This window comes from Vitis riparia, chromosome 9 (assembly GCF_004353265.1).
Source record: "Vitis riparia cultivar Riparia Gloire de Montpellier isolate 1030 chromosome 9, EGFV_Vit.rip_1.0, whole genome shotgun sequence".
Lineage (NCBI taxonomy): Eukaryota > Viridiplantae > Streptophyta > Magnoliopsida > Vitales > Vitaceae > Vitis > Vitis riparia.
In genome coordinates, this window is record NC_048439.1 from 18,698,430 (window position 1) to 18,821,062 (window position 122,633).

A 122,633-nucleotide genomic window follows, 5' to 3' on the forward strand; every position below is an offset into this window, starting at 1 on the left:
TTATGGCAAAGCCCATATACCTTGATTTCTAAAATTTGCCTACTTGTTGTCCTGTTTTTGATCCTTAGAGTATTTTTATATATCTAGACTTTTTGATTTGTTCTAAAATATTTTTGAAACTTGAAATATGTTTTGGACTTCTTGAATGTTTCAAAGAATTTTTGTTTTGTTAAACGAGCCTTCTCTAAACTTGTTGAATAAATATGTTTTTCCAAGTGTTTTGATGTTGCCCTATTTCTACATGTCAAAATGTTTTTGCTAATTAGTCTTAGTTCTTAGGGTCTTAATTAATTTTAATATTTTTCTGTATTATAGACTTCTAAAATAAGTTTGGGAGCTTTGTTAAGCTTGTGAATTGATTCCATTTTTTTTATGCTTGCTGTGTTGATTTGATTTGGAGTTGTGAAATGTACTTTGAAATATGGATTATTTGTTTAACTTTTAGGAACTTTGGCTATTGAATTGTATTATAGACACCTTTAATATGTTGTAGTTTTTATTATTATTATTTTACCTCATCTCTAACAATTTTATTTAGATTTATATATTTTGTAAATGTTTGTTTTTTGTCATGTTTCTATATCATTTGAATAACTTGTTGAATCAATCCATTTTGGCATGCTTATAACCTTCTTTGACTCTTGGTTTGTATTCTAGATATCTTACTCATGTCAGCCAAGCTCTTTCTTATAACATGATCACTTTTTAACTATTTTATTTAGATTTATTTTATAACTTCATGTTTGTTGTCTTGTTCTAATATCTCTACATGATAAGTGTATGTTAATCCACCTTGATACTAGTTTAGCCATATTTGACTCTTGATTTGAATTGTATATATGCTGTATATATTAGGTGGCTCTTACTTTGATATTATTTCACTTATTTTGTCTGTGAACTAATTCTTTCTTTTTATATAAGCGCATTGCCTTGTTTTGAAAACATTTTTTAGGTACGCTCTTTTCTTACATTTCTTTTTTTTTTCTTTGATATGCGCGTTATGATACGAGTATTCTTTATTTCTTACTTTTCATCACCATGCCTTGTTTTATATTCTTGTTGTGTTGTCTCTTGGTATCCATAGTCTATTAGTTAATTACCTTAGTTCCTTTCACTTGTTTAATAGAAACCTCTTTATGGCTTAGAGAGGTACAACCTTATGGTACTTTCTCAATAAGTAACCTGACCCTCAAATCTATATTTAGTTTTCAAAGACTTTGTATTTCCTTTTAAAAAAAGTTACTTTAAGATTTTATTTCTTATTTTTTTCCTTTTAGAAATAAGTGGCAACTCCAACTTTTTCAAAAATTAGTTTTTCACAATAAAAAATGAGTCCTATCATGGAGTGGGGATGCACCTAAAAAATATAGATCCAAACCTACATTAATGATATGGATTGAAAGAGCACCAATGACTTTGTGTTCTTAGTGGGAGATACCACATTGACTTGGACTTCAAAGAAACAACCTATTATAACACTTTCAACATGTGAAGTAGAATTTGCTTAGACAACATCATCCAATTTAGCTTAAAAATGTGTTGAAAGAACTTAATTTACCATAAAAAGAACAAACATAGATCTATTTAGACCAATGATTTAAAAATCAAATCAGATCGACTAGTCTGATTAGTCCAACTGTCGACTGGTGGCCAAATCGGTTTGGTCCACCAAAAAAATTGTTTGGCCATCGAATTGCCTATGAACCAGATGAACCGGTTGAAAAGGTGAATCGAACATTTTTTTTTAAAGCCAAAAAGACTTTTTTTTTTTTTTTTAAACCAAAAAAACGTTTTGATGCCTTAAGGGAATTGGATCACTCCATGAGGAGCCTGTCCAACCTATTTGTCATCAAACCCAATAAGTTTTTAGTCTTACAAGTTAATGATTCTTGCATGCCTTTTTGATGTAGGATTAGTTAGTGAGAAGAAAGAAGATTTTTTTTTTTGCAAGCTGGAGACTTTGAGGTGTAAAAATTGAAGCTTAACCATTAAGCTATGAAGCTTCTTCATGGTATTATATTTCCAAATCAAAATATATAACAAAATTAATATTTTTTTTTTCAAATTTTTATTGTATAAAACCCTTTCACATTTATTTTTATAATAATTATATAATGTAATTATAAAAAATACTATAAATTAATTAATATAATAATTTCAAAATAATAAAATACAAAAGGCATGTAAATAAAATTAAATATTATAATTTTTTTTTTCATTTTAAATATATCTTTATATTTAAATATTATATATGTTCTATTTAATAAAATTTAAAATATTAATATATTTATATTTCTCTTCATTATTTAATTTGATATGTCAAATATAAAAAATGAAATATTATTAAAATTTTTAATTATATATAATTTTAATTTCTTATAATTATTTAAAATTTTATATAATATATAAATTATTATTTATGATGTTACTGATTCGATTGCGGTTTGACCAGTGAACCATGAATCAATAACTTTTCTGATTCAATCACCGGACTAGTTTTAAGAACTTTGATTTAGACAACAAGTCAATGATTGCATAGTAAAAAAAATCTAGTTTTCCACAATTAAAGCAAGCATATCAATATAGATATCATTTTTATTATAGAGTCCATTATGAAAAAGGAATATAGATATCATTCTTATTATAGAGTCCACTATGGAAAAAAAAAGTGCAATTAAAATTTGTAAGGTCTCAAAATCAAATTGTTGATATTTTTATAAAGACACTTAAGTTTGAAGATTTTAGAAGGTTAAGGATGTTGCTTTGATTTATAAATCAAGTTCAAGAGGCATGCTGAAAAGTAAACTTGATTTCAGGAAGTTTCTATAAATTAGAATTTGATTTAGTTCTAAAAGTCAATTAGAATATTTTTATTTTGGGTATTCAATTAGATTCTAGATTTAAGTAGTTAAGTTTTACAAACTTTCTATATATTTGTAATTATTAGAAGTTTCTATTTTGTTAGATGTGACTATGTATAAAGAGGTTAAATAATAGTTGAACTTAAAAGTGATAAAATACAATTAATTTTTTCTTATTTTTTTTAAAACTATCTATCTCTTTGGTTATGTTTATTAAATATAATTTGAGATAAAATAAGAGATGTGATAACACATCTTATCTTAGGTTTGGTTAAACATGAAATAAGATAAGTTATTTTATCCATGTTTTAAAAACCGGTCTAGTGAATTAGGTCTGAAAATGGTTGAATCAGAATCGAACCAAGCAAACCAACGGTTCAACTGGCGAACAGGACAATTCAACCATTTTTTTTTACAACATCGCAATGACATTGTTTTGATGCTTTTGGCACTAAAACGATGTCGTTTTGATGACCATCTTGCCTCTCTCAGGTGCCCTAGCTCCAACAGTTGCCGTCGACAGACTCCTCACCCATCCACAACAAACCAGTCTTTGCCGCCCCCCTTGCTAACAATCTTGGTCCGTCTCTTCCCCCCTTCCTCCTCTACACACAAAATGTCAAAAACCAATGTTTGCCCTACCCACCAAAAACCAGTAGCAGTCTTGTTGACCCTTGAGAAACAGGTGAAATCTCAAATCTTAGACTTCCATTTTTAAATTTAATTTTTATGTTTTATATTTAATGTATTCATTTTTTTATTATAATTTTAATGTTATGTTTAATATTTAATATTTATAAATTTGGATAGAATTTATTATTTTTATATATTAATTTATTTAAAATTTTAATAATATATAAAATACATTTATGACGTTACCGATTCGATCGTCGGTTCGACCAGTGAACCGTGAACCGATCATTTTTTCAGTTTAGTAACCGGTCCGATTTTGAAATTAAACATTGATTTTATCACATATCTGTAGACCCCCATTTAGGTCATTCTTTGCTGCAGCTGATTTTGGCACGTGGAAGAGCCCCAGCGAGCCACGTGTCACTCTCGGATTGGTTGTTGAGGAATCAGATTGGTGGTTTGGAGGACCAATGAGAGGTCGACACGTGGCAATGAAATTCTAGAAGATTCCTGCATGCCGTTAGCAGGAGCGGAGGAGAGAGAGGCTGCAGGTAGTGATGTTTTTGGTGGCTGTCTCTGCAGGTGGTTAGAGGGGCAAATCCGGGAGAAAAGAAAAGGGATTTTGCTTTTTGGCAGAGGCAGGCAGCTGGAAAAAAGGGGGGTGCGTTTCTGTTTTGGAGGGAGGTTTTTTTTTGGCTGTTTTTGAAAGAGGAAGCTGGGGAGTATTCTTTGGGGGAGGAGCCTTGTGAGGAGGGTTTCTAGAGAAGAAAACGACATTGTGAGTACTACCAGAGGCTGTGGGTGAGAGGCAGACTAGGGGGAGAGAGGAGAAAAAGTTTTCTGGTGGGTGAGCTTGAGAGGGAACGAGACAGAGATCTTGGAGAGAGGAGGAGAAGCTGGCGGAGGAGGGTGACATTGTTATGAGAGAGTGGAGAAGAGGTGCTGGGAGGGGATGGTTCTAGAGGAGGTATTTTGGAGTAGTGTTTGAGGAACGTTTGAAGGAACGGAACATCAGCACTCTCAGGTATGAAAGCAAAAGGTTTATTGTTAGTTTTTGATTCTTATTGCTCCTCCATGGTTGTTGTTGATATTGTGAATGTTGTTTAGTTTGTTGAGATGAAATCTTGTTTTCCCGGTTGCCATTGCTGATTTTGGTATACTCTGCTTCTATTGTGAATGTGCCTGAATGTGGTGTTTTAAAAATGGATTTTCTCACTCTCAGAGGGTTCATGGATGGCTCATGAAATGAAACCTTTGAGAATCACTTCACTCGTTTTCTTTTATACTTCATACTCCATCCATTTGGCTCTGTTTCTGGGTCTTGATCAATGCTAAAGCTGTGGGAAAATGGATCCGGTTTTGGACTGTGTGCTCCTTCAAAGATCTGACTTGGAGGGGCCAAAGAGAGCTGTGGCTTTCTCTGGACCGCTTTCTCCATTGTTATGCTTGAACCATCTGCTAAATCAGTAGCTTGGGTTCGTGAGACTGCAGAAGTTAAGAGGCTCGCTCTTCCCATAAGTATCCTTGTCGGCATTACTGCTGTTTCATGAGCATTTGTGCAAGGATTAGGGCGACCATGCCTTCTACTACCAGCTACCTGAGGTGAGGTTTGGGGTGGCACTTTCCCAAGGTAGTGGGCTTCGAACTGTTTACCTCTTTGGAGATGGCTTGGTTCAAAGCAATTGTATCTAGCTCAGAGCCTCAAGAAATCGTTATGGTCATGACTCCAGGGCTGTTCTTTAGTCTTGCATTGGTTCGTGATGGTCTAAGACTATATTGTGTGCGAATATCAGTGGTTTTTCTCTTGGATCATCATGGACCTCATGTAGCTGGGAACAAAGGGATTTATTAAAATGGTTTGCTATCTTTGAGCTCTCAAATCGGTTTGGAAAACTAAAGGCTATCAATGGTTTGTGTTTAGAGAGGTTGGATGAGTGCCGATAGTGGTGTGATTATGTGTAAATCATATGGAACTCATTTAGGTTATATCTCGTTACCATCTAAGACGCTTGCTGAAGTTGATAGTGCTGGCGATGCCTTTGAGAAGCAGCAGGATACTGAGCATGAAGTTGACAGTTCATGGAGAGAGGAATATTTGCCTAGAAAATATGGTACGTTCCCTCATCATCATACCCATTTCACTCAACCCATTTTCCTTATCCCCCCATTACCATTTGTACCATTCTTTCATTACCCGTTTGCCTCCAATCCCCTCCTGTACGTAGGGCTTCATGCATGCGTGGTCATCTCCATTTTCCATTAACTTATCCACACCCATATCTGAATGTATTCACCTTTCCCGCGTACTCATTGTCCATCCCATACCTATCCCTTTAACTTTTGTACACCCTTCATGCTCACTAATCCGATACGCCCATTACCCCTCATGTCCATTTCACCTCATACCCATGCATGCTTGCCATCACGCTCTCTCTCTCTACACCACATGTTCTCTATTTCCATACCCATTTCACAGATAATGCCCACTCCTTCTGACCCAGCTATTCAGATCTCCAATCTCTCCTAAAAAGACAAGCCTCTTGGCATACGGGTTTATCTTTCTGAACAAGAGAAGTTCAGTGACTTCAATAGTGAAAGTGCACTCATTCAGCATGAAGGCCATACCCATGAGAGCAAGTTGAGAAGCTACCATCAGCAGAGGTTTAATGAAGCAGCAGCGTACAATCTTGGATCGGTGCTGATGTGTAACATGACAGCACATGGATATATGATAAGATTCGCCATGAGATCAGTCCGTTTTTGCAAAGCTCATTCCAAATTTGATTATGGAGACAATAGAGGAAATAAAAGGAGAATTCTGGTGGAGAGTGGGACCCGTTCACCATTTGAAACTGAATATCAGCATCGTGTTTATCCTAGAAGAAAGATTGTCAACCCTGGTATTATTCTTCTTGATTGCCTCGTCGAACATAAACAATAGGAGGACCAAACAAATGCAGAGTCGGTTAGAGAAGAAGACTGAGGAACTCTCCTGAAAGCGAAGGAAGAATACATTGAAAATCTGTGCATGCAAATACTAAAGTTCAAACCCGATTTGGTCGTAATAGAAAAGTGAGTAGAATTCATGCAGATGCTGAGAATCACTTCTTCAGCCTTTTGTCCTGCCATTCCATCAAAGGGTCACTCAAAGAAGACGATGTACTTCTTGGCTGAAGCAATGCACGCTCTCAGTGCCGCATCAGAGAAGGAACCGGGCCTGAATGAGGAAGACTATGTCGTTGTCCAGAAGGTGAGCCATACAGGATGGTCAGAAGGAGAATGCAAAGGAGTTGATACCGGGCTGCTTTGTAACTGAGCATCTCCTTGACCAACCCTACTAATTGGAAAATGATTTGACTGAAGTTGATGGCACTCATTCTGATATAATGGTGTTTCTTGCCCGCCTTCAGATTGGACACTTGGGGACCCCACATAAAGCTTTTGACAACCTCGTTGAAGTAATGCCAGAGGGTGATATTGTCAAAACTGCCATGGACGCTGCAGATAAAGTTGAGAATAATAATAAATCCGTGGAGGATGAGGATATTAAAGTGAAGGAGGCAGCTGGAGGGGTTTTTGGCAAATTTGGCATTAAGCACATCTTTTTCTTCAAGGACAAGTGGTTTCAGGTTCAGTGGACCAGTCTGGTGGGCCACTCCTTGACGATGCAATGAGAAGGATTTCAGCAATGCTAGGCCTCAGAAGTCTTCACTCAATCCAATTATGGCTGAATCTAATCGTTTCTTTCAAAGGCATGATGGGCCCGCTTATGACATCAACTTCCGTGAGGATGACGAGAATGTATTGCTGACCATTCACCTTGAGATCCCTTTGTTTCACAGGTTGATCTGAGATTCCTATGTCGTCAGATTAATGTTCCACCAAAGATCAAGAGTATTTTATCATTGGTTTCATTGATATGGGTGTGCAGCTTGAATCCCCAAGTTATAACTGATGAGACTGCCTTCAAGATGCCAATTATTCACATCGGAGAGCCTCGTCCTCAGACCACAGTCCCGTCTTCGGAGTGCAAACCATGGCATTCCTAGAAGCTGTAGAACAAGAGAACAATTATGGGGAACCTTAGCAACATCATACCACTCCAAGTCTATGGGAATTGTTGACTATATATGGCATATTGAGGAATTTGTTCTTGTGAGAGTTCTTGAAACCTTACCTGTTGCTGTTTTAAGGAAAAAGGGAGGGCTCTCAAGTGAGAAGTGGAGCAGCGACCATCCTGCTCTCATGTGTACGCTGACCTTCGCAGGTGATGGCAATGTCTTGACTGGCGTGTGCGTGATGTGATTCATTCTTTTCCACGTCGCCTTCTAAAGTCGCGTTTGGCATTTCTACATTGCCAAAGATTAGTGCCCACTGTGAAACTACTTTGGCTTCCGCCTTGGGCAGTTGTCATTGTTTGGTGGAGCTATGGAGGGAGGTTTGGAACCTGATGCAGTCTCGGTTATTTGTGTTGGTGAAAGATGTATGGATAGAGAGTGAGATTCCGGATACAGCTCTATTGTGTAACAAAGCGACTGAGGCTTTTGGAGGATGCGAAGACCTATGAGATTCTTATCAATGTTTCTTGAGTAAAGCTTGAAAGACGGGTCTTGCTGTTCAGTTGCATGAGAAAGTGAAGAGGGAATTACAAGGGTGGCGTCTTCACATATGATAGGGTCATCGATCTTCTAGGCAAAGGATGAGACAACCACCGAGGCGTTGGTTGTGTTTTCTGAAATGTGTGGTGATGACATTTTTTCAGACGCAGTTGCCCACAGTTCTTTGATGGATGTGCTGCGCAGGCTCGGAAGATTGGAGAAACTCGCCGTTAATGTCACTCAGTATGCCCCATTCTCATCAGTCAACTCATACTCAATATCACTGCATGACCACCATTTGACCCAAGTGCCATTCCCCATTTTTACTACCTTCGACTTCTTAAAAATAGTTTTTCAACCCCTTTTCTTCAAATATTTTTTTGGGTTTTAGTCCTTAAACAACCCCAACTCAAAGCTCTTTTTCTTCCTTAGAATTTCTTTTTTTTAGGTTCCAAAAGCCTCACTTTCTAATAAAAATTTGCTGCCATTTTCTATTCGGCAAGCAATTTTCAAATCTCCCTTGTTTTTTTTAGAAGGTTTTAAAATAAGTATGAATTTATTCCCGTAATTCCGAATGGTGGAAATTCATGGGATTAATTCATACAAAAATAAATGGGCTTTGGTGGGGGCCCAACATCAAATAAATTTTCTTTAAAATAAATTGAGTGAAATGACACATGTGCTATTGATGATTTTGTATTCAGTTTAGTGACATATATGCTATACCTTGTGATCATTGTTTTGTACTAATCTCTTTTTCATGATAGCACGTTGTTGTTTGCTGCTAAGGTACGCATTTTCTCCCACTTTGTCCATCTCTCATGCATGCTTTGATTCTTGGTGTGAAATCATGTTGATATTCATCGATTTTCCTATTGATTGCCATGTCAACTTCATTTTATTAGTAGAGACCCGACTTTAGGGACTTAGAGGGGTGCTATGGTCTTTACCGTACCTTCCCGATAAGTAACCTGACCCCCGAACCCGATCCGGTTTTTTCGTAGACCAACCTTTTCCAAAACAAGGAGTCACACTTAGGGTTTTTCTTTCTTATTTTGTTTACCCTTTAAAAATAAAACAAAAATAAGTGGCGACTCCAAGTCATTTTCAAATAATCAATAAAAAATCAATTTTTGAAAATAAAAATCGAGCTCGCCATCGCGTGGGAAACGCATTGAGCCGAAATGCGGGGTCCACAATATCATATTCTAAATTCAATCAAATATGAGATATGATAAGTGGTGAAATATATTATCCAACTTAGATATTTAGTCTCGATATATATATATATTTATATTTATTTATAAACATATATATACATACACTGACGAAGCGAACATAGAGGTGTCCAATGGGTCGGACCGCCCATTTTGGCTCGTGACTTGGCATGCCAAAAGACTAGGTTAGGTTGACACGACCCAATTACTGTAGCAGCCCAAAGGAACGGGTTATGTTAGGCCTAAGGAAACAACCCATTGTGTCATCGTGTTGCCCTCCCTGTGCAAGCTAGGAATGGCAATTTCGCGGGTTTTTCGGGTCACCCGCCTCGCCCCGCCCCGATTAGAACAGGTATGGGAGCATAGTAATCGGGGATGGGACGGGTTCAGGTTTTTAAAAAAAACCCGAATCGGGTTCGGGGCGGGATCTGGTTTAGTAACAATATACCCCGCCCCGCCCCGAATATGAAATTACAATTTTACCCCCCACATATAAATATTTGCTTCCTATTCTTTCTGGTCTTCCTCTCCTGTTTCCTCTCCCGTTTTAGGTTTTTTTCTCTCGTTTTAGGGTTCTCGTCCCTGGGGTTGTTGATGAGAACACAAGCGATGATGGAGGCGGAGCTGTCCCGAATCACCTGAGACGACCTCATCATACTAGATTGCCTTGACCCCTTTCTGTACCAGTTTCCAATGTGAAGAAATGGCTTCCGCAAATCCCTCCCATCCTCGTTCTCGTCCCTGAAACTCATCCCTAATATGCAATCAGCAACTCAAGTGTTCGTCAAAATGCTAAAAGATGGTGTGTTTGGGAGAGTTGGAGTACTCAATGCAAAAATCATCCGAAACTGCCATTTTCTCTATGGGAATCATTTTAGGTATTTTTTTTTTTTGAATGTTGATTTTTTGGTTTAGGGTTTTTTTTGTAGTTTTTGGGCAAACGATGAGAGATTTGAATGTTGATTTGTTTGGTTTGACGTGTTTTTTTGTCAATTTCTGGGCAAAAGATGAGAAATTTGTTGGTGATATTTGGGATTGTCCAGATTTGTAATCTGGTAGCAACAAGGTGGTCTTTTTGCTAATTTATTTTCCTCATTTCAGCAGTCTGTAACTCATTGTTTTCACCTGTTTTTGGGCAACTCGGGTTGGAACGACCGGGGATGGGATTTTGATTATTATTTCAAAACGGGGATGAGATTATATAGCCCGCCCCGCCTCGGGTTTGGGACGGGGATGGGATTTATTTTGAATAAACGGGACGGGGTTGGGATGAGGGCGACCCGTCCCGAACCCGCCCCGTTGCCATTCCTAGTGCAAGCCCCCCTTGTCGGCCCACCATGCCAACCCGTCTTCTTATTTTTTCTTGTAATTTATTGAAATATTGAATAAAAGAATTATTTTTTTATACTTCATATCCTTTTATATTCCATTATTTTAAATTTATTGTTATTTTGATTGAAAAAAAAAAACAAATTCAAATATAATTTTTTTACTATTTTTAAAAACAAAAAACTAACATTTCAATAAATTTTACAAATACAAATTCGATAAATATAAATATAAAAAATAAAAAGTACAATTATTAGAGGTGTTTAAAGTAACAAAAAGAAATTTTATTTAATAATGAAAAAACTTTAAGACAAAATGACTTAAAAAAATTAAATTAAAATTTTTAACAAAGTGTGGCCCATGGGCCACAAGCCCAACATGGAACAACACGATTACCTCGTGGCTTATGGGTCATGCCGGGCCAGCTATTTGGCTTGCATGGGTCGGCCGTGCCCGCCCGACATGCGTGGCCATTGGACACCTCTAAGCAAACATATGCCCAGGCCATATGCCTAATGGGCCAAGTCCCTCCCCCTAAAAAAAATCAAATTTCCACTACGCCAATCAAATTTAAAGGTAAAAAAGACTTAACCATGGAAACAATTTTTTGAATTTTGCCCCTGGCCTACATTTCTGACTCCGCGAGTGCGTGTCTATTTGGAGGCAAAATTCTTCGGATCTATGCAAGGTATTTTTCAGTAAAGGGTGTTTTAGAGTGGAGAGATTTTCTTATCACTTTGTTTTAGAAATTCAGTGTTAGGGATGAGGCGAGTTGGCTATTAATATAGTTCTGTCTTCCTTAACAGTGAGATAGATTTTTGGCTATGAAAACAGACAATTAATGTTGACTGAACGCGTGATCTGGAGTTACCGTTTGTGTTCTTGTTACTTTGCATACGAGTAGGAATAGTTGAGAAACTAGATTTTGAAACAACTCACTTCAAAATGCTAAAAAATCAAAACATTTGTTGCATTTTGCATCTGAACTTTTATGGTAGGTAATCCGTAAAGAAAAACTCAAAACAATTCATATGTCAGTCTTATCCTAGATGCAAAAGCTACTTCTCTTCTCTTCCCTTCAGCTCCGACTTCAAATCCATCAAGTAAATGACAAGAGAGAGGATACAAGCATAATGACAACGGCAAGGTGAATTCCAACTGTGGCAGGCGCGCTTGAATCATCATCACTTGGTGGAGAACCTCGTGGACTACCAACTGGGGTCGGACCATCTGCAATTGGCCTGCCAGGGATGGCTGGGGCCTTGGCAGGCACAGGGCCCAGAGGTGGCCTACTAGGCATTGGCTTTGTGGGAGATGGGGGAGTAGCCTTAACTGGTGGGGGTGGAGATGGGGGAGTAGCCTTACCTGGTGGGGGTGGAGATGGGGTCTTTGCTGGAGTAGGGGCCGGTGCCAGGGACTTATTATTCGGGGAAGGTTCGGGTGCAGGTGCAGATGAAGGCGGCGGAGGACGCGGTGGAGGTGAGGGTGAAGGAGATGTACTTGAGTTATCCAAGCCTGAAGGAATTATCACAGTACTGATCTGCAACACCGATATGTTGTATGGCTGAGAAGCAATGGACTTGACCAAATTAGCACCAAGCGTGGTACCATGAACAGCTGAACCAAATACAACTCCTGTGCTCAAATGGGTGACATTCAAGAAGCCTTGTTGCCCAGTAGATTCACCACTGGCCTGGAAAAGTGTAGGGAGAGTCGCAGTGTTGTTGGGTAGTTTCTGGAGCTTTGGGATATCAAAGTAGTCAAGCACCACATGTAAGCTAACAACCTTCTTGATCACATCCTTGGGTTTTCCGGAAAGTGGAGACAGGCCGCCATTGTCAACAGCAAGGATAGTGATGCTTTGTCGCTTATTAATATCAGCTGCCAATTGGGTGTCAGAGAGGTAGCCATTGAAGGTGCTGAAATCTGAGTATTGGGCAAGGAGTTGGGTGATGTTGAAGGCAGTGGCAGAAGAGAATAGAAGGAAGGAGAGCAAGAGAAAAGTTGGTGGTGCGATGGAGGATTTGAGATGCATTTTTTATAGGATCAATCAATGATGAGAGAATGAAAGAGGAGGGACACAAGGTGGAGAGCTTTATATGCAAATGAGTGGATTCAAAGAGAGCATTGTGTCTGTAAGAGTGAGTCTCCCTCCGCCAAATTTGTGGGAACTTCTCCTGGTCAGAAATGAGGGCGAAGACTGTGGAAGTGCTCTAAATTTGTAGGGCCACTTGCCAGTGTCAAAGTCAATGTTCAACCATATCCTTAAAATAGCTTGTTTTGATTTTGAGGGTGCCCTCTGTTGGCCCTAACCGTTTTTCTTATGTTTTTCTGTTGCCTACCTTTTTTTCAACTTTATTACACCTTCTCTTCTAACCTTATTCCCAGGACTGGATTACAAGTGTACCAAGATCTCCAGTAAGATATATGTTATTAGTTAATTTATTAGTTAGTCTCTCTCTCTCTCTCTCTCTCTCTCTCTCTCTCTCTCTCTCTCTCTCTCTCTCTCTCTCTCTCTCTCTCTCTCTCTCTCTCTCTCTCTCTATATATATATATATATATATATATATATCTTTCTCTCTCTCTTTCTACTAATACTCCTAAACCATAGTTAGTTTTAGTCTTCCTCTCTTTCTCTCTCTCTCTCTCTATATGTATATGCTCATATATAATTAAGAGTTAATTCTAACTAGTTAGTTTGATAAATGTTATTAGTGTATTACCTAATAATTTAAACTTTTAGATTAATATGTAGTTTAACATATATAATTAATAATACCTAATTTTGGGAAGGTCACTGAGTGAGAAAGCTTGAATTTTTATGTGAAAGAGTTGTTTAACATGCACGTATACAATGCTTATGAAGCCACCTACCATTCAAGCCTCGTATTGTTCAATTGACCGTAGTCAATATCTTTCTATTTTTCTTTAATTAGACTAGAATGACTTAATATGATTTATTTTTAATTTAAGTTATTAAACATGTTTAGTAAAGTAACTTAATATTATAACTTAGTAGATGTTTGGTAAACCAGCTTAATAATTTAAAGTGACTTAATAATTTAATTTAAGTCATTAAATAAATTAAGTATGTTTGATAAAATAACTTAATAGTATGACTTAAAGTAAAAAACAATTTTAAGTAATAAGTAAAAATAATTAACTTATTCTTAAATTCACATATTTATTTTACATATTTATTTTTTTTTGTTTTACTTATCTTCACGATCTTTTTTGTTATTCTACGACCTCCAATATTATTTGATCTCCTTTATCTTAATTATAATTTCTGAGTATAAATATATCAATTTGATGATTTAAATAAATTTTGAGTTATTTTTATCAAACAACCTTAGTGCTTAAGGTAATAATTAAGTAATAAGTTTTAAGTTAACAATTTAAATATAATTTAACTTAAAGTCAATTTAAATTATTAAGTAATAAGTATAAAGTTTTACCAAACAACCTCTTATTTTGATAATTAATGACTTAATATAAATTAATAACTTAAATATATTTGAACTTAGAGATCTTAAGTTTTAATTAAAGCCCTTTTAACCTATGTTGATTCACAAAATCTATGGTTAGCGAATCTAGTGATCACCCAAGCCAGCCATTCCTCGTTCAACATGGTTCAAAATTGTGGTATTGATCATTGATTTAAGGAGGCTTGGAGAACATAAATCTTGACATTTCAAATGAGTATTAGGCAATACGCAAAATATAGGTCAATTTTTTTTGAACAATTATGAAATATATAGGGTTATTTGTACAAGTGACTCTAAATGAAGGTGAAATTGGAAAAAAAGTAACCCTACTTTCTAATTGTTTTGAGATATGACATTGTTTGGACATTTCTACCTTTATTTTATTTCCCTCCAAATAGACATTAGATCCCTCCAAAAGTTCAACACTTCATCTCTTTTACTGGTAGTTCCTTTACATCATTATTGCAATCCATCATTAAAAATGAATTAAGAGAAGTAGAGAAGAGTTAAGAAAAACATATGACAAATATTCATTTGGATTAAATTATTTTGATTTTTACAATTTCAAGTAAAATTGTTTTTATTTTAGATGTTTATTTAGATTAAATTTTATTTATTATAAATTTAACAAATATTAATTTTGTGTTCGCTTATACTACACATGAGTTAATATTAGTTTATAAGAAACTTAACAAAGGTTAAGTTCTCGTAACTTGAATTATACAATGGTTGAGTTCTATTTACAAATAATTTAATTAAGGTTAAGTTTTTAATTTTATCTACAGAGAATTTGATTACAATGACCTGAACTCTATTATTGTTAAGTTTTGTTTAAAAAAACTTAATTGGAGTTAAGTTTCCATTTGATTATAATGTTCATATAGACTTAAATGTCTAAACTTAAATATTAGATGACAAGAATCCACGATCTCATTTTCACACTTTAAAAGTTAAGTTTAAATGAATTTTTTTTTAAAAAAAAAAAAACACAAAAAATCCTAATAAAAGACCCTAACCTAAACCCCACTACGAAAAACCTCAACCACAATCCCACCATAAAAAACCTCAACCATAATCCCACCGAGGGAAAAAAAAAAAAAAAAAAAGAACCTCAACCAAAATCCCAATAGAAAACATTTGGAAAAAATAAACCCTAATAAAAAACCTAATAATATAATTGAAAAAAATACCAAACAAAAAATAATCGTGAAAGATCAAAATACGAAAAAAAAAAAAAAAAAAAAGGAAAAAACCCCAACAAAAAGCAACTATAGAAAATCTCAACAAAAACAAAAACACTCACAATAAAACCCTAACAAAAAATAGAAACAAATGATAAAAAATCTTGAAGAAGATTGAAAATATTACAACAATAAACAACTATATAAAATCTTAACAAAAAACAACTCCAAAAGTCCCAACAAAAAAGCCACTGCAAAAACGAGCATAAGATGTCCTAACAAATAATAATAATAATAATAAAACGAAAGATCTTGAAGAAAGAGAAGAATAAAGATGAGAGAGTTGTACTTTGATCTTTACCGGTCTATATCATGGGTTTGAACTTCACTAGAAAATTCAATGGGGTAGAGGGTGGAGAGAACCTAAAAGGAATGAGAGAGAAATGAAGAAATAAGAGAAATGCCATCGTGAGGAAATGAAAAAGGGCAATATTGTCCTAAATGAGTTATTTTAAAAAATAAAAATAAAAAAGGAAGGTCATTTATAATTTTAGATGTGGTTTCTCGTAATCATAACCTTTTAAAATTTTTATGGTTACTAGAATTTAAATTTCCTATACCTTTCTATCCCATAACACCTTCTTAGTTGTCTTCATTTGTATAATTTTAGACCTAACAAAAAAATTTAGGATTTTTATTAAATTAATTTAATGAGTAATGTATACATATATTTCAATAAATCTTTGAACAAATCTAAAATTTAGTTGTAAAAAATCAAATTTTACTTAGACATTAAGTTTCTATCTCTCATACAAGTGCACTTGAGAACAAATGAAAAACAAACAAACAAATAAACAAAATAAAAGGAAAACAACCTCATCCACCTTTGTCATGCATTATGTATTAAATGCACATATTCATAATTTCTCAGATTTCTCAGGTAATGTTCTTAAAGTGTGTTTAATAATGTTTTTATTCGAAGTATTTTTAACGAAATTGTTTTGTTTTTAAAAGAATCACTTATTAAAATGTCTATATAAGTGATGTTTTATATTTTTTAAAACGTTTTCAAAATTTTATAAACACCTAATTTCTTTTCAATTTTTTTTTTAAGCTAAAAATTCTTCACAGAATCATTATCAAACGAGCTCTTAGTCCACTCTACTGTTGGATGCTTTATTTATATCTCGGCCAATGGTTTAATTTGTAATTATAGAGTGGCTCTAGAGTGCATACAACTCACATGTTCGATGGCCATAAATGGTCTGTAGGGTTTTTATTCTAAGGTAATGTTTAAAATCTTTATTCACGTAAGAAAAGAAGAAAAAGATATATACATTGAATAAAACAATATAAATTGAGCTCTACAGTAACAATGATAGAAAATTTGAGTTACTTTTTTAGATTTACGACAAGTTTAACATATTCTTTATTATTTTTCTTTTATACTGACGTTTTTTCATTGATTTTAAGACTGTTACATTATGTTAAATTGATTTCCGAAAAGCATTAAATAAAAAGGAAAAAAATATTAAGAAAAATGATTTTTTTTCGGTTTTATTATGAAAATTATAAAAAAATAGTCAAATATAATTAAAATTAGTAAAAAAGTTATATATTTTAAAATTATTTAATTGTTATATTTGATGTAAGATATAAAATAATTTATTAATTTTAAATCTATTTTTTCTACTTCTCTTTGTTTTCTTTTCAATATTTTCCCTTAAATTCAATTCGTCGGAACCAAATATAGCCTTAAAAAACTGCTCTTTATTATTTTTATTATTATTAAAATTGTCCATTTATATATTTTTAAACTTGAATTGATGTCAAGTGATGGCCTATGGTTTGGTTCTTTTGCCTCCAATCCAAATGGAAAATAAGAGTATTTAAAAAGTAGACAACATCTATGTAGTACTATTTAAAAATAAAAAACTAGTTAAGAATACAATCATTTTTATTTATTTATTTAATTTTAAATAGAACTTAAAATTAAATAATATTTAATAGTATTAAATATTATGTTGTATGTTTTCTTAATATTTTATTTTTATTAAATATTAAAAATTAAATAAGAACTAATGTATATTAACTACAAGGATATGAAATAGTAATCGATAAAAATACCATTTGACTCATTTTTGTCTTTATTCTACCATTCTTCACATGTCACTCCCAATAAATTCTTTCTTATTTAACCATTTTAGGATTTTTCATTGTTTCTTTAAACTCTTTTATAAATAATTGAAAAATCAACATTATTTTTTATTTTTAAATTATAAATAAACAAACATTATATTAATGATTCAAAGACTGAAAATGCTTTTTGAAAAAATGTTAATTTAAATAAATAAAAATTATCTTTTACACTATCTTTTACATTTTAAAAGTAAATAATTTAATTATTAAAACACTATTTAAAATAAATATATTCACTATTTTCTTTTCTTTTATACTAAAAAGTATTTTAAAGTTTTTTTTCTCACTATTATGAATTAAAAGTTTAATTTTTTTTTTAATTTTCTTCCTTTATTATTGTAATAACTTTTTGAACATGACTTTTAGTAATAAGTTATATGAAATGTTACAAATTTATTTACTAAGAATTTTTTTTAATAATTTAAATTAATTGAAAATTTATTAAAATAAGAAAAAGAAAAAGAAAGAAAGAGAATGGATGTAGAGTTTTTATTTTAAATACCCAATTAAAATGTTTTCATATGACCTAATTTTAGAAGTTGATTATACCAATACATAGTAGAGATTGAAATTTTCTTATATAAAAGGGTTGAAAGGTATATTTATTCATTTTAGATAAAAACAAGTAATTACAAATTCTATAGATTATGTTTGAGTTTGGTTTAAAAATATTTTTCTAGTTTTTATTTATTTATTTTTATTTTTAAAAATAATTTTTATTTTCTATATTGTCTCTTTTAAAAAATATGTTTAATTAAAAAATAAAAAATATTTTTAAAAATGAAAATTGAAAACCTTGTTTAGTACTATTTTTTTATGTGAAAAAAAAAATTAAATTTCATTTATTCATTTATTGCGCCATTGTATAATGATATTACACTAATTGTATAAAGGAAATATATTAAGTATACAGGGTGTACAAGATTACTCTTTGTGAAATATTACAATCGATTATAAGTCATTCCTTTATTTTTCTTATGATCACCACCCACGAATTGTACACATATACACTTTATTTAATTCACATATGAAAATTCCAATATTTTCCCCAATAATGATATTTGGGGAAAATTTTTTGACGCTAAGTCACTCATTATTTTCTCAACTAAACCTTTGGAAATATAGTTAAACACTCCTACATAACTTAGGAGAGATATGAAATCTGTGTTATTGTATAAGAGTATTACACTAACTATACAAGGGTGTACAAGACTACTATTTGCGAAAGATTTTAATTGATTCTAAATCACTTTTTTATTTTCCTCGTCACACGAGGATTGTACACCTATGTCATGCACTTTATTTAACTCTCAAATATTTTCCCCAATAATGATATTTGAGGAAAAAAAATTGACCCTAAGTCATCCACCATTTTCTCAACCAAACCATTGAAAACATGGTTAATACACATACATGAACATATAATTTAAGAGGGATATGAAATTTGTGTCACTGTACAAGGGTATTGCACTCATTGTACAAGGGAAATATGTCAAGTGTATAAGGGTGTACAAGACTCTTAATATATTTTGTATGATTTTTAAACAACTTGAGTTTGACATTAAGACGATTATTGATAGTGTTTTTATTTTATTTTATTTTTTTGTCAAACTATGCCATTAAGACATTCCTTACAAAAAATAACACATAGGAAATAAAATTAAAATCAATTATGTTTGAATTGTTCATTATAAGTAAACTAAATGAAATCTATATTTTTACTATTTTGCCTTTATAAACATAATTTCAATGTTATTAATAGAGATTAAAAAAATCATATTTAAATAGAATTAAAAATAAAGAAAAATTAATTTTATAATATTTTTTTTATTTTTTTAAATCATTAATTTAAATTATGAAATTAGTTTTAAAATTAAAAATATTTGTTGTAATTATAGTTTTGAAGATTTCATGATTTTTATCTTATTTCTTTTAAAAATTTGCTTTAATAAGAAAGTATTTATTTTAATGATTTTAAATATTTAAATATTTATTAAAAAATATTTAGGATTAGTGTGGGGAGCAATTAGGTAATTTTGGAATGGAGAAATTTTGAATATCTTGAAGACTTTAATTCCACCAATTACCCTATTTACGCTTTCAAAATTATTGGAAGGTTGGTACATAGTCTTAGAAATATTGTCTTCTTATATATATATATGCATGTAAGTGTTTACATTATTTTTGAAATAATATGAGATATAATAAACACCATGTCTCTAATTTGCAAGTTAGAAAGAAAAAAAATTTATGAGGTATTTAAAAATTATTTAATATATGTGAGAAATAATGTACACCACATTTATTATTTTGTAAGTAAGAAACAAAAAACATATTTGCTAAGGTATTTAAAAAATATTTATTATATATTCTAAAAGTTTGAAAAAAAAATATATTTGATGATATCTAATTTGCAAGTTAGAACAAACAAAAGAGAATACTAATATTTTGTGAGGTGTTTAAAAATTGTTTAATATATATGAGAAATAATATAAGTTTGAAATAAAAAATAATATTTATGTTGTGAATGCAAGGGTGGATGTCAGCCGTTAAAGTCCCCTTTGCATTAAAACTTGTATTAAAACATTATAAAGTATTCCGTTAATGCCTCTATTTATTGATATTAATGGAACACTTTTGTGAGGCTTATAAAAGGCCTTCCATCCTTCGTACAAAAGTATCCAAAAAAAATAAAGAAATTCTCATTATCTCGTATTCTCTCTTGCTTTCATTCTCTCAACTTTTTCATTTCTCTTTTTTGATTCCTCCTCTCCATTATATTTATTATTAAAGTAATATATAGTTGTCTCCACTTTTATTTGAATCACATTTATCATCGTTTTACAACATATTATTAGCATGAATTGCTCTAAAAGTAATTCTCGTATCTTAAACTTGAAGTTGTTTATATAGAATAAAATTATATATATTTATATTATTATTGATTTTGTTTTGTTATATATTGTTAAAAGTTAAAGCAAATTATTTGATTTTATTTATAATCAAAAGTTATACCAATGCTATCAATTTATTATAACTGATTCTAATAATATTGTTTTGTTATATATATGAAGTTATTTGACAATGTCGAATCTCATAAAACTCGAATTTGTGGCACTTAACATTTCGGGAAAGAATTATCTATCTTGGATCCTTGATGCTGAAATACATCTTGATGCAATGAATCTCGGAGCTACGATCAAAGAAGAAAATCAAGCATCCCTAGAGGATCGCACAAAAGCGTTGATTTTCCTTCGCCATCACCTCCATGAAGGTTTAAAAAATGAGTATCTTATGGTAAATGACCTTTTTACTCAATGGAGTAATTTGAAGGAAAGATATGACCATCATAAAACTGTGATTCTCCTAAAAGCTCGATATGATTGGATGTACCTGAGGTTGCAGGATTTTAAAACTATTAGTGAATATAACTTCGCACTTTTCAAAATCAGCTCTCAATTAAAGTTGTGTGGAGAAAAAAAAAATCACAGAAGAAGACATGTTAGAAAAAACTTTTACTACATTTCATGTCTCAAATGTGCTCTTGCACCAACAATGTTGAGAGCATAGATTTACAAAATATTCTGAATTAATATCATGTCTTCTTATTGCTAAACAAAATAATGAGTTTTTGATGATAAATCATCAGTCTTGTCTAATTGGATCTGAACCATTCCCTGAAGTGAATGCAATATCGTCCCAAACTTGTGGATGTGGATGAGAATGAGGACGTGGTCGTGGTCGTGGAAGAAATCCTCGATACCATGGTTCTTATGGTAATAATTCATCAAATTCTCATAAAAGGAAAACCTCATTGCACCACCAGAAGTGGAATAATATTGAGGCAAAACAAGAAAATGGGAAGTGTTTACAAAATAATCCTCTTAAGAACCATGAGAATAATTGTTATAGATGTGGCATGAAGGGACATTGGTCGCGTACCTGTCGTACGCCTAAACATTTGGTCGACCTTTACCAAGCATCAATAAAAGTAAAAGAAAAAGTGATAGAGATGAAGTTTACTGATGGTGATGGATTGGACCTAACCTACTATGACATTGATTTTTTTGGAGGTCCTAGTGAAAAAACAGACCATTTAATAAATGATGAGAATATTAACATTGATTGACGTTACTTTATATATTAAATAATATATTATTATGTCTTATATTCACATATAATTTCCTTTTGTTATTTACATTATGCCTTGTTTTTTTTTTTTTAATATTGGTTATATCTAAAATCCATGTGTTATTTGGTCTCAAGATTAATGAGGATGATGTATGTCTCGCAGACTATGCAACTACACACACAATTCTTTAAGATAAAATATATTTCCTCAAATTGACATTAATAAAATCTAATGTAAGTACCATATCTGGTACTACAAACTTAGTTAAAGGTTCTAGAAGAGCAAATATAACTCTACCAAATGGAACTAGATTCCATATAAATGACGCTTTATATTCTAGAAAATCTAGAAGAAATTTGCTCAGCTTTAAAGATATCCGCAGAAATGGTATCATATTGAAACTATGAATGAAGATAATGTAGAATATCTTCATATTACTTTCATTATATCTGGCCAGAAACTTTTAATGAAAAAACTCTTGGCTTTCTCCTTTAGGTTGTATCATACAATTATAAAGCTTATTGAATCATATGTTGTCATGAACCAGAAGTTGAATGACCTACAAGTTTTTGTCCTTTGACATGATAGGCTAGGTCACCTAAGGTCTTCAATGATGCATCGAATAATCAAATACTCACATGGGCATCCACTAAAGAACTAAAAGATTCTTTTGCCCAATGAATACTCATGTGTTGTCTACTCACAAGGTAAATTGATAATTATACCATCTTTTACTAAAGTCATATCTGAGTTACCAGTTTTTTTAGAAAGAATACATGAGGATATATGTGGGCCTATCCATCCACCATGTGGACCATTATGTTATTTTATGATCTTAATAGATGATTTTACTAGGTGGTCATATGTTTGTTTCCTTTCTACACATAACGTTGCCTTTGCTAGACTCTTTGCACAAATGATCAGATTACGAGCACAATTTCCAGATTATCCAATTAAAAAAATACATCTTGATAATGCTGGCGAATTTACTTCTCAAACATTCATTGACTATTGCATGTCAGTAGATATAAATATTGAGCATCAAGTTGCTCATACTCATATCCAAAATGGTTTAGCAGAATCTTTCATCAAATGTCTCCAATTAATAGCTCGACCATTACTAATGTAAACCAAATTACCTACTTCCGCCTGGAGACATGTTATTATGCATGTTGCAGTTTTAGTCCGTATTCAACCTACGACTTACCATGAATACTCCCCTTCACAACTTGTGCTTGGAAAACAATCAAATATCTCTCACTCACGAATCTTTAGTTGTGCAGTATGTGTACCAATTGCACCTACACAACGCACTAAAATGGGTTCCCAATGAAGACTTGGGATTTATTTAGGTTTTGATTCTCCATTCATAATAAGATATCTTGAACCTTTGACAGACGATGTTTTTACAGCCCACTTTGCTGATTGTCATTTTAATGAGAGTGTTTTCCCATCATTAGGAGGAGAAAAATCGATTCTTGAACAACGATGATAAATTAGTTGGAAGGCATCTACTATGACCCATATTGATCCTCGTACAAATCAATGTGAACTAGAAGTTCAAAGGATCATTCATTTGCAAAATATTGCAAATCAATTACCAGATGCGTTCGTTGATACAAAGAAAGTGACAAAGTCACATATCCCGACTGCAAATACTCCAGCACAGATTGATGTCCTTGAAGGACAGTTAACAAATGAATCTAAAATACTCCTGAAGTGTGGTAGACTTGTTGGCTCAAATGATGTAACTCCTTGGAAGAGGAGAACACAAGAAAAACTTAGCTCTCTAGAAAAGGCCATCAAAATGACTGATTAGTTTAAAATTGATAAATCTATAACCTTAGAAGAGACACAAATAATGCAGAAAGCCCATGAAGAGACACATATTGAACAAGAAGCCCCTGAAGAGGCATAAGTTCCTGAAAATTGTGAGATATCAGTAAGTTATGTATGCACGAGAGAAAAATGGGATAGAAATAATATTGTTATTAACAATATTTTTGCTTTCCAAGTAGCCTTCGATATCATAAGAAATTATGAAGATCCCAAATCACGAAATGTGGAAGAATGCAGACATAGAAATGATTGGCCAAAATGGAAAGAAGTTATGCAGGCAGATTTAAATTCATTAACAAAACAAGAAGTTTTTAGTACTATAATCCAAACACCTGAAGATGTAAAGCCTGTTAGGTACAAATGGGTATTTGTACGAAAGTGCAATGAGAATAATGAGATCATAAGATATAAAACATGATTAGTAGCACAAGATTTCTTGCAGAGACTTGGTATTAACTACGAGAAAACATACTCTCTCGTCATGGACGCAATCACATTTCGTTTCTTAATTAGTTTGACAATCTCAAAATGATTGGATATGCATCTCATGGATGTTATTACAACATATTTATACGAATCCATGGATAATGATATATAGATGAAAATCCCTAAAGGATTTAAATTGTCTGAAGCAAATAGTATAAAACCTCGTAACATGTGCTCAATCAAATTACAACGATCTTTGTATGGATTAAAGTAATCCAGACGCATATGGTATAAGTGCCTTAGTGAATATTTGCTAAAAGAAGGGTATGTGAATAATCCTATATGCCCATACATCTTCATTAAGAAACCAGAAACCGAATTTGCAATTATTGCAGTGTAAGTTGATGACTTAAATCTTGTTAGAACTCGTGAAGAGCCCACAAAACAACAAATTTCTTAAAAAAGGAATTTAAGATGAAAGATCTTAGAAAAACAAAAATTTGTTTTTGCCTACAGATCGAGCATTTTCCAAATGGAGTTTTAGTACATCAATCAACATGCATTAAGAAAGTTTTGAAGCATTTTTATACGGATAAAGTGCATCCTTTAAGTTCTCCAATGGTTGTCCGATCACTTGATGTGAAAAATGACTCATTTCGTCCTTGCGAAAAAGATGATGAAGTACTTAGTCCTGAAGTACCATATCATAGTGCTATTGGTGTGCTTATGTATCTTGCTAATTGTACACGTCCAGACATTGCTTTTTCTATCAATTTATTAGCAAGATATAGTTCTGCTCCAACTCGAAGACATTGATATCAAACATATATTGCATTATCTTAGCAAAAATTCTTATATGAGTTTATTTTACTCAAAGGAATCAAAGCAACAATTGCTTGGATATGCAGATGCAGGATATCTTTTAAATCCACATAAAGGTAGGTCACAAACAAGGTATGTGTTTAATTGCAATGGTATTGCTATTTTATGGAGATTTGTCAATCAAATAATGGTGACCACATCATCAAATAATTCAGAAATACTGATAGTTCATGAAGCAAGTCGTGAATGTATATGACTAAGATTTATGATTCAGCATATTTGGGAATCATGTGGACTCTCTTCTATCAAAGGTGACCCGATAATATTTTTTGAAGATAATGTTGCATGCATTGCACAGATAACAGGGGGTTATATTAAAGGAGATAAAACTAAACACATTTCTCCAAAATTCTTTTATACACATGAACTCTAGAAGAGTGGTGAAATTGATGTGCAACAAATACGCTCAAGTGATAATCTAGCAGATTTATTCACAAAGTCATTGTCAACCTCAACATTCAAGAAGTTAATATAAAAGATTGGAATGCGTTAACTCAAGGATGTCAACATGAGGGGGAGTATGCTTGTAAAAGGGTGTTAGTGTATTGTACTATTTTTTCCTTCATCCAGGTTTTGTCCCACTGGGTTTTGCTGGCAAGGTTTTTAATGAGACAATCCTAACTTACAAAAAGCAACTTAAAGAATTATAAGAATATTGTACTCTTTTTCCTTTACTAGGTTTTTCTCATAGGGTTTTTTACTAGCAAGGTTTTAATGAGGTGTGATGGAAACCCAAGGGGGAGTGTTGTGAATGCAAGGGTGGATATCACTAGTTAAAGTCCCCTTTGCATTAAAACTTGAATTAAAACATTATAAAGTCTCCATTGATGTCTCCATTTATTGATATTAATGGAACACTTTTGTGAGGCCTATAAAAGGCCTTCCATCCTTCATACAAAAGTATCCCCAAAAAAGAAAGAATTTCTTATTCTCTCGTATTCTCTCTTGCTTTCATTCTCTTCTTTGATTCCTTCCTTCCATTATATTTATTATTAAAGTAATATATAGTTGTCTCTACTTTTATTTGAGTCACATTTATCCTCGTTTTACAATAATTTATTATATATTATGTAAGTTTGAAAAAATATATATTTGATGAGGTATTTAAAAGTTATTTACTTCAAAAATACATTTGGCAATAATAATTTTTAAATATTTATCTTTCATATTCAAATTGATGGAGAAAAATGATTGAGAAATTATTCAACTTGGTTTCACAAATAAATAGGTGAGAGAAGGGTAAAAGAGTCAAAGAGAGAATGAGAAAGATGGGGTGATTGGTTAGTTTTTTCATTTAATAGTTAAGGGTAGTTTAGGGATTTTTTTAAAGACAATATCCTTCCTCTTAATTTCTATTTTTTCATTGGGTTTTGAGTTTAATTATGAGTAAAAGGAAAACCTTACCTCAATTATCAAGCTTACCTGCGCTAAAAACACAATTCTCCTTATTACTTTTTTAGTATTAAGAAAAAGTTAAATATTTTGGATTTATTTGGAATCACAAAGCAAATTATTTTAGTAAAAAGTAGGGGATTAGACAAGAGAAGGTGATTAGACAAGGTAACATTAACAAGAGTAGGGGTTCAGACATAGCATTAAGGATGATCTCATCCATCCCTCTAACAAGTAGGTGGTGCAGCAATAGGATCATCCGGCACAATTGGCGGCGGTGCAGTTGATGTTAGCGGCGGCAGTTGTGTTGATGACGGCGGCGGCGGTGGAGCTTCCCAAACTGACGGTGGTAGAGATGGTTGTCCTTCCAAAGGACCAGGCGCTGCTCCAAACTGTCCTGCACTCTTAGACGACCTGCGATGCGGTGTGGGACTAGAACTGCAACCACCAAGAGGCCCACAAGGGTCTAACACTGGCGGCGGAGACACCCACATGCACAGGATTCCTCGACAGGGATAGTCATCTTCGAAACTGATTTCCCCCATGGCATGGCCAAATGCAATGGCGGCCATGGAAATAGAAAGAAGCTTCAACAGACCTGATGATGAGTGACCTCTTATCAGCATTTTCTCTACATAAACGCTCACTCTTATATTATAATACCTTCACAACTACGATATTAGGTAGCTTCTCCCCATGCATAAATACAAGCAAGGGCTGCAAGTAGAATTCAATGTGGCTGACATATTGAATCAATATTCATCAGAATTTTGAAGTTATTTCACTTAATGGACAGAGCTTTACAAGTCTGCAAGGACACTGCAATGAATGCTTTTGTACGGAACACATGGGGCCGGCCATTGTTAATTGGGTGGTTCGTTTTATTAATCAAACCAAACGAAAGAAAAAAAAAACAAAATTTTTAATGTGATTGGGTGATCAATACCTCTCTACGTCCATGAAATATATCAACATTCAACAATTCACTGATTAGAACGAAAGAGAAGAGTTGCAATGATGAAATTCTAGAAAAAAATCTGTCAATTATGGTCATACTCTCTCATAAAACAAAACCCTAAATATAAAAAGGTTTAATATATAATAGAAGCAAATTCATCAATCATTGTATAAATTAATATGAGCTGCCTAGATAACTCAATCCCGACATTCTGAATGAAACACAATAAAATTGATTCAGACTTTATAATTCAACACATTGCATTGGGAAACACTGTAAGATTTACTCTTTCTTGTGATATTTGCGTGTGGTTTTATCTCCAAGTGACGGGCACTACAAAAATATTATTGATATATTTTTTTTTCATAATCATTTTGCTAATAAAGTGAATATAGAGTTAATTTTTTTGGCAAAGTCAATGCTAATAAATGTGGATTTTTTTTTTTTATATATATTTGTATGACTCTTTTAAAAAACATTTATAAAAAAATAGTAATTATGAAATAATTTGAGATTTATAGAAATTTGAAAAATATTTTCAAATTTATAACAATTTATTAAAAATGTTTTTCCCCCACTGCACTCAAAATTTTCTTTTGGGCATTTGGATAACGTAGGTTAACAAAATATCATTAGAAATGTGGGTTCTTCGACTTTATACTCATGGTTGCATCAATTATTATTTGACTTTAAAATAAAAACGTCATTTAGTTTTTTTTTTTTATTATTATTATTTTCAATTATTTTCTAAGAACTATTTTAAAAAATAATTATATAAATATATAAGATGTTTATTCTATAATAACTCTTAACTTACCCTCTGTTTAAGTGTCTTTGGCGGCCTATGGTTTCATATTTCATTATGTTAAAAAACAAAAGAATTTTTAGATCCAATAGAACTGTGGACCCCGCATTTCGGCTCATGCGTTTCCCACTCGATGGCGAGCTCGATTTTGGTTTTGAAAAATTAATTTTATTTGATTAAGAAAACTGACTTGGAGTCGCCACTTATTTTTGTTTTATTTTTAAAAGGGTAAACAAAATAAGAAAGAAAAACCCTAAGTGTGACTCCTTATTTGGAAAAAGGTGGTCTTCGAAAAACCGGATCGGGTTCGGGGGTCAGGTTACTTATCGGGAAGGTACGGTAAGGACCGTAGCACCCTTCTAAGTCCCTAAAGTCGGGTCTCTACTAATAAAATGAAGCTGACGTGGCAATTGATGAGTAAATCAATGAATATCCTGAATGATCAAGCACACATAAAAAATTGAGACATGCATAGACAACGATTAGAGAGAAAATGAGTACATACCCGAGCTACGAGCCGCCATGCGCTATCAATAGAGGGGGTTAGTACACCATATAGAGCACAAAACACATCACATGCATCACTAAACAGAGATTAAAATTGTTCGAAGGAAAACTGGGTTTTTGAAATTCATTTGAGAATCGGAATCTTAGAGATTATTTGAAAATTGGATTCTTAAGAATTAAATATAAGAGTGAGAACTTTTAGAAATTAAATTTGAAAGAAAATTAGGATTTTGAAGAATTATTCGAAAGTTCGGGATTGTTAAGAAGGATTAAGTTACGAAAATTGGGATTATGGAAGTTAAAATTTTTTAAGGGATCAGAATCGTAAGTTACTTGGGACGTAGAAATTATGGAAGTTGATGTATATATAAAAAAAACGAAGATCTTAGAAATCATTTGATGGCAGAATCTATAGAAGTAATGAATAAGGTGATAATGATAATGATAATAATAAGTAGCAGGGTAAATACGGGAATTAGAGCATGGGAAACTGAAGATTAAGTTCGGAGATAGGACAATTGGATTTTCAAATAGCTACATTTAGAAATCGGAATTTTGAAGAATTAGACTTTAATGATTGAAATTTTTAAGAGAAATAAATGGGTAAGTATAAAATAATGTTATTAATTAACCAAAACGATATATGGACGGATGAATAGCGAATAGTGGGGTCTGTGAGATTAAAATTTGAATTGGAAAATTGGATTTTTGACGAAAGTGATATTTGAACGGATGAAAGTGGATAGTGAGATTTTGAAAATTGAGTTGAGAAGTCGGGTCTTTGAACAAATGGACTCTAATCATTGGAATTTTTAGAAGAAAGAAATAAGCAAACGTGAAATTTATAACAATGATAACAAAGATGATATTTGAATGAATGAAAATGGATGGCGGAATTTTTTAGTCTCAAGGTTAAATATGAAAATCCGGTTTCGAAGAATTAAATTTTAATGATTGAAATAAATAGATAAGCACGAAAGGATGATACTAATTAACAAAAATAATGTCTAAACGAATAAAAAGGAGAATAGTGAAATTTTTCTAATTGAGAATTTGAATTAGGGCGTTGGATTTTTAAAGGATATGACTTTGAATAAATAAGTAGGTAGGGGATTATAATACTAATTAACGAGAATAATATTTAGGCGAATAAAGATGGATAGTAGAATTTTTGGGATTTAAGTTTTGATTAAGGCATGGGACTTTCGGAAGATTGGACTTTGAATAGACATGGAATAATGATTCTAATTGATGAGGATAAAATTTAGACGAACTGTAGAATTTTTAGGATTTGAAAATTTGAGTTAAGACAAGAGATTTTTGAAGAACTAGGTTTTAAATAAATAGACGAATATGAGATAATAATCCTAATTGAAGAAAATATGATTTAAACAAGTATCTGAAGAAACTAAATTAAAACAGGGGATTTTTGAAGGATTAGATTTTAAATAACTAAATAAACATGGGATAATAATTCGATTTATGAAAATAAGATTTAAACAAGCATCTGAAGAATTAAATTAAAACTTAGGATTTTTGAAGGATTGGCATAGATAGATAGGAGAATATAGGATAATAATTCTAGTTGATAAATATGAGATTTGAAAGAGTATTTGAGGAATTAAATTAAAACATGTGATTTTCTTTTGATAGATTGGACTTTGAATAAATAATAATACGGGATAATGATTTGATTTATGAAAATATGATTTAAACAAATATTTTGAAGAATTAGAATTAGGTTTTAACGAATGAGATTTTAAAATGTGATAAGTAGATACATACGGAATAATAATAATAATAATAATAATTAATAATCATAATGTTTAAGTTGGTGAAGTTGAGTAGTATAAGTTTTGAGATGAAAATATAATTAATAATTTGTCTTTAAGTTTGAGCTAACTAAATTAGTGAAGATAAAATAAAAATAAAATAAAATAAAATAAAAATGGAAAATGGAAATGCATGAGTAAATTAATAACTTAATAAAGCTAAAGATTTAAAACTAACAATTGTTAAGACATGAGGTAGCTATATGGGCTCACTCATCATGGACCTAGGCTATGAGAGTGGCAATCACAAAGAGCAAATGGGGCCTTCCATCATCAACTTTGGGCCTGAGCCCCAACTCGAGCCCGCATTCGCGCCATGGACAAGCCCGAAGCATCACCAACACAGCCCATTTGTTAAAGAGAACAGTATCCTCTATCAATATGCTCGGACTGGGATGGCTCACGTTGTAATGCCCAACTATTCCCCAGAATCACACCTGCACGTTACACGGCTGAAGATCCTTGGGATCTGTGATGCCGTTGAGCCTCAACAACGTCTCATGATAGGTGTCACACTCCTCCGCAATCATCCCCATGGAGCTCCCGACTTCCGCTACGTGCTCGTGGTGCATCGTCCTCGATCTGTTCACCTCACCACAGCCATACGGCACCGGAATCCGCAACCCTTATCCTACTCCAATCAAGCTCACGTCCAGAATATCGTCCACCGCTCGAATCTCCTGATACGCCACCAGTCTCGCGAACACCTCCGCCACGATATGGTACAGCCCGTCGCCCTTCTACACAGCGCACACCAGTCGATGGTTCGGGGTTCTGGTTCCGTTCGAGCAGCGGCGGCGGAAGAGGATGATGACCTTATCCTTCGCGGCCACGCTTTGGCGCGGTGAGGTCGAGGTCGGAAAGGAATTAGTGCCGAGTAGAGTTCGAAGGTGTTTGACGTCAAAGAGGGTCTGAATGGCGGATAGAGTTGTGGTGCTGGGGGAGATGCAGCTGATGAGAACGCTGCGAGTGGCGGATCTGGTGATGGAGACACGGGTGAAGGCTGCCTGAACTATGGGCATAATGGTGAGCAAGGAGAGGAAGAATAGGGCGAGAAGCATGGTAGTAGAACCTATGGTCGGGGGTAGGTGTTAATGGAAAACGGGCATAGTATGGGTATGGTGATAATATGGAGAGAGAAAAGGTGATGGGGGAAAAAGAAAATCTCGAAGCCGGGTCTTGAAGAGAGGTGATATATATAGACACTATGGGAGAAGTGGAGGATAAGAGGGCGAAGACGACTGTGCACACAAAGCTCCATGCACGGGAGCGGGGGAATTTCAGGGTATATAAAAAAAATGAATTCTGGGCAGAGCATTGGATAGCCATGCATGTACACAAAAACAAAAAAATAATAGGCATCAACGAGAAACAACAAAAGAGAACAGAGCCTTTCGTTCAAGTGACCCCATTCAATCAGAACCACACCTGTGGCCCTCAGTGCCCCCAGCAAGCAACAGAGACATACTCACAGATTGATAGAAAATATACCAGACATTAGCAAATGTGGGTGCTTCAAGTTCAAGATATTCTTACCTGAAAGCCTCACGCGTGACCTCCCTCTACCCTCCCTTTTTTTTTTTTTTTCTGGCAAGCCTCTTCTTCTCCTCTTTCAAAAAGCCCCCCCAGAAGCCTCCTTCCTTTCGGTCCCAAAACCCCTCCCGCAAGTCATGGACCTGCTTCCCTGTTCATCTCTCAGCAGGTATGGGCTCTTCCAACTCATGGCCTCTGCCATGCCCATGCTGCTGATCTTTTTCGGGAGAAGAGGGCCCCCACTGCTGCCCGGTATATCAACCTCCAAGGGGGTCTACAAGAACATATGTCATCTTTTTTTTTTTTTTTTTCAAGACTTAGACTTGGATCATAACACCGATATCCATATATAAAATTTTGTTAAAATATATTTCAAAATATAGAATTTAAAATATAGAAAATAATTTTAAAACATTTTAAGTTTTTAAATAAATATTTATTATACAAAATATTAAAAAAACAGTTTTCAAAAACTATTTTTTACAACCACTTTAAAAAATAGTTACAAACAAAGATCTATTTGGGAATTGTTTTAGAAATCAATTTTGAAAAATAGTTTTTGAGAACAAGTTTTAAAAATTATTCTCTAATTTTTATAGAACAAAATTTGTTTTGAAATATAAAATATTTTTAATATTGTTAAATAAATTTTAAAAATAATTTTTATATTTATTGTTTTATTTTTAATCATTCTACATGTTTATATAATTATTTCTTAAAACAACCCTTAAAAAACAAGTGAAAATAATAAAAAATAACTTAAATATATATTTTAAAAACACCTTATTTTCTATTCCTAAGAAAAAAAATAGAAAATAATTTTTAATTATTTTTTGTATTTTTTTTTTTTTTTTTTTGAAGAACAAGAAAACTAATCTAAAAAATAGTTCTCAAACAACCCTACTCATAAATTTGTGTTTTTTTGAGACGCTCTAATCTCCTTCATCTCCTTCACCTGATCTTCATCAACGGTGGATTTGTATTTGAATACTTTTATTCTATTTGTTTCATTTTGATCTTTCTCATTTTCCATTATCATCCTTATTCTCAAGCAATGGTCTTTGTCTTTGGGTGTTTGAGACAGTCCCCATAAATTCTGATGCAGATATTATAGGGTGTGACAGTACTCTATTGATAATAAATGACCCTAGTTTTTTTCTATATATTTCATCATCTTACTTACACGACAATGTAATTAGCTATCTAAGACCTCATTGGGGTATCTTTCTTTCTTATTTTTGTACCTCATTGGGATACCTTTCTTTCTTATTTTTGTTTTTAAAAATAATTTTTTTTCATATAAAAGTAGAAATTCCTTTTTCTAAAAAAAGAGTAAATATATTATATTAGAAGAGATGAGATAATACTTATATTTGAAAAACGCTTTAATATACTAAAAATGACAGTAATTGTGAAAGTATTTATACCATTTTTAATACTTGAAAGATAAAAACTTGTAAGTGTTAGAAAAGATAGAAACACTTCCTCAAATCACTACCAAATATATTCTAAATATTACATTTATAATATTTGATGTAAAATAAGGTTTTCGAATTACTTTGTGAAAAGCCTAAAAATCCTAATAGGTTGTTTCGGTGACTAATTTTTTCGTCTCAAGTTATGAATGAAATTTAGAATATGAGAATTATTCTTTTCTTTTCCATAGCACAAGAGCCACCTTAGTTTCATGAAGAAATCCAAAAATAAAAAATAAAAATAAAAATATTAAGAGAAAAGACTTTTTGTTTTGGAGAAAGAACAATTCTATTATTAATTTCTTTCTTTGTTTTGAGGAGAGTAAAGAAAATGTATCTTCTCTCTTTTTTCCTTTTTTTTTTTTTTAAGGAGAGATTATTCTCACAAAGAGATTTCTTTTATTTTTTCATTTATTTTATTTATTTAAATAACGGCAGTTTGGGATAGTTTAAAAACTCTCAAACTACTCCCCTTATTTCTCTCACATTTACCATTACCCCACCGGATACTCTAACCAACTCCAATAACCTTATTTTGACATTTTTATTTTAAAACTTTTCATCCATAATGTGTTTGATATAAGATAGGGATGAAAAAAATTGTTGAAGATTACTTTAATAAAAAAACAAGTTATATTTCATGTTTTTAAAAGATGGAGTGCATTCATCCGAATTTTCGTTTTTAATATTCATTTTATCAAATGATAAAAAATATATATATGAACTTACCTTATACTTTTAAAAGTTCAATTTTTTTTAGAATTTGATATAGTAATAAATTTTAATTTCTTAATTAGTTTTCAAAAATTATTACCATTTTAATCTAAGTTGTTAAGAACTCTTGTACTTTATATTGAAGTTATTATTATTTTCCATTTTTAAAACCAATTGCAAAAATATTTTTACCATTCATCATCACCCTATAAATAAGGAGGTGGTGATGGTTAAAAATGATTATTTAAAATGATTAAAATAAATAAATAATAATGACACATATGAATGAGAATGGGATGGGTCATCCAAAACCGCACTTAGTTCTATTTATATAAATTAATTCTCATTTTTGTCCTAATAAAATAAATAAATAGGATGGGTAAATATAAGAATTTCTCACATCCATTCAAGCTTACTTAATTTTTTTAAAATTTTTAGAAATGTCAATTATATTTAAAATAAATATATTTTATAAATAAATAAATATTAAATTTTATAACTTATTTTGTTGAAAAGTAACTTTTTATTATTTTATATATGTTAAAAATGAAAATAAAATAAAATAAAATATTTTTTTTAAAAAAAATTATATATATAACAAGGCACCGTGGGACAGGCTAGACAATACCTAAACCGAACCCAAGTTAGAAATAAAAAACCAAAAAAAGAAAAAAGAAAAATTCAAACTCATACCTAACCTATTTATTCAAGCCCACCCCTTTGCCAACATGCGTCCACTATTCAAGTGTACAAATTAAATAAATGAGCACATGATTTCTTTCTTCTATTTTAATTTTTAAAGTTTGAAATATTTATTATACTTCTCAAATAATTTCAAAGGGCCCCTCCACTTTTCATCTCACTGTCCAAATTATATGGACCTTGCCAGACTATTTGGTGACAGTTTCTGCTATTATACTTTCTTAGAAGCTGAATTTTCATCAAGAAAGGGAAGTGTCAAAATGCAAATGTGAATTCTTTTGCTAATGGATGAATTAATAGTTGGACCCAGGTTGATCATATTGTATTAATGTGTGAAAGATAATATTATCGAGTCTAGGTTAGTAGACAATTCCAGTTCAAAGCTTGATGTCGTAAACCAAGACTTTAGACTGCGTTTAATTCTCGAAAAATACTAAGGAAAGAAAAAAAATATTTTAAAAAATAATTTTTCTTATATTTAGCTTTATTATAAAATAAATAAATAAAATATAATTAAAATTAATAAAAAATTTATATATTTTAAAATTATTTCATAGAAAAAATAAATAAAATGAATTTGAAATCATATATAAAAATAATTTATTGATTTTAAATTTATTTTTTATTTTCCTTCATTTTTTATTTCCTTTTACTTTTTCTCTCTATTTTTTTTCCTTTGCAATTTCCCTCAAATTTTCCAAGAACCAAACATAACCTTATAGTTTTTTTTTATAAATATTTTTGAGTTGTTTGGCTTCCAAAATCTCTTGACACAAGAATTAAGAGTGCTTTTACTCAAAGTATTTTTAGTAAAAGTATTTTTAACATAATAATTTTTAAGTATTTCTTTAAAAAACACTATTACTAATTTTTTAATACTATAAATGATTTTTTAAATTTATAAAAATGTTTTCTAAATTTTACCAAACACCTTGGCCCTGTTTGATAATTGTTTTTGAAAATAATTCTAAAAAAAAGTTGTTTTGGAACCTAAAATATTTTTAACTTATTTTTTATATTTTTAAATATGTTTTAAAAATGATTTTTATGTCTAGAACTTTATTTTTATCATTATATATGTTTTTATAATTATTTTTTAAAACAGTTCTAAAAAAAATGAAAATAATCGAAAACAACTAAAAGATATTATTTAAAAATATCATATTTTCTATTTTTCATAATAGAAAATAGAAAACCATTTTTTAATTGTCAAATGTGCTTTTTAGGTTTTTTGTTTTGAAAAACAGAACACTGTTCTTGAAAATAGTTGTTAAACATACCCCTTAATTTTTTTTTTTCAAAAACACTTTTTAGATTAAAAATATTTTTCAAAAACACTTTTTAAGTTAAAAGTGTTTTTCAAAAACATTGCCAAATGGACTTCTCTTTTCGGGTTGGGTTTATATAATCCTAAATAATCCAAATTTTCATTGTTCTTCATTTGTTGAAGCCATATTCAAATTCTCGTTGATTGGGCTTAAGAGGATGCATGTAAATTGCTTTTGTGCATGCACACAAGTTGGGGGCTTTTTACATTATTAATTTATGCATAGTGTCCAATATTTATAGACCAGGCCTTTTGCTTTATTATATATAGTGTTTCCATATAAAGAAATTAAACTGGTTTGAAGCCATGGCTGAGTGCAGCGGTCCACACAACATCAATCTGATCCACATCAATGGCCCCGACCTCATGGTGAGTCCAACCTTGTAGGAGATGAACAACACCACCTGCATGGCAAGCATGGAGTACTCCTCTTTCCATCCTATACTGCATCCATCAATACACCTTGGAAACGTCAACAATTGTCTTCTTTTTAATTTCGAAGCTTTACATACGCAATAGAAACATAATACATTGTTTAATACCCGTTTTTTAAAACAATTTTAAAAAATAGTTTTTGAGAATAATTCTAAAAAATAGTTTTTGATGTTTTGTAAAAAAAAAGTTTATTTGAAAACTTGAAATATTTTTAACTTGTTTTTAATATTTTTGAATATGTTTAAAAATAATTTTTATATTTAATGTATTTATTTTTAATCATTCTACATGTTTATATAATTACTTCTTAAAAAATAGCATTCAGAAAACAAGTAAAAACAACATAAAAACAACATAAAAAAAAAACTAAAAATGTTATTTGAAAATGAAAAAACAATTTCTAGTTATCAAACATATTTTCTTGTTGTTTTTTTTTTCTTGGAAAGCAAAAAACTATTCTCGAAAACAACGGTTAAACAGGCCTAAGACTTTTGCTTTGTTTTGCTTTGTTTGGTTTTTCTTAGGCATTGTGCCCTTTTCAAATAGGGAGAGATGGATAATTATTTATTTTTTTAACTTTTTATTGGTCCTAAGATTTTAGATCGTTCTACTTTTTCACTTTTTGTTAATTTAAGAGAAAAAGTAAAAATATTTGGTTTTTTCTTTACCTTTTAAATACTTAATAGAGTAAAATATTAAAAAAAACAAATAATTTAATACTTAACACTGTTAAATACTATTTAATTTTAAATTTTATTTATAATTAAAATAAAAAATAAACATCACCTAAGTCAGGTTTTCCTTTTTATTTTGAATGTTAGTAGCTTAATTAATTCAACATATTGAGTATTTAGAATAAACAATGCTATTTATCTACATTGGTATTAAAACATATTAAAATATGTAATAAAATGATAACATATAAAAAGTAAATTAATTTAAATAATAAAATTTTATTCCACTTTTTGATATATGATATATTTTTTAATAATTAAATATTATAATTTTACTCTTTAATAAAATATAAAACATTAATATGTTAATATTGTATTATTTTAATGATTTTTTATGTTAATATTAAAGATAAAATATCACGGATTTTTAAAATATTTATATATAATTTTAGCTTCTTATAATAATATAAAAAATTACATATTTATACCATCAAACTGACATCACAATTTAATCTTAGTTTTGATAATCTCTCTAACTAATAAATCATTATTTGATAACTTTTTCAATTCCATAATGAGTAAAAAAAAATTGCTTTTGGATTGATTAGTGCTTGGATTAAGAAAAAAAGAAAAAGAAAAAGTGTTTTGAAAGTGTTTTAACACTTCCAAATATTAAAAAAAATACTTCTAACCCTCAACAAATCACTACCAAATGTCTAGGAAAATCCTATCTGGAAGTGTTCCTTCAAAGAAAAGGTAGTCTTTCAATGCAAAACATGTGTTCTTGTATGAATGTAAAAGGAGAAGCAAAACATACCTCACAATATCCCAGGCCTTCAACATCTTCTGGAAGTCTCATGGCTGCAAGCTTGCCGTAAGTGCAGTCTCTTCTAAAACCCAAGATTGGTGGCACAACAAATTGATGGAAATGTGTCCCTGGAGGAGCCCAACTTTGCTCTCTTGGGGTGCACCATTTGCCAATGATCCATGTCTACCCGTCACACACCACAAGTTACAGATATGGTCAATACATAGAATAGTCCTTTCTTCCTTCATCTAAAAGCTAACATGAAGTTTCCCTAGTAGGATCAAACTGTATTAATTCATTGCCCAATACCTTACAATGTTGTGCTGCTTGATATTTTGTCACTTGAACTAGAAATTTCTGGCAATCGATTGGAGCCTCCCTTTGGATACTTTTGAATCTCTCCAAGGATTGAGTTAGCATCTGCGTTTCGTTCCACAATTAGAATGAGATAACAAATAGAGCAACTAATGGAGATGCTCACAAAATCACCGGCCATCTTCTTAATTTGTTCTGTCCTTGTATACTGATCATCATGATATTCTTATGCCTCATGTCATCACTATTATTAAGCGCTGACCAAATCACATACACACATGAACAGAAAATAAAGAAAAGACAAATTTTTTAACATAATTTGGTAATTAATGTGATCCTTACATCCACGAAGTGCACCAACACTAGATAATCCATTAATAAAAAAGAATGAAAAAAGTTACAATGATGAAATACTCAAAAAACACCTCTCAATTATGGTTACACTCGCTAAATAAAAAATCTTAAATATATAAAAAGGGGCAAATTTGTCAATCACAAAAAAAAAAAAAAAAATGCTTTAAGGGGTGCACTGCCTCCTTCAACATACATGAGCTGATCGGACAACTCGATCCCTGCAAGCTCAATGGGGAGCTCAACCCCCACGAGCTAATCGAGCAGCTCGACCCCCGACATTCCAAGTGAAGTGCAATAAAACTAATTAAGATTTCACAATCCAATATTAAGTACATTAACATATGGCTAACCATATAATGACTCACCGCCCATAGAGTCATCTTGTACAAATATGTAGAAAATCAAAGTTGTTTTTATGTATTGCATTTTTTTTCAATAATTCTAGTAGGTTACCTAGAAATTTGAGTGTAAATTTATGGAAGCTCATAAGAGAGTGTTTTGCTCTAGTTTAAGAACACTTGATTTCCTTGACAAAAGGTTTTATGATTGATGATTACTATGATAGTTATACAACAAAGCTTTGTTACACACTAGTTTTTATTTGGCTTGTCCATCATTGAAAACCCAAAAATTTTCCATAGTCCGCTAGTAATTTTCTAGTTGACCCTTTGTCCAACATAGTCAGAATCTTCTGCAAAGTAATTTGGAAGAACTATGAAGTGGCTCTTACCAGTACACAAATCTTTTTGCGACAAAGGTAGAGGGAAATGGCCCTTCCTAATTTAGATGTAGCGCCGGTCAAGAAGACTTGGGTTGCATTTTGCGGGATCTCTTTGAGTATCACAGCAGCAGTCAAGGTGTTTCCATGGACAACTCTGACTCGAAGGTTGGGATGCTTGTTAACATATAGTGTTCCACCTCCATTTAGAGATTCATTCTGCAAAATATAGAATCGCTTGTTTAAATGCTAGAAAGCTACTAACTTGACCTAAATGAAGTAGCTAGTCAGATAATGAGAGTCTAATAATGAGCCAAGCCAACTTCACCCGTATATCTGTTATGAAATGATAGTCGTAGCAATAATTTGAAAATAGAAAGAAAATAGAGCAATAAGTAAAACAATGGGAAAAAGTACTTATGTGGTAAAACCTCTTAATTATAAGGGAAACCTCTACGAGGAAAGATTGAAAAAATATCTACTATGAAAACAAAACTACAACCTTAAAGAGAACATAAAAAATTATAAAAAGAAGAAAATCTTTTGATTTTTTGAATGAATAATATATGGGGTGGAGGCATCCATTTGTAGCACAAGGAAGCTCTTTGTCTTCTTCGGATATGGGATGACTTCAATCTTAACAATATCATATAGGCTTCTTTGAAGAAACATTCATTCAATTAGAGATATATAATTGTGTATTTAGAGGCTCAACAAAATATAAGGTACAATAATATGTGAACAATGTATATTAAATTAAATTGAACTAAAGTCTTAAGACCAGCCTCATGAAAACTAGGGTTAGAAAATTGTTTAGCATATGTCAAGCCAACTTTGGTTAAAGTCTTAACATCATCCTCATGATGGGATTTTTGAAGTAACATAAACTAAATCTTTGATACAATTTTAACTTATCAATTTGACTAAAAATCTAAATAAGATATTAGATATGGAGCCATCAATATATCAAAGAAACCTAAACTAGAACCCTAGCTACCGTATGTAATTTTCACGCACGTTGTTCATATGTGTTTGTTTAGGGCCACAAAAAAAGTTTCCTATCTACTACAATTCTCTCCAGAAATGGTTGCTCCTCGTCTTCTCGCTTTATGAAAGTTAGAGGATTTTGTTTGACATATCTACATAATGACAGAAAAATCTAGAATTATTCTTTGTGACGGTTAATTGAAAATATCAACTTAGGTTCATTAGATTATGCAATAATGATAAGAAATTATACTTTCAAGATAAACATTTAAAACTTCATTTTCTCTCATATGTTCTAAAACTTGAGGGAAAAAAGAAAAGAATGGGGATATTATTTTTCCTTTTATCACCATTTTTTGGAATTATTACTCATAAAATCATCATTACCATTATGTAGAAACATGATGTCCCACATCAAAGTTGATGACGCTATATAAGTATGAACTCCTCCTAACCTTATAAACATGTTTTAAAACTATGAAGACCCTTTTAGATTCAAATAGGACAATATCTACACAGTTGAGAATGAGTTCTTAGAAGAAAGGTATTGTACTATTGTATCATTATATTAAAGATATTGATATTATGTCAACATTCTTATTATGTATTTCATATACATAATAAAGTAAGTTTGATGTTAAACACCTTTTTTCCCCTGTAGTTTCTAGAATTTAAGGTTATGTTTGGTTTTTGAAGAGGTCAAGAGAAAGTGCAACGGAAAAAAAATTATATGAGGAAAAATAGAAAGAAAAAAAAATGAAGAAAAATAAGATATATTTATACCATCCTTTAATTTCATTTCACTTAACTCTTCTATATAAAGATTAAATAAATTTTAAATATATAAGTTTTTTTTATTAATTTTAACTATATTTAACTTTCCTTAATATTTTTCATAATAAAATTAGGCATGAGAAAATAATATTTTTTTTTACATTTATTTATTTTCTTAATACTTTTCAAAAACTAAGAAAAGAAAAATGAAGAGAAAAGGGAGAAAAGAAAAATGAACCTTGTTTAATGCAGCGAGACTAATGACCTTGACACCCATTCTATCAGCCTCAAGGATGGCTTCTTCAATCACTTTATTTATGCCTTCCCTAGCAAATGGTATGAAATACTGCCATGGACAAACAAAAAGAAGAAAATTAAGGCATAAATAAGTAGGCGCCAATGACTATATTCTAAACAGGAAAAAGAAATTCAAGAGAGAAGATATGTAACAAAGAAAGTAGTTAGTTAAATCTGCCTGACAAATACAGGGAGAGGGAAACAAGTCAAATGTATATTCACCAACCTGGAAACCATATCTAGGAACCATCCATGTTTGATGCAATCTCCCTCTCAGATTGTAGGATGCAGCCACAAAGGTTTTGTACACTACCCATGAAAAGTTCATCAAAACGAACAAGAAAGGCCACATCGGAAGCAAGAATAATTTGAAGGAGTGTTTGAGTGAGCTCAATGACCGGAAAAAGAATGGGGAGTGCGAGGTTGCCATAACGTCCACAAGATGGACGAGGAATACAAAGTCAGCTATTCTTTCATTTTTACCTGCAAATTATAAGAATATGAGTAGAACTCCACTCTCCTTTCTATTAAACTATCAATTTTCCTAAAAGTTTAAACTTATAGGTTATATAGTGTTTTTTTTAACAATCCCCCTCATGTGTAGTCTATACCCGCATACACAAACTTGTAGGCAGACAACTCAAATGTATGGCCTCCTACAAATGGAACTCTAATGCCATGTGAAATTATTAATAATTTCCTAGAAGTTTAAATTTACAGAATTTGGATTCGCAATATATATATATCATGTTTCTTTAACACTTTCAAGGTCATGCATTAAAATAATTCTTAGTTAAAATCTCTCAAAATAAAACCAAAAATACCTAGGTTTTACTTTTGGGAAGCCGACTATATAAATCAATTTTTTTTTAAAAAAAAAAAAAAAATACTATTTTGTGTTCTTGGAGGAAAATATTGAAATTTAATTAAGTTATGTTTGATTCTCAGAAAATATTAAGGAAAGAAAAAAAAAATACTAAGAAAAATTATTTTCTTATATTTGATAATCCTATGAAAAATTTCAAAGAAAATAAAATCTAATTAAAATTAGTTAAAAACTTATAGATTTTCAAATTATTTAATCTTTATATTGATGTATTACAATAAATAAATTGAGTTTGAAGTTGCAAATAAAAATAATTTGTTGGGTTTAACTCCATTTTTTATTTTTCTTCACTTTTCCTTTCATTTTCCTCTTTATTTTATTTTCTTTACATTTTCCCTTAAATTTTATGAGAACCAAACATAACTTTAATAAAAATACATAAAATCATAAAAATTTTCTTATGGCCTTCACCGAGGGTCAAGATAAAGATGACCATGAAGAAGAGATGCATAATGAGTAGAAACTGATCACCCCACATGTACCTGAACTTGTTCTTTTATGAAGATCCCAGGATTTAGTGTTGATTGTTTTCCAAATTGAATCATAAAGGGGCATAAAGAGGCAGAAATTGGTGTTCATCTCTGTGTGGTGTAGGCAGTGGTATCTGCATATCAAACCAGAAATTGACTGCCGAATATTTTCTTATTATTGCATAATATTATACATTCAACATAATTTTTCTTTTCTCTTGAGAGAATGTCACATTTTGTGATATTTTGAGTTGACCAAAAGGCCATGCATCTAGCACTAAAGAGAAAGACTTACGTGGGAGTGTAGAGAAAATACTTAAGGAATGGAAAGATCTGAAAGAGAGAATGAGGAATGATTTCAACATTGCTATGCCCCATACATCTTAGGAAATCAAACACCAAAATGTAGCCATATATCAAACTAATTGACCCATATCCAAATAGCCATGTCCCAACTGTTGGAATTCCTATAATCACACCCATCATTAAATGCTCCAAAAAGGTTGCTAGCCCCGCTGCACCAATCAAAACATAGAAAACAACGGTTGAAATTATTACATGATACATGTATATATCAATCAACTCTCAATTATGCAGATATTGTCCATTTTATGTATAAGAGCCCTCACAACTTTAAAACATGTTTTCATTATTAAGAAAAACCCATATTTATAGTGTTTGAAACTTTTTCAAGCCATTCAATGTAAGATATCAATATTCATCAGACTTTTGAAGTTATTTCACTTAATGGTCATAGCTTTACAAGTCTGCAAGGACACTGCAATGAATGCTTTTGTACGGAACACATGGGGCCGGCCATTGTTAATTGGGTGGTTCGTTTTATTAATCAAACCAAACGAAAAAAACAAGATTTTTAATATAGTGGGTGATCAATGTGATCCCAACGTTCACGAATTATATCAACACTCAATAATCCACTAATTATAATGAAAGTGAAGAGTTGCAATGATGAAATTTTAGAAAAAAATCTGTCGATTATGGTCACACTCTCTCATAAAACAAAATCCTAAATATCAAAAGGTTTAATATATAATAAAAGCAAATTCATCAATCATTATATAAATCAATGTGAGCTGCTTAAATAACTCAATCCCGACATCCTGAATAAAACACAACAAAATTAATTCAAACTTTATAATCCAACATAGGGAAGCATTGTAAGATTTACTCTTCCTTGTGATATTGACGTGTGGTTTTATCTCCGGGGCACTACAAAAATATTATTGATATTTTTTTTTTCACAATCATGTTGCTAATAAAGTGAATATAGAGTTAATTTTTTTGGCAAAGTCAATGCTAATAAATGTGGATTTTTTTTTATATATATTTGTATGACTCTTTTAAAAAACATTTATAGAAAATAGTAATTATGCAATAATTTGAGATTTATAGAAATTTGAAAAATATTTTCAAATTGTTAACAATTTATTAAAAATGTTTTCCCCACACTGCACTCAGTTTTTTTTTTGGCATTTGGATAATGTAGGTTAACAAAATATCATTAGAAATGTGGGTTCTTTGACTTTATACTCATGGTTGCATCAATTATTATTTGACTTTAAAATAAAACGTCTTTTAGTTTTTTTTTAAATTATTTTTAATTATTTTCTAAGGACTATTTTAAAAAATAATTATACAAATATATAAGATGCTTATTCTATAATAACTCTTAATATTTTCAGCAATGACAATGACTTCATATTTCATTATGTTAAAAAAAAAAAAGAAGATTTTTTAGATCCAATAGAACATATTTCATCTATTTTTTTTTTCAAGACTTAGACTTGGATCATAACACCCATATCCATACATAAAATTTTGTTAAAATATAGAATTTAAAATATAGAAAATAATTTAAAAACATTTTAAGTTTTCAAATAAATATTTATTGTACAAAATATTTAAAAACAGTTTTCAAAAACTATTTTTTACAACCACTTTAAAAAATAGTAACAAACAAAGGTATGTTTGGAAATTGTTTTAGAAATCAATTCTGAAAAATAGTTTTTGAGAAAAAGTTTTAAAAATTATTCTCTAATTTTTGTAAAACAAAAGTTTGTTTGGAAATATAAAATATTTTAAAAATAATTTTTATATTTAGTGTTTTATTTTTAATCATTCTAGTGTTTGTATAGTTATTTTTTAAAACAATCCTTAAAAAACAAGTGAAAATAATAAAAAATAATTGGTATAGATTTTTTAAAAACATCTTATTTTCTATTCCTAAGAAAAGAAAATAGAAAATAGTTTTCAATTATTTTTTGTATATTTTTTTTTTTGAAGAACAGAAAACTATTCTAAAAAATAGTTCTCAAACAACCCTACTCTCATAAATTTGTGTTTTTTTGAGACGCTCTAATCTCCTTCACCTGATCTTCATCAACAGTGGATTTGTATTTGAATACTTTTATTCTATTTGTTTCATTTTGATCTTTCTCATTTTCCATTATCACCCTTATTCTCAAGCTTTGGTCTTTGTCTTTGGTTGTTTGAGACAGTCCCCATAAATTCTGATGCAGATATTATTGTGACAGTACTCTATTGATAATAAATAACCCTAGTTTTTTTTTCTATATATTTCATCATCTTACTTACACGACAATGTAATTATCTAGCTAAGACCTCATTGGGATACCTTTCTTTCTTATTTTTGTTTTTAAAAATAATTTTTTTTTTCATATAAAAGTAGAAATTCCTTTTTCTAAAAAAAAAAGTAAATATATTATATTAGAAGAGATGAGATAATACTCATATTTGAAAAAGCGCTTTAATATACTAAAAATGATAATAATTGTAGAAAGTATTTATACCATTTTTAATACTTGAAAGATAAGAACTTGTAAGTATTAGAAAAGGTAAAAACACTTTCTCAAATCACTACCAAATGTATTCTAAAAATTACATCAAATTTATTTTCATTTAATATTTGATGTAAAATAAGGTTTTTCGAGTTATTTTGTGAGAAGCCTAAAAATCCTAATAGGTTGTTTTAGTGACTAATTTTTTCGTCCCAAGTCATGAATGAAATTTAAAATATGAGAATTATTCTTTTTTTTTTCCACAGCACAAGAGCCACCTTAGTTTTCACGAAGAAAGCCAAAAATATATATATATATATATATATATATATATATATTAAGAGAAAAGACTTTTTGTTTTTTTAGAAAAAAGAATTATATTATTAATTTTTTTCTTTGTTTTGAGGAGAGAAAAGAAAATGTATCTTTTTTTTTTTTTTTTCAAGGAGAGATTGTTCTCCCAAATAGATTTCTTTTATTTTTTTATTTTTTATTTTTTTTTAAATAACGGCAGTTTGGGATAGTTTGAAAACTCTCAAACTAGTCCCCTTACTTCTCTAACCAACTCCAATAACCTTATTTTGACATTTTTATTTTAAAACTTTTTATCCATAATGTGTTTGATATAAGATAGGGATGAAAAAATTGTTGAAGATTACTTTAATAATAAACAAATTATATTTCATGTTTTTAAAAGATGGAGTGCATTCTTCCGAATTTACGTTTATAATATTCATTTAATCAAATGATAAAAAAATATGTATGAACTTACCTTATATTTTTAAAAGTAACTTTAAAATTTTTCGAATTTGATATAGTAATAAATTTTAATTTCTTAATTAGTTTTCAAAAATTATTCTCATTTTAATCTAAGTTTTTAAGAACTCTTGTGCTTTATATTGAAGTTGTTATTATTTTCTATTTTTAAAACCAATTGCAAAAATATTTCTATCATTCATCATCACCCAATAAATAAGGAGGTGGTGATGGTTAAAAATGATTATTTAAAATGATTAAAATAAATAAATAATAATGACACGTGTGAATGACAATGGGATGAGTCATCCAAAACCCGTTCTATCTATATAAATTAATTATCATTTTTGCCCTAATAAAATAAATAAATAGGATGGGTCAATATAAGAATTTCTCACACCCATCCAAGATTACTTAATTTTTTAAAATTTTTAGAAATGTTAATTATATTTAAAATAAATATATTTTATAAATAAATAAAATATTAAATTTTTATAACTTATTTTGTTGAAAAGTAACTTTTATTATTTTATATATGTTAAAAATGAAAAATAATAATAATAATAATAATAATTTTTTTTAAAAAAAATTATATATATAACAAGGCATCGTAGGACAGGCTAGACAATACCTAAACCGAACCCAAGTTAGAAAAAAAAAACCAAAAAAAGAAAAAAGAAAAATTCAAACTCATACCTCACCTATTTATTCAAGCCCGCCCCTTTGCAAACATGCGTCCACTATTCAAGTGTACAAATTAAATAAATGAGCACATGATTTCTTTCTTCTATTTTAATTTTTAAAGTTTGAAATATTTATTATACTTCTCAAATAATTTCAAAGGGCCCCTCCACTTTTTCATCTCACTGTCCAAATTATATGGACCTTGCCAGACTATTTGGTGACATTTTATGCTATTATATTTTCTTAGAAGCTGAATTTTCATCAAGAAAGGGAAGTGTCAAAATGCAAATGTGAATTCTTTTGCTAATGGATGGATTAATAGTTGGACCCAGGTTGATCATATTGTATTGATGTGTGAAAGATAATATTATCGAGTCTAGGTTATTAGATAATTCTAGCTCAAAGCTTGATATCGTAGACCAAGACTTTAGATTGCGTTTAGTTCTCGAAAAATAGTAAGGAAAGAAATTTTTTTTTTTTTTTTTAATTTTTTCTTATATTTAGCTTCATTATAAAATAAATAAATAAATAAATAAAATATAATTAAAATTAATAAAAAAATTATATATTTTAAAATTATTTCATAGAAAAAATAAAAAAATGAATTTGAAATAATATATAAAATAATTTATTGATTTTAAAATTTTATTTATATTTATACCATCCTTATTTATATTTATATTTATAAAAATAATAAATGAAAATAAATATAGATTTAAAGTCAATAAAATATATTTATACCATCCTTCAACTTCATTTCACTTAACTCTTCTATATAAAAATTAAATAAATTTTAAATATATAAGTTTCTTATTAATTTTAACTATATTTAACTTTCCTTAATATTTTTCAAAATAAAATTAGACATGAGAAAATAATTTTTTTTACATTTATTTATTTTCTTAAAACTTTTCAAAAACTAAGAAAAGAAAAATGAAGAGAAAAGAAAAATGAACCTTGTTTAATGCAGCAAGACTAATGACCTTGACACCCATTCTATCAGCCTCAAGGATGGCTTCTTCAATCACTTTATTTATGCCTTCCCTAGCAAATGGTAGAAAATACTGCCATGGACAAACAAAAAGAAGAAAATTAAGGCATAAATAAGTAGGCGCCAATGACTATATTCTAAACAGGAAAAAGAAATTCAAGAGAGAAGATATGTAACAAAGTAGTTAGTTAAATCTGCCTGACAAATACAGGGAGAGGGAAACAAGTCAAATGTATATTCACCAACCTGGAAACCATATCTAGGAACCATCCATGTTTGATGCAATCTCCCTCTCAGATTGTAGGATGCAGCCACAAAGGTTTTGTACACTACCCATGAAAAGTTCATCAAAACGAACAAGAAAGGCCACATTGGAAGCAAGAATAATTTGAAGGAGAATTTGAGTGAGCTCAATGACCGGAAAAAGAATGGGGAGTGCGAGGATGCCATAACGTCCACAATATGGACGAGGAATACAAAGTCAGCTATTCTTTCATTTTTACCTGCAAATTATATGAATATGAGTAGAACTCCACTCTCCTTTCTATTAAACTACCAATTTTCCTATAAGTTTAAACTTATAGGTGTATATAGTGTTTTTTTAACACTCCTCCTCATGTGCAGTCTGATTCACGCACGTAGAGAGATACACAAACTTGCAGGCAGACAACTCAAAAATATGGCCTCCTACAAATGGAACTCTGATGCCATGTGAAATTATTAATAATTTCTTAGAAGTTTAAATTTGCAGAATTTGGATTTGCAATATATATATATATCATGTTTCTTTAACACTTTCAAAGGTTATGCATTAAAATAATTCTTAGTTAAAATCTCTCAAAATAAAACCAAAGATACCTAGGTTTTACTTTTGGGAAGCCGACTATATAAATCAATTTTTTTTTATAAAAAAAAAAAACTATTTTGTGTTCTTGGAGGAAAATATTGAAATTTCATTAAGTTATCTTCGATTCTCAGAAAATATTAAGGAAAGAAAAAAAATACTGAGAAAAATTATTTTCTTATTGTGGACCCGCATTTTTCACGTGCGTCCCCACTCGATCGGCAAAACTCGCTTTTTATTTTTTTGTGAAAAATTAATTTTTGGAAAAAGGTTGGAGCCGCCACTTATTTTATTTTTATTTTAAAGGGAAAATAAAACAAGAAAGAAAACCCTAAAATGTGACTCCATAATTTTTGGAAAAAGCATGTTTTTGAAAAACCCGAGTCTAAGTTCGGGGATCAGGTTACCTATTGGGAAGGTACCTTTAAAAGGTAGCACCCCTCTAAGCCCTATAAAGGTCTCTACTAACTAAGTTAAGGGGAATGTGACAATTAATCGGTTAATTATGGATACCTAAGTAGGCTAGGTGGTTTCAAAAAATAGCATGCCAAACAAGATCAAATCATAATAAAGGAAGGTTAGGATGCGTACCCGGACCGCTTCTCAAGCGCTATCATAAAACATCGATGGTTAATTTAAACAATATATCATCCAACATGTGTTTTATTAGAAATAATCAAACAATGAAACATGTATATCAGAACACTCAAGCATTATTAGACTTAAGCATTATTTCACAATGACAAGCATATTCACAGAATTCAGAAAGTAGGTGATAGAAGACATACCTGGATAGCGTAGATAATTTACAACGTACTTCCTCAAGTTGTAAGGGGTTAGATAATAAATAATAAAATATAGAAATCCTAGCATGCTCATTATCTAATTAGCATAGCAAAAGTGATCAAAGTATACAGAATCATCAATTATCACATACATCTTGTATATAATTCCTAAAAAAAATAGATAGACATGATTTCAACAAGTGTCAAATGTGGCAACAAAAATAAATTTTGAAAAGATTTTCTTATGTAGGGGTTTCACCAATTCCCCAATCGATATACACGAATTTAGCTTAGAACTATCCCATTTATTTGGGACCACAAGCTTTGATTCGTGTTTTATTCAAAACTGTAATTTTATTTGAAAGATGTGAACCGATCAAAACATGGTTGCACATTATTTTAAAAAATGAGATTTTGATTCTAAGAACTCTAAATGAATTTTTGAAATAGATTGTTAAGGGGATCTTTTGACTCTAAGAAACTCTAAATGAATTTTTGAAATGGATTTTTAAGGAAAATGAGATTTTGAGAATAGTTTCATATTTTAAAAATAAAGAAATTAATTTGAAAGTAATAAAGTGTATGAATCAAAATACCAAGCAAAACAAAAGAGAACAAAATCACAAAGTAGAATTTTTGACAACCAAGAAAATTGAAGGTGAGAATGGAGGTTAATCTTCATGAGTTTCCAAAAGCCTCAGAAAGAAAATCAAATTAAATGAAGGATCACTAAAGCAACAGGAAAAACATTCTAAATTAGACAAACTAACAAAGTATCAATTCATGAATTAACCGCTAGGATTTTAAAAGCATATAAGCTAAGATAAGGATGATCGGGAACTAACATTAATGATTTTGAAATAAAAACTAAAAAGGGATCAATTCGGGTAAGGAACTAAAATTATAGAAGTACCTAAACTAATTATAACGAGTTTGACTAAATTAAACTAAAAACATGAACTTTCAAACATAGAATTAATTTTACTAATGAACCAAAGCAAACTAAAAATATGTACTTTCAAGCATAAAATTAATTTTATTGATGAACCAAAAATTATGAAAGTGTCTAAACTAAATAAATGAATTAAATTAAATCAAAGTACACTAAAAACATGAACTTTTGAATAAAAAATTAATTTTATCAATAAATAAATAAAACTATAAAAACACATAAACTAATTAAAATGAACGAAATTAAATCAAAGAATACTAAAAATATGAACTTTCAAACATGGGATCAATTTTATTAATAAACTAAAACTATAAAAAACACCTAAAATAATGAATATAAATTATTAAATCAAAGCAAACTAAAAACTGAAACTTTCAAACATGGAATCAATTTAATTAATGAACTAAACTATAAAAAAAAATATAAACTAACTATATTGAATCAAATATTAAATTAAAGCAACCTAAAAACGCAAACTTTCAAACATAGAATCAATTTTATCAATGAACTAAAACTATAAAAACATATAAACTCATTCAAGCTAAACTAACAAATAAATTAATACCAAATTATATTAGGACTTAAAAAAAATCCACTTCATCTAATAAAATTGATTAAGCTACCAAATTGGAATTAAAAAAATGCATTTTTAAAATAAAACAAATTAATAATTTAGTGACTCGAAACTAAAGTAATCGAAATTAGAAACAAGATGCAATTTTTCTAAAGGTTTAATCAAACAATTGAATTAAAATTATGAATATAATAAATTAATAAACCAAATCGAAACCTCAACCCTATCTAAGAAAATTAATTAATTAAGCTAATAGATCAAAAACAACAACAAAATTAAACTAAGGAGTAAATTAAGACAAAACCAATTAAATTAAAATCACAAACACGTTTAAACTATCATATGGATTAAAACAAATTAGCATGGACTAATTATGAATTATGAACCCGTAAAAAAAAGACATCTAATAATAAAAAAAATGAAAACTCTTTCAAAATAAACTAACTTGTGTTATGAAGAAAAATCCGCCTTTGATGCGTTAAAGTGGCTGCCCTATTACAATTTGAAGGCCTCTGTTGCTCTCCTTTGTCTAGAAAATTCCCTCTCCTTTACGTATCCTCTGCTCAAAAATCTTCTCGCCTTTCTCCTTCTCATATTTTATATGATAGCCCACCCTTGTAGGGAATATTTTGTTTCCTTTTTTTTTTAATGCTCGTGGATATATAGAAAGTGCGTGCATGGTGACTCACTTGGAGATTCTACCGCCCCCCGTGTCCAGTTTGGTAAGTGTCCCACTCCTCCTTAATATTCTCCTCAAATAATATATGCCCATATGTTGCTGGACGTTATGTTTGGCCGTCACCAGAAGTTAACAGCAATAGTCAAATCATTGTTATCTACTTGATGGAACCGACCTTCAGGAATGAACAACGCGTCTCCTGCAGCATCAGTAGCATCAGCAACAACAATTCCAATATCCGCCTTCTTCAGAGCAGGGGCATCATTGACACCATCTCCAGTCATTCCACAGATGTGCTTCCTCTCTTGCAACTTCTTCACAATTTCATACTTGTGTTCTGGAACTTCCTATCTTCCAACAGGCAAGGAGCGAAGCCCGTGTGCAGCAAACTTGTCAATGATCGAATGGGCCTTTTTCTTGACGTCTTCCTTGCATTTTCAGATATCTAAGATCTGTTTAGGAGCACCTTTGCTTGCTCGATGCCACTTGCCATCAGCATCAATGTAGGTCAAAGCAGTCCTCTTGTCCACTAGATTGAAATGAAGAAAGTGCACTTCTCTGATACCAGCTCGGGCCTTTTTTGGGTCAGCAAGCATCCCAACAATGGCATCATCAATGGCATCTTGATTTTCAGTCCTGGAAGCTCTTGCAGCAAGCAGGAGCACATGTTCCTTATCAACACCCTTTGTAAAAACCTCAACCAAGTTTCTGTCCACGCTCAACTTGTTAAGAGTAAGGGTCCCGGTCTTGTCACTGCAGAGAACATCCATACCAGCCATCTCTTCAATAGTAGTCATCCTCTTGGTGAAGGCACCCTGCCGAGACAGTCTGTGTGATCCAATTGCCATTGTCACTGACAAAACAGTGGGCATGGCAATAGGAATGCCTCCAATCAATAGTGTTAGAAATACTGAAAGATTGTATTGTATTTCCTGAGTGAAAGAATATACATCAGTGCCTTTATATAGGAGGCATATGTGTGTGGTACAAGTAACCTAACTGGGCCTAAAGCCCATAACATAATATACCCTTAATATACATTAACAGCCCCCCTCAAACTCAAGGTGGATGTGAGACCAACTTGAGGTTATCAATTAAATCACGAGTGCGTCTTGTAGGAAGTGACTTGGTGAAGATATCTGCAAGCTGATCTTTGGAGGAGACGAAGAAAAGCTTAAGAGCACCATGGACAAGATGATAACGGATAAAATGACAATCAATCTCGATGTGTTTAGTCCGTTCATGAAAGACATCATTGTGAGCAATATGAATGGCACTCTGGTTGTCACAATAAAGGGGAGTAGCAGAGGAGGTGGACACACCCAAATCCTTAAGAAACCATCTTAGCCAAAGGAGCTCAGATGTGGTATCAGCAAGGGCACGATATTCTGCTTCAGTACTGGAGCGGGCCACAAAAGTTTGTTTCTTACTTCTCCAAGAAATCAAAGAAGAACCAAGAAGGAAGCAATAACCATCAGTAGGATCTCCTGCCCAATCAGCATCAGAGATTGCACGGAGTACAAGAGGAGATTGAGCTGAGTAGAAAAGGCCATGAAAAATGATACCCTTCAGGTATCGAAGAATGCGCAGAACAGCAGCATAGTGAGTTGATCGTGGAGCAGACAAATACTGGCTCACCTGATGAACAACATAGGAGATGTCTGGACGAGTAACTGTGAGATAAACTAAGCTACCAACCAATCGTCTGTAAAGAGAAGGATTAGACAATGATTTCCCCCCGGAGGGTGTCAGATGCGCATTAAGTTCGACTGGAGTGTCAACATTCTTACTGTCAGTGAGTCCGGCTTGAGACAGCAGATCAGAAGCATACTTGGCTTGAGTAATATAAAGACCATCTGTGGAATGAGTAATTTCAAGACCTAGGAAATAGCTGAGATGTCCAAGATCTTTCATCTCAAACTGCTGACTGAGAAAATCCTTGAGTTCTTGAATGCCACTAAGGTCATTACCAGTTATGATCATATCATCCACATATAGAAGAAGCAAAATAGTGCCTTTATCAGTACGACGAAGAAATAAGGCAGAATCATACGGACTGGCAGTGTAACCCAAGCGAAAAATAGTGGAGCTGAACTTGGCAAACCAAGCTCGTGGGGCTTATTTAAGACCATAAAGTGCACGTCGAAGATGAAAAACCTTGTTTGATTCAACAGAGAGACCAGGAGGAGGTTGCATATAGACTGCTTCACTCAGATCCCCATTAAGGAAGGCATTTTTAACATCCATCTGAAAAAGGTCCCAATGACGAGTAGCAGCAACAGCTAAGAGAGCACGAACAGATGAGATACGAGCAACTGGAGCAAAAGTCTCTTCATAATCAATCCCATATTCCTGTGTAAAGCCTTTGGCAACAAGACGAGCCTTGTAGCGCTCAACGGATCCATCAGAGCGAGTCTTGATCTTATAGATCCACTTACAACCAACCACAGACTATCTAGGAGGGAGAGGAACCAGGTCCCAAGTATGGTTTTTGGTTAATGCATCAAGTTCCTCTTTCATAGCAATATGCCATAAAGGGTCAGTAGAGGCCTCACGATAGGTTTGAGGCTCGTGAAGTGTAGCAAGGGCAGTGTAACAATGATAGTTAAGTAGGTGTGGAGGAATGGATCTTACCCGGGTTGAGTGGCGAGGTGGAATGTCTTGTAGGGAATCTTAAGGCAGAGTAGGAGCAGGGGACCCAGTCTCAAAGTGGGGTAGCTCGTCATCAATCTGTTCATCTACAACCTGTCTAGGAGAAGCATCAAAAATATCTGGAGAGAAGTCCAAAGGAAGATCAAAAGTATTTGTAGAAGGAACAAGAGACTCAGCTGGAAAGATTTCTAAAACAGAGGAGTTAGTCAAGGAAGAACGAAAGTGAGAGAGTTCAACAAACAATTGATGTTCCCAAAAGACAACATTACGAGAAACACGAAAACGATGAGAGACAGGATCATAACACCTATACCCCTTTTGAGTTTCACCATAACCAAGGAAACAACAGAGTCTAGAGCGAGGCTCAAGTTTGTTGTGCTCATGAGACTGAAGAAGAACAAAACAAGCAGATCCAAATGAGCGAAGGTGATGATAGATAGGGGGTGACCCAAAGAGACGCTCATACGGAGTCTGATTATGGATGACAGCACTTGGAATACGGTTAATTGCATGAACAGCATGAAGAGCCGCTTCACCCCAAAATGGGGCAGGAATTTTGGCAGAAAGAAGCAGAGCACGAACAGTGTCAAGAATATGACGAAGTTTTCTTTCGGCTCGACCATTTTGCTGAGAGGTACCTGGACAAGTTAGATGATGTACAGTGCCATAGGAATGTAACAGAGCTTGAAACACATGTTGAGTATATTCAAGAGCATTATCAGAACGAAAGGTTTTGATACGTTTGGAGAATTGTGTTTCAACCATTTTTGCAAAATTGCTATATATTGATAAAATTTCGAAACTAGATTTCATAGGGAAAATCCAACTATAACGAGAATAATCATCAATAAAACAACAAAGTATCGAGATCCACCAATACTAGCAACAGGAGAAGGTCCCCAAACATCAGAATGAATTAACTCAAAAATATTATTAGAAATGGATTCACTGTTATTAAAAGGCAAAGCTGGCTGTTTTCCTAACTGACAAGAAGTATAATAAAAAATGTCTTTAGACACAGAACCCAACAGACCCCTAGACACTAACTGTTGTACCGAGAAGATGATGCATGACCAAGACGAGAATGCCAAAGTGCAAGAGAAGGTAAGGAAGAAACTACAACAGCTGCAGTAGCAATAAAAACAGGAGCAACAGGTGGAAGATGAAGATTGCTCACGGGAAACATACGCCCAACTCTAGGACCGGTCCCAAGCTCCTGCCCCGTCCTCGGATCCTGCACAATACACCCAGAATAGTAAAAAATAAGGCGATAACCTAGTTCAGCTAATTGTCCCACAGAGCACAAATTATAGGATAGGTCAGGAACATGGAAGACTCCAGGAACAGAAAGATTAGAGGTTGAAACAAAACCTAGACTATTCCCATGCATGGTGGAACCATCAGCTATATGAATATTTAGAGGATGTGGTGCAGGGTCAAGTTTGGAAAATAGGGATGAGTGAGGTGTCATGTGATTGCAGCAGGCAGAATCAAAAAGCCAAGTTTGAGACTTACCAGGTAGAACAGATAAGGCAGTGGAAAGAGATGCATTACCAACCATACGAACAGCCTGAGCTATGATCTCCTGTAGTTCAGTGGAGGAGAGGTTGATAGTAGATCCAGAAGACTTGGACTCAACTGAGGTGGAAGCCATTGGCGGAGTAGGCTCAATATTAGCAACAGCAGCAGTAGATTTGTTACGACGGTAACAAGTCTCAATTGTGTGGCCAGGACACTTGCAATAGTTGCAGAACTTTTTGTTGGTCTGCTTGCGACGATTGCTAGAGCCATAAGAATCACCTGATTGCTGGGGTTGCTCTATGAGTGGAGTAGATGGAGTAATAGCCAAAACATTGAGCTTATTCTGGGCTTGAAGGGTTGCAAGACGAGCTTCTTCTCTAACCAACTCATTTACAGCAGTATCAAGAGAGGGAGCAAGACTGCGATTGAGTAGCTGACCACGAATAGGCTCAAAGTCCTTGTGAAGTGACATCAAGAATTCATAGAGGAGAAATTCATCTCTAATGGAAGCATATTGCTGAGCATCTTTTGAGCATGTCCAAGTTGGATCAGAAAGGTCAATTTGGTCCCAAATAAAGCGAAGCTGATCATAATAGTCATTGATGGATTGCCCTAGTTCTTGCCTGAGTTGATGTAATTCAACTACTAACTGATATTTCAGGGATCCATGAGTAGTGGAGTACCTTTTGGCCAATATATCCCATGCAGATTTTGCATCATCAAAGCTGCCCATCAGATTGGAAATAGAGGGAATGGAAGTGTTCCGAATCCATGTGAGGATCATGTGGTTATGACTATCCCATTCAATCATGCGATTAAGAAAAACAACGTCTCCTTCACTTGCTCCCTTGACAGGAATAGTCATTACACCAGTACAATAATGCCAGAGCATGCGACCCTTAAGAAAACTGCGCATAGCTTGAGACCAAGATAAGTAATTTTTATTTCCCTCCAATACAGTATTGATGGGGCGAGAAAGAAAAATATCATTTTTATCCATTTAGAGACACAATATGCAAAAACAGACTGCAAAAGTGAAATCTACGCGAAAAACTGGGTAAGGAGAACCTGGTCAACCATGGAAAAGTCAACGGTCAACACTGGTCAAAGTCAACAGTCAACGCTGGTCAACGGTCAACTGTTGGTCAACGGTCAAAGTCAACGATCAGCTGGTCAACGGATGACGTGGAGATGATGTCAGCTAGGGCTAGCGTGGCACTGACACGTCAGCAGTGGTGACGTAGCTAGGGCTGACGTGGCGCTGACGTGGCACGTGCAGGCTCCGATGGCGATGAGGTTTCCACGAATGTGTAGATCGGCGCTGGACGATCTCAGTGGTACTGTCAAAATTGAAATCGGAGCAATATTCGCAGCGGTGATGCGAAAAACAGTGATCTTGTGCGGTGTGAAACTCTTTAAGGACGGTGGTTGCAGGTCCGGAACCCAAGGACGATGCCTGGATGACGTCGGAGGTTCAACAGCAAAAGGCTGCGGCGGCAGATGTGATGGCGGAAGCGTTAAAAAGAAAGGAAGTCACACTGAAGACAGACTGCTAAGAAAGGGTCAGAGCAGTGGCTCTGATACCATGTTAGAAATACTGAAAGATTGTATTGTATTTCCTGAGTGAAAGAATATACATCAGTGCCTTTATATAGGAGGTATATGTGTGTGGTACAAGTAACCTAACTGGGCCTAAAGCCCATAACATAATATACCCTTAATATACATTAACAAATAGAACCAACAGATTGTCAATTCCATCCCTGTACTTCCTGTGCTGAATTGGGCACATGACAATAATTTCAACCAGCATTCCAATAGCAATGGAGCGTATACAGAAGTTACCGATAGCAGTAAGCACTTTCTGGAAGTGCCCAACTTGGTTGGTGCTGTCCACAAGATGTGTAGCCTTTCCAAAGAAGTTACGGACACCGGTAGCAATGACCACAACTTCAATCTTACCTTGCTTGCAAGTAGAACCCGAGAAAACTTCATCAAAAGGATGCTTTGTCACTGGAAGGGACTCCCCTGTGAGTGCAGACTGATCAACCTTCAGAGGATCATCTTCAAGAAGATGAGCATCAGCAGGGATGATGTCACCCAACTTGATGCTAATAATGTCTCCAGGGACCAGAATTGCAGCATCCTGCTCACTCCATCGCCCATCCAAGCACCTTGGTTTTGGGAGCAAGACCAGCCATGAGGGCAGCAGCTGCATTGCCAGCATTGTTTTCTTCAATGAAACTGATAGTTAAGTTGATCACCAGCAGGCAGACGATACCAACAAAGTCCTGCCAATCCAGGGGCTGCCCATCTCCATTTACGAGGACAATTGCCATTAGAGCTACAGCTTCTATGACCCATGACAAGGGGTTCCACATAAACCCCAGAAACTTGAGAAATTTGCTTTCCATTTTCTCTTTCTCTACTCATGGAATCGATTCCTCCCCTTTCCTCTGTATTCCCTAAGATGGTGCTCCTCATGCAAAACAAAATAAGATAAAATTAAAAAATGAAAGGAAAAGAGAAGAAACTAATGAAAGTCATGAAATCGGTAATAAAACGAAAAACGATTAAAAGAAAATGAAAGAGAATGTTGTACAATTCCATCATTCAATAAGGGGGTTGTATGCACATTTTGAAGTCTAAACAATTCAAGTAATTTCCTATTAGATAAGTGAATAAAAAAATAGTGATAATAATAATAATAATGATAATGATAATAATAAACAAATAAAGAGTAAAATTGAAAATAAATATGATTATCGAATGCATGCAATAATGATGAAGAGATTACTTAAAAAGTTAAGCCCAATGAAGTGTCTAAGTGGACCTATTCTGAAAGGGTGTCTAAGTGACCTAAGTGACCTAAACATGCCTAAGGACTATCCTAAAAAGGAATGAAAAAAACCAAAGTCTAGAATAGGGCTGTCAAGGGTCACAATAAGGGATCAAGTAATTCCTCAACCAAAGTCTCCAAGGTGACAGAAAAGGTAAATAGTATGAGTAGCAATGGGCCACCAAGGAACTACTGTGGAGCACTGAAAACGAATTTAAAGATATGTGCTAAAGGGACAAAATTGAGGGTCTACACTTATATTTGATAGTCCTATGAAAAATTTCAAAGCAAAAAAAAATAATTAAAATTAGTTAAAAATTTATACATTTTTAAATTATTTAATCTTTATATTGATGTATTACAATAAATAAATTGAGTTTGAAGTTGCAAATAAAAATAATTTGTTAGCTTTAACTCAATTTTTTTATTTTTCTTCACTTTTCCTTTCCTTTTCCTCTTTATTTTATTTTCTTTACATTTTCCCTCAAATTTTCTGAGACCCAAACATAACTTTAATAAAAATACATAAAATCATAAAATTTTCCTTATGGCCTTCACCGAGGGTCAAGATAAAGATGACCATGAAGAAGAGATGCATGATGAGTAGAAACTGATCACCCCACATGTACCTGAACTTGTTCTTTTATGAAGATCCCAGGATTTGGTGTTGATTGTTTTCCAAATTGAATCATAAAGGGGCATTAAGAGGCAGGAATTGGTGTTCATCTCTGTGTGGTGTAGGCAGTGGTTTCTGCACATCAAACCAGAAATTGACTGCTGAATATTTTCTTATTATTGTATAATATTATAAATTCAACATAATTTTTCTTTTCTCTTGAGAGAATGTCACATTTTGTGATATTTTGAGGTGACCAAAAGGCCATGCATCTAGCACTAAAGAGAGAGACTTACGTGGGAGTGTAGAGAAAATACTTAAGGAATGGAAAGATCTGAAAGAGAGCATGAGGAATGATTTCAACATTGCTATGCCCCATACATCTTAGGAAATCAAACACCAAAATGTAGCCATATATCAAACTAATTGACCCGTATCCAAATTGCCATGTTCTAACTGTTGGAATTCCTATAATCACACCCATCATTAAATGCTCCAAAAAGGTTGCTAGCCCCGCTGCACCAATCAAAACATAGAAAACAACGGTTGAAATTATTACATGATACATGTATATATCAATCAACTCTCAATTATGCAGATATTGTCCATTTTATGTATAAGAGGCCTCACAACTTTAAAACATGTTTTCATTATTAAGAAAAACCCATATTTATAGTGTTTGAAACTTTTTCAAACCATTCAATGTAAGATATCAAAACTACCCCTAATGTGGACATAATGTTCTCATTGTATCCACAAGATTTTGAGGTCAAACAAACCTCATTTGCGGGGTTAAATGAATTCCCACACTAGGCTTGGGATCAACTTTAATAACATTGATAAAGATTCAGAGTAGACAATATCCATATAAATAAGAGTAAATCATTACAATATATGATAAAATTATCTAAAAAAACTAACATTCATGTTTAATATATTATTCAAAGTATTTTAACAAATTTTTTTATCAGTTACTGATTTAGCAAGTGCTCACAATAGTTTTTTCTACATCCAATAATGAACACCTTTTCACATCAATTAATTGTAGAAAAATAATATGAACAATTTTTTTTATTAATGATTTAAAAACAAATGAATTTATGAATTCCAATTTAAACAAATTACAACATATTACAATGTGATTTTGTTGGTATGTATTTAATTACCTGTAAAAGGTTGTGTCACAATAGAGGCATGGTGAAGTGAATGATAATGGGAAAAGAAGCATTGGGTATGCAACAATCTAAGGAACCTCTAATAAAGGGGCTCTGAAATTCCCATATGGAGCACCATACAACATATAATTCCCTTTGTGTTCCATAAAGGAAGATTGGTAAGGAATGGGAAGCTGAGCAAGGCCATGCCAGCCATGAAAGCTTGGAGAATTATGAAGTTATCCCTGTGAAAAAAGTCATATTAATTCAAGAACACTTGCAAATCATAATTGAATTATTTGTAAATGATGACTTAGGTTATGTTTGGTTCTCCAATAGTACCAAAAAAGAAAAAAAATGCTTTGAAAAATGATTTTATTATATATGGTTTTACTATGAAAAATACAAAAAAAATTAAAAATCAAGTATAATTACAATTATTAAGAAATTTATATATTTTTAATTTATTTAAACTTTATATAGAAGATTTAAATATGTGAAAACAAATATTAAGTAATTTATATGTTTTTTATTTCCCATCTTACTTTTCTTCTTTATTTTCTTTTCCTTGTATTTTCTCTCAAACTTTTGGAAAACCAAACATAATCTTAAAGTTAATACAAAAATTAAATTAATTACCAATGCCATTCACGATCGATTTGCTTGAAATTGATTCTTTGTCGAAGAATCCAGCGGTTTCGAGTAATGAAGAGCATGTTACAGGAAGAGGACCATAACTGATGAACAAGGCCCCTAAGGGCACATAGGAGGAGAATATGCAGGCACCAACTAGGGTTTCGGGTCTCCTCCCAAATCATTGAATAGATGAGTCTTGCAAGAAATGGTCCATATAACACGTACTGTTCCATGCAGATACATGAAAAAGGTGATAAGAACATGTTATAAGCAACACTGGGAGAGTAGGAGTCTTTAGTTACTATAAATAAGCCAAAACAATTCTACAAAGTTCATTTCATTTAGCTACTAAGTGGTAGGCCAAAACTTTCAACCAGCTTCATCAGTTTCTTTTCTTTTATACTTTATAAAGTATGCAAATATTTTTAATTAATTTTGTAAGAAAATAAAAGTATATAAACACTTTTATTTTTTTAGAAAAAAAAAAAAAAGAGTAACATAACATGCTACTAAATTTTTAGATTATGTTCGGTTCTGAAAAGTATTAAAATATATATATATATATATATATATATATATATATATATATATATATATATATATATATATATATATATATATATATATATTAAGAAAATTATTTTCGTATATTTGATTGTAACATGAAAAATGAAAAAGGAAATCAAATATAACTAAAATAAGTTAAAAACTTATACATTTTCAAATTATTTAATCATCATATGGGAAGAGCTCAAACAAGTAAAATGAATTTAAAATAGTAAATAAAAATAATTTATTGACTTTAACTGTATTTTTTATTTTCTTTCACATTTTATTTATTTTTATTTTTTTTTTCTACATTCTCCCTCAAACCTTTTAGGAATCAAATATAGTGTCAGAGAAACAATCTAAAGAAGTATACAAAAACACAATACATTTTCAATAAAATTAACAAGAAAGAGAATATTATTACATACCTTGTAAGAACCCAAATTCTCCCAAGGCCAAGCAGATAATGGGGCATGATCCATGGTTTGCCTCTTAATTTGCAACTTGAGTACAAGCTCCCCACTACTTATAAATATCTTAGAAACCAGGTTAAATCACAATGAATTTAATTTCCTATCAACCCCAATTTCTACCCATTAACATACTGAGTTTTCCTTGATCTGCCCAACTGGGCCCGAACCAAAGACGTTTTTGTGATGAGTCGGTGGTAGATGAATATTAATGTGGTGAACATGGTGGTGGGTTGCAGTTGAGAGGAGAGGATTAATGATTTTGGTTATGGGTAGGCCTTTCACTTTCATGGCTTGGTTCCATATGCGTATAACAAAGTCGCAATTTATATATGGGTAGTGCAAGGCTAGGTTTAATTGGTAGATGAATTGTGATGGACGTGGTGGTTGAGAAGGGAGGATTAATGGCACTGTGTCTTTTATAGACCTTTCACTTCCATGACTTGGTTCCGTATAGAAATGCCACAATTTGTATGGATTGGCCTTTCACTTTCATACTTTTTTCCGTATAGAAATGTCACAATTTGGATGTGGATAGTGCAAGGCAAGGTACGATTCGCCATAATATTGCATATCGATGTCATTGTGAGATTCATAGAATCATAGAGGAAAAGAAAAGGAATAGGGTATTTAATTCTTCAAATACTTGTTTAAATCATATTTTCATAATCGAATCTTTATCCTGTATTTATTAGTTATTCGAAGTCTATTCCACTAAGAAAATCTCATGCCTTAATTTAATTCTTCAAATTTTCGTTTAAATCTTACGTTCCTCAATTAGAATTATTATCCTATATATTCATTTATTTATCTAGCCTAATCCTTCAAAAATCTCATGTTTTAATTTAATTCTTCAAATACTTGTTTAAATCATATTTTCATAAATCGAATCATCATTCCGCATTTATTAGTTATTCGAAGTCTAATCCATTAAGAAAATCTCATGCCTTAATTTAATTCTTCAAATATCCGTTTAAATTTTATGTTCATCAATTGGAATTATTATCCTATATGTTCATTTATTTATCTAGCCTAATCCTTCAAAAATCCCATGTTTTAATTTAATTCTTCAAATACTCGTTTAAATCATATTTTCCTAAATCGAATCTTTATCCCGTATTTATTAGTTATTCGAAGTCTAATCCACTAAGAAAATCTCATGCCTTAATTTAATTCTTCAAATATTCGTTTAAATCTTATGTTCCTCAATTGGAATTATTATCCTATATATTCATTTATTTATCTAGCCTAATCCTTCGAAAATCCAATGTTTTAATTTAATTCTTCAAATACTTGTTTAAATCATGTTTTTATAAATCGAATTATTATCTCATATTCATCTATTTATTCAAAACCTAGTTCTTCAAAAATCTCTTGTCTTAATTCAATTTTTCAATCCTAAGAATTCTACAATTCGTCTAAATTTTATCCTCATCAACTAGAATCATTATTCCATATCTATTCAAAGTCCAATATTCCGAAAACCCCATGTCCTAATTCAATTTTCGATCCCAGATCGTTGAAATGTCATTTTTGTTAATTAAGATTCTTGTTTCATATCTATTTATTTTTATAAGGTCCAATTCTTCAAAAATCCAGTTTCTGAAATAAAACTTTAATCCCAAAAACTCCACTATCCATCTTTATTCGCCTAAATATTATTCTCGTTAATTAGTATTATAATTTCATACCTATCTATTTATTTAAAGTCATATCCTTTAAAAATCCAACGCCCTAATTCAAATTCTCAATTAGAAAAATTCCACTATTTATTTATTTATTTATTATTATTCGTTTAAACATTATTTTTGTTAATTAATAACATTATTCCATATTTACCCAATTTAGCTATCTAAAATTCTAAGTGTCCTATTTCCGAACTTAATTCTCAGTTCTTAATGTTTCGATTACTGTATTTACCCAGTTACCCATTTGTTATCATCATTATTTTTTATTATTACCATTTTATTTGTTCATTTCTAAAAATTCTGCCTTCGAATGATTTCTAATATTTCCAATTTTTATACATCAACTTTCATAATTTCTACTTCTTAAATAATTTACGATTCTGATCCCTTTCAAAATTTAACTCCCATAATCCCAATTTTCGTAACTTAATCTTTTTTTTTTTTTAAGATCCCGAACCCTCAAATCATTTTCAAAATTCCAACCTCTTTCAAATTCGATTTCTAAAATTCACATTCTCACATTCAACCTCTAAGAGTCTGATCTTCAAATAAACTCTAAAACTCCAATTTTCTAGTGATCTCCGAGATTCCAATTTTTCAATTAAATTTCAAAAGTCTAATTTTCTCTCAAATAGTTTTAATTCCGCTCTGATTTTCAAACGATCTTCCGCTCCTCTTGATTTTAATAAGCGTGAACGAATTTCTCATAATTACAGAATTGACATTAAGTCATGCTAAATAAACGGGCTTTGGTGGGGGCCCAACATGGGTGACTTTATGATTGATTGATTGATCGCTTACTTTGATTATCATACGTGATTGATTTACCCTACTCTCTGACATACGTGCGATTATTCCTAAATTGTGTACTAACCCTCTCTATTGATAGCGCATGGCGGCTTGTTGCCCAGGTATGTACCCATTTTCCCTTTAATCGTTGTCTATGCATGTCTCGACTCGTATGTGTGCATAATCATTCATGATATTCATTGATTTACTCGTCAATTGTCACGTCAGCTTCATTTTATTAGTAGAGACCCAACTGTAGGGACTTAGAGGGGTGCTATGGTCTTTTACCGTACCTTCTCGATAAGTAACCTAACCCCCGAGCCCGATCCGGTTTTTTGTAGATCACCTTTTCCAAAATAAGGAGTTGCATTTAGGGTTTTCTTTCTTATTTTGTTTACCCTTTCAAAAATAAAACAAAAATAAGTGGCAACTCCAAGTCATTCTCTTAATCAATAAAAATCATTTTTCAAATTAAAATCGAGATCGCCATCAAGTGGGGAAAGCATGAGCCGAAGTGCGGGGTCCACACTATTCTAAAAAATAGTTCTCAAACAACCCTACTCTCATAAATTTGTGTTTTTTTGAGACGCTCTAATCTCCTTCATCTCCTTCACCTGATCTTCATCAATGGTGGATTTGTATTTGAATACTTTTATTCTATTTGTTTCATTTTGATCTTTCTCATTTTCCATTATCACCCTTATTCTCAAGCTTTGGTCTTTGTCTTTAGGTGTTTGAGACAGTCCCCATAAATTCTGATGCAGATATTATAGGGTGTGACAGTACTCTATTGATAATAAATAACCCTAGTTTTTTTTTCTATATATTTCATCATCTTACTTACACGACAATGTAATTAGCTAGCTAAGACCTCATTGGGATACCTTTCTTTCTTATTTTTGTTTTTAAAAATATTTTTTTTTCATATAAAAGTAGAAATTCCTTTTTCTAAAAAAAAAAAGTAAATATATTATATTAGAAGAGATGAGATAATACTCATATTTGAAAAACGCTTTAATATACTAAAAATGACAATGATTGTAGAAAGTTTTTATACCATTTTTAATACTTGAAAGATAAGAACTTGTAAGTGTTAGAAAAGGTAAAAACACTTTCTCAAATCACTACCAAATATATTCTAAAAATGACATCTATAATATTTGATGTAAAATAAGGTTTTTCGAGTTACTTTGTGAGAAGCCTAAATATCCTAATAGGTTGTTTCAGTAACTAATTTTTTTGTCCCAAGTCATGAATGAAATTTAAAATACGAGAATTTTTCTTTTCTTTTCCACAGCACAAGAGCCACCTTAGTTTTCACGAAGAAAGCCAAAAAAAAATATATATATTAAGAGAAAAGACTTTTTGTTTTTTTAGAAAGGAGAATTATATTATTAATTTCTTTCTTTGTTTTGAGGAGAGAAAAGAAAATGTATCTTTTCTTCCTTTTTTTTTTTTTCAAGGAGAGATTGTTCTCCCAAATAGATTTCTTTTATTTTTTAAATTTTTAAATTTTTTTTAAATAACGGCTGTTTGGGATAGTTTAAAAACTTTCAAACTACTCCCCTTATTTCTCTAACCAACTCCAATAACCTTATTTTGACATTTTTAAACTTTTTATCCATAATGTGTTTGATATAAGATAGGGATGAAAAAATTGTTGAAGATTACTTTAATAAAAAACAAATTATATTTCATGTTTTTAAAAGATGGAGTGCATTCTTCCGAATTTACGTTTATAATATTCATTTAATCAAATGATAAAAAAATATATATGAACTTACCTTATATTTTTAAAAGTTACTTTAAAATTTTTTAGAATTTGATATAGTAATAAATTTTAATTTCTTAATTAGTTTTCAAAAATTATTCTCATTTTAATCTAAGTTTTTAAGAACTCTCGTACTTTATATTGAAATTGTTATTATTTTCTATTTTTAAAACCAATTGCAAAAATATTTTTATCATTCATCATCACCCAATAAATAAGGAGGTGGTAATGGTTAAAAATGATTATTTAAAATGATTAAAATAAATAAATAATAATGACACGTGTGAATGACAATGGGATGAGTCATCCAAAACCCGACTTAGTTCTATCTATATAAATTAATACTCATTTTTGTCCTAATAAAATAAATAAATAGGATGGGTAAATATAAGAATTTCTCACACCCATCCAACCTTAATTTTTTAAAATTTTTAGAAATGTTAATTATATTTAAAATAAATATATTTTATAAATAAATAAAATATTAAATTTTTATAACTTATTTTGTTGAAAAGTAACTTTTTATTATTTTATATATGTTAAAAATGAAAAATAATAATAATAATATTTTTTTTAAAAAAAAATTATATATATAACAAGGCACCGTAGGACAGGCTAGACAATACCTAAACCGAACCCAAGTTGGAAAAAAAAAAAACCAAAAAAAGAAAAAAGAAAAATTCAAACTCATACCTAACCTATTTATTCAAGCCCGCCCCTTTGCCAACAGGCGTCCACTATTCAAGTGTACAAATTAAATAAATGAGCACATGATTTCTTTCTTCTATTTTAATTTTTAAAGTTTGAAATATTTATTATACTTCTGTGGACCCCGCATTTCGGCTCATGCGTTTCCCACTCGATGGCGAGCTCGATTTTTATTTTTGAAAAATGATTTTATTTGATTAAAAAAAATGACTTGGAGTCGCCACTTATTTTTGTTTTATTTTTAAGAGGGTAAACAAAATAAGAAAGAAAAACCCTAAGCGTGACTCCTTATTTTGGAAAAGGCGGTCTACGAGAAACCGGATCGGGTTCGGGGGTCAGGTTACTTATCAGGAAGGTACGGTACAGACCGTAGCACCCTTTTAAGTCCCTAAAGTCGGGTCTCTACTAATAAAATGAAGCAATCATGGCAATTGATGAGGAAATCAATGAATACTCAGAGTGATCATGCACATGTGAGAATTTAAACATGCATACAGAAAATGACCCGAGCGGATGTAGATGCGTACCTGGGCAGTGATCCATAAAGCGCTATCAAGAAGTGAGGTTAGTGCACAATAACAATCACGAGATATATCACAGGGCATAATAAAATCTATCATTCATGGCAATTAAATCAATCAATTATAAATTCACTTATGTGGGTCCCCCACCAAAGCCCGATTGATCTTGCACGAATTAATCTCACAAATTCCATTATTCTGAAATTATGAAAATGACATTCATGCTTATATAAAGTCAAGAGAAACAAAAGATTATTTGAAAACCGGAATGGAATTAAAATTGTTCGAGTGGAGACCGGATTTCTGAAATTCGTTTGAAAATTGAAGTATTAGGAATTAAATTTAATAATTGAAATTTTGGAAATTAAATCTAAAAGAAATTAGAATTTTGAAGAATTGTTTAAAATGGAATTTCAAAATAACTAAAATAATAATAATTAAATAGATTAATGGAAATATTAGAATTTTTAGAAATAGAAATTTAATTCGGAAATCGAAAGTTTTAATGAATTGTTTGAAATGGAATTTTTAGAATAAATAAATAAAATAAAATAATTAAATAGATTAATGGAAATATTGGAATTTTTGGAATTTAATTCGGTAATCAGAAATTTTAATGAATTGTTTAAAATGGAATTTTAGAATAAATAAATAGAATAAAAATAATTAAATAGATTAATGGAAATATTGGAATTAGAAATTAAAATCGAAAAGTCGGAAATTTCAATAAATTGTTTTAAAATGGAACTTTGGAATAAATAAATAAAATAATAATAATAATTAAACAAATTAATGTGAATATTGGAATTTTCAGAAATAGAAATTTTATTCGGAAATTGAAAGTTTTAAATGAACAGTTTAAAATGGAATTTTGGAATAAATAAATAAAATAAAAATAATAATTAAATAAATTAATGTGAATATTGGAATTTTCAGAAATAGAAATTTTATTCGGAAGTCGGAAATTTTAATGAATTGTTTAAAATGGAATTTTAGAATAAATAAATAGAATAATAATAATAATTAAATAAATTAATGTGAATATTGGAATTTTTGGAATTTAATTCGGTAATCAGAAATTTTAATAAATTTGATTTAGAATGGAGCTTTGAAATAAATAAATGAAATACTAATAATCAAATAAATTAATGGGAATATGAGAATTCGAAAATTGGAATTAAACGTTAAAAAAAATGAATTTTGAAGTGTCATTTGAAGATTGAATTTTTGAAAAATTAATTTGAAGATTGAAGTGACTGAAAATCAAGAATTTTGAAAGTTGATTTTTTTTATTAAAAAAAGATTGGTGGAAACGTGTGAGCATAAAGGCTTAAAAAAAAGGAAAATGGGCATGTATGCCCCAAGATGGCCCACCAAAAGTCCTCCTGCCATATAATAATTCCTAGACATGGAGCAACTTACATGCCCTGGAACTTCAACCCAATTGTAACTAGCCTTTTCAAAGCATTTTGTAACTGATCCAAATTTCTTTTCTTTCACAGCTCCTCGAATTAATGGTATGTTATCCAACAAATCAGAGCAGCCCTAGGTGGAAGCACACCACTTCATGCACTCCATGGACAGTCAACAAGAACATAGGAAAATCACAGCAAAAATAACAACCATAGAAACAAGACATAAACATAAATCATTGGGTCAATAAGTGAATCTTTACTTCATGAGTTACCAGTGAACTTGAGAGCCAATGTACAGAAACCTCAAAATGGGGTCCAAAATAGGAATGTAAATAATACATCTAAATGCTGCAAATCTGGTATAAAACAGAGACAAAGAAACCAGAGCATAACCCAAACAGTGGAGGCATAAAAACAATCTCAGCTCAACAATAACATGATGGTTTCTGATATTCAGATTCAGCCAACAAAATAATATGCAGAAACCAAAAGGAAACAATATGAAAATAGGAAAACATGGAGCCTTAGTAATCGTACCTGGACATACCTCTCTCCAGTAGCAGCTTCTCCTCAACTCAGCTTGAGACGCCCCTCTCTCCTCTCCCCCCAAAATCCCTCTCTTGTCACTTCTTCCCAAAAAAACCCCTTCCGCTCAAGCTCCGGACCCCCCCTTGTAGCTCATCTTTTTCTTTTCTTTTTTCTTCCCGCCCTCTGTTCTCTGCCACCCTTCTGCCACCAACAACTCCCGCCTCAATTCTTTCCCATCTCACCCACTCTCATAATAAAAAAATAAAAAATCCACTTTGCCTTGGGGTCCTCAACCAACCGGGGGGGTCTACAACTTCTCAAATAATTTCAAAGGGCCCCTCCACTTTTTCATCTCACTGTCCAAATTATATGGACCTTGCCAGACTATTTGGTGACATTTTATGCTATTATACTTTCTTAGAAGCTGAATTTTCATCAAGAAAGGGAAGTGTCAAAATGCAAATGTGAATTTTTTTGCTAATGGATGGATTAATAGTTGAACCAGGTTGATCATATTGTATTGATGTGTGAAAGATAATATTATCGAGTCTAGGTTAGTAGACAATTCTAGTTCAAAGCTTGATATCGTAGATCAAGACTTTAGACTGTGTTTAGTTCTCGAAAAATACTAAAAAAAGAAAAACAATATTTTAAAAAATAATTTTCTTATACTTAGCTTCATTATAAAATAAATAAATAAATAAATAAAATATAATTAAAATTAATTAAAAATTTTATATTTTAAAATTATTTCATAGAAAAAATAAAAAAAAATGAATTTGAAATAATATAAAAAAATAATTTATTTTTTATTCTCCTTCCTTTTTTATTTCCTTTTATTTTTTTTCTCTTTATTTTCTTTCCCTTACAATTTCCCTCAAATTTTTCAAGAACCAAACATAACCTTATAGTTTTTTTAAAAAAAAATATTTTTGAGTTGTTTGGTTTTCAAAATCTCTTGACACAAGAATTAAGAGTGCTTCTACTCAAAGTGTTTTTAGTGGAAGTAATTTGTCTAAAAGTATTTTTAACATAATAATTTTTAAGTATTTCTTTAAAAAACACTATTGCTAATTTTTTAATACTATAAATGATTTTTTAAATTTATAAAAGTATTTTCTAAATTTTACCAAACACCTTGGCCTTGTTTGATAATTGTTTTTGAAAATAATTCTAAAAGACAATTTTTTTTGGGAATCTAAAATATTTTTAACTTATTTTTTTATATTTTTAAATATGTTTTAAAAATAATTTTTATGTCTAAAACTTTATTTTTATCATTATAAATTTTTTTATAATTATTTTTTAAACCAGTTCTAAAAAAAATGAAAATAACAGAAAACAACTAAAAGATATTATCTAAAAATACCATATTTTCTATTCTTCATAACAGAAATTAGAAAACAGTTTTCTAATTGTCAAATGTGTTTTTTAGGTTTTTTGTTTTGAAAAATATAAAACTGTTCTTGAAAATAGTTGCTAAATATACCCCTTATGTTTTTTTTTTCAAAAACATTGCCAAATGGACTTCTCTTTTCGGGTTGGGCTTATATAATCCTAAATAATCCAAATTTTCATTGTTCATCATTTGTTGAAGCCATATTCAAATTCTCGTTGATTGGGCTTAAGAGAATGCATGTAAATTGCTTTTGATGCGCACACAAGTTGGGGGCTTTTTGCATTATTAATTTATGCAGTGTCCAATATTTATAGACCAGGCCTTTTGCTTTATTATATGTAGTGTTTCCATATAAAGAAATTAAACTGGTTCGAAGCCATGGCTGAGTGCAGCGGTCCACACAACATCAATCTGATCCACGTCAATGGCCCCGACCTCATGGTGAGTCCACCCTTGTAGGAGATGAACAACACCACCTGCATGGCAAGCATGGAGTACTCCTCTTTCCATCGTATACTGCATCCATCAATACACCTTGGAAACGTCAACAATTGTTTTCTTTTTAATTTCGAAGCTTTACATATGCAATAGAAACATAAGACATTGTTTGATACCTGTTTTTGAAAACAATTCTAAAAAATAGTTTTTGAGAATAATTCTAAAAAACAATTTTTTTATATTTTGTAAAACAAAAGTTTATTTGGAAACCTGAAATATTTTTAACTTGTTTTTAATATTTTTGAATATGTTTAAAAATAATTTTTATATTTAATGTATTTATTTTTAATCATCCTACATGTTCTATAATTATTTTTTACTTTTTAAATACTTAATAGAATAAAATATTAAAAAACCAAATAATTTAATGCTTAATACTATTAAATTCTATTTAATTTTAAATTTTATTTAGAATTAAGATAAAAAATAAACATCACCTCACTCAGGATTTCCTTTTTATTTTTATTTATTTTTAATGTTAGTAGCTTAATTAATTCAACATATTGAGTATTTAGAATAAACAACGCTATTTATCTACATTGGTATTAAAACATATTAAAATATATAATAAAATGATAATATATAAAAAAATAAATTAATTTAAATAATAAAATTTTATTCCACTTTTTGATATATGACATATTTTTTTAATAATTAAATATTTTAATTTTACTCTTTAATAAAATATAAAACATTAATATGTTAATATTAAAGATAAAATATAATAGATTTTTAAAATATTTATATATAATTTAGCTTCTTATAATAATATATAAATTACATATTTACTATCAAACTGACATCATGATTTAATCATAGTTTAATTATCGGTCTAACTAATAAATCATTATTTAATAACTTTTTCAATTCCATAATGAATAAAAAAAATTTGCTTTTGGATTGATTAGTGCTTGGATTAAGAAAAAAAGAAAAAGTGTTTTGAAAGTGTTTTAACACTTCCAAATATTAAAAAAAAATACTTCTAGCCCTCAACAAATCACTACCAAATGTCTAGGAAAATCCTATCTGGAAGTGTTCCTTCAAAGAAAAGGTAGTCTTTTAATGCAAAACATGCGTTCTTGTATGAATGTAAAAGGAGAAGCAAAACATACCTCACAATATCCCAGGCCTTCAACATCTTCTGGAAGTCTCATGGCTGCAAGCTTGCCGTAAGTGCAGTCTCTTCTAAAACCCAAGATTGGTGGCACAAAAAATTGATGGAAATGTGTCCCTGGAGGAGCCCAACTTTGCTCTCTTGGGGTGCACCATTTGCCAATGATCCATGTCTACCCGTCACACACCACAAGTTACAGATATGGTCAATACATAGAATAGTCCTTTCTTCCTTCATATAAAAGCTAACATAAAGTTTCCCTAGTAGGATCAAACTGTATTAATTCATTGCCCAATACCTTACAATGTTGTGCTGCTTGATATTTTGTCACTTGAACTAGAAATTTCTGGCAATCGATTGGAGCCTCCCTTTGGATACTTTCGAATCTCTCCAAGGATTGAGTTAGCATCTGCGTTTCGTTCCACAATTAGAATGAGATAACAAATAGAGCAACTAATGGAGATGCTCACAAAATCACCATCTTCTTAATTTGTTCTGTCCTTGTATACTGATCATCATGATATTCTTATGCCTCATGTCATCACTATTATTAAGCGCTAACCAAATCACATACACACATGAACAGAAAATAAAGAAAAGACAATTTTTTTAACATGATGTGGTAATTAATGTGATCCTTACATCCACGAAGTGCACCAACACTCGATAATCCATTAATAAAAAAGAATGAGAAAAGTTACAATGATGAAATTCTCAAAAAACACCTCTCAATTATGGTTACACTTGCTAAATAAAAAATCTTAAATATATAATAGATGCAAATTTGTCAATCACAAAAAAAAAATTCTTTAAGGGGTGCACTGCCTCCTTCAACATACATGAGCTGATCGGAGAACTCGATCCATGCAAGCTCAATGGGGAGCTCAACCCCCGCGAGCTAACCGAGCAGCTCGACCCCCGACATTCCAAGTGAAGTGCAATAAAACTAATTAAGACTTCACAATCCAATATTAAGTACATTAACATATGGCTAGCCATATAATGACTCACCGCCCATAGTCATCTTGTACAAATATGTAGATAATCAAAGTTGTTTTTATGTATTGCATTTTTTTTCAATAATTCTATTAGGTTACCTAGAAATTTGAGTGTAAATTTATGGAAGCTCATAAGAGAGTGTTTTGCTCTAGTTTAAGAACACTTGATTTCCTTGACAAAAGGTTTTATGATTGATGATTACTATGATAATTATACAACAAAGCTTTGTTACACACTAGTTTTTATTTGGCTTGTCCATCATTGAAAACCCAAAAATTTTCCATAGTCCGCTAGTAATTTTCTAGTTGACCCTTTGTCTAACATAGTCAGAATCTTCTGCAAAGTAATTTGAAAGAACTATGAAGTGGCTCTTACCAGTACACAAATCTTTTTGCGACAAAGGTAGAGGGAAATGGCCCTTCCTAATTTAGATGTAGCGCCGGTCAAGAAGACTTGGGTTGCATTTTGCGGGATCTCTTTGAGTATCACAGCAGCAGTCAAGGTGTTTCCATGGACAACTCTGACTCGAAGGTTGGGATGCTTGTTAACATATAGTGTTCCACCTCCATTTAGAGATTCATTCTGCAAAATATAGAATCGCTTGTTTAAATGCTAGAAAGCTACTAACTTGACCTAAATGAAGTAGCTAGTCAAATAATGAGAGTAATAATGAGCCAAGCTAACTTCACCCGTATATCTGTTATGAAATGATAGTCGTAGCAATAATTTGAAAATAGAAAGAAAAATAAATAAAACAATGGGAAAAAGTACTTATGTGGTAAAACCTCTTAATTATAAGGGAAACCTCTATGAGGAAAGATTGAAAAAATATCTACTATGGAAACAAAACTACAAACTTAAAGAGAACATAAAAACTTATAAAAAGATGAAAATCTTTTGATTTTTTGAATGAATAATATATGGGGTGGAGGCATCCATTTGTAGCACAAGGAAGCTCTCCCCTTTTTGTCTTCTTCGGATATGGGATGACTTCAATCTTAACGATATCATATATGCTTCTTTGAAGAAACATTCATTCAATTAGAGATATATAATTGTCTATTTAGAGGCTCAACAAAATATAAGGTACAATAATATGTGAACGATGTATATTAAATTAAATTGAACTAAAGTCTTAAGACCAGCCTCATGAAAACTAGGGTTAGAAAATTGTTTAGCATATGTCAAGCCAACTTTGGTTAAAGTCTTAACATCATCCTCATGATGGGCTTTTTGAAGTAACATAAAGTAAATCTTTGATACAATTTTAACTTATCAATTTGACTAAAAATCTAGATAAGATATTAGATATGGAGCCATCAATATATCAAAGAAACCTAAACTAGAACCCTAGCTACCGTATGTAATTTTCACGCACGTTGTTCATATGTGTTTGTTTAGGGCCACAAAAAAAGTTTCCTAGCTACTACAATTCTCTCCAGAAATGGTTGCTCCTTGTCTTCTCGCTTTATGAAAGTTAGAGGATATTTGTTTGACATATATACATAATGACAGAAAAATCTAGAATTATTCTTTGTGACAGTTAATTGAAAATATCAACTTAGGTTCATTAGATTATGCAATAATGATAATAAATTATACTTTCAAGATAAACATTTAAAACTTCATTTTCTCTCATATGTTCTAAGAAATTGAGGGAAAAAAGAAAAGGATGGGGATATTATTTTTCCCTTTATCACCATTTTTTATAATTATTACTCATAAAATCATCATTACCATTATGTAGAAACATGATGTCCCACATCAGGTAGAGGAGAAAGTTGATGACGCTATATAAGTATGGACTCCTCCTAACCTTATAAACATGTTTTAAAACTATGAAGACCTTTTTAGATTCAAATAAGACAATATCTACACAGTTGAGAATGAGTTCTTAAAAGAAAGGTATTGTACTATTGTATCATTATATTAAAGAAATTGATATTATGTCAACATTCTTATTATGTATTTCATATACATAATAAAGTAAGTTTGATGTTAAACTCTTTTTTTTTCCCTGTAGTTTCTAGAATTTAAGGTTATATTTGGTTTTTGAAGAGTTCAAGAGAAAGTGCGACGGAAAAAAAATTATATGAGGAAAAATAGAAAGAAAAAAAATGAAGAAAAATAAAATATAGATTTAAAGTCAATAAAATATATTTATACCATCCTTCAATTTCATTTCACTTAACTCATCTATATAAAGATTAAATAAATTTTAAATATATAAGTTTTTTTTTATTAATTTTAACTATATTTAACTTTCCTTAATATTTTTCATAATAAAATTAGACATGAGAAAATAATATTTTTTTTTACATTTATTTATTTTCTTAATACTTTTCAAAAACTAAGAAAAGAAAAACGAAGAGAAAAGGGAGAAAAGAAAAATGAACCTTGTTTAATGCAGCGAGACTAATGACCTTGACACCCATTCTATCAGCCTCAAGGATGGCTTTTTCAATCACTTTATTTATGCCTTCCCTAGCAAATGGTAGGAAATACTGCCATGGACAAACAAAAAGAAGAAAATTAAGGCATAAATAAGTAGGCGCCAATGACTATATTCTAAACAGGAAAAAGAAATTCAAGAGAGAAGATATGTAACAAAGAAAGTAGTTAGTTAAATCTGCCTGACAAATACAGGGAGAGGGAAACAAGTCAAATGTATATTCACCAACCTGGAAACCATATCTAGGAACCATCCATGTTTGATGCAATCTCCCTCTCAGATTGTAGGATGCAGCCACAAAGGTTTTGTACACTACCCATGAAAAGTTCATCAAAACAAACAAGAAAGGCCACATTGGAAGCAAGAATAATTTGAAGGAGTATTTGAGTGAGCTCAATGACCGGAAAAAGAATGGGGAGTGCGAGGTTGCCATAACGTCCACAAGATGGACGAGGAATACAAAGTCAGCTATTCTCTCATTTTTACCTGCAAATTATAAGAATATGAGTAGAACTCCACTCTCCTTTCTATTAAACTATCAATTTTTCTAAAAGTTTAAACTTATAGGTTATATAGTGTTTTTTCTAACACTCCCTCTCATGTGTAGTCTGATACCCGCATACACAAACTTGTAGGCAGACAACTCAAATGTATGGCCTCCTACAAATGGAACTTTGATGCCATGTGAAATTATTAATAATTTCTTAGAAGTTTAAATTTGCAGAATTTGGATTTCCAATATATATATCATGTTTCTTTAACACTTTCAAAGGTTATGCATTAAAATAATTCTTAGTTAAAATCTCTCAAAATAAAACCAAAAATACCTAGGTTTTACTTTTGGGAAGCCGACTATATAAATCAATTTTTTTTTTATAAAAAAAAAAAAATACTATTTTGTGTTCTTGGAGGAAAACATTGAAAATTCATTAAGTTATGTTCGATTATCAGAAAATATTAAGGAAAGAAAAAAATATAATGTGAAAAATTATTTTCTTATATTTGATAGTCCTATAAAAAATTTCAAAGAAAAAAATATATAATTAAAATTAGTTAAAAATTTATACATTTTCAAATTATTTAATCTTTATATTGATGTATTACAATAAATAAATTGAGTTTGAAGTCGCAAATAAAAATAATTTGTTGGCTTTAACTCAATTTTTTTATTTTTCTTCACTTTTCCTTTCCTTTTCCTCTTTATTTTATTTTCTTTACATTTTCCCTCAAATTTCCTGAGACCCAAACATAACTTTTATAAATAAAATCATAAAATTTTCCTTATGGCCTTCACCGAGGGTCAAGATAAAGATGACCATGAAGAAGAGATGCATGATGAGTAGAAACTGATCACCCCACATGTACCTGAACTTGTTCTTTTATGAAGATCCCAGGATTTGTTGTTGATTGTTTTCCAAATTGAATCATAAAGGGGCATAAAGAGGCAGAAATTGGTGTTCATCTCTGTGTGGTGTAGGCAGTGGTATCTGCATATCAAACCAGAAATTGACTGCTGAATATTTTCTTATTATTGTATAATATTATAAATTCAACATAATTTTTCTTTTCTCTCGAGAGAATGTCACATTTTGTGATATTTTGAGGCGACCAAAAGGCCATGCATCTAGCACTAAAGAGAGAGACTTACGTGGGAGTGTAGAGAAAATACTTAAGGAATGGAAAGATCTGAAAGAGAGCATGAGGAATGATTTCAACATTGCTATGCCCCATACATCTTAGGAAATCAAACACCAAAATGTAGCCATATATCAAACTAATTGACCCATATCCAAATAGCCATGTCCCAACTGTTGGAATTCCTATAATCACACCCATCATTAAATGCTCCAAAAAGGTTGCTAGCCCCGCTGCACCAATCAAAACATAGAAAACAACGGTTTAAATTATTACATGATACATGTATATGTTGATCCACTCTCAATTATATAGATTGTCCATTTTATGCATCAGGCCCCACAACTTTAAAACATGTTTTTATTATTAAGAAATAGCGCTTCAAACTTTTTTGTCCATTCAATGTAAGATATCAAAATTACCCATAATGTGGACATAATGTTCTCATTGTATCCACAAGATTTTGAGGCCAAACAAATGTCCTTTGCGGGGTTAAATGAATTCCCACACTAGGATCGAGATCGACTCTAATAACATTGGTAAAGACTCGGAGTAGACAATATCTATATAAATAAGAGTAGATCATTACGGTATATGATGAAATTATCTCTAAAAACTAACATTCATGTTTAATATATTATTCAAAGTATTTTAACAAAACTTTTATCAGTTAGCTCACAATAGTTTTTTCTACATCCAATAATGAACACCTTTTCACATCAATTAATTTTAGAAAAATAATATGAATTTTTTTTATTAATGATTTAAAAACAAATGAATTTATGATTTCCAATATAAACAAATTACAACATATTACAAAGTGATTTTGTTGGTATGTATTTAATTACCTGTAAAAGGTTGTGTCACAATAGAGGCATGGTGAAGTGAATGATAATGGGAAAAGAAGTATTGGGTATGCAACAATCTATGGAACCAATAATAAAGGGGCTCTGAAATTCCCATATGGAGCACCATGCAACATATAATTCCCTTTGTGTTCCATAAAGGAAGATTGGTAAGGAATGGGAAGCTGAGCAAGACCATGCCAGCCATGAAAGCTTGGAGAATTATGAAGTTATCCCTGTGAAAAAAGTCATATTAATTCAAGAACACTTGCAAATTATAATTGAATCATTTGTAAATGATGATTTAGGTTATGTTTGGTTCTCGAATAGTACCAGGAAAAGAAAAAAATGCTTTGAAAAATGATTTTATCATATGTGGTTTTACTATGAAAAATGCAAAAAATAAAAATAAAAATCAAGTATAATTACAATTATTAAAAAATTTATATATTTTTAAATTATTTTATCTTTATATAGAATATTTAAATATGTGAAAAAAAAAATTAAGTAATTTACATATTTTTTATTTTCCTCCTACTTTTCCTCTCTATTTTCTTTTTCTTGTATTTTCTCTCAAACTTTTGGAAAACCAAACATAACCTTAAAATTAATACAAAAATTAAATTAATTACCAATGCCATTCACCATCGATTTGCTTGAAATTGATTCCTTGTCGAAGAATCCAGCGGTTTCGAGTAATGAAGAGCATGTTACAGTAAGAGTATCATAACTGATGAACAAGGCCCCTAAGGGCACATAGGAGGAGAATATGTAGGCACCAACTAGGGTTTTGGGTCTTCTCCCAAATCATTGAATAGATGAGTCTTGCAAGAAATGGTCCATATAATACGTACTGTTCCATGCAGATACATGAAAAAGGTGGTAAGAACATGTTATAAGCAACACCGGGAGAGTAGGAGTCTTTAGTTACTATAAATAAGCCAAAACACTTCTACAAAGTTCATTTCATTTAGATACTACGTAGTAGGCCAAAATTTTCAACCAGCTTCATCAGTTTCTTTTCTTTTGTACTTTATAAAGTATGCAAATATTTTTAATTAATTTTGTGAGAAAATAAAAGTACATAAACACTTTTATTTCTTTAGAAAAAAAAAGTAACATAATATGCTACTAAATTTTTAAATTATGTTCGATTCTTGAAAACTATTTAAAAAAAAATACTAAGAAAATTATTTTCTTATATTTGGTTGTATCATGAAAAATACGAAAGAAAATAAAATCTAAATAAAATAAGTTAAAAACTTATACATTTTCAAATTATTTAATCATTATATCAAAGAGCTCAAACAAGTAAAATGAATTTAAAATAGTAAATAAAAATAATTTATTAATTTTAACTGTATTTTTTTTATTTTCTTTCATATTTTATTTTTTTCTATTTTCTTTCTACATTCTCCCTTAAACTTTTCAGAACCAAATATTGTGTCAGAGAAACAATCTAGAGAAGTATACAAAAAAACAATACATTTTCAATAAAATTAACAAGAGAATATTATTACATACCTTGTAAGAACCCAAATTCTCCCAAGGCCAAGCAGATAATGGGGCATGATCCATGGTTTGCCTTGATAGAGTCTCTTTTTCTTAATTTGCAACTTAAGTTCAAGCTCCCCACTACTTATACATATCTTAGAAACCAAGTTAAATCACAATGAATTTAATTTCCTATCAACCCCAATTTCTACCCATTAACATACTGAGTTTTCCTCGATCTGCCCAACTGGGCCCGAACCAAAGATGTTTTTGTGATTGCAGAGTCGGTGGTAGATGAATATTAATGTGGTGAACATGGTGGTGGGTTGCAGTTGAGAGGAGAGGATTAATGATTTTGGTTATGGGTAGGCCTTTCACTTTCATGGCTTGGTTCCATATGCGCATAGAAAAGTCACAATTTGTATATGGGTAGTGCAAGGCTAGGTTTAATTGGTAGATGAATTGTGATGGACGTGGTGGTTGAGAAGGGAGGATTAATGGCTGTGTGTCTTTTATAGACCTTTCACTTCAATGACTTGGTTCCGTATAGAAATGCCACAATTTGTATGGATTGGCCTTTCACTTTCATACTTTTTTCCGAATAGAAATGTCACAATTCGCATGTGGATAGTGCAACGCAAGGTACGATTCGCCATAATATTGCATATCGATGTCATTGTGAGATTCATAGAATCATAGAGAAAAAGAAAAGGAATAGGGTTTTTTTTTTTTTTGTAACTGCTTGAAAAACCATTATAGAACACAAATAACATTTAAATAAGCTTACCATCAAAGGAAATAAAAGACTAAGATCCAATTTAGCGTTAGGTATATGGAAGTTTTGATACTACTTGTTGGTTAGCAAAAATGTCGATATAAACATATTAAATGAAGAACATAAAAATTAACGCAAATCACACAAAAGAAATACGTACAAGGTTTTGACGTGGTTCAATCAATTATGTCTATTTCTATAAATAAAAGATAACATTTTATTATATAATAGAGAATATTACAAATGACAAAAATAGAAACAATTATCAAGTGCCTTTGTATCTTTATCTTGAAACATGAGTCATTTTGCTCCACTAGATGTCTCTTACTATTCCTCACATTTACACCCTAGTGAGCCATTTTGCTCCACCAACTCTCTCTCTCGCTCTTCCTCATATCTCTATCTCATCTCTCTCCCTTTCTCATAACTTTTTCCCTTCAGAGTCTAAAATATTTATAAAGATATTCTCACCAGCTTTCCTTATTCCATAAGAAATCTCTCTTCCTCGTATCCCTATCTCATCTTCTTCATAACTTTTTCTCCTCATGGTTTAGTATATTTATAAAGATATTTCCACTAGTTTTCCTTATTCTATAAGAAATCTAACTACAATCACATATAAAGTTAGGAAACATTCTATGTAATATTCCTTTTACAAAAAGAAGTATATTTTAAATAGGAATTTGAGATACTTTCCTGGCATTTAGTAACTATTTTCAAAAATAATTTTGAAAAATAGTTTTTGAGAATAATCTTTAAAACTGCTCTTTGATATTTGTAAAAGAAAAGTCTATTTATAACCTAAAATATTCTTAACATGTTTTTTATGTTTCAAATATGTTTTAAAAATAACTTTTATGTTTAATACTTTATTTTTTGTCATTTCCTATATTTGTATAATTATTTTTATGCAATCCTCAGAAAACAAGTTAAAGCAATAAAAAACAATTAAAAGATGTTTTTTGATAACAACTTATTTCTATTTTTAAACTATTTTCTTTATTATTATTATTTTTTCTATTAAACATATTTTCGTTTTTTTTTATTCTAGAGAATAAAAAATTATTCTTAAAAAAAATTATCAAAAAGGGCTTAATTTACCATGACTCCTAAAAGAATAATAATTCAAATAACGCTAACTATAGCATATTGAAGGTCTTTGATATGATAATTATCATGTTTTCGGAAGATTGACAATTTTCGCTTATTGGGGCCTAGGGAAATATCACGAAAATTCATCAATTTTGTAATTAATTTGTGAAATGTCGATGACCTTGTCAAGCACTTCTCCTTTTGAAAATTTAATACAATGGGATCATGGACTTGAAGCCTAACCCAACCTAGGTTTACCATGTGAATTGGAATTAGGCATAGGTTATAAAATACTCATTTGCTTCTCATGGTTTTCTGATGTAGGATGTCATTTTCATATGACCAAGTCTCACTGTGGAATAATAAAAATTTTAGACACTTGTTGATTCTCACGTGTCATAAAAAAAAAATTAATATAGAATATGTAACAAATGAAAATTTTCTCGTGGCAATAATTCTATCAAATCAAATTATAAGATATGTTACACAGCCTGCAAACTAGAGAAAGACAAGTTATCTTCAAATTAAATGAAGAAATAAAGAATTTTAGTAATTAAAATATAATTATAAAAATAAATAAAAATGATTAATTTGATAAGTGAAAAAATAAGTGCATTATTAAAAATAAATTAAAAAGTATTTAACTGTGATTTTCAAGTTTCCTCAAGAATCGAGGGATTATATCCTAGTTGATTGCACTTGGAACTCCATAGCAAAATGGAGTAGCAGAAAGAAGAAACCAAATATTGATAGACATGGTGAGATCTATAATGAGTTTTTCATCGCTTCCTATATCCATTTGGGGATATGCCTTGAGTACAATGACTTTCCTTCTCAACCTAGCACCTTCCAAGTTAGTATCTTTAAATTCCATGGAGATGTGGAAAGGTATAAAGTTAGAGTTAGAATCTAATGAAGTTTGCGATTTTGTAGAAGCACCTAAAGGTATAAAGCCCATAAGTTGCAAATGAATATATAAGAAGAAAGGGGTAGATGGAAAGATTGAGACATATAAGGTTAGGCTTGTAGCCATAAAGAGATCTTCTCGTTGGTAGTTATGCTCAAATCCATCAAAATACTCCTATATATTATGACACATCTCAATTATAAGATGTGGCAAATAGATGTCAATACAAAGTTCTTGAATGGTGATCTTGAAGAGTTCATCTATATAATGCAACCAAATGGATTTATAGCAAAGCGCCAAAAACACCTTATGTGCAAGCTGCATAAATCCAGTTATGGTTTAAATCAAGCAACTCACTCGTGGAATAGGTGCTTTGATCAAGCTATCAAGACTCTTGATTTTGATCAAAACAAATATCAACCTTGTGTGTACAAGAAGACGTAGGGAAGTATGGTGGTCTTTTTTATCTTGTATGTTAATGACATTCTACTCATTGGGAATGATATAGGGTTATTTTCATCAATCAAGATCTAGTTATCTACTTAATTATAGATGAAAGATCTAGATGAGGTACAATATATTCTTGGGATTAAGGCCTTTCAAGACCGTAAGAATATGAGATTGTGTTATCTCAAACCACCTATATTAACAAGCTTTGGTTTAGTATGTGATAAGATAATTAAGAAGAAAGATTGCATAAAGGCAATTCTCTATGCCTCAAGAATGGGTAGCCTTATATATGTGATGTTATGTACTAGATTAGATATTTGCTTTATGGTAGTCCAATTCGAGCATAAAGCATTGGACAACTTTCAAGTATATACTCAAGTATCTTCGGAGAATAAAGGATTATATATTGGTGTATCTTTATGATGAGCTATTACCCTTTGGGTATGTGGATTCGGATTTTCAGTCTAATAAAGACTCTTGCAAGTCTACCTCTGGGTTTTTGTTTACTCTAGGTGGTAAGGTTGTTAGTTGGAGAAGTGTGAAGCTATCTTGTATTACTAAATCCATTATAAATGCTAAGTATGTTGTTGCTTCTAAAGCACTAAAGGAAGTCATTTGGCTTCAGAAGTTCTTGATAGGACTTGGGATAGTTCCCTTGCTTGTATCACCCTTAGTATTGTTTTGTGATAACAGTGGGGCGGTGGCATAGTCAAAAGAACTAAGAAACCACCAAAAGGTTAAACTCATAAAGAGGAAGTATCACTTGATACATGAAATAGTAATGGGAAGATATGTGACTATGGATAAGATAACTTCTGCGGAGAACTTGGTGAATCCCTTCACAAAGAGATTATCTACTCGAGTCTTTAATGGTCATAGGGATAACTTAAGTGTTAGATGTGTTTCCAACATACTTTGGGGTTAGTGGAGGTTTTTGGGATAGAGCCCTAAAAAGCATGACATGATGTAACAGTTTTAAATTCATTAATGAATTTATTTATTTACATTTCTAGTTTCCTTTAATATCCTATTTGCATTAATTAGTTAATTGAGCATACACACTCATATCACTTGCATTGTATATGACTTCAGTGAATTAGGAGTTGCACAAAGGGCATAAGTCATGGGTTCTTGCAATATGATTAGTTGTTCATAATCAGTTCATGGATTTAGGAAATCCAATAAAGATTATGGTGCACTACCTCCTAATTGGATGAATGGTTTATCTTGGTCGTTGTGATGGGTTTCCTATGGTGTGTGCACTAGTGTGTATGATTACACATTAAGCAAGATCTACGATGAATCATGATGCAAGACTACCAATTATCATGATTCACCAAGCTACTTTACTGCATAGACATTCAACCTTGAGAGGATATTACATATGTGCCAAAATCAATAAAAGATTTGACCTATGGGTGAGACCCTAATGTGGTCAAATATTCCTATGAACTAGGTCACTATTGATAGAGGCTGATGGTAATAGATATTCTTAATAGAGGCACCACGATACCTCATGGGATTGAAATAGTGCGTCCCATTGGGTGATAAAAAAGACATGTGATCCAAAATATTATGGTCATAGCAATTCCTTTAGTACAATTTGACATATGATGCTCCTTAAATCTAGAGTATGTCAATTGATCACATAATAGGTAGATCTGTAACTCAAGGATTCGAAATGTAATTTGATAGGTTGATAGCACTACCTTGTTAGATTATGGACACCAATTCCAAGGAAATCTACATGCAGTAAATAGTAGGCACGAACCCAAGCATTCACCTTGTTGTAATTACATAAGATATTGGAGTTCAATTGATTTTCTTTAGTGGAATGTTGAATCAAATTCATAGTTAGATTTTAAGGGAGCTAATATTTTCCTATGTCCCAATGGTCGTCACGTGAGCTTTCAAATTATGATGCATGTTGGTTTTGAGGATTTTGGGATTCAGGTTCATAAGTGTGCATAAGGGTATTTTGGTAAAAACATAAGGTTGCACTAGAGCTTATCGATTATCTTTCTAAACAGAGCTAATTAACTAACTGAAACCCAATAGAGCTAATTAATTAATTAGAACCTAAGTGGGATAGATCCAAGCCTAATTTGAACTCAAGTCGCTTAAGCCCGAGCCCTATAAATACCCTTGTGGTTAGGGTTTCCTACAAACTTTTCTATCATCTTCCAGAGAGCCTCCAAGGAGAGAAACTCCAGTTGTCTTTTATGGAGAAAAGCACACATTTTTCTCGTGCCAAGACCCTTGAAAGAGAGATCAAGTAGAAAAGCGCCAGGAAAACAACTTTTATGTTGGTTTTTAACATCTTCATCAAATTGGAAATGATTTGAGAACATCCAGATTGAAAGTATGATCTTTATACTATCTAAATCTATTGTATTTTGTTTTTATAGCCTTGTTACTCCATTGTAATATTTTTGAGATACCTAGGGTAGATAACATGCACTTTATAGGGCAAAAGAACGAAGTAATTCGAAGTTCCCAATAGAAATGAATTATTTAAGGAAGCAGGATGAATTGATGACATAAAATACTACAAATATCACTAACTAGTTGATCATCATGTGGAACAACACTTTCTACTAAAAGATAAGATCATGGAGTTGGCTCGTCAAGGGAAGATCGATCTTGAAGAGTAAGTGGCAAATTTAAATTCCACACCTATAACTTTTAGATTCCTTATTGCAAAAGTACGAATGTTAGTGATATTACATACCATTTACAAGATTTAGTTTGGATCATTTGGTCCTATTCAAGTCAAATTTGCATAATTGACTTCTTGTCAAGCTTCTTCTACTCTAGTTACCACCCAAAAGACCATTACGTTCAATACACAAGAAGTGAAGATTTTTGTAAGAATTGGAATCAATTATCTTAAAAAGAATGAAGGAATCTTATAACTAAACAAAGAAGCAATAAATAATTTCTACCAAAGCCAACATCAATACAACCGAGAAATACCAAGCAAAGGTTTAAGATGGTGAAGAGATGGAAAAAAAAATGGAATCTTAAGAAAGTGAAAGAAGTTGTGGTTAATCATGGTGACCTACTCGAACAAAAGTCAAAGATTCATGTCACCTTATTGGAATTTATGCCAAAAAAGTTCTAAGATATACACAACACTATGGTTCTCACAAAAGCATGTTATGAACTGCATGATAACAAGGATTCCATTGATGATGAAGATGAACACCAATAACATGAACAACTTTTAAAACAAAGTTCAAATAATCAACCTCAAGCTTGTACAACTTACTTATTAGTAATCACATTCATTGATGAAGATCTGCTCCTTGACTTAAAGCCTGACAATCGTCATCTCTCCATTATTAGCATGCTCGCAAATGCAAAGTGAATAGGATCTTACTAGATGGTGGATCTATTGTCAACATCCTACCAGCTTACATAGTGAAATAACTGGGAATCACCATAGATGAGCTCACCTATAGTTGTTTGATGATTCAAGGCTTTAATCAAGGGTACAAAAAGCTACTGGCAAGGTAAGACTCAATTTGAACTTTTAAAACCTCCAAACAAAATATTCCTTTGTCATTGAAGGTGCTCCTTTAAAAGGACACCTAGGTAGTTCTACCTTAGAGTATGTCTCAAGTCGTATGTATGAATACCACAACCATAAAAGTTCTTTTGAGCTACTAGTGTGAATTCTTTTTTAAGTTCTCCTAGTATGTCTTGGTAGAAACCAAATTGTTTGATAAATCTAAAAAGACTATAAGCTTCAAAAATATACACATCATTATTGCAATGTTAGGTAGCTAAAGTGATAACTAAGAAAATAGCTTACTTGAGATATGGATAGTTCTTTTTATCATGTAAAACATTTACTTGATCTTTATATTTTACCAATATGTCAAATGAGCTCAAATCAAAAGTCCTAAACAAATAGTGGGCAATAAGACATTGAAATGCCTAGCCATCTACTATCCACTAAATCTAACAATTAAAGGGTATTGGATTGAGTTGAATGACTGAAATACATGCCAAAATACTCTGTAAGCCACTTGTAGACATAATGGATGGGAAAAGTTTCATCACACTTGCTTAATGAAATGGATAATAAAATTTCCCATAGTCCATTGTACATACTTGCTAAAGCTGGCACTACCATGAAAAAAGATTGCATACGAGCCATCATAGTTGGAACCTTGAAAATATTAGGCAAATGAAGGTTACATCCTTGTTGGGTAAGGAAAATTTACAGAACTAGCATGATAAGAATGCATCCAAGTAAACCTCTTCTTCAATGTCTACTCCAAATTATAAATCGATGAAAGGAATCTTCTCCTTTTGAGACCTCTTACATGATTTATCAATGAAGCTGGTAAGTTTAAAGATCTTTGATGACACCTTAATCTTTTATTATTGGTCCAAGTTGGAGGCTTCTTATACTTGGCAACTACCTTAAACCAAAACTTCACCAATTCTGCAATAGTAATTAGAAATTCATTACCTATCTTGTAACTTTGTTGATGAAAGGTAAGGAATAAGTATTAACAACTTCGATTATAAGTTTGTTTTTCCTATCAGTAGCATCAACTCCTCAGTAGAAGGGACAATTTCATCATAAAATGGGTCCACAAATAGAAAAATACCTTATTTGGCATAGGTCCAACAAAGAGAAGGAGAGCTCACGAAGTGTATTCATAGAAGGACACCAAGCTCATAGAAAGCTCGAACAATATTCTTGTTGCAATCACATGTGCAAAACATAGTCAAAATTACATTATAAAGATAGGCTTCCATGATAAGTGTTTGATTTTGACCAAGTATGCCTTCTTGTCATTCCCAATAACCTTTAACGAAAATGAACTCACTAGAACTAGTAAAATATGGGCCCTAAATAATCATATTTTTGTTGATACAATAAGCCAATAAAAAAGGACGATGAGAGAGGATTTATAAATGCAAAATAAAGGTTGCAATAACAATCTTAGAGATCTCGAGATATTGTTAGACTTAGGGCAAAATAATTCACGAGTTGATCTTAAGCTCCACTAAGGCAAGCAAAACCAATAATTAAAGGTGCCATATCATCTTACAAGTAACCAATCAAAGGCTTTTATACTAGCCAAGTGATCCCTTCCATTAAATTGTCATTCTTGTTTCTCAAAATAGCGAGTTTTTCTCAAGCCTTAAATTTTTAATTAAAGAAATTTTGTTTATTAAGGTTGCAAAAATGATAATTGAGATTATTGTCGGGCTTTGTGGAGCCTAGTTTTGTTTGATCTGGCTTGATGACCCGACCCTAGAAAATTTTTTAGGTATGTTTAGCCCATTGTGGAACCGCCTTTTGTAATTAGGGTTTTTTAGTGTGGTGTGGTTGCCATGTTTTTATATAGAGCCAAAAATATTGTAGCTGAGTGTTGCACTCTGTATTCTTCCCTGATAATAGTGATATCCCTGCAACTCCATGGATGTAGGCAAATTACCGAACCACGTAAATACTATCTTGTGCGTGTGATTATTTTTCTTTGGTGTGTGTTTTCTCTATTTTTTGTTTTCTCACAGGTTAGGAATTCGGCTTAATTCCCTTCAACTAGTATCAAAGCCTAGGGTTAGGTTTGAGTGGGAGTAATGGGAGAGGAAGCAAGAAAGACATTTGGAATAGAAAAGTTTGATGGCACAGACTTTACGTATTGGAGGATGCAGATATAAGATTATCTCTATGGGAGGAAATTGCATCTGCCTCTTTTGGGGACAAAACCTGAAAGTATGAAGGCTGAGGAATGGGCACTTCTTGACAGATAGGTTCTAGGATTTATTAGGTTAACTCTGTTTAGATCGGTTACACACAATGTTGTAAAGGAGAAGACCATATCAGATCTGATGAAGGCTTTGTCCGGTATGTATGAAAAGTCGTCCGCAAACAATAAGGTGCATCTAATGAAGAAATTGTTCAATTTGAAGATGGCAGAGAATGCATCAGTAACACAACATCTGAATGAATTTAATACAATTACAAATCAATTGTCGTTTATAGAAATTGATTTTGATGATGAGATTCGTGCTCTGATCGTCTTGGCTTCTTTGCCAAACAGTTGGAAGGCAATGAGGATGGCAGTAAGCAATTCTAAAGGAAATGAAAAGCTCAAGTATAATGATATACGAGATTTAATTCTGGCTGAAGAGATTCGCCGAAAAGATGCAGGCGAAACCTCAGGATCTGGTTCTGCCCTAAACCTTGAGACAAAAGGCAGAGGTAATGACAGAAATTCAAACCGGGGTAGATCAAAATCCAGAAATTCTAATCGGAACAAAAGCAAATCTAGATCAGGCCAACAAGTACAATGCTGGAACTGTGGGAAAACAGGTCACTTTAGAAGGCAATGCAAAAGTCCTAAGAAGAAGAATGAAGATGATTATGCTAATACTGTAACAGAAGAGGTATAGGATGCATTACTTCTTGTAGTAGACAGTCCACTTGATGATTGGGTTTTGGATTCAGAAGCTTCATTTCATACCACTCCACACCGAGAAATCATACAGAATTATGCTGCAGGTGATTTTGGTAAGGTGTATTAGGCTTATGGTTTAGCCTTGAATGTTGTGGGTTTGGGAGACGTCCGGATATCTTTGCCCAATGGGTCTGTTTGGTTACTGGAGAAGGATCGACATATTCCTGACCTGATGAGGAATCTGATTTCTGTTGGACAACTTGATGATGAAGGACATGCAATACTATTTGTTGGTGGTACTTGGAAGGTTACAAAGGAAGCTAGGGTATTGGCTCGTAGAAAGAAGATTGGTACTCTGTATATGACCTCATGTCCAAGAGACACAATTGCAGTTGCTGATGCAAGTACTGATACAAGCCTATGGCACCGCAGACTTGGTCACATGAGTGAGAAATGGATGAAGATGTTGTTGTCAAAAGGAAAACTACCAGAATTGAAGTCCATTGATTTTGACATGTGTGAAAGTTGCATCTTAGGAAAACAAAAAAATGTGAGCTTCTTGAAAACTGGCAAGACACCAAAGGCTAAAAAATTGGAACTAGTACACACTGATTTGTGGGGCCTTCTTCAGTTACATCCCTTGGAGGTTCAAGGTACTACATCACTTTTATTGATGACTCAAGTAGAAAGGTATGGGTTTATTTTCTGAAAAATAAATCTGATGTATTTGAAACTTTTAAGAAGTGGAAGGCCATGGTTGAGACAGAAACAGGTTTGAAAGTAAAATGTTTGAGGTCAGATAATGGAGGAGAATACATAGATGTAGGGTTCAGTGAGTATTGTGCTACACAGAGAATTAGGATGGAGAAGACCATTCCTGGGACACCACACCAGAATGGTGTGGCTGAGCGCATGAATGGAACTCTCAATGAGCGTGCTAGAAGTATGAGGTTGCATGCTGGACTACCAAAAAATTTTTGGGCTAATACTATTAGCACTGTAGCTTACTTGATAAACCGAGGACCATTAGTTCCCATGGAGTTCAGACTTCCTAAGGAAGTTTGGAGCGGTAAAGAGATAAAGTTTTCACATTTAAAAGTTTTTTGTTGTGTTTCTTATGTTCATATTGATTCTGATGCTCGTAGTAAACTTGATGAAAAGTCTAAAATATGTTTTTTCATTGGCTATGGTGATGAGAAATTTGGCTATAGGTTTTGGGATGAACAAAATAGGAAAATCATTAGAAGTAGAAATGTGATATTTAATGAACAAGTTATGTACAAGGACAGGTCAACTGTAGTGTCAGATGTTACAGAGATAGATCAAAAGAAATCTGAATTTGTCAACTTAGATGAATTGACTGAAAGTACTGTCCAAAAAGGGAGTGAAGAAGATAAGGAGAATGTAAATTCACAAGTAGATCTTAGTACACCTGTAGCTAAAGTTCGCAGATCTTCCAGGAACATTAGACCTCCACAACGTTATTCACCTGTTTTAAATTATCTCTTGTTGACTGATGATGGTGAGCCAGAGTGTTATGATGAAGCCTTGCAAGATGAGAATTCAAGCAAGTGGGAGTTAGCCATGAAGGATGAGATGGGTTCCTTATTTGGGAATCAGACATGGGAACTAACTGAATTGCCAGTAGGAAAGAAGACTTTGCACAACAAGTGGGTATACAGAATAAATAAAGAGCATGATGGTAGCAAACGTTACAAGGCTAGATTAGTTGTTAAAGGGTTCCAGCAGAATGAGGGCATTGACTACACAGAGATATTTTCTCCAGTTGTGAAGATGCTAACAATCAGACTTGTACTGGGAATGGTGGCTGTAGAAAAATTACATCTTGAGTAATTAGATGTGAAAACAACATTCCTTCATGGTGACTTGGAGGAAGACCTTTACATGATTCAACCAAAAGGGTTCATTGTTCAAGGACAAGAGAATCTAGTTTGCAAATTGAGAAAAAGCTTGTATGGCCTTAAACAAGCTCCTAGACAGTGGTACAAGAAGTTTGACAGTTTTATGCATATAATTGGGTTCAAGAGATGTGAAGCTGATCACTATTGCTATGTTAAGTCTTTTGACAATTCTTACATCATATTACTGTTGTATGTGGATGATATGCTTATTGCAGGGTCTATCATTGAGAAGATTAATAATATGAAGAAGCAATTGTCCAAATAGTTTGCAATGAAGGATTTGGGAGCTGCAAAGCAAATCCTTGGTATGAGAATCATTAGGGACAAGGCTAATGGTACATTGAAGCTTTCACAGTCAGAGTATGTGAAGAAAGTTCTTAGCAGGTTCAACATGAATGAAGCTAAACCAATGAGCACACCCTTGGGCAGTCATTTCAAACTAAGCAAAGAACAGTCACCGAAGACAGAAGAAGAAAGAGATCATATGAGCAAGGTGCCCTATGCCTCAGCTATTGGCAAATTGATGTATGTTATGGTGTGTACAAGGTCAGACATTGCACATGCAGTGGGAGTTGTGATTAGATTCATGAGTAGGCCTAGAAAGCAACATTGGGAGGTAGTCAAGTGGATTCTAAGATATCTGAAGGGTTCATTAGATACATGTCTTTACTTCACAGGTGCAAGTTTGAAACTGCGGGGTTATGTAGATGCTGATTTTGCTGGTGATATTGATAATAGAAAGAGTACTACTGGGTTTGTTTTTACTCAAGGTGGTACAGCTATATCATGGGCTTCAAATCTACAGAAGATTGTTACTTTGTCTACTATAGAAGTTGAGTATGTTGCAGCAACTGAAGCTGGAAAGGAGATGATTTGGCTACATGGTTTCTTAGACGAATTGGGTAAGAAGCAGGAGATGGGCATTCTACACAGTGACAGTCAGAGTACAATTTTTATTGCCAAAAATTCAGCTTTTCATTCAAAGTCAAAACATATACAAACAAAATACCATTTTATCCGTTACCTTGTTAAAGATAAACTGATAATACTTGAGAAGATTTGTGGATCTAAAAACCCGGCAGACATGTTGACTAAGGGTGTCACTATTGAGAAGTTGAAGCTGTGCGCAGCTTCAATTGGTCTTCTAGCTTGAGGACAGGAGGATGAGTTACAGGGATGAGGGATTGTTTCTTAGAGGATAGCGGTTTGATGTTGGTGATTGAACTAGTCTCCAAGTGGGAGATTTTTCGGGCTTTGTGGAGCCTAGTTTTGTTTGATCCGATTTGACGATCCGACTCGAGAAAATTTTTTGGGCCCGTTTAGCCCATTATGGAACCGCCTCTTGTAATTAGGGTTTTTTAGTGTGGTGTGGTTGCCGTATTTTTATACAGAGCCAAAAATATTGTAGTCGAGTGTTGCACTCTGTATTCTTCCTTGATAATAGTGATATCCCTGTAACTCCGTGGATGTAGGTAAATTATCGAACCACGTAAATACTGTCTTGTGCGTGTGATTGTTTTTCTTTGACGTGTGTTTTCTCTATTTTTTGTTTTCTCACAGGTTGGGAATTCGACTTAATTTCCTTCAATTATAATTATCATTACACAAATATCTTAATAGCCCACTGAGACAAAAGATACTACAACCCCATAAATGGACCATCCAGAAGAGTATCAAATTAGTCATAACTAGGTACAATATATAGAATACGTTTCCACCAAAATTGCAAGTATCCGAGAAGCATATTCATTCAAGAAGTCTGGCATCTTGAAAACATAAAAAAAATAAAAATTTAAGGCTTTCTCCATCGAATGTTGGATGGCTTCTGGCATTATTTTCAGATGGGTGAGAAGTAATATATGACCCATTTGTTGTTCAATGCTAGCCAAGTGGAAGAATTTTCTTGATTAAAAACATCAAACCTAATTCTTGTATATATAATATATGCTTAAAGTGGATTGGTGGTTTGAATTCAAAATGTCATCATTATACACCATAAGTTGAATGTATGATCTCATGGGGACCAAAACATGGAACCTTAGATACATGGTATGATAGTTTTGTATAGTGTGCCACTATAAACATCATTATCATATTGGTTGTCCAAGACAATGGGCCAAAATAATAATATTTAAACAAATAAATAAATAAATAAATAAGATCAAAGCCATTAAAAAAATTGGGAGAAAAATGGGGGGAAATACCTTGATGAAATAATCAATTCAAAGAAGAAAACAACATCAAAAACTTATAACAAAAAAAGAGAGTAATAAAATAAAATTTTCACAAAAATTCTATCAAATCAAATTATGACATTGTTACATGGGTGTCATCTAAGAGCTTCAAGTTTTGTTCAAATTAAATAAAGAAATAAAGAATTATGATAATTAAAATATAATTATCAAAATAAATAAAGATTGTAAATTTAATAAGTTGAAATGTAAGTATTAATTCACATTAAAAAATAAATTTAAAAATATGCAAATATATTTTTCAAATTTGTTGGATATTAATTTTTTTAACTAAAGATAATATTTTAGAAGTCATGATTATTAAAATATGTCTTAAAAATCTTATTTGGTTTTAATTTTAAGTAAGGAATGATATTTACAAGAAATCAAGAAAACTATCCAAATATGTCCTTAATTCCTATAAATAGGGGATTTCCTTAGCTTCAAAAAAACAGGCCAACATATAGAAAGAGTTCCACATATGAAAAGAGTAGGAGAAAGTTTGCCTCAAGGATTTAAAAAGTTCTTCTTAGCCTTCAAAGATCAAACTCAAATATTCCATGGTTAACTTTGAAGTTTAATTAATTCAAGGCATCTTGAATCTGAGATCAAAAATTTTTACTCAGTTAACATAGGGTGAAACCAAAATCCAACTCCAAGCCAAGACACGTTAAGGTCCAAGCCCAAGCTCAAGACCAAACAAAATCCAAGCCCAAACATAAGCTTAAGACACGCCAAGGCCTAAACTAAACTAAGGCCTAAGTCAAGTTCCTTCTAAAGAGAATTTGAAAATCAAATAAATATTATATCTCATTTCCAAAATTGATCAAATTTTAATTTGGCCCCCCACTTTTAGCCAAAGATGTTTTTGTATATATAAACACCTAGGATAAAAAAAAAAAGATGTTAGTTTCTTAGGTTAAACAAGTTAGCCACCCCAGTTTGGCCCTATTAGGATGAGTATAAAAGTATATTAATTAGGGATGGGACAGGTATAGGGACTTATTCAAAACTCAAATTGGGACTCAAATCACCTCGCCTCAAAAGTAAATTTAATAATTCATCCTTCATATAAATAGATGTTTCAACCTTCATTTTCAAGGCTTCTCTCAGTCACAGACAACTTTCCTCTTAGCCGCATACGACTCCTCTTCTCCCCATTCCTTTTGCCTAAAACTAGAACCTATTTTGTGTGATGCAAACCTCAATCGATACACTTTGAGACCCAAATCGGAATAATTTCCCAAAAAAGCTAAAATACAGATTTTTGATAGAACCCTGACCCAATATTTATAAGTGAAACGCGAACCAAAAATATAAGTAACAAACTTTGACCCAATGATTACAATTGAATCACAAACCGAAGGTTTAAAGTTTGAATGCCACAAGGAAGAATCCCTGATAAATTCACCTTTTTTTTATTGTTTTATTCAATAAAAATTATCTCCTATTACGATGAGTGCATGCTATTTATATGTCATGAAAAAAAACTTACTAAATATTAAAACCCTAAATAAAAGTTGATTTGGTCTGAAATTGACATATCCAAAATAGGAAAATAGCTAAAAAATGTACTAAATATTAAAACCCAAAATAAAGGTTGATTTGGTATGAAATTAGCAGATTCAAAATAAGAAAATAGCTAAAAAAACATTCTAAATAATAAAAACCTAAAATTAAGGTAGATTTGGCTTGAATTTAGAAGCTCTAGAATAGGAAATAACTGATATGAAGCTGGAAAGTCAGTCAGTCATTAATCCACGCCATAAATCACGCCCAATCAAGCCAGATTAGCCCTCAATAGCTTGGATTAAATTTATTACACCTTCATCTTCCTTTGGGCCAAGTTTGGAATGTCTTGCGTTAGAATCAGCCCAAATCTCTTGAATTAACCCATTAAGTGCTTCTTCGATCTTCTTAGATCTTGCTTTAGTAATAGGCCCAACTAGAACATGCAATAGATCCTTGAATGCTTGTTGATTCTCATCATTGTGTGCCTCAAGTTAATGAAATCTCTCGGTAGCTTCCCTAGATCCAAATCACTTCAAGTTATATGTTTCTCAATATCCTTCTCAGGCCATTTTCTAATTTGCAAATCTTTTAACCCTTTTTCTTTACGATTGTGTTTTCTCTCTTTAATCTCAACTTTCACACTTTTACATTCGTGATGAAGATTTGATGGAATTGTATGGGATGAACTCAAAGGGTTTTTTGAGGTTGTTTTACTAAGATAACAATTAGGGTTTAGACCATGGTGACAATTTAATCTAAGGTCAAGATCGAGATCTCATGGAGTTGGATAGGACATGTCCTCTAACAACATTAAGGACTTGGCCTTAGCCCTCCTTCTCCAATTTATTTCATTGCTATCAAATTCCTTAGCAAACAAAAGAGGTTGAAGAAAGCGAATGCGTATGGCATTAGGGCTGATAATTCCATTTTTTTTTTCAAATTTGTGCAATGGGTTCTGGAGTATTTTGATATTTATGTGGAGTGATTTAATTTGGAATTCATATTTGTATAACAAAGAATGAATTATGGAATTATGGAATTGTTTAAACTCTATTGGCATGTACTAAATTAATTGTTATTTGTGTTTTGTATTTGTTGACCATGAGATTTACAAATTTGTTGTACTTAGTATACAATTTTGTGTTAAAACCCTAATCTAACATAATATACATTCGAGGCGAGATGGGGCGGGATGAGATTACTATTCTTTTTTATAAACGAGGAAGGGAACACATCCATCTGTCTTGCCTTGGGTTTAGGACAGGGATAGAATGAAGATGGGAAATAATTGCATAAGTGGGACGGGAATAGGATATGGGTGTCTCGTTCCAAACCCACATCGTTGTCATCCCTAAAGACAAGGTAATATGTAGTGAAAATATAAATTATACAAAAACTCAAAATGATCTAGAAATTAGAAACAAAATAAAGAAATTGAAGACTTAAAATCTTGATATAATATTCATAATTTAAAAGTAGTAAACATCTTGATATACTTACAAGGAGAAGTAACTTACAATAGGGAGCAAAGAAATTAGCGAGTCCTTAAGGAGAGGGGATAGAAGGAGAAAGTTGTCCCTCTTCTTCTTCCTCTTGCTCAACATGAACACTCCAACAGAGTTTTCTAGTATTTAAACTACTAGAAGATCCTTAGGGTTTCTTAGGATCTAGATTTTTCTTAGAAGTCTAAAAAAAGGACGTAGAAGTTGGGTAGCCTTTTTAGGAGTCATGATCCCATGAATGGTGCGAAAATTCATAATTATAAAATTAAACACAATATATAAACTTATAAACAAGATTATTAGTATTTTTTTAAATAAATAAAAAATACTTATACATATATCATTATTTTTTATATCATGGAATATATCATCATTTTTAAACATTAATTTTCACTAAATATTATAAATTTATTATACATGTATTATCATTTTTAATAAAATAATTGTAATATATGTATTTGTAGACCTTCATTTTGGTCTAAGTCTTTTTGGTTATATTTGGACCAAGGGGTATTTTTTATTCGTGCCCAGCTGGTGTATGCCCTGTTGATTGGTGTTCAATCAACTAGTGTGCTTTGATTTCAGTCATCAGACGGGAGTAATCAACAAAATTTATAAACCTATTTCACCATATACTAGGGTAGCATTAGCTAGCATAGCATAGCGGCTCTAGGATCGTCCATAGGGATGGGTTTTCAAATTGCAACTGATATTAGTTTAGAAACTGAATTGGTGTTTTTTTCTTTTCAAGGTTAGCTTTAAAAGAAAACATAAGTATGTGTGAAAAGGTTGGTTTTGAGTGAAACAAAAAATAAAGTAACTAAAATTACTTACAAAGAAAAGTGCTTCTTGGAGTTTTAGATCACTAGGCTCAGGTTCCTTATACAAAAAGGGAGATTTCGGTCACTTGGATCTTTTCCTCGCATTGGGGATTTAACATATAGTTATTTCCCGAACCGGTGTGGTACAGATGCTTCCCCTTAATGGTTTCAAACATTAAATCCCTGTCACTGAATCATCTTGCAATGGTTCATACCTCTCACCTGGTATTGGCCATTCAAGGTGATCTTTAACCTTGGATTACTCATCAAAAGCTCGCAAGAGATAACTAATGGATGTCTCCTGGGAGTCCAAAAGCTTACTAAGTGTTGGCTATTCTAGATAATCCTACCTTTAAACCACCTCCCAGAGGCTCGCAAAAGATAAACTAATGGATCTCAATGGATGGAGTTCACTTGCCTTACCAAGTGTTGGCCTAGGTGATTTTAAGGGATTTTAAGTTAACTAAAAAGACAAAAACCATTAATGGGTCACACTTTCTCTCCATTAAAAACTGAAACAACGAAACTTCCACTTTTGTATCCGGAACCTTACCTAGCTTCCTTCACTCCAAGAAACAAAAAGCCTAGCCACTCATTCTCTGGGAAAACATCCTTAGAGTTTGATTTGCTAGAAATAAAAATAAAAGAGAAAACAAAATGAGAAGGTAAGGTAGAGCAGAGCTTTGTGTATTACTTTCTGAAAAACTATACAAAGTTCGTCTCTGAGAAAAAACTACCCCAAGATCTCTTTTTAAAAGAAAATCACAATAGATATTATATAGAGAGGCTATTCACCCCTCTTGCTAACTTCCCAACCAAGAAAACTTGTCATTGGTGGGTTACAAGGAGAAAATAGGGATTTACACACAAATATCTGAAGATAAACATTAAACGGAGTCAGTGCGCAAATATCTCAGATTACAGGTGGATTTCGCAAGTTCAAACGCAACTTGCGAAAATTTCGCAAGTTGAAATTGTCCATTTCGCAAGTTGAAATTGTGGTTTCCCAAGTTGCGAAATTGTCCTGCAACTAATCAGCTCTCTGTCCTGCAGCGATTCCTTTCCTCTTCCTATTTCGCAAGTTGCGAAAATTTCACAAGTTGGATTCCACAACTTGCGAAATTGCTAGATGGTTGATTTCTTCTATGATTTTCTTTCTTGCATCCTCGTTTGGCTTTGGTAAAGGGTTATGAAGCTCCAAAGATTAGTTTCTTCATGAATTTGAGCTTCAACTTGCTTTGCCATGAACTATTGTAGACCCCTGTGAAGGTGAGGGCCCGGGGGAGAGTTTTAACTTCATTTTTTTCATTTTTCCATTGCATCTTTTTTTTTAAGAGTGGGGGGGCCCCCTCTCTAGGCATGGAACCCAGCTACCTTGGACGTTTGGCGAAGGAGAGTGGGCAGCCATGCTGGTAGGTGAACGAAGCCATGCTGCTGACTGATGAACAGGGAAGCAAGTAGTGACTTGTTGAAGAGAACAAAGAGAGATTTTTATCTGGGGGTAGGCAACGGTTGAAAAGAAGGTTTTCTAGAGGGGAAGAGAATGAAGGTTTTCGGGAGGCAGGGGGTTCTTTGGAGAGGGGACTGAGAGAGAGACATACCGAGGAAACGAGCAGGAAAAGGGAATAACTCAGGTATGGATTCTGAAAACCGGATTCATTCATTTATTTATTTTTTGTTTGTTTTTTATCCCATGTTATGATAGTTTCTATGCATGAGGATTTTCATTTTTGCTATCTGAACATACATATTGTGGATCCTTGTAATTTATTTATTTTTTCTGGAATCTGAGCTTACTTTTACCCACCATCAATACCTATTTATCTCTCTGACCACTACACCCGTTTCAGACCTCCATGCATGAACTCATCATGCTAACCACCTCCACCTCCATCTCCCTTTTTTTTTATATATTTATCTCCATCTCCACCTCTCTTTGTCTTTCTCCAACACCGAGGCTTCCACCATCCCCGCTAGCCTCAGTTTTCGGCCATACTATAGGGCGCCGAAGAGGTACCTGCACTTCGCGCTCACCATGGGCCATCAGCTTCGCCGTCGACATCGGGTGAAGGTGGAATCCATGGCCGGAACTTGCGTGAGCCTCTGGGCAAACATGCCATCACCGTCACCGGGGCGGTCTCCTAGTCCAACTCCACCCCCTCTGCAAATACCACCGCGCCCCATTCATTCTCGCCGCCATTTCTTGTTTCAGTCTCCTGACAAGAATCCATTCAGGCATATGCGTATAATATTATAAATTGGGTACCTGCCACTTTTTTTTTTCCTTTTCTTTTAATATTACACATTCACAAGCAGTGGGCATGGGCGGCCAAATGAATGGAAGATTTGCCCTCCAGCTTATAATGGCCACGTGCCATCATTTTGTTTTTTTTTTATCTTTTATCATTTTTTTATTATTTTATTATTTTTAATGTTAAAAGTTTTGTTTCTTTGATTATTTTATTTATTCTTTTATATATATATATATATATATATATATATATATATATATATATATATATATTCTCCATTAACTCTTTTAAAATTTCCTAAAATTTCAAAGTCCCAAATTTATTCATTTATTCATTATTTATTATTTATTTATTTTAAAAATGTCATTCTCGAAATAATTTTCTAAAATTCTAATTTTAAATTTAATTTCCTAATAATCAAATTTTTAAATTTAATTTTCCAAAAATTCCTAATCCCGAAAATTTCCCGTATTCCCATTAATCTATTTAATTATTATTATTTTATTTATTTATTCTAAAATTCCATTTTAAACAATTCATTTAAAACTTTCGATTTCCGAATTAAATTGTTATTTCTGAAAATTCCGATATTCACATTAAGCTATTTAAATATTATTATTTTAGTTATTTATTTTGAAATTCCATTTTAAACAAATCTTCAAAATTCCAATTTCTGAACTTAATTTCCGATTTCCAAAATTCTAATTTCTTTCAAATTTAATATCCAAAATTCCAATTCTTAAATTTAATTCTCAAGACTCTAGTCTTCAAATAATTTTCGAGACTTCAATTTCCAAATAAATCTCAAAAATCCAATTTTCTCTCGAACAGTTTTAATTCCACTCCAATTTTTAAATAATGTTCTATTTCTTTTAATTTTTACACAAGCAAGAATGATGAATCCTCGTAATTCCGAAATAATGGGATTCGTGAGACTAATTCATGCAATATAATCGGGCTTTGGTGGGGCCCAACATATGTGATTTCCTTATGATTGATTGATTGTTTGTTTGATTTAATTGCCATGCATGATCGATTTTATTTTGCTCTATGACATGCTCGAAATTATTCCTTAATTGTGCGCTAACCTCACTTCTTGATAGCGCTTTATGGATCACTGCCCAGGTACGCATCCACACCTGCTCAAGTCATTTTCTGTATGCATGTTTAGATTCTCACATGTGCATGATCACTCTGAGTATTCATTGATTCCCTCATCAATTGCCATAATTGCTTCATTTTATTAGTAGAGACCCGACTTTAGGGACTTAAAGGGGTGTTGCGGTCTGTACCGTACCTTCCCGATAAGTAACCTGACCCCCGAACCCGATCCGATTTTTCACAGACCACCTTTTCCGAAACAAGGAGTCACACTTAGGGTTTTTCTTTCTTATTTTGTTTACCCTTTAAAAATAAAACAAAAATAAGTGGCGACTCCAAGTCATTTTCAAATAATCAATAAAAAATCAATTTTTTAAATAAAAATCGAGCTCGCAATCGAGTGGGAAACGCATGAGCCGAAATACGGGGTCCACAACTATACAAAGATCTCCTTCATTCTTGGATTGCTTTTGTGATAAAAAAAAAAAAAAAAAGCTATGAAAAACACCAAAACTTAACACAATTTGATTAGAAACGATTGCAAAGGTCCTTAACATGCCAATTGAGTTAAAAGGTAATGACTACTACTCAAAAGTGTTTAAAAGAGTTAATTACAAGCTATAAAATAGCACTTTTTGAGTAGTAATCAATTTTCATATCACCCCGAGAGAGCATCTCATGCATGAGGAGGGGGAGACGTTTTCCAAGCAAGCTGCATATTGTGACACATGGCAAAGGACCATCAACTTGCCATGGTGGTGGTTGAGAGAGGGATGTCTCTGAACAAAAGGGATGGCTAGAACAGAAAGCTTTAGATGGATGATGGCTGGAATAGGGTTTTTCAAAAATGAGATAAGAAATGGGAGAAATGAGATAGAGGGGGGCTTTTTGGATAGAGAACTGGGAAAATGATATAGGGAAGAGCTTTCTGAATGGAGTTTTTTTTCAACAAGAGAGATGAGAGAAAATTTGGTAGAGGTTGGAGCAGAGAGAAAAAAATAGAGAGTTGGGGAGAGGAGATAAGGAGAGCAAAAACGGGCAGTAGCGGGAGAGAGAAAAACAAGGTTGGGTGAGCGGAGTTTGAGAGCAAAAAATAAATAAATAAAAAACAAAAAACAAAAAAAGTTGGAGGAGCAAGAAGAATGGGAAGTTTTCAAAGACTGTGAAGTTTTTAGAGTCAGTTGCAACCATACTAATGGAAAGGGAAGTCCGGTCCAATTTTTAGGAGTTTCAGGTGAGTGAAACTTTTGTGAATTTGTTTTTTTTTTTTTTTTATGGTCTTGTTTAGAAGGTTTTATTTCATCTATGCTTTGATGCTTGGAAACTTGTGGAAAAGACCCACAATGAAAATAAAACCAAGTTTGAGTTTTCAAACTATGTAAAATGGACTGGAAACCTTTGTTCTTTTGGTTGACTATATTTCATTTTTCTCTCAATTCCAATCTAATTTTGTAAACATCAAGACTTGGAATAATTGGGTGGTGGAGGTGGAGTTGATCATGTCCTCTATTAATTGATTTTGGACGTGTTTAGTTGCATTAAGTTTGTTCCATGTATCAGTGAACACTAATCAAGATTTCCAGATTTCATAGAATTGGAATTTAAAGTCAAACTAATTTCTTTGCTGCTGAAATGTTGCATTTGTTTTATTTATTTACTGATCTACTTTCTTTGTGTTGGTGTTTGGTGTCTCATGATACCTATTAAAAAAACAAAATACCTTTAGTGCCTGAAAACATGGTTGTGACCTTCCATAATTAAGAAGGTAGCTGTTAATTTTCACAACTCTAATTTCAAATCATTTCCAAACCTTCAATTTTTAAATAATTTTCAAAGCTCCAACTTTCAAATAATTTTCAAAACCCCAATTTTCAAAACTTTAATTTTCAAATTTAATCTTCAAAACTTCAATTTTCAAATAATTTTCAAAGCTCCAATTTTCAAACAATTTTCAAATAATTTTAAGTCCTTTTTCTTTTTCCTTCATTAGGGTTTAAAGTCACCAAGAATCTTGTTTTTAATAAACTCATTGCCTTTTTCTTTCAGGCAAGCACCTTCACAAATTCTCTGATTTTAAAATAATTTTCATGTTTTTCACTATTTTAAATAAAGTATGAATATGATTTTCATAATTCCAAAATAATGGAATTTGTGAGATTAATTCATACAAAATCAATTGGGCTTTGGTGGGGGCCCTACATATGAGTTTTCTCTTCTGATTGTCAATTGTTGTGCTTAATAAATATTGTTTGATCTTTATCTTGCTCTTTGATATGCATGTGATAATTTTATACTTGAGCTAACCTTATTTCCATGATAGCACGTTCTTATTTGTTGCTAAGGTACGCTCCCACTCCTACTTCATTTATTTATTCATTTTCATGCTCGATTTGTTTTATTATTTGACCCTTTCATTAGTATCTATTGATTTCCTTGTCAATTGTCACACTTGCCTCACCATATTTAGTAGAAACCTTATTATAGGGCTTAAAGGGGTGCTACGGCTCACCACCGTACCTTCCCAATAGGTAACCTGACCCCCAAACCCAACTTTAGTTTTCCACGAATTGTATTTTCCAAATAAAAAGTCACACTTAGGGTTTTCTTTCTCATTTTTTTTCCCTTAAAAATAAAAGAAAAATAAGTGGTGACTCCAAGTCTTTTCTAAAAATCATATTTTCACCAAATAAATAAAAAGCGAGTCACGCCATCTATTTGGAATACATTGTGCGAACTACGAGGTCCACAAAATGGCGACTCCACTGGGGATCATTAGAGGGTCAAGCTTGAACATAAGTTGGGGTAAATGTGGCATTTGATTGGTCGATCAATGGGTACCCACCTCTCTTTATGCTTTTGTTTGCTTGATTGTTGATTGCACATTGAAAGCTCTTGATATCATTATCCTTGATGCATGCTTGGTTATTGTATTCGTTTGAGGCATTAGCATGTTGATTATATTGATTGATCATTTCGTCTATCCTCACATATTGACTCTCCTTGTTATATGATTACTCTTCTCACCTTGACTTGTATATTCTCAGTGTTGCTTATCTTTTTCATCTTTATATCTTGATTCTTTCTGTTATATACTATCTTGATCACCTCTGAGCATGCCATTTATTCTTGTTAGATATTCATCATGATTATCATATTTCTTGCTTAGCTTGTGTGTAGATTTGGATGATATACCTGTGGTTTGCTTGACTACCTGTTACATGACCTCTCTTCTCTTGCATGATGCATGTGTTGCTTGTCTATGTGGGTCTCACACATATCCTCTTATTTCCAATTCCCTAGTCTCGGTCGAACTAGTTTCCCTTGATCTCGTATTTGATATGAGACTTGTTGTTTTGTTTGCTCTCCGACCATGTTAGTGATTTGGAGTAAGGTCTAGTGATGGGCTATATCTATGTTTGGGAGCATTTTGGAGTTCGACCTTTGAAGACTTGTATAGCCCAAAGCTAGGCTTCAGGATATTTGTGTGACCAGTGTGTTTTTCTTTCTAGTTTCATAGGATTTTCGAATGCACCCACACCATTCACTATGCACCTTAGATCATCGATGAGTGATCAGAGTTGTGAGATACGCTAGCCATTAAGAGAGCCTTCACCATAGGATCCAATGGGATGCGAGGTAGTGCATGAGTAGAGGTGATGACCATCTTGCATGGAAGCGCTCTATCTCTTCGGAGACGTGCAGAGGGTTGCATACCGTCGGAGGGTACGATCGCTTCTGCTAGGGATCCTTTAAATTTTTTTTTTCTTTTTAGAGCCACCTTGACCTTGTAGGTTGAGCCTTAAATCCTTCAATTAGGATTTCTTTCCTACAAGTGGGTGCATCTGAGCGCCTTCAGAGCCTCTTTAGTTAGAGTTCGAATCCAATACTCCCTCTTTTAGCCTCCAGTTGAGAGTGCTTAGATATCAGTGCAAGTTTGAGTATCAATTGAACCACCTTTTGTCATGTAGTGTTGACTTCTTCTAGTCTTTCATTGAGTCTAGCATACTTTCTCCCTAGGGCTTTAGATAGTCTTCTTGTCTTGAGTTGACACTTTCTTTCGGTTTGTTGTCACTTTCTACTTGATGTTTTGGGATATGCTAATTGATTGTGCTCACCTTTTTACATTCTTCACATGTCATGAGCTTGGTACTTCATTCTATGGTCGATTTGCCAATTTCTATTTTCAATCCGATATTTTCATTACAAAAAGGTGAAAGGCATGTTTTCACATTCACACCATTTTTTAGAGGTTTGCTTTTATCACCTTATCATTTTTCTTTATTGAACTTGGATTGAAAGTGAATCAAAGATTTTTTTGTTATGGATGGAGTATCGATCTCATGATAGTGTTTTTTTTCACTCCTCATTCATTTTCTAGATTATTGATAAAAATTATTTAGTCACATTTGTAGTCATCTCACAATGGACACTTTTATGACCTTAGAGTTTGTCATTTATCCAGTTTTAGATTGCCATCACAGGACTATATATCCTATGATGTGTTGTACTTTTGACTTGAGGTATCTATTCATTTGCACATTGTAGTCTTGAGGCTTGACCTATCATAGAGGATATTGAGCCTATTGACTTAGGATCAAAAGATTGACCTAGAGAATTCGACACTATGACCCATTTCACTTTCTGATCAAAGCAGTACCATATCCATATCTATATCCTGACTTTGTAGACTTGATGACCTACCCAGTTTTGAGCCTGACATGACACCACCCCTTGGTTCCACTATACAACCTAACCATTCTTGTTCGTCTTAGCACACTATAGTACCATTGCCTATTCCTTCCATCATTTTCTTATATCTGACCAGGTAGAGTTTGAGATGGTTAAACCTGAGGTGAGCTTTGCATGATGATAGATGGATCACGATGAGAGTAGTTTGATTGCTTGATGATGTTGTTGAGACAGAGGGGTTGTCGTAGAACTTCCAGATCTGAGCCATTGCACATGAATCAAAGGTTTTAGTATGATTAGAGAGACTGATTTTATGAGATGATGGTGAGTGGCATGTGATGATAAAGTGAGCTGATTTTCAAATGACATTGATGATTATCACAGAGCATTCGGAGTAGGAGCTTTCACACAATTTCAGAGGAGTTGACATGTTTATGTTTGATAGATGCCAGTTTTTAGTATTGACCACGTGAGATTTTGAGAGTACGATGTTTGAGGTAGTGGTCATATGATGGGTGGCCATCATTTCATGAGCCCATTTACCCTATCACCCTTACATATAGAGTTACCCGTTGCTAGCCCATTGAGCCTTACACAAGCACCATAACATTTTCTTTCATCACCTCATTTACCTATTACATCGGGTTGGGAACCCCATAATGCTTGCATGCTTTGATTAGATACGTCACAAGTTCTAAAACCTAACATACATATTCAGGCCTCCTCCTTCACTCGTCATTGTGATATTTTTCACTTTGACATCATCTCATCACTTTTTCCGACATCACATATCACCACTTGTGATATTCATTCTCTGTCTTTTTTCTCATCATTGCTTACTCAACATTATCTTTGTTTCACCTTGAGTGGTGGTTTTTCACACGTCACTGCATGGAGGATTGTCACATTCTTTCTCCTCATTCACCCCATGGGCAGTGGTTCAAAGATCTCAATTTGAGAGGTTGTCTTGTTGGTGAGGATTCATGTTACATCCGTATATGGAGAGGGTTTGACCATTTGGGTTTATATTTTCATGGGAAGTCATTCATTATTGATCAGAGTATACAAAAAATAAAAAATAAAAAAGATCAAATATAGTGCGTTCTTCATTGTATCATTCTTCATTAAGCACATGTATGGATGTGCTAGTTTGCTTCAATGAGTTTGTGTTAGAGAGAGTTCGTATGGGAGCTTCTTTCTAAGATTTTATCTTGGTATATATTTTGGGTGAGAGTATGAGTAGCCTTTTCTATTTTTGTGAGAGAGGCAAGCGACATTTCTTTAGGATTTTTGGATCCTTGCCCTATGCTTCATTACATCCTTTTTTGTGACTTATCTCCATGCTTTGATGCAGGTTGACCATCACTCACTTTTCTATCTCTTTGTTTTCTTTTATCTTTATTTTATTCCTCCATTTCACTCTACTTCATCTGATTTCTTTCTTTTCTCATCCTACTTGATGTTTGACTTGGGTTCAACATCCACACTTTATTCTTGCTTATTTGATATATTCATTCCTTTATCATCACTTTTCGTGTGGGGATCCTTAGGTATGTGACTCATGATATTTTCTACGTATTGCATCTCATGCATGAAAGGTATGAGGATTATATCATTACGATTATTAGGCTTAGTTTCCTTTCATTTCTTTCACCCTAAGACCTTAGCCTACGCTACATCCCGTGTCTTGAGACTACCCTGAGGCCATGACTTCACATTGTGCTTGATAGCTCACGTATGGGCGATACTTGAGATTGGTTGGAGATTATTTCTTGGAGCATGATGGATGGGGAGTTGAGGTGATGGATTACATTGGGGCATACCCCTCTTATCAGTAATGGATTTTCAAAGGTGATGTGATATACACTAAGGCATACCCTGCTCATCGATGATAGATTTTTGAGTTGATGACCTCTACTAAGGCATAGTTTTCTTATTGATGATGGATTATTGGGATGACGCCCTACACTGGGGCATAACTAGTTCTCCTCTTCACTTGGGTTATGATGGATTAGGAGTTATGGGATGACCCTACACTGGGGCATAGCCATTTCAGAGAGCACTTTTATTGGAGATACGGTCACTCTACTCGATATTCTACATTAGGACACACTCCACTCATTGATGGTTGATTTTTAAGATGATGGTTTATTTTAAGACACAGTTGCTTCAGAGATTGCACATGTTGAGACATAGCCCTCTCATTGGCGATGAACTTTGATTTATCTTGGAGCATAAACACTTTAGATTGTTTATACTGGGGCATAGCCACTTCATTCACATTCATAGAGCCCGAGGATTTTAATTCATATGGATTATGTTGAGATGTTTCCATTTTTGGCACCAGAAGTAGAGATTGATTGATTTGTTGACGTACACTAGGTATGATCTTCTTCAACAGTTGTTGACTCGGATACACTACTTTATACTGGGATAGAACTGGGATGGAGAATATTTTTCATTGGAGCATAGCCACCCTATTGGATCCTTTACACTAGGGCACATCCATCTTTTAGAGAGAGATCGGATTGATTCTTTACATTGGAGCATCTGACGAGTGATATAGAGATCATTAGATTGTTTCATGTTGTCCTCACTGTATACTGGGGCATAGCCACCTAATCAGATGTTTTGACATCAAGACTTGAGTTTCTATTTATGATTGCTGCTTTCAATAGATTATGGAGATATTAACACCTTGGGTTTAGTCTTCTCAGCATACTTAGATGATCTCGGATACCTACCTATCTTTTATTTCATACTCAGACATTTCACCATTGATACTTTCATGTTTTCTATCTTACCAGAGCCTGATCAATACCTTCTTTTATCCCACACATCTCACCATGACACATGACCTCTCACCTCTCTCTCGATTAGGAGAAGATGTAAATCAGTCATCGATTTCCTTGGTTGTGCTTTCATATATCTTGTGGACTTTAGGTTCAACATCTTCCATGATGGCAGGGTTTGACAAATTGTTGATTTATTAGTGATAATGCTTTCATTTTGACAGTTGGCATGCTGAGTGAACTTTGCTTGCTTTTTGCATTTTGAGCACTGGTCATCATTGTTTTTATTCATTAGTTAGTTTTTTTTCTCAGCATGTTATCACGATACATGGTCCTGTTTGGCATTACCTATTTGAGGTTGGAAATTTTCATTACATGATGGATGAACATATTTTAGAGTACAGTAGTTTTGAGGCATTTTGTATCTTTGTTTGTTCATAGTTGCATACTGAGGCATACTCCCATTCCCTGGGACCATCGGATCTTTCACAAGTTTCATTATCTTTTGACCTAGTTGTCGATCCTTATGAGTTGTCATACTGGGGCATATCCTCTCCGACTGAGTTTGCTTGCATCATTATCTTAGTTATCCTTTGGCTTTGGGTCACTTGATCAAGTCATTCATCTTGTCAGTTCAGTTAGAGTTGGGACCGCACATATATCAATCGGTCATCTTCCTAGCAGTTTGTGTTCGGTTTGAGTTTTTGGGATCGTACCTATATCGTTTGGTTATCTTTCATGTTAGTTTGAGTTTTTTGGGACCACACCTATATTGATCGGTCATTGTCTTGTCGATACAGTTAGAGTTTTGGGAAGCACCTATATCGATCGGTCATCATCTTGCAAGTTTAAGTTTGTGTTTTTTGGGCCGTACCTATATCAATCGGCCATCTTTCTATCATCTTGTGTTAGATTTCAATTTTTGGCCATACCCATAGCAATTGGTCATCTTCCTATCAATTTAGTTCAGTTTGAGTTTTGGGATGGCACCTATATAGATCAGTCATTCATTTTGTCAGTTCAGTTAGAGTTGGGACCACACTTATATCAATCGGTCATCTTCCTATCAGTTTGTGTTCAATTTGAGTTGGAACTGCACCTATATTGATCGGTCATCGTCCTGTTAGTTTGAGTTTCTGTTTTTAGGGTCGCACCTATATCGATCAGCCATATTTCTATCATCTTGTGTTAGAGTTTAGTTTTTGGGATCGCACCTATATCGATTGGTCATCTTCCTATCAATTAAGTTCAGTTTGAGTTTTGGGGTCGCACCTATATCAATCAATCATCTTCCTATCAGTTTGTGTTCAGTTTGAGTTTTTGGGACCGCACCTATATCGATCGATCATCATCTTGTCAGTTTGAGTTTGGGTTTTTGGGACCGCACTTGTATCGATCGGTCATCGTCTTGTTAGTTACAGTTTGAGTTTTTGGGGTTGCACCTAGATCGATCGGCCATCTTCCTATTAGTTTATGTTTAGTTTGAGTTAGGACTGCACCTATATCGATCGGTCATTTGTCTTGTCAGTTTAAGTTTTCGGGACCGCACCTATATCGATCGGTCATCGTCTTGTTAGTTTGAGTTTGAGTTTTTGAGGCCACACTCATATCGATCGATCATCTTTCTATCATCTTGTGTTAGATTTTAGTTTCTAGGATCGCACCTATATCGATCAGTCATCATCTTGTCAGTTTGAGTTTGGATTTTTGGAGTCGCACCTATATCAATCGGTCATCTTACTATCGGTTTGTGTTCAGTTCTAGTTAGGACCGCACCTATATCGATCGATCATCGTCTTGTCAATTTGAGTTTGGGTTTTTGGGGTTGTACCTATATCGATCGGTCATTTATGCTATTTTTTCAGTTCAGTTAGAGTTTGGGACCGCACCTATGTTGATCGATCATTCATCTTGTCAATTAGAGTTTGGGACGACACCTATATTGATCGGTCATCGTCTTATTAGTTTGAGTTTGGGTTTTTGGGGCTGCACCTATATCGATCAATCATCTTCCTATCAGTTTGTGTTCTGTTCGAGTTGAGACCGCACCTATATTGATCGGTCATTTTCTATGCCAGTTTGAGTTGAGTCTTTGGGACCACACCTATATTGATCAGTCATTCATCTTGTCAGTTGAGTTGAGTCTTATTCAATTTCTAGTTGTGCCTACCTAGTTGAGTCTATTCGGCCTTGAGCCACACCTTATACTTCATTTGAGTTCTTTTTTCGTGTGTCGATCACTCCTTATCTCAGTCATCTTTGGACTACTCATTGTATCACGGTTCAGTGTTATTCATTACATATACACTCTTCGCACCATCCACATCTTTGGCTAGAGTCTCACATTCCTAGTATGTGCCCTTGATCTTGAGCTTTGTCGTGTTATGTGTTTAGACCAAAATTCAGGATCTTTTCTATTCTTCAGTACATTTCACTTCATTCCATTCGCCTTTCACATATCCATGATCCATTCATTTCACTCATGATTTCTACCGAAAAGGGGTATATTTGTAGACCCTCATTTTGATATAAGTCTTTTTGGTTATTTTTGGACCAAGAGGTATTTTCATATCATCCTGGGAGAGCATCTCATACATGAGGAGTGGTGGACGATTTCCAACTGAGTTGCATGTTGAGACGCATGGCAAAGGACCACCAACTTGCCACGGTAGTGGTTGTGAGAGTGATGTCTCTGAACAGAAAGGATGGCTGGAACAAAGAGCTTCAGAGGGATGATAGCTGGAACAGGGTTTTTCAGAGATAAGATAAGAAGCGGGGGAGAGAAGATAGGGGAGGGCTTTCCGAATGGAGTTTTTTTCGACAATGGAGGTGATAGAAAAGCTGGTAGAGGTTGGAGCAGAGAGAAGAAAACAGAGAGCTGGGGAGATGAGATAGGGGGAGCAAAAACGAGCAGCAGTGAGAGAGAGAAAATAGGGTTGGGTGAGCAGAGTTTGAGAGCAAAAAAGAAAAAAAATGAAAAAGAAAGAAAAGTTAGAGAGGCAAGAAGAATGGGGAGTTTTTCGGAGACAGAAACGTTTTCAGAGTCAGTTGTGGCCATTACAATGGAAAGGGAAGTCCGATCCAATTTTCGGGAGTTTCAGGTAAATGAAAGTTTTGTGGATTCGTTTTTTTTTTTTTTTTTTTTATGGTCTTGTTTAGAAGGTTTTATGTTAGTTGTGCTTTGATGCTTAGAAACTTGTGGAAAATACCAAAATCTTCCTCTCTTTCTAAGACCCACAGTGAGAATAAAACCAAGTTTGAGTTTTTAAACTATGTAAAATGGACTGGACACCTTGGTTCTTTTGGTTGGCTGTATTTCATTTTTTTTCTACATTCCAATCTAATTTTGTAAACATCAAGACTTGGAATAATTGGGTGGTGGAGGTGGAGCTGATCATGTCCTCTATTAATTGATTTTGGACATGTTTATTTGCATTAAGTTTGTTCCATGTATCAGTGAACACTAATTAAGATTTCCAGATTTCATAGAATTGGAATTTAAAATCAAACTAATTTCTTTGCTGCTGAAATGTTGAATTTTTTTTATTTACTGATCTACTTTCTTTGAGTTGGTGTTTGGTGTCTCATGATACCTATTGAAAAAAAAAAAAAAACAAAATACGTCTACTGCTTGAAAACATGGTTGTGACCTTCCATAACCAAGATTCAAATTTAATTTTCACAACTCTAATTTTCAAATAATTTCCAAAGCTTCAATTTTTAAATAATTTTCAAAGCTCCAACTTTCAAATAATATTCAAAACCCCAATTTTCAAAACTTCAATTTCAAAATTTAATCTTCAAAACTTCAATTTTCAAATAATTTTCAAAGCTCCAATTTTCAAATTTCAGTTTTTTAAATATTTTTAATTACACCTTGGTTTTCAAATAATTTTAAGTCCTTTTTCTTTTTCCTTCATTAGGGTTTAAAGTCACCAAGAATCTCGTTTTTAATAAACTCGTTGCCTTTTTTCTTTCAGGCAAGCACCTTCACAAATTTTCTCTGATTTTAAAATAATTTTCACGTTTTTCACTATTTTAAATAAAGCATGAATATGATATTCATAATTCCAAAATAATGGAATTTGTGAGATTAATTCATACAAAATCAATTGAGCTTTGGTGGGGGCCCTACATATGAGTTTTCTCTTCTGATTGTCAATTGTTGTGCTTAATAAATATTGTTTGATCTTTGTCTTGCTCTTTGATATGCATGTGATAATTTTATACTTGAGCTAACCTTATTTCCATGATAGCACGTTCTTATTTGTTGCTAAGGTACACTCACACTCTTACTTCATTTATTTATTCGTTCTCATGCTCGATTTGTTTTATTATTTGATCTTTTCATTAGAATTCATTGATTTCCTTATCAATTGTCACACTTGTCTCACCATATTTAGTAGATAACTTATTATAGGGCTTAGAGGGGTGCTACGGCTCACCACCGTACCTTCCCAATAGGTAACCTGACCCCGAGATCCAACTTTGATATTCCACAGACCGTCTTTTCCAAATTAGGAGTCACATTTAGGGTTTTCTTTCTTATTTTATTTTCCCTTAAAAAAAAAATAAATAATAAGTGGCGACTCCAAGTCTTTTCTAAAAATCATATTTTCACCAAATAAATGAAAAGCGAATCACATCATCGAGTGGGAATGCATCGTGCGAAATGTGGGTTCCATAGTACTATTTTTATTTTATCAGTTTTGAAGTTTTCTTAAATAATTTTATGAGTTTTGACAATTTTTTGTCCTATCAATATTTTTTTCAATAATTTTTATTGATGTCCTTTTATATTTTGGTAAAATCCAACCAGCCATATGTTTGTGAAAACTAGCATTTTATTCTTGCTCAAATATTTTTGTCTCATCTTTTTTTTTTCAAATATTTTGTGAAAGTGTTTTGAGAATTTAAATTCTATTATATTGAATAAAAATACTTTTAAGAATAAATTTTTTAACCCAGTAAAAGGTAAATAAATAAATAAAAGCTATGATATGGGGTGGTAATATTCCCACCCATCCTTTTGATTTCCATGCCAAAATTTGTTTTAAATTTCTTTAATTTCAAAATATCCTTTTATGACCATAAGGCCTTTTTGATTAAGCTAAGGTTCACCACCAAGATGTCAAATGGCTGTAAAGCATTAGATGTTTAGTGTTGAACAACTCTTTGAAGTAGGGAATTTCTATTCTAAATGATACCATATATGATGAAGGTTTTTTTTTGTTTTTTTTTTTTCCTATTTTCAAGCATTTTTCAATATTTTATTATCTACTAACTTTCCTTCAAACCATTCCATAAATAATAAAATTTTAAAAAAATAATCATTAAAGAGTGCAATATTTTCATGCATTTTTAAAGTGAAGTTTTCAAATTGAATGGAAATTGATTTTTGGATATAAAAGAAGATGCCTTGTTTAGGGTTGCAAAGAAGAAAATGAAGGAAGAAGAACAAGAAATGGGTGGATGGGTTATTTTGGCATATTGGGTTTGCATTAGTAGATGGGTAAATGGGTGTGTGTATTGGGCTAATGCTCTGTTCATGGTGATATCATAGAAAATGTTTTATTTGAAGATAGTGATGGTGCAAATATATTTCGGGATTTTAATATAACTCAAACTAAAGAAATTTATCTAATGGTCACCACTAACTGCTTTTGATCTCAAATTTTTGGGGTTGCTTCTTCCAATAAACGTTGGTTACATTTTTTTATATTATTTGTATCATCAATGATGAATAAATAAAAATTTTAAGAAGTGGGTTTAAATATATAGTACTTTTCAACCATACATGTGTCAATGAAAATATAGATTTTTATAATTGGATTTTAGGGATATATCAAGAAATATCAACAAAAACTTTAACAAATAATATCAATAATATGGAAATTGATTAAAATTCTTGAAAATATGATTAATTATTTTCTAAGACTTAAGAATAAATTTAAAATAATTAATTTGAATATATTTAAGAATATGAAAGAAATAATTTATGTAATTATTTTTTGTTTTAAAATATATATATAATTTATTTATAAGTATATATTTTTCTTGTATTTAATCATTATATAAAATATATAAATAAAGACTTATTAAAATATGATGGTTTAACAATTACTTAATTTGAATTTGAAAACAAAATAATTAAAATTAATTTTTTATTTAAAAAAAATGTTTAAATATGACAGAAAATTAGCCCAAATGCCAAGGACCTTGATTTTTTTCAAGGGACATCCAGGTTCAAGTGCTTCCAGCCCCTCCCAAAATGCTGTAATAAAAAAACATGTGTATTTTTAAATTATTTAATTACTTCATTAATGAGTTATTTAAGAAAAATGAATTTGAAATAGCAAATAAAAATAATTTATCAAATTTGAATTTATTTTTTATTTTTCTTCATTTTTTTCTTTACTTCTATTTTTCTCATACATTTTTCCTCAAATTTTTTAATAAATAAAAATAAAAAGGAAGTTCAAAAAAATAAATTATCATATTAAGAACATGCATAACTATACCAATCATCCAGAAAACTTCTACAAGTACAGTAACAATACAATTTAAAGCTACTTTACGAGTATTTATTAATGTTTTCAGAATTGGATCGGACAATGAACTGGAAAAATTTATCGATTCACGATTTACGAGATTGGTTGTTGCACCGCGGTCAAATCGGTGAGGTCCTAAACATATAATTTATATATATATATATATATATATATATATATATATATATATATATATATATTAAAAATCAATAATAATTATTTTTTATCTTTTATATTATTAAATTAAATCATGTATAAGTATAAATATACTAATATTTTAAATATTATTAAATACAATATGTATATGTAGACCCCTCAAGGGACTAAAGACTTTTTTTTTCCTCTTTTTTACCACTTTTTGTTTGCACTGGAAGAGCGGGGAGTGAGTTGCATCTTCATTTGGAGGAGTGGGGGACGGTTTCTGGAAGGGGAAGCTGCATAGGACACGTCACTAACTCACCATGGTGGTGGTTGGTGAGGGAGACATCTCTGAGCAAGAGATGATGGGTGGAACGGGAGTAGAGGCGGGCAGAAGGGGGTTTGGATTTATTTTGAAGGTGGGGGGGATATTCAGACAGGAGGAACGGGAGAAAGGAAGGTCGCGCTGTAGACTTTCAGGTAAGGTCCTCTGTTGATCCATGAAGATTATTTTGTGATTTGTTGTGGACATCCAGGGCCATAGATTTGTTTTAGTTGAATACGATTGCCTACATGTGATTGCTCTGTTTTTGTTTTCTCTAATTTTGTTGATCTTTCCCCTGTAAAAGGTTGGATCCCCACTTTGGTTTGATTTTGATTATGGTATTGAGAGTTTCCCGTTCTCCCCACTCTTGCATGGTCATGCGTGGCCACATTGAACTCATACCATGCTCACCACCTCAGCTATTCTAGTTCCCATCCAACCCATTACTCCATTGCCACGTTCCCATCCCTCATGCCTCCACCACCCTGAATTTCCCGGCGGCCACACAACAGCCGCCCAACAACCAAGGTTGAGTCGCTCGGTCCAAAAGATTCTAAGGTGGCAGTCTTCCTCGCTCCTGCAGCCACGCCGACATCACATTCAACGCTTCCCAGGTGGATCCGCCTGTACTGGTCCTCGACCCGTTCCTTTCATAAGCAGAGGATGCCCATTGGTCTAGGGGTGGCCTAAACTCTAAGCGCCGCGAGCTCCCAAAGCCGCATCGAAGGCAGCATCAAGAAGCTCCGAGCAGAGCGTGAAAGGGTCGTGAAGATGGCCGAGAGAGGTGCTGCTAGGTTCGCCTCCAAGTGTCACCATTAAAACGAATGATAGTGTTGGCGGAGAGCATCTGTCCCCCTCTCCGTTTTCTGTTTCACCTCCTCCAGCACCTGTGGCGGTAAGGCAACGGCGTTTGGTGGCGAAGACGACAAAGCTCTCCGCCACACCCATGTTTTTGTCCGCCTGCCCTCGCGGCTGCTCATGAGCAGCAGCTGCTACCCCATTCTTCCATTTCATCACAACCATCACCAACATGCAAGCCCTAGTCCTCACCGCTAGCCTGCTACCCATTGGCCTTCAACCTAGCATTTTAAAAAACGGGGGGATAGCATTCCTTGATCTTCATGGTAGACATTTTGAGCAGTAGGCTTTGTTGGTGGGCTCCCAAAGCATTAAGTTGTGGGCCTATGCTGCTTCATGTGGGCTTTAAGCCCCATCCTTTGAGTTTAGGATAGATTAGTGTAGGCTCCAATGGGCCAAGTTTTTTGCCCTCTTCAGTCCTTATTTCTTTAATGATGCAAATATAATTTTTATGAAGGTTGTATCCTTGAATAACCTTTCAAAATTCGTTTTTAAATTTAATTATACAAAATACCATTTTCGAAGCAATTTCCTAAAATTTGGTTTTAAATTCAGTTCATGAAACTTTGATTCCCTAAAATTCAATTTACCTAAACTTTGTTTTCTTAAAAATTCGATTTTCCAAGTTTCTATTCGTGAAATAATTTTCTCTCGAAAATTCAATTTACCTAAACTTCGTTTTCTTAAAAATTCGATTTTCCAAGTTTCTATTCGTGAAATAATTTTCTAAGGTTCTAATTTTAGGTCTAATTCTCCAAGATCCAAATTTTTAAATTTAATTCTCCAACAAAATTCCACAATTCCGAATTTAATCTTTTTTTTAATGTCACCTTCAAATAACTTTTCGCAACTCCATTTCCTTTCAAATCAAATCTTCAAAAATTTCATCCTCAAATAAATCTTCAAAATGCCCTTTTCTTAGACTTAATCCTCAATTTTCCACTTTCTAATAATTTTTCAATATTCCGACTCCTGAATTTAATTTCCAATTCCCACAATTCCAATTTTTCACACTTATTTATTTAATCATTATTATTTTCGTTATTATCAACATTATTTCATTTATTTATTTATTTCCTTTAAAAATTCCAATCATTAAAGTTCAATTCTTCAAAAATCTGACTTCCAAATTTAATTTTCAATCTCAAAAATTCTACTATTCACTTTCATTCGTTTAAATATTATTTTATTATTATTATTATTATTATTTCATATTTATTTATTTGTTTCTTTTAAAATTTCCAATCATTAAAGTTCAATTCTTCAAAAATCTGACTTCCAAATTTAATTTTCAATATAAAAAATTCCACTATTCACTTTCATTCGTTTAAATATTATTTTTGTTATTATTATTATTATTCCATATTTATTTATTTGTTTCTTTTAAAAATTTCAATCATTAAAGTTCAATTCTTCAAAAATCTGATTTCCAAATTTAATTTTCAATCTCAAAAATTCCACTATTCACTTTTGTTCGTTTAAATATTATTTTGGTCATTATTATTACAATCTCATTTATTCATTTATTCATTTCTTTTAAAAATTCCTATCATTAAAGTTCAACTCTTCAAAAATCTGACTTCGAAATCTAATTTTTAATCTAAAAAATTCTACTATTCACATTCATTTGTTTAATGATTACTTTCGTTATTACTATTATCCCATTCATTTATTTATTCACTTATTCATATGATAAAAAATCTCATCTCTAAATAATTTCTCAAATTTTCAATCTCTAAATTCAATCTCCGACCTCTAAAATTCTATTTTTCGCAATTATTTACCTAATCTTTATTATTTCGTCATTATTATTATTTCATGCATTTATTTATTCACTTTTCATTTATTTAAAATTTCATCTCTAAATAATCCTTCGAATTTCCAATCTCTAAATTCAATTTCCAATTTCTAAAATTCTACTTTTCACACTTATTTATCAAATCTTTACTAATTTCGTTATTCCATTCATTTACTTATTCACTTATCCATTCATTTAAAATCTCCTCTGTAAACAATTCTTCAAATTTCCAATCTCTAAATTCAATTTCCAATTTCCAAAATTCTCATCTTCGTAATTATTTATCTAATCATCATTATTTTCGTTATTCTATTCATTTATTTATTCATTGGTTCATTTATTTAAAATTTTATCCCTAAATAATTCTTTAAATTTCCAATCCCTAAGTTCAATTTCTAATTTCCGAAATCCTAACTTCCACAATTATTTATCCAATGATTATTATTTCATCATTATTATTATTCCATTCATTTATTTATACATTTGTTCATTTATTTAAAATTCTGTCTTTAAATAATTCTTTAAAATTCCGATTCCCAAATTTAGTTCTCTGAAATTCCAATTTTCCAATTTCCGAACTTAATTTTCAGTTTCCAATATTCCAATTCTCGCATTTATTCCGTTACTTATTTATTATTATCATTATTATTATTATCATTTTATTCATTTATTTCTAAAAATTCTACCTTCGAATGATTTCCAAGATTTTCAATTTTTTTATAATTTAATTTTCATAGTTTCTACATCTCAAATAATTTTCAATTTCGATTTCTTTCAAAATTTAATTTCCAAAGTCCCAACTTTCGTAATTTAATTTTTTTTTTTTAATCCCAAACTCTCAAATAATTTTCAAAATTCCAATTTCTTTCAAAATTTAATTTTTAAAATTCTCATTCTTACATTTAATTTCTAAAAACCGAATTTTCGAATAATCTCTAAGACTCCAATTTTCAAATAAATTTCAAAAATCCAGTTTTCCCTCGAACAATTTTAATTTCTATTTGGTAATACATGTGATATGTTTTATGCTCTTTATTATACACTGACCTCATTTTTATGATAGCGCATTGCTCGTTTGTGGCCTAAGTATGCATCCACTCCCATTCCGATCATTCTTTATGCATATTTTGATTCCCATATGTGCATGATCGATTTGGGTATCTATTGATTTTCTTATGGATTGTCACATCAACTTCATTTTATTAGTAGAGACCCGACTTTAGGGACTTAAAGGGGTGCTAGGGTCTTTACCGTACCTTCCCGATAAATAACTTGACCCCCGAGCCCTATCCGATTATTTACAGACCACCTTTTCCAAAATAATGAGTCACACTTAGAGTTTTCTTTCTTATTTTGTTTACCCTTTTAAAAATAAAACAGAAAATAAGTAGTCACTACGAGTCATTTTCTAATAAATAAAATCATTTTCAAAATAAAAATCGAGCTTGCCATCAAGTAAAAACGCATGAATTGAAATGCAGGGTCCACAGTATAGTATTTAAATGTAAATATATTGAAATTGAAGTAAAATTAAATTATTTAATTTTAACTAATTTTATAATTTTAAAAAATATTATTTTCTTTTATTTAATATTATTAATTTTTAAGAGAAGAATATCTTATTTTGTTTATTACGTTCAACATCGAAGTGCGTGCAGCCTGGTGGTTCTCTGACCTTTTTTGAGATTCATGTCCTGGTTTCGAGTCATGCGGGTGGATTTTATTTTATTGATTCTTGAGATCAATCCCACATCGGGTCTAAATAAGAAAGAGGAGGCCTTTATATTCATAACTCCTTCCATTACCTTTAGGAATCAGGGTCTTATTTATATTTCCAATTTTATCACATTAATTTTCTACTTTAAAAAATTACAAAAAAAAAATAAATTCTTTTATATATTTATTATTTTAATTTTTAATTTTTATAAATATTACAAGCATAAAGGTATTGCTAAATAACTAAAATAATAATGAAAAATAAGTTATCTAATATTTTATAAAATAGGATTTTAATTTTTAAATAAAAATTAATTTAATAAGATAAATTATAAATATAACTTTCAACAATTCTATGAAAGTCTAATACTAAAATTATGAAAGTAGTATTTAATTTTTACTTTCACAATGAATAATTTTTTATTTTTTAAAATAAATAAATATAGATGTATTAAAGGAATTTAGGATAATTTTGTAGAAAATTAGATAAATTTAGATTGATTACCCAATATTGGAATAGTTTTAATTAATTTAAAGTTTTTTACTTTCAAATATTATTACAATTTTAAGTTAGACTTTTAATAAGATATTTTTTTTTTAACAAATTTTAAATAATTAGTTTTAATTTTTAAAAATTCAAATAATATTTTCAATTAAATGTATTAGATCCCCTCTAAAAGTAGGGCATGCCATATTCCTGCGGAGTCCAAGTCATCCCTTCCACCTAGGTTTTCAATGGCCATGTGATTTTCTCCATCTTCTACTACAAGTAGGTGTTCCATGCTTCATGAAGACTTAAACCTAACACACGCACAAGAAACACAAAATATGATTTTTTTTCTTATTTATACTTGAAAATTATAAAAATATTCTTATAATGTTTAACTACTAACTTTCTTAAAAGTTTAAAAAATCGATAAAATAGATAGAATAAATAAAATTTGGATTTATATTTAATAAATAGGACAAGACATATAGAATGAATTTGAATTCATATTCAACAAATAAACATGATAGACAGAATTTGAATTCATATCCAATAAGAAAATAGTAGAAATGCAAATTGTAGTTAAACTTGAGATCTCTTGTCAAATCGAGTTCTAATACCCAATTGAACTACCAATTTTTCGAAAACTTTAAGCTTATAAGAATTGACCTCAATATGCTTCTTAATAATAATGAACCTTGATTCTTATCAAACTTCATTTTTTGTTAAAGGCGTGAAAAACCAAAAAATGCTTCTTAACAATAATGAACTTTGATTCTTATCAAACTTATTTTTTGTTAAAGGCATGAAAAACCAAAAAAGTGAAATAATAATAATAATAATAATAATGGTAGTTTTTGTTGATACAAAACGGGGAGAGAGAGGAAAAAAAATTTCAAACACCACTTTAACAATACTATATTAATTATCATGTAAAGGCACAAAATTATTACACAAAGTTTTTAACATTCATGTAAAGATAATTAAAACTGTAAATCAGTGCATTGGGATGTATATAGGTAGAATTGAAGACCCACAAGTACCTAACTTGTTCTTTTTTTTTCTTTTTTCTTTTTTTTTTGGGGGTGAAGATCACATGAATTCGTGTTCATGGTTTTCCAATTATCACGAAGGGGCATGAAGAGGTAGAAATTGATGCTCATATATGTGTGGTGTAAATAGTGGTATCTTCATAGTGCTAAATAAAAAAATTAAAAAAAAATCAAGAGATAAATATAAATAAAAAAAAATGATGTTTTGAGTAAAGATTTTGTTTCTAGAGAAATAGTTTGGTTTAAACCCTAAAAGAAATAAGAACAAGTGCTACAAAAGAAAATTTGGGTTTTGGATTATATTTTACCATCTTTGTTAGTTATTGTTCCTCCTTTATGCTTTGTTTTCTTCTTATATTTGACATTTTTGTGACAAAAAGTGAGCATATATATATATATATATATTCATCTTTTATTATTTGTCACACTATTTTTTTCATAGATTTGTTACGAAGCATGTGCATTTTTTTTTTTTATTGTTTTAAAAATTTGAAGCTCTCCATAACTAATTTCTAGGGTTTTCATCTATAAATAGATATATTTTATTAAAAATAGAGTAATTAGGAAAATCCTAAGCCATTCTCCATCATCTCTCAAAACCTTTCAAGAACCTTTTGAAAAATTCATCTTTGACTTTAATAAAGGTATGAGACTCGCATACTTTGATAAGGGTTTTGAGGAATCTAGTGGGAGTGTTGGTTAATATTTCTTTTCAAGATATGATCACGTGATTATTAATATTTCTTTTCCACACTACTTTTCATGGGTTGTGTTGTTTTAGTGTAAGTAGATCACGGGTTTCATGATTTAGATATTTTGCAGACATTGAATATCAACCTTTAGGATGCTTGGTTAGGTTGAGTGACAGGTAGAGCACTGGATGCTAGAACCCTATTGGAAATACTAGGAGATGCCTTTACTATCATTTCCTTCCCAGTAATTCCATAAATAAGGATCCCCCCATTGATGACCTGCGACTAACCCTCCTTACCCTTAGAGGAAACTATTGCAGTTATGACTGTGAAAGTTGACTAAGGTGTTCTCTGTGTGTCTCATTCTGATCCTCCCTATTGTTTATAATAAGGATCTCCCAATCCCACTAAGGCAAC

At 32.1% G+C, this 122,633-nt stretch overlaps 1 protein-coding gene and 3 pseudogenes across 1 annotated transcript; all 4 read right to left on the reverse strand.

The window, feature by feature from the left end:
• Positions 1–11,737: 11,737 nt before the first annotated feature.
• LOC117921887 (fasciclin-like arabinogalactan protein 14) lies at positions 11,738–12,673 on the reverse strand. Its single transcript, XM_034839834.1, has one exon. The coding sequence runs from the start codon at positions 12,671–12,673 to the stop codon at positions 11,738–11,740; it is 936 nt and encodes a 311-aa protein (XP_034695725.1).
• A 23,645-nt stretch (positions 12,674–36,318) lies between these two features.
• On the reverse strand, positions 36,319–62,281 carry LOC117921888 (annotated as a pseudogene).
• Positions 51,952–58,422, reverse strand: LOC117922359 (annotated as a pseudogene).
• A 9,167-nt stretch (positions 62,282–71,448) lies between the features above and the next one.
• LOC117921889 lies at positions 71,449–80,209 on the reverse strand (annotated as a pseudogene).
• Between the last annotated feature and the right edge of the window lie 42,424 nt (positions 80,210–122,633).

Excerpts from the sequence above, each read along its gene's own strand:
- LOC117921887 (XM_034839834.1), bottom strand. The coding sequence starts at position 12,673 with ATGCATCTCAAATCCTCCATCGCACCACCAACTTTTCTCTTGCTCTCC.